At 35.4% G+C, this 144,179-nt stretch overlaps 2 protein-coding genes and 2 pseudogenes across 2 annotated transcripts; 2 read left to right on the forward strand and 2 right to left on the reverse strand.

The window, feature by feature from the left end:
- Positions 1 to 20,729: 20,729 nt before the first annotated feature.
- On the forward strand, positions 20,730 to 24,260 carry LOC138369945 (uncharacterized). Its single transcript, XM_069333701.1, has one exon. It carries the CDS (start codon positions 20,730 to 20,732, stop codon positions 24,258 to 24,260), a length of 3,531 nt encoding a protein of 1,176 aa, XP_069189802.1.
- A 5,987-nt stretch (positions 24,261 to 30,247) lies between these two features.
- Positions 30,248 to 34,048, reverse strand: LOC138369946 (nuclear pore complex protein Nup54-like; annotated as a pseudogene).
- A 1,657-nt stretch (positions 34,049 to 35,705) lies between these two features.
- Positions 35,706 to 72,154, reverse strand: LOC138369947 (ribonucleoside-diphosphate reductase subunit M2 B-like; annotated as a pseudogene).
- A 791-nt stretch (positions 72,155 to 72,945) lies between these two features.
- On the forward strand, positions 72,946 to 74,596 carry LOC138369948 (uncharacterized). Its single transcript, XM_069333702.1, has 2 exons — positions 72,946 to 73,360; positions 74,559 to 74,596. Exons 1-2 carry the CDS (start codon positions 72,946 to 72,948, stop codon positions 74,594 to 74,596), a joined length of 453 nt encoding a protein of 150 aa, XP_069189803.1.
- Positions 74,597 to 144,179: the final 69,583 nt, after the last annotated feature.

Genomic DNA, 144,179 nt, shown 5'->3' on the forward strand with positions numbered 1-144,179 from the left:
ACTTTTGGGCAAATATCACATATGAATCTGTGTTCGTCATCATCAACCTCATTTCCATCTGCTCTCATTGCATGATCATTGTTAAGAGGAGGGTAGTAGGCTAAACCGGGGGGTGCCAACTTCAGGGACTGGTAAAACGACGAGTCAATGCTTACAACCTTGGGATTAGCCTGAGTGTTGGATGGAGCTGACTGTACAGAGGTTAGTTTTGGCAATGCTGATGGTTTACATTTAAGGGAGAGATCGATCGGTTGTACATCATCAACCTCATTTCCATCTGCTCTCATTGCATGATCATTGTTAAGAGGAGGGTAGTAGGCTAAACCGGGGGGTGCCAGCTTCAGCTTCAGGAACTGGTAAAACGACGGGTCAATGCTTACAACCTTGGGATTAGCCTGAGTGTTGGATGGAGCTGACTGACCCTCACAATAGTCACTGAAACGTGGAGAACGAACCTTCTTTCCATTACTAGTGGTCTGGGCAGAATCTGCATCTCTTTCATCATCCCTACTCCCCAAAATGTTATTTTTTTGATGTTGTTGCTGTATTTTTTGTTGCTGTTGATGGGATTGTTCATCTAACCACTCAAGAGTGTGTTGATGTGGGCATCGCCAGGAGACGAGAGCCTCCCCCCCCCCCACAGTGCCACATTCACACACTTTTTGTCCCTTCGTCTCGCCCATTGCCCCATCGTCCATGCCTTCATGGCATCCACCAGCGACATCTTTGATGTGCCCTTGACTATGTTGGGACTGAGAAATGTTATGTTGAGATGGTTGCTGTTGTCCATTGTCACTGCCCCGGGGCACAAACCCAGCCTCTAGACAACTGCCTGAGTGACAGTTTCTTTGTGGTGGGATTTTCTGGTCTGGGTTGGAAGAGGGCTGTGTGTCAGGTCCAACATGCGCCATGTTCAGATGATTGATGAGCCGCTTAGTACTGGGGTCCTGAAATTTTTTTAGGTTGTTACAATCAGACCATTATTAAATTAGTCTATAAACATCCAAACTATAAAAAAAAGAACCCTATGATCATTGAGAAACAATATTCATTGCTGGTAAATTTTACATTGTAATTTTTACATCCCTAGGCATTCCATAAAATTCAATTTTAGACAATTATTCATCACAAAAATTACAAAAATTACACACACACAGAAAAAAAAACAAAAAACAAATTAATACTATAACCCTTAAGAAGGAACGACGAGAATACGACTTCACTCACTATACTGAATGGATTTCTTCAAGGATTTAAACACATGTTGTCACTGGGTGTGAACTACGAGGTAGACTGAGGGAGTAAGGAGCTATCACATCCTTTTTATTCTTTGAGGACAATCTAGTGGCCAGCGACGAAGAGCTCAGGTCTCGAAGCTCCGGCGAGTATTATGTTATCCGATACTGTATATAATATTTGGCCCAATGGACTTCAGGGAGCAATTGAGTTAACACACCATAATGCCAACACCAATATTTATGGGAAATGTCATTACTTACTTGATCAATGAGAGGAACCCCTCGTCAGAGGATTCCGAGGAGGAATCTTCAGATGAATCTTCAGATGAATCTTCATCGTCTCGGTTCACCATTCCAAACCTACTTCTGATGGCATTTTTCTTTCTTTTCTTGAAGGGTGGGTTAAGATCATTATCATCTGATAATGTCTTTTTGATGTTGGTGTTTTTTTTTTAGGGGGGGGGGGGAAAGGTGTGGGGTAGATTGAGTTAAGGGAAACTCATCTGGGTCGATTTTGTTCAGAGTGAACAATGACATGCTAATTTTGGGAAGGGAACTATCCATACGGATACCATTCCATATGTTTAATATGTGAAGGGGATTGAGGTCTTTGCCACATATGACAAGCATGTATTCACCTTGTACAATGGAGGACATTTACTCATTAAAACCTTTGGAGTTAGTAGAATTAAAAAAGGTAATGGGACTGGACCCAGCATAAAGACGTACACCCAGACAGGCACCGGCTCTATCAACGAGACGAATTGAGTCTTGTCTGATCTCTCTGTTGGTGTGAAGCTCTTTATATAAAAATGGTCCAAGTTGTTTTTTTGGGGCCTCAGAATACCACCGGATGCACACACACACACACACTCATATAATATTTATTATGGATCTTTAATTTAACCAAGCTGTAGAAAGAGACCAATATATATAAAAACAATTACTTATGCCTAGTGTATAAAAAGAATAAAGTTGTTCTTGAAGAGAAAGAGGAACAGACTGACAATTAAAAATATCAAAGCTAAACATAAAATTAATATATCCCTTTTAGAATTTGAAATTAAATTTTCTACTTCTTGTAATTCCAAATCTGCAGTTTGAATGGGATAATGTTTATATTTAGCTTCATTAATGATATAATTACTCATATCTATCACTTTAGAATCTCTATCATAGGGTTTAGAATTAATCTTGTGAGTAATTGCTTGACCAAGGCTGTTTACATCAAACTGACTAAGCAGGCTTAAAATCATCTTGTTCTCTTCTAAAGAATTTGTGGTAGTTCCATCCATACCAATTATGTTTATACATTGGGGATAAATGCGCATTATTTCATTTATGGCAGATAAATATATCATATCTGGTGTTATTTGTGGTGTGGTTATAGACTGTGGAGGCCCCAATTTAATATATTGTCCAAAGTTTATATCTTGTTCTAACAATTGATTAATTATTTTATGGCGAAGGTTTTCTAATGCAGCATGAGTTATTTCATTATTGTACCCACCAATATTACCTATTGATAAATATAATTCTAATGGTAACAACACTAATCCCACAGATAAAACAAGGGATAAAGACGAAGATAAAACGGATAAAAGCCGTATTGAAAATTGAATGCTCATTTCAACCATAGATGATCGAATGATCATCGCCAAAAGTTGAATAATCATTTGTTGAGATGAAGCTTCTACCATAATTACAGATAATAATTCTTGAAGAGCATCATGGAGAATGTTTTCGGAAAAATATTTTAACAGTCTTGAAATTATCTTAGGCAGTCGAGTTGTAACTTCAATTTCGGTTATAGTAATAGCCTCATCTTTTATTAATGATAATAAATCGGAAAACTCAGATTCTAAACGTGTTATTATAACATCTATGAAATTAGTAGTAGTAGTAGTAGTATACTGTTCAATAAATGATACATTTTCGGAGGATACTACTATATCCGCTTCGTCAACAAATTGTTCTTTTTCGAGTATTGACTGTGGAACAACTGTTTCAATATAACCTCTGTCAACATCCATATAATTTTGTTTGTTCAATTTATCCATAAGAATCATACTCATTCCTGCTGTTGGATTAAGTAAGTCCACTAATTCACCATCGGTTAATTGGTTGATAACTTGATTGCCAAATATAAAACCTAATATCTGGCGGTGGACATGACTATGGCATTGATCTGACTGGCTATCATAGTATTTATGAAAGAATTTGCAATAGATTGAGTTAAAGTTTATATTCTGTTGCTGAATATTCCATGTCAATGGTGGAGCATCGATTAAGCCAGCAACAGCTTTTCTCAGTTGATATGTATTTGTATTCTTGGCATAGGCAATGGGGTTCTTTTGATAAGATTGTAAATCGTTTTCATTAGAAGGACTCCATCGACTTGAAGGTCTTAGAGCCAATGTTTTAAGGGCAGACAACTGTACACCACAATAATTTTCGTTAGATTCCTTGACATTAATCGACCAAGTTTCAACGGGAATAGGTTTCGAGAAATAATGATTGTCTGTTTCTGTATTGTTTAGAATAGATTTTAAATCATTACCAAATCTTTCTTGAAGAAATTCAAGGACCTCATTATGAACAGCATAACATGCTTCACTACAGGCATATTCACGTTCGTTTATTAAAATAGCTGATCCAGATCCGGGCTGACAAGCAGTTTTTACATCATAATAACATTTTAGTATGTTACAACCTAGCGTTGTGAATTTAACTTCAAAGTCGTTAGGATTTTCATCTAAGAAAGCTTTGGGGAAATTGGGAGGAATATTTTTCCATGGTATATTCTTAATGATAATATTTTTAAAATACTTACTTCCATTTCTTTGTTGAAGAATCTCTATTGTTTTTCGTTGTGATATACGATGTACTATGTAAGTTGCAATTGCAATATCAGAGACAGTAACAGTTTTCATTATGAAATTGTTAAGAGTATTTATTTATTTTTTTAATATTGATCAATATAATAAAGAAATTTGAGGATTCATTTACCAGAATACTGAGAGGAATCATGGTGGAAGCTGGAGTAAATGGTGATGCTGAAAGTTGGAATAGTGGTGGTGGTGAAGAATATGGGTGTCATCGAAATGATTATTATCAACCAACCATTCCACAAATACCATTACAAACAACTCAATATATGATTGTACCTTATTATATGACTTCAGTGCCACATTCAATTTATGTAATTCCACCTTCTTCATGTTACGTTTCTGATTTTCCTTCAAAATATTTTTATCAATTACCACCACCACCACCGCCACCACCAATACCACCACCACCACCACCACAACCACCGCTACCACAATCATCAGAAATTTATTCCCATTACAGTGTTGAAGTTCAATATAAAATTTCCTTTTTAGAAAAGGAAAAAGAAAATTTAAAATCATGGAAAATTTTACGAAATATTGATGGACATATAACAGAGGTCCCCTGGGGTATATCCTTCTTATACATTGCATATGAATATGGTGGGTTACCTCGAGAATTATTTATGAAATAGGTTAATGAATGTTGCAATGGTAGTTAAACATTTTCTTTGCAAATAAGCTCAGTGAGTAAATATTGTATATTATTACATCAATGCACCATACACCACACCACCCATTAGTGCACTCATATGTCGCTATTTGATCACCATTATCAATGGGCCTAACATTATTATTAATAATAAAATTAAAAGTATAACCCAGCCAATATTTTTAATTGATTTCAATATAAACTGCCATATATCAGATTGCCCAATGCCTTGAATCACTTTACCAATACCATCTCCTAAAATTTCGGCAATATTTCTTAAAATTGTTCCCTGTTCACATTTATATATATAAAATATTTCTTTATTTTCTAAATTAGAAATAGGTTCATAACCCTGGACAAATTGTGAAAGATAATTGTAGTTATGGGGACAACATATTCCCTTACAGCCCAAATTTAATATGTTTTGGGTTTCTGCAGAATTTGGAATATCAAATTGACAGTTCCAGACTTTTTTATTGAACAATGGATGAGTATTATCATTTAGTATGTCATAGTTAATATAATCAACCCGATTGATAGGGAATTTACAAAATCTGGTCAAATATACTTCTTTTTTTAGGGAATGTCCTTTTCCAACATGGTATCTAAAACAACCACTGTTCTTCCGATTGTATTTGTTCAAATATTCAAGAAAAGCAACACCTACACCTAATAATATCGCAGATTTCAATATCAAACTTTTATGTTTACCAGCCCATTTGGTCATAGTGTTAAAAATTTTAGTTAATTTGGAATCAGTTGGTGAAGGATTACTTTCTAAATATTCAAGAAATTGAGTTTCGTTTTCAAACCCAAGATCTTGGGCAAGTTTATTTACATTGTTAATGTGTTCTTCATAGAGTTTAAATGGGTATTTTTTTAACATATGTTGTTTAAGAGCTTTGTTTTCTATAATATTTAGAATAGGGGATTCTACATCACCATGCAAAATATTTTTCATAATTTTATTAAAATCATTTTGGGATTTAAAATTTAGGTTTTCATTGATAGAATTAATAAAAGATTTGGCTGGGTGATGAAGATTTGACAATTTAATGTTTTCTGTCAAATCTGTCAGATACTTATTTGTATTTAAAAAAGATTTATTTTCATCAACCAAACTTTGGGTGATGTGAATAAAAGGCTGAAGACCATGGTCAATTTCTTTTATCATCAATTCTGTCATGAGCTATTCTTTCTTTTTTAAATAAGTATTAAAAAAGAGTTAACTTTACTGTTTTAAAACAATTAAGTGTTTGGTATGTGAGTCGTGGTAACTGTGCGGCCGGTCTGCTGTGATTGGCTTGATGGAGCACCAATTACGGATGAAGTGGGCGGAGCCAACGAGAGGATTTTCACTAATTCCCTATTCAAAATAGTATATAGAAGTGTGTGTGTGTGTGTGTGTGTGTGTGTGTGTGTGTGTGTATGTGTGTGTGTGTGTGTGTGTGTGTGTCTTTGTGTGTGTGTGTGTGTGTGTGTGTATGTGTGTGTGTGTAAGAATGAGTGTGTGTGTGTGTATATGTGTTTTGGTGTGTGTTTGTGAGAATGTGTGTCTGATTCCTGTGTGAGAATACGTTTTATGTGTCAGAATATGTGTGTGTGTGTGTGATTCCTGTGTGAGAATACGTTTTGTGTGTCAGAATGTGTGTGTGTGTCTGTGTGAGAATGCGTTTTGTGTGTCAGAATGTGTGTGTGTGTGTGATTCCTGTGTGAGAATGCGTTTTGTGTGTCAGAATGTGTGTGTGTGTGTGTCAGAATGTGTGTGTGTGTGTGTGTCAGAATGTGTATGTGTGTGTGTGTGTGTGTGTGTGTGTGTGTGTGTGTGTCAGAATGTGTGTGTGTGTGTGTGTGTGTGTCTTTGTGGTAGACTCATGATCACCGATCATCCCACCAGACTCCATCATATTCTCTCAGCCCGAAGCCGTGCACCATGGTATGTTGAACAAATATATTCCTCCTCTTCCTCTCCATCATCATCAATCTCTTCCACTACCTCCTCCATCTCTTGATCCACTTGATCTTCCAACGCCTGATCCGCTTCATTCTCCAAACCTCCCTCCTCCATCTCATCCTCCACATCCTCCAAACCTCCCTCCTCCATCTCATCCAACGCCTTCCTCTTTTTAATAATAATACCATTATTATAAATATAATAATTTTTGTACTGATTGTGCCAAATATATTTATGTACGCTTTGTTGTGGAAGGAAAGCTATCACTTTAGTTATTTGATAATCGGGTAAAAGTTGTAAATTAAATTTTGCAAGTCTTGGTATTGATATAATCTTTTTATTTTCTTTAATCATAGTAAATTCTTGCAATAACTCACAATGCATATGCCATGCAGTGGATAATGATATATGTTTTCTTTCTGACCAATTTTTATCTTTTTCAAAATATCTAATAAGATGCTCAATGATAAGCTCATCATATTTAATTACATCATCAATACAAATGTACATATCAATAGTTTTAAGAGTTTTTTATTTACTTTTAATGCTTTTTGATAATTTATACAATTATTAATAATATACTCCCTTAATGAACTTTGTTTTAAACTTTGGGTAATATCTCTTACCCCATCTAAAAGAAACAACATTAAATACACAACCTCGTTGATAAAAAGTATCATTTTGGTTTTTTCTAATTTAAAAGGGGAATGAGTTCTAGAATAAACTGAAAGTGAAAAATCCTGATCATCGTCTTCATATACAATATTTTGATTATGAATTTGCGTGAAAAATCTTTCATACCAGACAAATTTATTATCAGCTGTTAGTCCTGACATGTCATAAATTTTATGATATATTAATTGTCTTCTGCTAAGATTGTTTGGATAAGTAAAAGTAATATGAGAATCATCGATATTATTATTATAATATAATTTATCAGCTATAAATAATTGTCTTGTTAGATTAAATCTCAGGGGAAAATAATATAATCCAGGGGTTTTTTTAATGTTAAACTTCTCATTATTTATATGTTCGATTTGTATGTTAATTGAAAGTTTATCCTTTTTATTCATCTTTTTTTATACAAAAACATATACACACACAAACTCACACTCAAACACAAAAAACACACACCCAAAACACACACACAAAGACACACACACTTACACACACACATACACAAAGACACACACACGAAAAAAGACATAGACACACACACGAAAAAAGACATAGACACACACACGAAAAAAGACATAGACACACACACACAACGACACACACACACATAACGACACACACACACACACAAAGACACACACACACACACACACACACAAAGACACACACACACACAAAGACACAAAGACACACACACTTACACACACAAAGACACAAAGACACACACACACACACACACAAAGACACACACACTTACACACACAAAGACACAAAGACACACACACACACACACACAAAGACACACACACACACAAAGAGACACACACACACACAAAGAGACACACACACACAAAGACACAAAGACACACACACACACACAAAGACACACACAAAGACACACACAAAGACACACACACACACAAAGACACAAACACACACACACACACAAAGACACACACACACACACAAAGACACACACAAAGACACACACACACACAAAGACACAAAGACACACACACACACACAAAGACACAAAGACACACACAAAGACACACACAAAGATACACACACACACACACACACACAAAGACACACACACACACACAACGACACTCACACACACACACAAAGACGCACACACACACACAACGACACTCACACACACACACACAAAGACACACACACACTCAACGACACACACACACACACAAAGACACACACACACACACAACGACATACACACACACACAAAGACACAAAGACACACACACACACACAAAGACACACACACACAAAGACACACACACACAAAGACACACACACACAAAGACACACACACACAAAGACACACACATACACACAAAGACACAAAGACACACACACACACAACGACACAAAGACACACACACACACAACGACACAAAGACACACACACACACAACAAAGACACACACACACACACCCACAGACACAGGAATCCCAAAAGTTCACCAAAACTCTTATTATACTCACTTTACATTTTTTCTTAAACTAGTTGGGAGAGGTACAGTCCTTGATATGATTGGGAACAGCATTCAACATTTTAGACCCTTTATTTGAAGAGCAGCATTTCTGGTTTGATTAAGTCTAACTCTTGGGAACCGAATGATATCTAGGGGCAGCGTTACTTATTGTTATAACAGCACATCATTCGTTTTTTTTTTTTTTTTTATTAGAGATGGTATCTCATCCATAAAAAATATTTTGTGGAAAAAAATGGGGTTGACCACCAGCCCGTGGTCAGTGGGGACCCTGTGGTGGACCATCAGCCGGTGGTGGACCATTCATTGGCTTATTAGGCAAATCGGATCTTGAATAGTTTGCCAAATAAGACATCAAATTTTATTTATAACTCCAAATTTTGTATTGGTTATTTTTTAATTAAGGCAAAAAAAAAAATGAAGAGAATCAATTAATTCTTTAGGGATTTATATATTTTTCCAAATTTTATTAAAAAATAAAACTTATAAACATTTCTATATAATATAAAATTTTTGATGTTTAAGTTTTGTTAATTTTATAAACATAATTTTATTTATCACAGATATTAAATATATAATATTATTAATTTTATGTATAATTTTTTATTTATATTTAAAATAAAAAAAACAAAATATACATTTTGATTAAAATATTCATAGTTACTTTATAATTTGAGATAAAATTAAAGAAAACAGAAATAATATTTTCCCCTTTATAGTTAAATTCGATATTTTATATAAAAATAAAACAAACAAAAAGTCACTCAAAGTTATTTTATATATTATTTTTTTATTTTATAAACATTTATTTTAAATAAAATTAAATAAAATGAAAAAATATATATATTTTCTTTTTATTAAACAAATATTTCATCACTACTTTCATAATCACTACTTCCATATTCTTTGTAGTCGTTACTTGCCTCTGTATCATAATTATAATCTATATTATCACTATTTTCATCATTAATCTATTTGAAGAACGAACAATACATGCCAACTTCAAAATCCCTAAATACAAAATAATAATAATGACTTACAAATGCTAATAACATTATGGGAGTAATAACTTTGCGAATACCAATTTGGATATAATAATATTCATCGAATAATTTAAACCAAGAAGTTGGTAAAATGTTTCCATAAACATTTAAAAATTGTACTTGAATACAACATTTTTCCTGATCATAAAGAATATTCATTGAACCTCGTTCTTTGAAACATCGAAATTTTAAATTTGATATAACAATATGATATTGATTATTTTCCTTATTTGTTATGTTTAAAAAGTATGGTTTATCTCCATATATAAAATGAACTGCATCTTCAATTTTTGATTGTAACATCTCCTTAGGTTTGAAGCTTTTCTTCAGAACAGATAAAATATAATTCCATCGGTAATTTTCATTACAAAAACATTTCCCATATAAATTACATAAGGGATACTCATCATCACTTAATGCACAATAGAGATAGTAGGCAGCCGTTGCTACAAAATTATTACTTTTGCTTATACTCTGAAACAACTCACGTCCTGTATTATCAAAATATTGAACTGAGGGAGGATTGTTTGAAACAATTTTTAGCGATCCAGTATGGTAAGACGAAGGTATACCATCTCCTATTATTTCTTTCTTACATCCATTACAAAATTTCACGTTTAAGATTCTCAAAACCATAACAGACTCTTCCGGTGTTGTTGTGTGTACTGACAAAGACCATATCGGGTGTTTTAAATTGTCTCCCATATATTCTTTCAAGAAAAGTGGTTACATTTCCTACTGTAAAAAAGGAAAATTTGAATTTTTGTTTAGTCATTTGTTCAAAATAATCCATTCGAAAATTTGTATTACAGAGACATTTAATGCCATAATTTTCAAAACAAGTTGTAACGTTATCATATAACATTATTTTTTCTGTGAGGATTTGTATTTTGAAGACATATATTCTTCCACTAGCTGAGTAATTTTATGAGTGTTGGATACAACTCGTAATATCCGTTTATGTAATGGCTCATCTTTTTTAATATCAGGGAAAAAGAAAATTGGAATATTAATAAATAAAATGTTAATTTTACCACTCCCACTCCCATTTTCTAAGAACTGTGCAACATTATTTATATTGGGAGAGTAATCACAGACTGAATGGGAATCCAATTTCATAATAAATTTCCTTTTCAATTTTATGAGTAAGTATTGTACGAATAATTGTAAGTCTTCTACACTATTATTTTCAAAGGTAACATCATCATCATTCTTATCAACATTATTAATATTATGATGATGATAGTTGGTTAGCACAATTGTTCCTAAAGCTAAAGCAGGAGGATAAAAGTGTAATTTTTTTTAAATAAGATAATGGGATTTCTATACTACCATCTGAGTTACATGCAAACATTATTTAGTTTTGTTTTTAATATTGAGTGAATTCATAAATCGATTAAAAAAAAATTCGGTATTTTCGTAATCAATCAAATCAGTCTTGGATAGAAATTTTGCCTTTAAAATTACCTTTGCACATCCACGTTCAATATCTTCAAAATTTGAACATGGATATGTTCCTTTATGTATTTCAATATTATTTTTATCAATCTTACACTTCATCCAAATAGATAATTCTTGTTTTTCCTCATCAAAATGGGGATCCGGACACGCTGTACACGGAAAATGTTTATTGTCATGTAAGTTAGTATACATAGGACCGCAGTCACATAGACCATTAGAATAACCTGGAGCTGTAATTACACCAGATGGTAAATGTACCAGACAAGGATCGCGGAAACAGGCTGAACGTGAGATATCTGGATTAGAAATATATCCAGGGGAACATCGACATATATATTTTTCTTGTTCTTTTAATGGTATAAAAAAGTCTTGGGGGGTCATTTGAGTAAGGTCCACTACTTCATCCTGCCCATTGGTAATTTTAACCAAAGTTCCTCCTGGTTCACATGCAGTTAATCTATTTGTAGTTGCGTTATAAAGACCTGGTAGGTAGGATTTACACTTCCATCGATCTTCTTCAAATGAACACTGGAAGAAACCCCATACTGGGTCACAAAATTTTTCTTCTGGTTGTTTCCAAAGACAGTATGTGCATCCTGGTTTGAGGATTCCACCTCCATAATAATATTTTATATTGTTAGTAGAAGATGATATAGGTATTACGACCTTTTCTAAATAACGTCCACATTTAAGGCCCCCAAGTTTTTGACAAATTTGATTGTCATGAGACTGAGAACTATCTACTTTTAAAATCATTCCCTTACATTTATTGATTTTAATGTCATTATTATTATCATATTCATTATAATTTAGCCAACCTTGTAGATCAATAAATTCGTGTCTTTCTTCAAATGCAATTTCTTCAGCTTCAAGTCCCTCTTTAATACTTTGACGTAAAAAACTATGAATGTAAAAACGATCAGTAATATAAAGAAAATTAAAATATATAAAATAAATTATGAAAATAATAACCGGAATTTGAAGAAAATACTGGTATGTCGAAGAAATCATTTTTTATTTTTATTTAAGAGATAATTTAGGAGTTTCTCAGTTGAAACTTTTGTATTACAATTTGTGGAATAACAGTGAAAACGATGACGATGAATATAAAGTCTACCTGAAGGTGTACGAGATTTACCACGAACTTCATGAAAAGGACAAAAAATATTACATTGCCATTTTTGGTTCATTGCTAAGAGTTCATTATATGGCTCCTTACATAATAATTCAGCACATTTTTGTGTAATTATCTCTGTTTTTTTTTTTTAAATTGTTCAATTTTTGGTTGATGCAGCGATCGTTTTAAAACCAACCTAGGACGACTAATTACATTTCCTCCTCCTCCTCCTAAATTATTATTATTATTATTATTATTAATTATTTCAAAAATATTATTTCTAGTGGATAAGTGTCCCTGTTTAATTTCATTGATACTAGTAAATTCTATTGAAGTCTCAATACATCGATATATGAATGAAACACTCGCTATATTGGTACATGATCCTTATTACTAAACAATAGAGAGAGAGAAAAGCTTACAAGATAATATAAAGGATATTGTAGAATCAGAGAACCTAAGATATATATATAGCTGTACTGTCAGAAGTAAAATATTTTTTAAAGAAAAGTAGTTAATTTTCTCACGGGACACACATATTCAAAGTAAGTTATCGTGCAAATATGATCGGCGCATGACACTGAATTCTGCCAGGCCAACTACAACAGTATTTTCTTCAAATTCTTGTTACCAATTTTCTTTTTTTTTTTTAATATTCTATAATTTTCTTTATATTGCTGATCCTTTGTACATACATAAGTCTTTTAAGAGGGACTGGAAGCTGAATCCTCCTATTATTATTATTATTGAAACTTGACATAATGGATGACGAGCCTTATTACCAAAAGAGAGTAAGACAAAAGTTTACAGATATTATAAAGTATACTGAAGAATCAGAGAACTTAATTATAGCTGTACCATCAGAAGTAAAACAATTTGAAAAGCTGTTAAATTCTTGGGTATTATATTTACCTAATCTCCAAAATGTTGTGGTAAAGAGAGGAAATTGTAATAAGTGTTGGTACCAAAGTGAGAATAAAAAAACACTCACTATTTTTAGGTCACCTTTCGAAATAATTATTAAGCAAAATAATATAAAAGTTAGCTCTTCGTTTCTTATGAAAGATGTAATATTATTATTAGTAGAAGCTATTCAAAAAGAAAACAGAAATATCCATGTATATTGGGATTAATTAATAACAAATATGATAAATTTATATACATTTTTTATAAACATGAAATTTAATTAAAATTTCAAATAACATTAAGTATTATATCAAATTTTGGAATATAAAAACCATTAACTAATTTCAAATATATTTCACTGGAAAATATTTCACATTCATTATTATAGAATAAACTTAGAATATTGTTATATGTTACATTTGAATTTTTATGTTTATTTATAATATCCCAAACTTTTAAAATATGAAATTCCGTCTTATCAATATATAACGGATCTATTTGTAGATAAAAATCAATTTCTTCAGTATTTTCGAGGAATTCACTCATTTTTTTAATATTTATTAAAAAAGACATGATCATTCAGTGCTATTCCAAGAAGTACAACTTCAACTAAATTAATGTGAAACATCAACCTCTTCAGGCTTGTGAACCTCGTAACTGACTTAAACCACTCTCCTGACTGATCATCATTAGTTATAATATAAAAAAAAACACTGCCTAAAATAATAGACGTTAGCACAAACAAACAAGAGATATTTAAATCAAATAAGGGGAACAAACTTAAACTAAAATTTCAAATGATGATATTAACATTCAGTGATTATTTAAGACACCAGCTAGCTCTAGTAGCCAATGTGATGAACCAATTGGCTTATAATGTCAGGTGTGAATAATTTCCTATAAATATTTGTAAAAATACACTTATATATGTCGATTGAAAAATTTGCTTTAAGGTTGTTAGAGAGGTTCAAAATCTCTTTATCCTCATAGGATGGGATAATCTTAAATATTTTGGCTAAGTTAGGGATAATTAGGGATAATATATAAAATTCTTTTGAAAATTTCAAAAAAATCATGTGATGATCCCAAATATATCCTTACATTAGCAAAAGTAATAGTACTTTGCTTGGCTTGAAACTCAAAGTGCATATCTTTCGTTTCAAAAGGGTCAAAGGTTAAAAAAAGTTACATTTATTTTGACATGGCTTACTCCTTAAAATCCTTTCTTCAGGAGTCCTGAGAACGGTTGGTAGAGTGATACACAGCCTATCAGGTGGTTCCAGTTCCTTAATTGCTTCGCCATATCTCTGGGCACCTTCTTTTCTTATTTTTTTTTGTGTAGAAAGATAGGTCGACATAAATGACGACGGCGAGGGCGGCGTTGAGGAACTTTTGTCATCTACAAACGAAATGAAACAAATAACTAAGTTGTGTGTTTGTTAGTCATTATTTGTTTGGTGATTGAAGGGGCTGGGCCGGGTTAAGTCTTAGAGTTGTTGAGCCACAAAAAAATAGTTCCAATTGAAGGAGTGAATATTTTTGAAAGAGTTATATACCAGCCACAGGCTCAATAAAACTATGATCTGAGTCACTAAACCCAGAAAAGGAGTCACTTCCCTCTGACTCGTCACCCTGAAGATGAGGAAGAGGAGAATGAGGAGGAGAAGGAGAAGGAGAAGGAGGAGGAGGAGGAGGAGGAGGATGGGAAGGACGAGAAGGAGGGGGAGAAGGAGGAGGAGAAGGAGGAGGAGAAGGAGGAGGAGGAAGAGGAGGAGGAAGAGGAGGAGGAGGAGAAGGAGGAGAAGGAGAAGGAGAAGGAGGAGGAGAAGGAGGGGATTGGGAACTTTTAAGAGTCATAGAAATTGTACTGGAAAATTTATCTAGAGAACTAATTGGAGGAGGAGGAGGAGAATGAGATGGTGGGTGAGTTGAGGCAAGGAAGGAAGATTTATCTAGAGAAATTAGAGGAGGAGAGTAAGTAGGAGTCCAATTAAAATCTTCATCCGGCATTTTTTTTTTTCCATATTTTCAGTTTCCAGTAACTCGGAAAAGGACATGCTTCTTTTCCTTGTATCCTGAATTTCAGAATCTGGATCTATAAAAAAAAAAAAAAAAAAAAAAAATAACCAGCTATGGCTAGGAAAATCTTTTGCTCTGATTTTTCATTTTATAGCCACCACATCTATCCTGAGTTTCGGACAAGGAACTCGGCAGTTATACACTTGAATTGATCCTATGAAGTATGTATGATCATCACCATTCTGTATCGCAAAGACTATGGCTAATAATATCCTTTATCTCTGGGAATGGCTTCCAGGGTCACGGCACCTTAAAAACAGAAAAGACTTGCAACTCACCTTTTACTTTACTGGAGAAATCTCTTGTTAAACCCTTAGAAAGGTGATTTATAGTAGGGACCCCATGGTCCATACTGTTGGGTGTAGCAGGGACACACTGATGTGTGTGGAACCTCGAGTCCTTTAATATTTATACCCTGACAGGATGGGACTCTCCCGGATGGAGGCAGGGGGGTGGGGGAACTCCGTTGAGACCACTAGAACGCACAACACCACCCTGACACATCGAAATAATACTCTTACCTTTTAAAAAAATGAATACACTTTCACGAAAGACATTTCTTCTTGTTTTGTTATCAGTACGAGTAATAGTTAGTCACAATCCCCATTTATATACTGAATGTGCAGTCAACGAAAATGGAAAAAGATTAACAATATTTGAAGATTCAATTAAATTTTGGTTTGTAAGAAATAACCTCAATTTTATAATATCTATTTATTACGATAGAAATTTGAATGAATTATTAGGATATAATAATACAGAACAACAGAAATGGTTAAATGCAGAGTTAAAATTTGGGAATGTTTCACAACTATTTATATTAAATAAATTTCAATTACCAGTGAAAAGACGACTGAATCAAAACACAACAAGTAAATTAATAGGAAGATTTGTAATATTTAGCCATATTAATATTCTTCTAGGTTGCCCTCAAGGCTGGCCATACAGAAAATTATCATCATCAATGAAATATGATTTACAAATTGATGCCTCAGGTAACGAAGAAGAATATCTTATTCTGACGCCCTTAGCAGATACCTATGTTAAGTTTTTAATAGATGGTCAAAGAAAGACACTATGTTTGGATCACAGTCATTCACAAATAAAGGTTGTGAATAATGTTAATAAATTATCAGAAAGGTGTGATACCTTAAATAGAATGTCGTCTGTTGTTATCAAATTTGTGTACGATGAGAATAATATTAAAATATTGGATGAACAAGATAGCATTCTTGACAATATAACAACATATAATAATAAGACTCATCCTATACTTAAAGTTCTTCGAGAAGATTTAAATGGGACACTCTATATAGCACAGTGTATTGGTAATTGTAAAAAAAGTATTGATTCGCATGCTATTACCTATATGCATCAATATTTGTTTGTTTTGAGTATAATAATAATTATAATTTCAGTAAGTTTATTAATTATTCAATTATATTATATTACATGTGTTAAAAGTAAAAAAAAAAAAAAAAAAAAAGCAGGAAGAAATAGGAGAGTATATTTCATACGAACTTCCCGAACCACTTTAAACTAAATTTGTGTTAATAAACATCAACATCCCATCAAAAACTTAAACTATTTCTTTATCAATGTCTAATGTATCAAAAAATGCCCCAAACCCAAAACCCCAAACAACCATTGGAATTTAAAACACAATTCTTGAGATAATCCAACATGATTTGATTGATGTGTATAGTTAATCTGGCATACTAATAACGGTGTTTCCTCTTGGAAAAGAAACGATCTAGTACTACTTACTATCGGATATATATAGCAAATATCTTCATTTTTACTAAAAGTTCAGCTTTAAATGAAAGAATTCAACAATGTTAAGTTAATAGGCAGTGCACACTGGTTGTTTTCTACTTTACGTATTTGTACTCTACTTATTCCTTTAAAGAGTAGAATTTCTTTAGTATGTTGGATACCACGATTCAAATGACAAATTATTCTTCCCTCTAATGTTTCCAAAGGGTTATTTAATTTAATCTTAACCATGGTCATTTTACATTCATATATTTTACATCCTATATAGTATTTATTAGGATCTGGAAAAGTTTCGTATAATAAGCGTCCCTCTGTTTCTTCATTTATATCTACATTTATAGTTAATTTTGGATATAAGAAATAAGAGTACGTATAACATGCACCACATGTTATTGAAAATGAAATATTATAAACAGTTGGGATTATTACTATTTCTTTAAATAATTTTGTTTTTGACTGTTGATGTCTTGTTTGCCATGTAGGATGGAATGGGTCATTTATAAATGTCATGTATGGAGTTTTAATAGATAATGGAGCCCATGGAATTATAGAATGAGCAAAACAAACAGTAGTAATTTTTCTTACGGTCAATATTAATAATAATAATAATAATTGATTCCAATCCATTACCTTAATTTATAGGATTAATGACTTTGATTTTCTTGGTCGCACACTTCTTTATATATATATATATTTTGGGAGGATATTGCTCCTGTGTTACGGACCCTGATCCAACGTCCAATCTCGAAACAGTGACGGCCGCGCCATCTGTGGGTCAGCTCCCGAAACCCCCTCCAAACCGACGACGTGTACTAGCTACGAGGGCCAGTTTGCAGCCCCGTTCAGCGCTCAACGCCGCCGCTGACCTCTGGTGAGGTGGTGCTCAGACTACAACGCCATCTATGGAGTGGATATGTCGGGCGTTTGTGTCTGAGCCTGTAAGTGTGGTGTTTTAGTGTCCCTGTTATTGATGACGTGTCTGCTTACAGAGCCGACCTGGGACCACTGTGATGGAAGTGGAGTCAGTCTACCCGAGGCAGCCAGTCTCCATACAGTGAAGTTTGCTGCAGCTTTTGTGACGTCGTCCCCCCGGAAGAACACTGTGGTGTGTTAGCCTGCCATTGGAGTGGCAGTTAAAGGATTTACCCGGGACCGACGGTTGGAGACGATAATCCACTGGGGTATTGAGGACAGGAGGGTGATTGGTGATATCACACGAGACTCCTGTCTAGGGCGTACCCCTTTTATCGTCCGTGGAGTGGCCGTACCAGCCTTGGTGGCTCAGTACCTGCCAGCAGACCTGCTGGACGTGTGGTTGACGGCCTCCACGACGGTGCCCCCAGTGGACCTGTGTTGTGGCTGACCTGTGGCCAGGGTAGACTCGGCGTTCTCAGAGGACACGTCTTGAGGCCACGAAGAAAGCACCGCGGACTCGGCACCTAGCTTCGAGGATCCATAGTCTCCAGCAGAAGACTACAGTGTTGATCCCCTTTGTAAAGTGTTAATACCCCTCCTCCTTGTGTACGTTTTACTTTTATATATTTAAATGGTGATGGTTATATTATATTATATTAAGTTCTTAACTTTCTTTCCCTACTCCCTTTTAAGTTACTTGCGTCACGGATCTCATCCCTTAATAGCCACTACTGGCTTGGGAACGGATATCTATATCTGACTCTAACAACATCAGAGTGAGAACCCCGTTGCGTCCCGAGAGGGCCGTAACATAATTGGCATCCCCAGCGGGATCCGTCCCCTTGTTAAGTATGTTTGACAGGGGTGGTGAAGTGGCGTAATCCCTGTATATAATTCCCCCTGTGTGACGATTGTGACGTTATACGTCCTGTGCGGTGCTCAGAGTGACTAAGTGCGATATTGTGCAGTGCGGTGCTCGCTGTGATTAAGAGATTAAGTGCAATATTGACTAGTGCGGTGCTCAGTGATTTAGTGCACTATTGTAGAGCGAAGTGTTCGCTTGGACTCAGTGCAATATTGGGTAGTGTGGTGCCCGAAGTGATTACGTGCAATATTGGCAAGTGCAGTGTTTGGTGCGATAAAGTGCAATATTGGCGTAGAACAGTGCTCGGTGCGCTAAGTGCTAACGTGTAAGCAGTGTTAAGTGCTAAGTGTTCCATCTGTGACAATGGCAGACAAAGCTACCATCGATGATCTGGACGAGGTTCAGGCTTTTCTGAACAGAGAAGATTGTCTTGCCAGATTAAAATATCTGAGTAAACCAGAGCTTGTACTAGTGAGCGCCTACCTGGAGATAAAGATCCGTGCCAGTGATTCCCGTGTGGAGATCTTGTCCAAGGTACACCGGCACCTGAAGGCAGAAGAGAAACAGGAAGGCGAGACTCCTAGTACAAAGGAAAGTGCAGACATAGCTTCCACGGAAAAGGAAGATAAGGGCAGTGACGTTGACAGTGATGCAGGTGAGCTTAATATCAGCTTCCTAACAGTCAAGATGCGTGCCCTGGAAATTAATCGGGAAATTGAATGGAAGAAGTTAGAAATGGAACGAGAATTAAAAGATAAAGAAATGGAGATGAAAGAAAAAGAATTGGCGATGAGGCGTTTAGAATTAGAAAGAGAAGAGAAACGAGAGAGACAAGATAAAGAATTAGAGATGAGACGTTTAGAATTAGAAGATAGGAAAGCAGAGAGAGAAAGAGAAGAGAAACGAGAGAGAGAAGAACGAGAAAGAGAGGAGAAACGAGAACGAGAAGAACGAGACAGAGAAAAAGAAGAGAAAGAGAAGAGAAACGAGAAAGAGAAGAGCGAGAAAGAGAAGACAGACGAGAGAGGGAAGAACGAGAAAGAGAGAGAGAAGAACGAGACAGGCAAGAACGACAGGACAAAGAGGAAAGAGAGAGACAACATGAACTAGAAGTTTTGCGATTAGGTGGTGGTCGGAGGCAAACAACGGACACCAGTAGCTTCGATCCGGTACGCAACATCAAAATGGTCCCCAAATTCCATGAGAAGGAAGTGTCAAAATTCTTTGCAGCCTTCGAGAAAGTCGCTGCCTCTTTGGAGTGGCCAAGGGAGAATTGGGCCATCATGATACAGTCAGTCTTGACTGGGAAGGCCCAAATCGCCTACTCTACGTTATCCCTTGACGACTCCAGCGATTATGACAAGGTGAAGAAGGTGGTGCTCATGGCGTACCAATTGGTACCTGAGGCGTACAGGCAGAAATTTAGAAACCTGAAGAAGACCTCAGAGCACACTTTTACCGAATTCGCCACGATCAAGGAGCGACTTTTCCAGGAATGGTGTGCCTCTCGGAAGGTGGAGACCAAGGAAGACCTCGAGCAGCTGATTCTGCTGGAGGACTTCAAGGATTGTTTGACTGGAGACCTGAAGACGTACCTAGAGGAACAGCAGGTAGAGACCTTGAGTGCAGCAGCCACAATGGCTGAGGAATACATCCTGACTCATAGGCCATCTGCTAGGTACGTCCCGAAGACCTATTCAAGATATCCAGCCAAACATAAACCGGAAGATAGAACTGCCCCTCGTAGTGCCGCCAAGTCAACCTCGGATAGTCCTCGGAGGTTTAGTCCGAAGAGGGATGTATTGTGTTGGACCTGCGGTAAGAGAGGACATATTGCTGCGAAGTGTCGTAGCAGTTCAGGTAATAATCCCCGTAGGGAAGTCATGCTGATGAACAGTATAGTACCACCGACATCCACCCTAGAGAAGAGGAAAGGATTGTTCGCCCCATATACCTCCCAAGGATATGTAGCCAGTGGCCTTGCAAGTACGCCTGTGGTAATACTTAGAGACAGTGGAGCGGCCCAGTCTCTAATTCTGGAAACATCATTACCCGAAGGTATATCGGCGGATGAGATGCAGAAGGTAATCCTGGGTGGATTCCCTTCCACCTTGTACGTTGCCCCATTGGTACAAGTGCATCTGGACTCTCAGCACTTCAAAGGTGAGTGTCGGTTGGCCGTGGTGGATAGTCTTCCCATAAAGGGGATTGACGTGATATTAGCCAATGACTTAGCCCTAGGATTGTTACCCAACTGTCCCCTGGTAATGGATAATCCAGGACGTGAAGAGACCAGTCCCATCGCAGCAGTGCAAACCAGGTCTCAGGCGCACCTCCATGCACCACTAGATCTAAACACTTTGTTTGACTCTCCTCCTATCCCACAGGTTACAAGTAGCCATACACCAGTCCCGCCCGTCCAGATGCCGGTTCCTGAACACTGGACTCGAGCCCATCTGATAGAGGAACAGAAGAAGGACCCTCAGGTACGGAAGTTGGCCGACACCGTAGACTCTCCTGCGAAAGGAGGGGATCTATATGTGTGGTCAAGTGGTGTACTGTGTCGCCGGCATCCTCCGAAATACCCCCAGTCAAGTGCGGTAGGTGATCAGATAGTCGTCCCAGCCGTGTTCAGATCTAAGCTGTTAGAAACAGCCCATGCTAATAGATTTGCTGGACATGGTGGGATCTCTAAGACTTTCCACCGCCTAGCCAAAGGTTTCTACTGGCCGCATATGAAGGAGGACGTACGTCATTTCTGCAAGACCTGCCATGCCTGCCAAGTGGCCGGAAAAGCAAACCAGCCTGTCCCCAAAGCCCCTTTATACCCCATTCCATCAATAGGTGAGCCCTTCGAACACCTCATCTTGGATATAGTAGGCCCTCTTCCACCTGCTACCTCAGGGGTGAAGTATTTGCTAACAATACTAGATCGGGTTAGTAGGTACCCAGAAGCGATCCCCCTTAAAAGCATCACAGCTAAGGTTTTGGTGAAACAACTGCTCTGGTTCATCTCACGATACGGTCTTCCCAAGACCATTCAGACGGACCAGGGGTCTAATTTCATGTCCCATTTGTTTCGCCAACAGATCGCCGACCTGGGAATCCGACAGGTTACCTCTAGTGCCTACCATCCCGAGTCTCAAGGAGCTTTGGAACGTTTTCACCAGACGTTGAAGGGCATGCTTCGGAAGTTTTGCTACGACAGGCAGAGTAAGTGGGTTGAAGAACTGCCCTACCTCCTATATGCGGTAAGATCAGTGCCCAATGAATCCCTAGGAATCTCCCCATTCGAGATGATCTTTGGTCACTCAGTAAGAGGTCCCTTAGAGGTGGCACGAGACCATTGGCTGGACGCAGAAACCAACGAGGATATTGTGGACTGGTTGTCTACCAATAAAGGACGGCTGTTCTCAGCCTGGGAGATGGCTACAAGGACCTTAGAAAGTACACAAAGAACTATCAAGAACAGGTATGATAGGAGGACCAAGCAGAGGGAGTTCAAAGTAGGAGATCTGGTTTTAGTATGTACTCCTACAATAACTGGGAGCTTGAGCGCCAGATTCGTAGGTCCCTACCCGGTTGTAAAGAAGGTTACTAACCTCAATTACCTTCTTAGAACTCCAGACCGCCGTAAGAAAGAAACTCTGGTTCATGTTAATATGATCAAGAAGTACGAGGGTCGGGATACACTCCCCGTAACCTTAGTGACCACTAATGACGACATTGAGGAGGAAGAGGTGTTGACTAACTCGGACATTCTGTTAAACTTGCAGGCAAAGTTGACACACGTGGCCGAAGGACATCAATCATCATTGCTGCAGATGATCCGGCAATACAAGCCTATCTTCGACGATGTTCCAGGATTAACATCTGTCTTGAGGCATGATGTCGAGCTGGAGGAAGGCGTCCGACCTATAAAGCAACACCCGTACCGTCTCAACCCACTGAAGAAACGGGTGGTGAAAGAGGAGGTAGATTACATGCTGAAACACCATCTGATAGCCCCGAGCACGAGCCCATGGTCATCCCCGATACTACTAGTGCCCAAACCTGGTAAGAAATACCGTCTTTGTATTGATTATCGCCAGGTGAATAAGGTCACAGTAGCAGATACCTACCCTCTCCCCAGAATAGAGGAATGTCTGGATGCCATAGGTAAAGCCCGTTACCTGACGAAGTTTGACCTGTTCAAAGGCTACTGGCAAGTTCCCCTCACGGAAAAGGCCAAACCCATATCAGCATTTGTGACACCCGACGGGCTGTTTGAATGTCAGGTGATGCCCTTCGGGATGAAAAATGCGGCCTCCACTTTCCAGAGACTGATGGGTACTGTGTTGCGTGACGTAGAAAACACCTTAGTCTACATCGATGATGTATTAATATATGATGTAGATTGGCAGGATCATCTGCGTCACATAGAGGATTTCTTCAAGGCTATGCTCCAGTCAGGATTAGTGGTCAACCTGCATAAATCAGAGTTTGCCCGGACCTCTGTCATCTTCTTGGGTCATAAGGTTGGAGGAGGATGGATTGCGCCGAAGGCCAGCAAGATAGAGGCAATAATCCAGTATCCTACGCCAGCTATCAGGAAGGACATCTTGCGTTTCCTTGGTATGGCTGGTTTTTATCGTAAGTTTGTCCCTAATTTTTCCTCCATCGCCGCCCCCCTGACAAATCTGTTGAAGAAGGGGGTGAAATTAATATGGGATGAGAATTGCCAGAAGGCATTTGAGAGTCTCAAAGCAATTCTAATCTCTTCTCCGATCCTCAGGTCCCCGAGCTTTGAGGATAGATTTATCCTGACGGTCGACGCTTCTGATTATGGCTTGGGGTCCGTTTTATCCCAGACGGACGAGAAGGGGGTGGAACACCCGGTGGCCTATCATTCTAAGAAGTTCACCCCCAGCCAGCTTAATTACTCGGTCATAGAAAAGGAAACGTTGGCCTTAATTAATTCCGTCCAGCACTTCGAGGTATATTTAACAAGCAATGGCCATCCTATATTAGTACGGACCGACCATAACCCTCTGAAGTTCCTGGCTCAGTTTAAGCAAAAGAACCTCAGGCTCACCAGATGGAGTCTACATTTGCAGCAATATCCCCTCCAGATTGAACACATAAAAGGGGTGGACAACGTGGTAGCTGACGCATTATCTCGTATCTAGATCCACGTACTAATTTGGTTTGTCTTCTCTTTTTATAGGAACCCAAACCAAATTCTTTTGGTGGGGAGGTGTTACGGACCCTGATCCAACGTCCCATCTCGAAACAGTGACGGCCGCGCCATCTGTGGGTCAGCTCCCGAAACCCCCTCCAAACCGACGACGTGTACTAGCTACGAGGGCCAGTTTCCAGCCCCGTTCAGCGCTCAACGCCGCCGCTGACCTCTGGTGAGGTGGTGCTCAGACTACAACGCCATCTATGGAGTGGATATGTCGGGCGTTTGTGTCTGAGCCTGTAAGTGTGGTGTTTTAGTGTCCCTGTTATTGATGACGTGTCTGCTTACAGAGCCGACCTGGGACCACTGTGATGGAAGTGGAGTCAGTCTACCCGAGGCAGCCAGTCTCCATACAGTGAAGTTTGCTGCAGCTTTTGTGACGTCGTCCCCCCGGAAGAACACTGTGGTGTGTTAGCCTGCCATTGGAGTGGCAGTTAAAGGATTTACCCGGGACCGACGGTTGGAGACGATAATCCACTGGGGTATTGAGGACAGGAGGGTGATTGGTGATATCACACGAGACTCCTGTCTAGGGCGTACCCCTTTTATCGTCCGTGGAGTGGCCGTACCAGCCTTGGTGGCTCAGTACCTGCCAGCAGACCTGCTGGACGTGTGGTTGACGGCCTCCACGACGGTGCCCCCAGTGGACCTGTGTTGTGGCTGACCTGTGGCCAGGGTAGACTCGGCGTTCTCAGAGGACACGTCTTGAGGCCACGAAGAAAGCACCGCGGACTCAGCACCTAGCTTCGAGGATCCATAGTCTCCAGCAGAAGACTACAGTGTTGATCCCCTTTGTAAAGTGTTAATACCCCTCCCCCTTGTGTACGTTTTACTTTTATATATTTAAATGGTGATGGTTATATTATATTATATTAAGTTCTTAACTTTCTTTCCCTACTCCCTTTTAAGTTACTTGCGTCACGGATCTCATCCCTTAATAGCCACTACTGGCTTGGGAACGGATATCTATATCTGACTCTAACAACATCAGAGTGAGAACCCCGTTGCGTCCCGAGAGGGCCGTAACATCCTGTTTATTATGCAAATCGAACCTTGAATAGTTGGCTTTATTGATGTGTGTTATTAAACCAAACCAACCGTATACCCCAAAAACGGAAAACAGCAAGTAATTATTAATTATTATTATATACGTTTATGTTTTGGGGGCTTTGATGTTCTGCCGGATCGATTTTAATGTTTTTAAAAGTATAATAAAGGCTCGATTAAGTCCAGGTGGGGCATTCAGGGTTAAATAAACTTTTTCCCATTTGTTCAATCTCGTGTTGTCCTTTGCCTGGTTGGCACTGATGATAACATAGCTAATTCTACCTGTTAACAGGTAGTGGATTTTTTTTTATATTTATTCATTATAAAAGGATATAGATATTTTTTATTAGGTAAGATTACAATTATGATTTCAATCCATACCCCTAAAATGAAACTTGCCAGCTACATAATTGGTCAAGCAAGAGGATCAGCTGCCATTTGTGGAGAATATGCCTCTGCTACATTAGGCGTGTTGAACAATTATAAAGATATTAAAATATATTGCCTCATTGGGAAGGACTGGCTTGTTGATAAACTTTCAAACTTCATTCCCATCGAATATTCAGGTTATACACTTGTAAAGAATGAAAAAACAAAAAAAGGAGGGTTCATAGCAATCGCTGAATTAATACATCCGGAAGATATACCAGTATTGATATACTTTATTGAGTCTCCGTCAATACGAGTATTGCTACCTAAAAACTACATTACCTGGAAAGAACAAATTACATCAAAGTTCACAGTTGCAAATGGTACCCTCGACAATGGAGAACCTCCCAACTTTTCCGATATTGTTGGGAGATTTTATGAAGAAGTAATAAAAACTATGGATACTGATGCCGAAAGATGTGGAATTTTTCCTTCATTTAAAACAGATCAAAAAGTTTGTAAATTGTATCCAGTAGATCTAAGGTTGACATTTATTCATCCCCGTTTTGAAATTAAAAGGAAACGAAAAATCTGTGAGTGGTTTAATGAAGATGAGTATAATATTCCATTTCTTTCAATATTCGAGAGGTTAAAAATACCTGACCTTTGTAATGCTTCTTCAACGACATTACATGAAAGGGAAGGTACTGCAAAGAGGACTATAAAATGTAAATTACAAGGCAAGAAAATTCCCATTGGTCTCTGTGTACCTTCGCTGATATTATGCAAATTTGGTTATAAAAGGGCTGAAATATTGAAAGAGCCTATAACCTTAGGTGTAATGGCTTTAGGAACTAGTAATCAGAATATGGACGAAAAAACTTATGTCATGGGAGCCTTAAAGAAAAGATGGAGTTGTACTCGCAGGAGGAGTGGGCAAATAAATAAGTATCCACAGTATGTAAAGTGTTATGAGCCAGTTGGTCTCGTATATGAGTCTCAGATATTTGATAGATTCAGTCATAACCTAATTGATGGTTATATAATATCAAATAATGATGACCAATACTTATTCAGCCCATATGTCTGTCTTGGGTTACTGACTCGAAATATCAAAATCCTTCCTGTCATATATACTCATTTGCTATTCCCCAGAGGAAACGTTTTTGTAATTCAGAAGTCTGATGTAATCTGGTGTGTTCTCGGAAATTGCAAAGTGGCTCCTCCAAATACTATAGTTAATTGTATGAATGACCTCTAATTTTTTATAGGCTTTAGGGGACGTCGCACTTGGCCTACAACTTTCATGTTTGTTTAAGTTAATTTGTTTATATTTGAGTTAAAACGAATTAACTTAAATAAACTAACACAACAAGGAAATCACTCGGCCTTATTAGGCAAATGGGGTCTTTTTTGCATAGTGGCTGAGAAGTACGTTCTATGCCAGAGAACAAACGTCTCGGCCTACTGTGCAAGAAAGACCCCATTTACCTAATAAGGCTGAGTTCATTAGATTATTTTTAGTCTCCTCACCTGTGTTCTATACTCTGTCAGAATCAATCAAAATAACAGTTTGTGAACTGGTAATAAACAATAAGCCCAAATACAAAATATAATTCTTTACTGATGAGCGTTTAAACCAAACCAACCGTATATTGAAAAACGAGCGAAACGGCATTTTATTTTTTGGTGCTACGAGTTTTCACATAAATTTTCATTATGCCGGCATTTTTTGGTACATTTCTGATTATTTCCTTTGCAAATACATCTATGATTTAAACAGGATAAAAGTTTACAGTGGCATACTAATTGTTTCAGGTATCTATTATCACTGAGAAAGTAATTTGATTGTCTACGAACAATCTCACGAAGCCCAAGTTGTTGATTCTTATTAATTTCGTTTGGCATTATTCTTTCGATTGTTTTATCAAAATCGTTTCTTGATAGATATTGGTTAATCGTTCCAAATTTTGTAGCTACACGATATAAATCTCTTTCATTGTCTATTTCGATGATAATTCCACTGATTGTTCGCATTCCTGTTTTGTTTTCCCTATCTTCTTTAGGTATTATCACATTAACAGTATCATATAGGCTAACAGGTGTTACATTTGCCGATGAGAATTGTAACATTTTTGAGGCATTAGTTATCTGACGCTCATAAACTTTGCTTCTAATAGTTCCTAAATTTTCAATATGTAAATTATATGAATCGTTATTTACTTCAGAATTATTATTATCATTAGGTTTACCATCTTCTAAATTACATAATCTTCTATTTATTATTACTTTAGGCGACAGCACAATACCAGGTGATGATGGTGTTGGTGGTGATAATATAGGGGGTAATGAAGGTGGCGGTATTTGTGGCGGGGATAATATGGAAGTAGAGGCAGTTGTAGCACCAGCGAGAAACTGTAACCTCCTCAACCTCATCAAAAATTATTTCTTCCATGTCTGGCAACGGTGAAGGTGAAGAAATCTGACGCAGCAGCGGACATGATGATGACAGGGAATACTGCAATTATATATATATATAAAAAAAAAATATTTTAGTATACAGAAATTAATTGAGGACTCTTGTTTTCCAAGGTTGAACTGAAAACAAAACCAATAAATATTAAGGAATTTTACCTTTGCTTCTTTGCCTCTTTTTTCTTCATCCTCTTTGTCTTCTTCTTCTTCTTCTTCTTCTTCTTCTTCTTCTTCTTCTTCTTCTTCATTGTCATCATAGTGACAGTTATTGAACAATTGGCTATATATTGAGGGCGAAAGACGAATCTTCATAACTATTGGCGGTTCTATACCAAAAACTGCCTTGTAAGGCGATATGCCAATTCCACGTGAATTTGCTGTGTTTTTGGTGAATTGCACAAAGGGAAGTCCAGCTGACCAATCTCGCGTTTGATTTTCACACATCCAACTGCTAAGCGTTTTGATTACATCCCCATTCGCACGTTCAATGCTCCCTTGGCTCTGTGGATGACGAGGTTTGCTATTAATGAGGAGCATGTTGGGCCACATTTCGTTTTTTAGCTCTTGAATGACCTCTGCCACAAATTCACGGCCGTTATCGCTCTGTAAAATTCGTGGGGCTCCCAAGAGAGTAAATATATCGAGTAAGTGGCGTGCCACTTCAATCGCCCGTTTACTGCGAAGAGCTCGTAAAACCGAAAACTTTGTTAAATGATCCTGATAATGTAAAATATATTTATACACACATCCTCCTTCTTTTTGCATATTTATTAAGTCCATTTGTCCTCGCTCCACAAAACTGGCCGATACAATGGGCCGTATTACCCCCTTTTTTTCGTCGAGGAAGTCGTTTCAAATTGTATATGTGGCAGAGTGAAATAAAGAGTTTCACCGATTGTTGAGTGACGTTAGCGATAGTTTTACTTACTTCAAAATAAGTTCTTTTTTCTCCTCCGTGACAAACTGCTCTGTGTGCATCATAAATCGTATCATACAATTGCCCTTGATGTATGAAACGACGACACATCCGGCCAGGATCAGCTGTTGTTGTTGTTGTTGTTGTTGTTGTTGTTGTTGTTACAGCCGTAGTAGAATGACGATTGTCACTGGTCAGTTTACGCTTGGTCCCCCGCTTCATTCTTCGTTCAGTTTCGTCGATGGTTACTAAGACGTCATCCCCAAATAGATTTTTGACATCATATCGAGACAATAGATCATATTCATGAGATGTCTTTGTAATCAGTTTCAATTTAGCATTTTTGACTTCCTCAATATATTGTGATAATTTTTCTCGAGTGAAAATTTTCCGGCTTCCATGCCCACCTTTTTCCAACATTTGGCTAATTTTTAATTCAAATTCCTTTTTTTGTATCACCTCTTCTTCTCTCTCACACCCTTCATTAACTTTTTGTCCCAAAGGTAAAGACGTGGATGATGAAGGTAATGGTTCTTCATCAACACTAGTATTGTTATTATCACTTCTTTCTTGTTGTTTCTGTCCAATTGTTAATGGAGAGGAAATTGTAGGTGTGTCCTCCATGCTGGAGCAAAGTCGACTGACTCTGATATTAACCCTCACATGCTGAATATTTTATATTGACCAATCACTGGCAGGCTTTCTTGGTTAAGCTGGCAGTTTACAGTTTGTGCTTATTTGACTAAATTATAAGACAACACAAACATTGTTGTTACATTCTAGGTCAATTATTTCAAGTTTCAGTTAAAATGTCAGTGTCATCAATACCTAGCAAAATTATTATAATACTTTGCATAATTGGCAGAGTGCACTTATTGTATGTGGAAAACCAAAAAAAAAAACAAAAAAAAACAAGGAACTAGACTAAAATTTAATTTATTGACTATCGTCAATTCAATGTGTGTATGTTGCTGGTTACAAACAAAAAATCAGTGTAGCATCATACCGTCCCTGAGAGAGTGAAGGGAGGTGTTAAAAGCAAAACAATGATAGGGTTAATTACCAATGATTGAATGTTGTTTGGGGAAGTTGGTTGACGGTTAGCCAATTTCCTTAACTCTCAAAACTTAGCTGATGTTCTTCTTTATGTTAACGACCACTTGTATATCTTCGTTAAGTATGTTAACTATAGCCTGAAGTGCATCCTGCTGCCATTTTAAGTATTGTGATATATCCTGCACTTTGTCAACAACCAGTCCATACCGTTGGGCTCGCGGAAAACTACCAGGCTTTATAGACTGAGCTATTAGTTCATTCAAACATCCCTTGAGGTCCTGCAGCTGCATATACAAGTTTTCTAATCGCAGTCGAATCTAATCCTCTGTTTTTTCTAGTGGTAGAGTTTTTTCCTTTCAACCTCTTGTGCTGACACCAATTTTAGAACTCGGCGCATTATATTTGTCTGTTTCAACTTAAAATTCTGAATGGCAGCTTTAATTGTCGTCTGCATACAACTTAATTGTCTTATATCATCCATGATATTCTTCATACTATTATGAAGTTTATTGCCATATTCTTCTTGATACTTGAACTGTTTCTGTAATTCCTGAAATCCCACTTTTACAACAGGTATCAATTTCTTTGGGTCAGGATTTTTTCGCTTGCCCAGTTCCCACAATGCTGGATCAATTCCTATAAACAATAAATAATTTATTTTAATTTTTAATTCCACAAATGTAGGTACAATAAAAAAATACCCCGTAATATCTTCACTTTTGTCATTATGTCACGATAAGTAGATGGATTGGTCATATCAAAATCATTTACCTCTTTGCGGTGTATCAAGATATTTCTTCATTTGCTGTTCAGTTAAAGTCAACATTGGAATAATCTGTTCAATAAACAAATTCTGAAACAGAAAAAGTAGGCATTTTTGTCTCTGTCTGGCTATCTACCTGCCTGTCTGTCAAAAAATGTTCCATTAATAATGTCCCTTTTAAGCTAATTTGATTATTTAAACCAACCTGTTATCAAATCCTATGAAATAGATTGGTGCAAGCTATAATAAGGCTTACTTAGGCTTACCTTAAAAATTGGATTGTATGATGCTCTTAACATATGACTAAAGGTGTCAGTGGTAGATGCACGTTGAATCTCTCCTAGAAGGTATATATTTATAATATAGAGCAGTTTGCATAATACCATACTTGAAATCATCTTTTATGATATTAACCCCTTAACTGCGTTGCCTCCAAATGTGACACCCCCGCAGTGCGCAGGAAATAAATTCTCTGGAAAAAATTCTTTTTTCTTTTTAAAGTGTCAAAAACCCTTTCCTCAGTATGGGTATGTAAAAAAAAAAGTCGAAATTGTACTTACTTTGGCTGCTATGGGGTTCGGAAGTTGGGGCGTGACGTCATCATTCCCTGTGCGCCCGTGCCATAAGCTCTCGGGGGCGGTGGGGCGCTCGGGGCGGGGTGCGCGAGTTGCCGCGAATATATTTTCGTTCATTTTTTGCGCACCTTTCCAAATACATTTTCATTGTTTTTATGTGCCAGTCCAATGTATAATGAACGCGTACACTATAATATCGCAGTACAACATACGTACTGTCCGTAGACACTGTGTTACGTGCATGAAACTTGTGTACATATATGCAGCACATATTTACTATGTATCATGCTAATTTGTGTATATATACAATCTACACACTATACACTGTCACACACTATATACATTCACCATCAACACGTTCAGAACACCGCGAGTGAGAGCTGCCACACCCAGCCAGCCCTCCCTCACTTCTCCAACATTGTATTCGCCTACTTTGCCCCTCCCATCATACAGTTATTCACACCAATGTTTTATGTTCATTTATGTATATTTACAACATATGTACTCACTATACACTGTCACACACTATATACATTTACCATCAACACATTCAGAACATCGCGTAGCAGCTTCTTCGTATTGGCCAATAACAGCTGCCTCGTATGGGCCAATAGCAGCTGCCCCGTATGGGCCAATAGCAGCTGCCCCGTATGGGCCAATAGCAGCTGCCCCGTATGGGCCAATAGCAGCTGCCTCGTATGGGCCAATAGCAGCTGCCTCGTATGGGCCAATAGCAGCTGCCCCGTATGTGCCAATAGCAGCTGCCTTGTATGGGCCAATAGGAGCTACCTCGTATGGGCCAATAGGAGCATTTGGCCATGAACACATTCAGAACACCTTGAGTGAGAGCAGCCACACCCAGCCAGTCTCCCTCACTCCAACATCTTACTCGCCAACATTGCTCCTCCCACCATATTGCTATAGTTCTTATTACACATGTCCTATATACCTATCTACATGTTTTATTTAACAGAACTATGCAAGTAAGCCGGTATTGTGTCCAAACAGTACAGTGGCCACCATACACTGCATGAAAAATCACACAGCAAACGACGCTACGATTATGTCACCTCCCTCACCAAAATAGCTCCTCTCAACATTCTCCTGTTGCTGTTCTTACACTATATATACCCATGTACATATATGTTGCCCATAGCGAACCACTAAGCTAGTATGGTGAGCAAAACAAGAGTGGCAGCCACACACACACAATGAGGCTACCTCAGTTCTCGCCCTCCCTCCCTCATCAAAATTCCTCCTTCCACAATACTACGCACAACGCTAATTATAACCACAATCCTGCTATTATCACAATCCTGGTCACTAATTCCTGTAAATGAATAATTGACCACGCGTTTATTTTGAAAAGGAACCTAAGAAATCATTTGAAGATTCCTAGATGAACGAAATAATGCCGTGGTGCTGTGGCTAGCGCTGTGAACATCGTGAACAGCATTGAATCACTGATATTTGAACATTGTACCCAGTCATTATCACACTCAGGCTCTAATATAACACTATCATAGCTAAATAATACAAGTTATATATATATTTTGACATTATTAGGCGATGCTGTGGTCACATGCTGAACAGCAGTGCTGTGCGCTCATACTGCGTGCGCCAGCCTTGGTTGCTCACACACTACTGAGGCTCCAACACCCGGGAATGTGGACCACTATTTTTTTTAAAGATGGTGTCTGTTTACAAAAGCCCTGAGGAAGCTGATGTGAACCCAATGTAGCCGCGGGAGTTTTGAATGGAACGTGAAAAATACAAATACCCGGAGGCGTGTTGCGCAAACCAGACGTGAGCCTGCAGGCGCGTTGCGCAGTTTAAGGGTTAATTATTATTAGGGGAAAACATTATAAAATCTTTAAATTCTTTTACCATTAGGAAAAACTTGCTGAATGTAAAATCTGAAGTTCGTTTTGTTTGGTACTTCAGCAGCAAAAATTTCATTAACAACAACTTCATTACCTCCGAATAATAGACTCAATGCTGAAATAACTTCCTGTTTGTAGGCCCTGGAAGAATAAAAAAAAATAAAAAAACATTTTTTAATGTTCCCGGACCCTAGTCATATTTAACAATGAAAAATTATTAGAATATTATACAAGTATATGATTATTAATTACTTACTCCACTTCTGAAAGGCCCCTTCCAATTATAATTTGCACAATACCATCTTCATTACGATAATTGGGAATTTTTGTATAGCAAACTACTTTGAAACGACAATATGGATTTTCAGATGTGAACTCTACAGGTGACATATTGGACGAATAATAACCTGGAATAAAATTCATAAAATTATACTTTATTTTAATTATATACATTTTACAATATTATAAACAACTAGTCAAATCTACTAAGTTTTCCATAATGGTTTACTCACTACCTCATCGAAAAAAAAGCTCCACATATTTACCTTTACCAAACCCCCAAAAAGCTTGAAGTTGATTCCACTTTCGCAAGACCTCATCATTTTCATTATTGAAGTAGGAAGGAGCACAGATTGCAATATGTAATGCCATTGATGATGAGCCCGGTTGTTGGTGAAGCATCTGAAACTGATGATTGCCCCTATTTGATTTGACCAGTGAAATAAAAACAATGTTCATCTAATTCTCACACATTATGGTGAAACAATTTAACGCACCATCTCACCAAATGACCTACAACAGATCACAATTGCCTTATGTTTGTAAATATATATTAATTTAACTAGTCAGTGGTATGATGAAAACATTCAATACAACATATCACTAACTAGTACAAATCAATAAATATCCAGCGGCAGGCCTCCGTTGCAGAAATAGGGAAGCGTCTTTTCTTCACAAAGGTTCGTTTGTCAAATATTAGGGAAAAAACAAAACAAAAAAAAAACACTTAACATGTGCAAATCAATATCATCATGCGCTTTCTATGATGGTGAACACTAAACATTAACTTATACTTGAGAGGGCCCCATTAAATGTTGATAGGTCGAATTAAAAATTTTAACAATAATATATATCCAGCAGACAACATCAATTATTGAGTTAACAACCACACTTCTTTTTGGCAAGACGAAACTTTATAGTTGATCTGGTGGTTTTCAGTCTATGACAAGCAGGCAACCCACAATCATCATTAACACATGAAGACACATGTGTATGCAAGAGGGTTGAATATAAGATTAACACCGAACAATGTGGATGTCTAGAAACTACTACATGATGACGAACCCGGCGAAACATTAGACAAATCGGGGTACAAGTTTTTTTTTGACATGATGCACTGTGGGCAAATTCATACAGCAACACATCGGTTCCATCGTGGTTAGCAAACCATTCTAATATTTGTAATAAACTTTGAGTATTAATTTCACAATAACGTTGTTTTTTTTATATAGTCTCAGGCGTTATATTAACCAACTTTCTCAAAGCCACATTTTCATCATTGGAATGGATATGGTTTTCTTCTATTTTAACAATAATAGACTTGCTAGTTGAAGTAGTATCTTTTTTCTCTTTTATCTTCTTCTCTTCGGCTCCCTCACTGATATCGCTAATATCATCCTAGAAAGATTAGATTTCATCACAAATGCACCTGAGACATTATTTATTTATTTATTATAATATAGTGTCCAAAGCTTCATCATGCTTATCATAAAATAACTTTTAGGCGTACTTACACCACAAGATTCCTTGGATAGCTCCATTACACAGTAGCCCGTATTACTACTGAACAGGATTCTGGCATACTGGTTGACTGGACTGGATACGGAGGCTCTTATATATTGTATCACCGGCATATTGCATGGAACTTAATGTAATGATTAATTTCTCTCTTTGAATTATATTCATTGGTGAATATAAAATAGAAAAGTTGATTCAATGGCGATAACCAAACTTGGTGTTTACATCGGACGATAGTAGCACTGCTTGGTAATCATGTGATATGTTGATATTTTATAAAGAAGATTATGGTTTGGTTATTATGTCCATAATCACATACCTCATATTTTGTAGTCTTGTAATTAATGGAAAGAGAGAATGTAAGGTATTTAATTCATTATTCATCAAGTCAAAATATAAATATGATAAGTAAAATAGTAAAAGATAATAGATATATATTTTTATTTTTATATTAAATTATTTATATTCTATATAAAAAAAACATGTTCTATTCCATCCATCAACTTATTAACTAAAAGTCTGAATCTAATGTAAAAAAAACTGTATTGATCTGAATTCATTACACCATATTTTTTATATTCACTTACTTTTTTTTCAAAAAAATTAGTTTTCCCTTCTAATGAGATATTTTCCATAAAGTCAAATGGATTTTCTACATTATGAAGTTTCTTATAACCGAGTTCAAAGAGAAGTCGGTCAGCCACAAATTCTATATACTTCCCCATTAGATCACAGTTCATACCAATAAGTTTGATTGGCAAGGCATCTGTTAAAAATTCTTGTTCAATCTTCACAGCATTATCAATGATAGAATATACATATTTCTGATCAGGCTTATTAATCAAGTACTTAAATATCAAGCAAGCAAAATCTGTGTGTAACCCTTCATCTCTAGAAATCAGTTCATTACTGAAGGTTAGACCTGGCATTAAACCACGTTTTTTTAACCAAAATATTGCAGCAAATGAACCACTAAAGAAAATACCCTCTACTGCAGCAAAGGCAACAATGCGTTCGGCATATGTTGCCGTTCTATTGGTAATCCACCTTAGAGCCCAATCAGCTTTTTTCTTAACAGCTGGCAGCGTTTCAATAGCATTAAATAATCTGTTCTGCTCCTGTAAATCTTTTATGTATGTATTAATAAGTAAACTGTACATTTCATTGTGAATATTTTCCATGGCAATCTGAAAACCATAAAAACACCTCACTTCTGGTATTTGTACTTCTTGGCAGAAACGTTCAACAAGATTTTCATTGACGATACCATCTGATGCGGCAAAAAATGCTAGAACATGTGAAATGAAGTGACGTTCCTCTTCATTAAGTTTCTGTTCCCAATCTACAATATCCTTTGACAAGTCTACTTCTTCAACTGTCCAAAATGATGCTAGCGCCTTCTTATACACTTTAAAGATATCATGATTTTAAATTGGGAACAGTGTAAAACGTCCTGGATTTTTAATAAAAAAGGGTTCAATCATCTGAAAAAAATATATAAATAAATAAATAAAATATTTATTTTAACATTGTGTTCACTATCATAGCATAATAAACGAATGAAATTATTGAATTTTGAGTAAAAAAGAGATTAATTTACTACATACATGTTCTTCCATCCTATATTTTATGTAAACTAAAATAGGTACACATACATATATATATATATATATATATATATATATATATATATATATATATATATATATATATATATATATATATATATATATATATGTATATATATATATATATACATATACATACACATACACATATATATATATATATATATATATATATATATATATATATATATATATATATATATATATATATATATATATATACTGTATATATGGTTAGGTAGCCGAAAAAGTTAGGTTAGGTAGGTTAGGTAGTCGAAAAACAATTAATTCATGAAAACTTGGCTTATTAGGCAAATCAGGCCTTACATAGTAGGCTGAGTGCTTTTCTTTATTTTCGATAATGTGTTTCCAATTTGTTTATTTGAATTATTACTATTATATTACATTATAATCATGATTTATTAACTTAATTGTGTTAGTTTAGGTTAATGTTATGATAGGATAGGGTAGAAAATTTCTGGAAAAATACTTGAATTTTGTTAAAATTTGGCTTATGACCTAGTAACATGAAGAGAGCAGGCAAAATTACCTTGCTCTTTTCGTTGACAGGGCTGGAGCTTATTACTCTGGCGGTGTCTTGTGCTGCTTTTCTTTGACACGCTTCCCAATAAGCAGTATCTTCTTCCCCTTCCATTATAACACCAGGCAGTCATACTTCCTATGTTTTGAAGGCATACCAATTGAACCTGATTGTGACTCACGGCTGCGTTTGTTGCTATTTACTTCAGTAACAGTATATTCACTCTCTGGGAGAACTTCAGAAGGGTATATAGGGGGTATTTCATTGTTCCAAGTATCAAGTAGATTTACTCTCAATTTTTCTGAATTGATACTCCCTATATCTTCTGTTAAAATATTTAAAGATTTTAAATGGTTTTTAATACTAATGTCTGCAAATTCATATGAAAGGTACTTATTTACCAATACATAATTTCGTTCCCAGTCATTCATACTTAAAATAATCTTAACATCTTCAAAATGTTTTAAATTAAAGTTTTCCACTTTATTTATTGAGGGCCAAGTAATTGAAGCACATTTTATAATAATTATTTCACTGTTTTGAAGATCAATTAATACGTCTGCAAATGTTTTTCTTACATTTATCGATGAAACATTATCTAATATAAGTAAAAATGAATTTTCCACTAAATGATACAAGTTGATTGTTGGATTAAAGTTTCTAAAAATTCCACTTTTATTTTTAAATTATTTCTCCATATGACAATTTTATCCCACACTTGAATTATATTTTGGGGGGCTGCTAGTATTATAACAGAATATTTTCTGGGGTAGATTTCATATTGCTTTTTCATGGTTTACAAAAAAAAAAAAGCAACTGCGCCACCCTTGTTGACAGTTGAGATCTTGAAGAACAAATAGAACCAATATCACCATCATTTTATAATTATCTGAAAATGATAAAAAAATATAGTTCTTTGTATATTATAAGCTCAGAAATATATAAAGATGTGTTGATACAAGAGTAGAATGAATAATTTGTTCCCAAGAAAAAATCTACATACCTTATTTTTTATATAATTATCTTTTTAGTAATAATATTTAAACAGGTTAGTATATCATGCTTTACAGTATTATAAATCCTACATTTTAACCGTGATCCTAAATTTAACCACAGCAAATGGATCACTCATTATATTAATATTTTTTGCCCACATTTTACATATTATAATATTTTCACCTGGGCTAAGTTTCAATTGAATAGGAAGAAGTGGGGCATAATATCCATCTATATGTTCCTTGGTTGGAAAATAATAAACAGGAAAACCTTGCGGAGTATATTTGTTTGGACTATTAACCCAAATATGTGAACAAGATACCCATACACATTTTGGTAACTTATTACCATTAGCAATTGAGCTTTTCTTCATATTTTCACGCAGGCTTGTAATCTCATGATCTGAAGAGAGTGGAAGATCTTCAATTCTATCATATACATTAGGTAAAAAATTTCGAAGATTACGAATAGATAATAAAATTATCGGTGTTAAGGTATTAAAATACCAATTCTCTTTTCTAAATTGATCAAATATGGATGTATCAAATTTACAAAATACATTATTATTTTCATCATTAGGATTAATCGTTGTATCATCATTACAATTAACTGTATTTACATGAGAAATCATATCGTAACCACGATTTTGGTCCATATAATACTTACTTTCAAAGACAACATACAGACCAGCAGGTTTAGTATTAGTTTTTGTAATGAAATTCATTGACAGTTGAGGATGCTGAGTTGAAATTGTTGACCTATTTCTTGAATAATATAAATATATAATTAAAAAGATCACAATTAAAAATATCATAAATATTATAATATATAAGGAATTTGATAGTGACATTATTATTTTATTTTATATAAAAAAATGTCTCTCACATCTAAACTAATAATGTATACTAATAATTATATTATATATTAAACGAAACAACATTCTTGTTGACTTAGTTGTGTTAGTTTTGATACGACGGTCATCTAGTCAATATGTGGGGTTACCTGCAGGGGTCACGACTATCCTCAGTTCGAATCTACACATGAATAATCTTCCATTTAGACCACCACACAGCTGAGTGGATACGAACATTGGATAGCGTCTTTCACCCTGATACCCCTGTTTCCTAGCAGTGCTGTCAGGTGCTGCTTCCTGGGGGTAGAAAGAGACCTGGTCTAGGACCGGTCCGCGGGGACACTAAATAGTCCCTAAATCATCTCAAGATAATCTCAGGGTATTTAGTATATATATATATATATATATATATATATATATATATATATATATATATATATATATATATATATATGTCGTACCTAGTAGCCAGAACGCACTTCTCGGCCTACTATGCATGGCCCGATTTGCCTAATAAGCCAAGTTTTCCTGAATTATAATATTTTCTCAATTTTTTTTCTTATGAAATGATAAAGCTACCTATTTCATTATGTATGAGGTCAATTTTTTTTTATTGGAGTTAAAATTAACGTAGATACATGACCGAACCTAACCAACCCTACCTAACCTAACCTAACCTATCTTTATAGGTTAGGTTAGGTTAGGTAGCCGAAAAAGTTAGGTTAGGTTAGGTTAGGTAGGTTAGGTAGTCGAAAAACAATTAATTCATGAAAACTTGGCTTATTAGGCAAATCGGGCCTTGCATAGTAGGCTGAGAAGTGTGTTCTGGCTACTAGGTACGACATATATATATATATATATGTCGTACCTAGTAGCCAGAATGCACTTCTAGGCCTACTATGCAAGGCCCAATTTGCCTAATAAGCCAAGTTTTCATGAATTAATTGTTTTTCGACTACCTAACCTACCTAACCTAACCTAACCTAACTTTTTCGGCTACCTAACCTAACCTAACCTATAGAGATAGGTTAGGTTAGGTTAGGTAGGGTTGGTTAGGTTCGGTCATATACCTACGTTAATTTTAACTCCAATAACAAAAAATTTACCTTATACATAATGAAATGGGTAGCATTATTATTTCATAAGAAAAAAATTAGAGAAAATATATTAATTCATGAAAACTTGGCTTATTAGGCAAATTGGGCCGTGCATAGTAGGCTGAGAAGTGCGTTCTGGCTACTAGGTACGACATATATATATATATATATATATATATATATATATATATATATATATATATATATATATATATATATATATATATATATATATATATTAAATTATTGTTGGCTCGAGCTCCTTTTTTATCTGTGATATAAATGCTAAAATTATATTGATCTCATTTTCAATTACATCAGTTAGAATATTATCTCTGTGTGATGTTAATGTTTCACTAAAGGCATCTTCAAGAACTGTTGGAGTATAATTCAACAAATGAAGGCAACCATAATTATGAACATGTTGAGCCACATTACATTTGATTTCATCTGTATGGAATGAGCTGTAAATAATCTGTGCATGACATAAACCATATGGATTCTGGCAATTCAGTTGTTGATTAACATTATTAGATAACGGTGATGGTGGAGATGATGTTAGTTCAAGTTGAGATGGTGGTTGGGAAGAAGAAGGTAGTCTAGGATTATGAATAGGTTTTCGTGATGTAACTTTATATGGATTTTGGGGGTGGGTGGGTTTTAGGGTAATATTCCCTTGTAAGGTCAAATAATTGCATACCAATGTATGTTGTTTATGTATAACTCCTCCACCATTAGCAATCCATATAATAGTTACAAATAGAGAGTGTAACATATCGAGAAGTAGACGACAGTTACTTTGAGCTAAATAATTATGATATATTTTGAAGTCTTTGCTAGCTATTATTAAATTTTCTTTGCATTTAACTTTGATTCTATTTAGAGTATTACTTTCAATATTTTCAATATTTTTAGTACATTGTATTAAAGATTGGGGATGAGAAAACACAATATCTTTAATTTTTTTGGTTTCAGCATGAGTTGAAAATAAATAATGAAGGAGACTAAATGACATAATATAAAATTTCCCTGTTTCAGAAACCAGCAAACGATATGGATGTATTAGATAGGGAAAATATTTAATTATATTAAATACTTGGTGAATTTTATTGATCAAATCGCTCAATTGGGTTAAATATATTAAACGCTTAGAAATAGAAAATAAATCACACAAGCCCAAAATGGGACGAATTCCCAATAAATCATTATTATGATCTTTACTATCAATTGCACAATCATTAGTTCCTAGCTTCCACATATTATCAAACATTTCTACCGATAGACCATCTATAAGTCTAAATCTGTGAGAGGGATTTGCAACAAGGGAATTTAGATCATGTTCATTTAAGAGATAAAGTGGCGTAATATTATTCTTGAAACCACCTAAGAGTAAATCAGCTGTAATTTGGCCATTGGTTTAGTGAGAAAAAATATGATGAGGGCTAATGTATATTATCTGAATTTCTTTAGGTATAATTTTCTTTGAAAGATAAAGTGAATCTCATGACTGGCCCAGTAAACCTAGTGGCTTCGTTTCACATAATACAGGATGTATATGGAGTATATTATCTTTTCCATAATATTGGAATGAAGAAAAATTTGAAAGTTTTAAACATAAATTTTGATTCATAATTAGAGTTAGGCCTAGTAAAAACTTGTCATTGATCTTATTATTATCAATTAGAAGATTTTTATTCATTTTTTTTATAACCTATACCAATTTCTTTCTATGATTAAATAGTTGTTTTCTTTGTTTATTTGTGTATTTGCGATTTACCATAATTTTTCTGAAATAAATTCTAAATAGCCCACTGGTGTGAAGCTGGTACAACACACTAGTGTGCCTGGCGACTGGTACAACACACTAGTGTGCCTGGCGACTGGTACAACACACTAGTGTGTCTGGTGACTGGTACAACACACTAGTGTCTCTGGTGACTGGTACAACACACTAGTGTGCCTGGTGACTGGTACAACACACTAGTGTGTCTGGTGACTGGTACAACACACTAGTGTGTCTGGTGACTGGTACAACACACTAGTGTGTCTGGTGACTGGTACAACACACTAGTGTCTGTGGTGACTGGATCACTTATCAGTGATCTGTCTGGCTCCCCTGGTATAAATATACAAAAACAGAGCTGTGGTAAACACCTACAGTAACAGACCATGGTAAATTTATAGAAGAAAATTGAAAATATATTTTCAAAAATTATGGTAAATAAATAAATATATGCTTGTATTAGAATTTTTTCATTATATATGAAGTTATTCTTATTATAACAAAACAGGGTTCACATGAAAACCACATAGATATAGCAGACTGGATGATTCCATTTATTAAAAAATACTTTACAGATTGTCTGTCATATAAACCATAAAGGTATTTTTATGGTTAGGTATTTAGTAGTATCAATATCGCAGCCTTACCTAAATATCTATATGACCAAACCTAAAATCAACCCTACCTAAATATGAACTGACTTAAAAAAAAAAAAAAAAACATTATAGTTCAATTTAAAATGAACATATTATAGAATTTTTTAGCCTTTGAATATTCAAGAAAGGTACACCTAACACTTGTAAATGTAATTTTTCCTGTATTTATGAAACCATTGACCAGTCCTTGTTCAGTAGCCACTGTCCCGATAATCACTTCCGAAAATGAGTATTGAATTTCAAGCTGACTTCCTGTTCGTTGGTTATCATTGACTATAACAGGATGTCCAAACATGTAATCACCACATTCATTATGGGTTAAAACATTAAATTTCCTAAGAGTATCATGTGAATATGCTGGATCTCTTAACAATGATAAACATAAATTTATATAAGTGTCTCGCTTTAGTGGAATAGTTGATCGATAATTCATATTTCAGCAATCTTCCAACTTGGAGATGATATAAATTTTCCTTTTACCATGAATACCATGGACACTGATAAGCATGTCCACCACTTTCTTCACTCGCTCATTAATTAAAAGTTCAAAAAATTTATCATCAAAAGTGGGATTTTTCTTGGTAATTTTAGGGGTTTTGTTGATTTTGGTGATTTTGGAGGACGATACCATGATGATTATTGCTAGAATATCCTCCTGAAAAAAACATGAAAATAACGTGTTTAGAAAATAGATCTAAATGGGACCAAACCATACTATTCATGTCATATATACACCAATTCCATTCCATTTTAGTTTGACTGAAATAACTACTTGCCTTTTAGTGCCACTAGTTATCCTTGTGATGAGTCTAGGAACCTTAATGGTTATATCTTGGTACAGAACCCATATTTTATATCTTTGTTAAAAAAAAATATATATATAATATTATTCAAAAGTACATAATGTTATTACACAATCTTTATCTTGCGATTATATCAATTAAAATAGTACATTTATAAATCAAAAAGAATATCTTGACAGAATACGTCTACATCCCGGAGAAGTAAAGTCTATAGATTTCACTTATTCTGTTATTTATTCGTTGTTAATCAAAAAAAACATTTCAAATTTTAATTTCAAACACTTGACATGAAGGTAGACTTGGAGGTTTATGTGTACTAGCATGTTTTAAATTTATCTTTATATACATTATCTTCCATACATGATCATTTGGACTGCATACCATACCCGTTTCTTGTTCAAAAATTCCCACACATGAGTTTCGGATATGTATGGTGCCACAACAACTGATTTTGACCATACCAAAATTGGATTGATAAGCTTGTATTCCATTTTCTAAATTAGGACTGAACTGAATCTTATACTCTTGAAATGTTTGTTTTAAAAGTTGGAAAGTATTTCCTCCTCCAAAAGCATGTCTCTCACTATTTGACTGGCCAATTAAGTAAATATCAGTGTAACTGTTGTCATAAAAAATATCACCTCGAAAAGTATCTCCGGGTAGGTGGAAACACTCTGGCTGCAAACGATTAATCATTCTAAAATACCACTTACAAAATTTTTGTATAAACTCGTCACTTCTTATAACTTCCATTTTATGTTCTACCGGGGAAAGAACACCACATACAAATTTGTTTTTTTCATTAACAGTTCGAATAGAAGTTTTAGGAACATCATCACATAAGACAGGTTGGTTTTTTTCATTATCTGTTTGAGTAAAAGTTTTAATTTCACTCTCTTCTGTCTGATGCTGTAATAGTGTACTTATATATGAATCACATTGACATTGTACTGTTCCTAAATTTGTACGTTCTGCGGTACCCATAAAACTGCATTGTTTAGGATTTTCAATTATATTCTTGGTTTCACCAGTTGTATATTGAATAAAACTTGGATTGGAACATAAAATGATGTTCGTATTTCCGGGTATTGAGAGTTGGATAGCACTTGTAATTTCGGTTTGGTGGTTTGAATGTGCTCTTCCTTGTTCAGTTGAATATCCGATACCTATTTTACCATGCTGCTTTGTCCAAAACTCTTTTACAGCTATTACCAATTCCATTTTCTTAGCAAAAGGCATTGATGGTGCTTGATTTTTATAGAGGTAGTTAAAAAGATTTTGGGCAGTAAGACGTCGATAAGAAAACAAGCGTTTCAAGTCTGAGGTATATATTAAAATAATGTTTAGGGCCTCTTGAGAACTTTTAGGTGAAAGGCGATGATTACCTGTTGATGTCTGAGCCAGACATCTAATATCTTCAGGGCTCAGTGTTTTTAACAAATCACGTACATTGGCTTCATAAGGGGATTTATGAGGTTCATAACATATAGGAAGGAATACAACACTAAGAATGGAGATAAATAATATAAAAGTTTATTTATTTACTTACTTATTTATTTATTATATAAATATATAGAAAGTACAGTACATTATGAATGTACATAATAAAACTGAATGTAGCCTCCAAAAAATATCATTGAGCCAATGTCACTATATAGAGCGACACACACAGGACACTGTCTCTGACCACACCCTTGTCGAGTCCACTTCCTCCACACCTATCACACTGTAATAATCCATTCCGTGTCCAATCATAGTAAGAGTCACTCACCACTGACACCAATAATTGTACTTTTGACCAGAAGAGGGCGCCTTCTTTTCCCATACTTGTGGGTGACGGCTCATAGATAGCAGCGCTGCCATCGCTTCTCCATTCTCTGTGGAGGCGTCGGGTCCATAACACAATTACAATGAGAGCCATATTTATAAATCGTGAAATAGAAATACTCACTCATTGTTAACAAAATTTATTTAGGGTTGGGGTTTCAATAGGGTAGTATCATCATATCTTTGTCTCAAATTCCCCAAATAATAGGTAATTGGGATTAACATAGTAGTATATCAAAAGGCCCTTCTCACAATAATGTCAGTCCAAATTAACTCTTTATTGAGGATTAAGTTATTATATCTTAGCCAATAGCCAAGGCTACCTACCATGCTACCACCAAAGTACAGCTCACCACCCATATATTTTCCTTCAATGTTGGAATGATTGGAATTACCAATTTAAAATTTCAAGTCATATATACGATATATATGGGAATTTAGGGGATATTACAAAAAAAAACATACCAATTTAAAAACACCATGTAAAATAATTATAACATTTAAAATTGTGAAAACAATTGTTAATATAATGAAAAATTTCTTAACAAATAATGATATCGTTTTTTTGGTGTGTAATACCTATATAAATGGTCCCATTTGTAACATATTTACTGTTATTTATATTTAAACTATTATCAAGGATTGTAATGTTATAATTTTCATATAACCAACACATTATGACATTCAAATTATCTTGTAAATTATTACACACCTGAGTTTCGTTATTGATACCTCCTACTATTATAGACAAGTGATTCCAACATAGTAGTATATTTTTATAATCCCACAATACAGAAAATTTCATATATTTAACAGGAGTCCTAATCATATATGCATATTTAATAAAAGATAAATTTTGTACATTTTCATTATAACTTTGTACATTTTCATTATTATAATAACGGCATTCTATTAAAATTGGCGCTAAGTTAGTTATGTTTATTTGGTTTGAAAGTATAATAGATGAATTTCGTCCTATTAGTATATATACCTGTATAGTGTCTTTAAAGTTTAACTGGAACTCGAACCATTCTTGTTGTGATAGTAAATCATATATATTGAAAAGTTCTTCATGTTTATATTTAATTTGCTCATCACCTCTATCAAACCAGTATTTAATTGAATCTTTCAATACTATAACTTCATTGCAATCATACTCTTGATTCATTGGAATTACTGGAATAATTAATAATAATAATAATAATAATATTAATAATAATACTAAAAGGGTTGGAATCATTTTCAAGCCACAAAATAAACTAAAAATAATATAACATTAAAGCTTGTTTTTATATTTTAATCTTTCAACATTTAGTAAAAAATATATGGTTATGGATGTCATTATTAACAATCAAGGAAATCAGCAACCAAAAGCAGATCTAGAGCAATATTATTTTCAATTGGAAATTCAGGATCAGTAGTAATCTCATTTTTCTTGAATTGAGTATTGTAGGTGAAATATGTACACACTTTTTGAAGAAGATATGATCTGAAGAAATAAAATAAAAGTATTATAATTATTTATTTATTATATACAGTTTATATGTTTCTCTAAATAACAGTTTATATGTTTCTCTAAATATAACAGTTTATACAATAACACTTTGTTCTAACAGCTTTATACTTACGGAATTGTTTTAAAATGGATTTCATTTTTTTCATTTTCAATACACTTTGTTGAACTTGACATCATAGCTTGAATTAAATTTGAGGTGAAGGCATCTTTCCTTTTAATGATGAATTCATGGTCATCACAAGATATTAACTTGATATATGTGGAATTAGGACCTTCACATCCACCATAGAAAATCTGGTAATATTGTGTTAGTGTTTTTTATCTTCCAAAAACATTCAATCCTATTTTACATCATCTCATCATGATAAAACTCAATATGTATATTGTGGAGGTTTCTCTACATTTAAGTTATCATTTTTCATAGCTAACCAAATTTCTTCGGAATGGGGTTTACTTGGATGAAAAAATTCATTTACAAGAAATTTAAGAAATGTTTGAGCATCCTCAGTAACCCACATATTACAACAATTGTTTGCATAAACATAATATATGTGAACATATACCAAACAATTATTATACTTAATTCTTGCTGTTATAGTGGAATACCAACCATAATAAATGAAATAATTATATATCCGGTCCATATGGTCATATTTAATAAAATCTTGAAATCCGGATTCGGATAATTCTTCTTTTTTTTGTACAGTTTTCTACAGTTTTCTAAGCATTCAACTTTACATTTAGTTTCAAGAAATATCCTATCTAGCTCACTTTTCAATTCTTTAATTTTTTTAAAATTAGAGTCATATTTAAATGGAGATGGAAATTTTTTGATAAAAAACTTGATTTTTTCATATTCTTCTTCATTTACCTTTTTATCTTCATCTTCTTCTTCAATTACCTTTATATCTTCATCTTCTTCTTCAATTACCTTTATATCTTCGTCTTCCTCTTCAGTTACCTTTTTATCTTCATCTTCTCCCCTTTCTTCATCTCCCTTTTCATCTTCAACTCCTTCATTTACTTTCCTCTCTTCATCATTTCCCAATTTCTTAATGCCAACTGCTTCCCCATTACCAATATCCATTTGGTTCATTTTTCCCCACCTGAAAAATATATATATTATAATTGAAATAGTCTGGTGTATTGAAATAGACTAAGATGATCATCAATCCATTCAAGAAGAAACAGAAACAATCTCAATCAAAAATTGAAAGTTATCTACTGCTTAAAAAAAAGAAAAGAAAAAAAAACACTGAAATACTCACACCTTATTTACGCCTTAGTAAGTGTTAATATACTACAACACAATGGTTGTAAGTATAACTTTTAGAAGTTCACTGTAGTAATATCCAAAGAAAGGCAGGATGAGAATTGAGATACTGCCCGGATCCCACCTCCTTTTATACAACACACACACACACACACACACACACACACACACACACACACACACACACACACACACACACACACACACACACACACACACACACACACACACGCACGCACGCACACACACACACACACACACACACACACACACACACACACACACACACAGTGTGTGTCCTTGACTTGTATACAATGCAAGGTGATGGAGAAGATCGTGAGAAAAAACAAATCTTGCCTTACAGGCTTGATAGAAATCTACGATAAGGTGACACAGATTAAGCAAGAAAGAGAGGGCTGGGCGGACTGCATTTTCTTGGATTGTCGGAAAGCCTTTGACACAGTACCGCATAAGAGGCTGGTACATAAGCTGGAGAGACAGGCAGGTGTAGCTGGTAAGGTGCTCCAGTGGATAAGGGAGTATCTAAGCAATAAGAAGCAGAGAGTTACGGTGAGGGGTGAGACCTCCGATTGGCGTGAAGTCACCAGTGGAGTCCCACAGGGCTCTGTACTCGGTCCTATCTTGTTTCTGATATATGTAAATGATCTCCCAGAGGGTATCGATTCATTTCTCTCAATGTTTGCGGACGATGCTAAAATTATGAGAAGGATTAAAAACAGAAGAGGACTGTTTGAGGCTTCAAGAAGACCTAGACAAGCTGAAGGAATGGTCGAACAAATGGTTGTTAGAGTTTAACCCAACCAAATGTAATGTAATGAAGATAGGTGTAGGGAGCAGGAGGCCAGATACAAGGTATCATCTGGGAGAGGAAATTCTTCAGGAGTCAGAGAAGGGAAAAGACTTGGGGGTTGATATCACGCCAGACCTGTCTCCTGCAGCACATATCAAGCGGATAACATCAGCGGCATATGCCAGGCTGGCCAACATACGAACGGCATTCAGAAATTTGTGTAAAGAATCATTCAGAACTTTGTATACTACATATGTCAAGCCAATCCTGGAGTATGCAGCCCCAGCATGGAGTCCATATCTAGTCAAGGATAAGACTAAACTGGAAAAGGTTCAAAGGTTTGCCACCAGACTAGTACCCGAGCTGAGAGGTATGAGCTACGAGGAGAGACTACGGGAATTAAACCTCACTTCGCTGGAAGACAGAAGAGTTGGGGGGGACATGATCACCACATTCAAGATTCTGAAGGGAATTGATAGGGTAGATAAAGACAGTCTATTTAACACAAGGGGAACACGCACAAGGGGACACAGGTGGAAACTGAGTGCCCAAATGAGCCACAGAGATATTAGAAAGAACTTTTTTAGTGGCAGAGTGGTTGACAAATGGAATGCATTAGGGGGTGATGTGGTGGAGTCTGACTCCATACACAGTTTCAAGTGTAGATATGACAGAGCCCGATAGGCTCAGGAATCTGTACACCTGTTGATTGACGGTTGATAGGCGGGACCAAAGAGCCAGAGCTCAACCCCCGCAAACACAACTAGGTGAGTACACACACATACACACACACACACACACATACAAAGTCACACACATAAAGACACACACACACACACACACACACACACACACACACACACACACACAGCTCCTCCCCTCAGTCACTCTTTGACATCCGGCACCCACAAGCATATATACACACTTGGTTATTTAAATCTAGATAAGGCAACACTATTTTAAATCATATAGACATCTAATGTATAAAAAAAATATATTTGAAATTAACTGGAAAGTTGGAAATTTATGAATAATGGTATATAAACCAGTAAAAGATTAAACATGAATACACCCAACAGGAATAATTTTTTGTGACATTAACGGAATCATGTGACGAAGGGAATTACTTTCGTATTTTTAGTGATATTGATGACCAATGATAATATTGTTTAAGAACCCGAAATCACCATCTCTTAATTGACATCATTCAAATAGAGGAAAAGGGATGAAATTGTAACGTTTATCAATCAAGATGAAGGTTTATTACCAAAAGCAGCAACACCACCACCCCTACCTAAAAACATTGGTTCACCATCTTAGTATAATGTTTCTTTCTATAATAAAAAAATCCAGCTCCCCTTTTTTTTATATATATAAAATAATATAGCAATTCACATTTATTCTCCATATAATTAAATTGACAAATAAGTATTTTAATAATAAGTAGTATAGAAATGATATATATATATTTTTTAAATACCTTTATTCTTATTGTAAATATTATTTAAAAAAAGTATCACTACAGAGAGTATATCAATTCGAGTTGGATATATGTGGTACCTAGTAGCCAGAACGGACTTCTTAGCCTACTATGTAAGGCCTGATTTGCCTAATAAGCCAAGTTTTCACGAATTTATATGTTTTCTCACATTTTTTTCTTATGAAATGATAAAGCTACCCATTTCATTATGTATGAGGTAAAAAAAAATTTATTGGAGTTAAAATTAACGTAGATATATGACCGAACCTAACCAACCTTACCTAACCTAACCTAACCTATCTTTATAGGTTAGGTTAGGTTAGGTAGCCGAAAAAGGTAGGTTAGGTTAGGTTAGGTAGCCGAAAACGGTAGGTTAGGTTAGGTTAGGTAGCCGAAAAAGGTAGGTTAGGTTAGGTTAGGTAGCCGAAAAAGGTAGGTTAGGTTAGGTTAGGTAGTCGAAAAACAATTAATTCATGAAAACTTGGCTTATTAGGCAAATCGGGCCTTACATAGTAGGCTGAGAAGTGCGTTCTGGCTACTAGGTACAACATATATATATATATATATATATATATATATATATATATATATATATATATATATATATATATATATATGCGAACAAGCCTGAATGGTCCCCAGGACAATATGCAACTGAAAACTCACACCCCAGAAGTGACTCGAACCCATACTCCCAGAAGCAACGCAACTGGTATGTACAAGACGCCTTAATCCACTTGACCATCACGACCGGACAAAATGAGGTGATAGCCGAGGCTATTTGAACCACCCCACCGCCGGCACTCGGATAGTAATCTTGGGCATAGCATTTTACCAAATCACCTCATTCTTTGGGGCACACGTGAGGAACACAAATACGAACAAGCATGAATGGTCCCCAGGACAATATGCAACTGAAAACTCACACCCTAGAAGTGACTCGAACCCATACTCCCAGAAGCAACGCAACTGGTATGTACAAGACGCCTTAATCCACTTGACCATCACGACCGGACAAAATGAGGTGATAGCCGAGGCTATTTGAACCACCCCACCGCCGGCACTTGGATAGTAATCTTGGGCATAGCATTTTACCAAATCACCTCATTCTTTGAGGCACACGTGAGGAACACAAATGCGAACAAGCCTGAATGGTCCCCAGGACAATATGCAACTGAAAACTCACACCCCAGAAGTGACTCGAACCCATACTCCCAGAAGCAACGCAACTGGTATGTACAAGACGCCTTAATCCACTTGACCATCACGACCGGACAAAATGAGGTGATAGCCGAGGCTATTTGAACCACCCCACCGCCGGCACTCGGATAGTAATCTTGGGCATAGCATTTTACCAAATCACCTCATTCTTTGGGGCACACGTGAGGAACACAAATGCGAACAAGCCTGAATGGTCCCCAGGACAATATGCAACTGAAAACTCACACCCCAGAAGTGACTCGAACCCATACTCCCAGAAGCAACGCAACTGGTATGTACAAGACGCCTTAATCCACTTGACCATCACGACCGGACAAAATGAGGTGATAGCCGAGGCTATTTGAACCACCCCACCGCCGGCACTCGGATAGTAATCTTGGGCATAACATTTTACCAAATCACCTCATTCTTTGGGGCACACGTGAGGAACACAAATGCGAACAAGCCTGAATGGTCCCCAGGACAATATGCAACTGAAAACTCACACCCCAGAAGTGACTCGAACCCATACTCCCAGAAGCAACGCAACTGGTATGTACAAGACGCCTTAATCCACTTGACCATCACGACCGGACAAAATGAGGTGATAGCCGAGGCTATTTGAACCACCCCACCGCCGGCACTCGGATAGTAATCTTGGGCATAGCATTTTACCAAATCACCTCATTCTTTGGGGCACACGTGAGGAACACAAATGCGAACAAGCCTGAATGGTCCCCAGGACAATATGCAACTGAAAACTCACACCCCAGAAGTGACTCGAACCCATACTCCCAGAAGCAACGCAACTGGTATGTACAAGACGCCTTAATCCACTTGACCATCACGACCGGACAAAATGAGGTGATAGCCGAGGCTATTTGAACCACCCCACCGCCGGCACTCGGATAGTAATCTTGGGCATAGCATTTTACCAAATCACCTCATTCTTTGGGGCACACGTGAGGAACACAAATGCGAACAAGCCTGAATGGTCCCCAGGACAATATGCAACTGAAAACTCACACCCCAGAAGTGACTCGAACCCATACTCCCAGAAGCAACGCAACTGGTATGTACAAGACGCCTTAATCCACTTGACCATCACGACCGGACAAAATGAGGTGATAGCCGAGGCTATTTGAACCACCCCACCGCCGGCACTCGGATAGTAATCTTGGGCATAGCATTTGTGTTCCTCACGTGTGCCCCAAAGAATGAGGTGATTTGGTAAAATGCTATGCCCAAGATTACTATCCAAGTGCCGGCGGTGGGGTGGTTCAAATAGCCTCGGCTATCACCTCATTTTGTCCGGTCGTGATGGTCAAGTGGATTAAGGCGTCTTGTACATACCAGTTGCGTTGCTTCTGGGAGTATGGGTTCGAGTCACTTCTGGGGTGTGAGTTTTCAGTTGCATATTGTCCTGGGAACCATTCAGGCTTGTTCGCATTTGTGTTCCTCACGTGTGCCCCAAAGAATGAGGTGATTTGGTAAAATGCTATGCCCAAGATTACTATCCGAGTGCCGGCGGTGGGGTGGTTCAAATAGCCTCGGCTATCACCTCATTTTGTCCGGTCGTGATGGTCAAGTGGATTAAGGCGTCTTGTACATACCAGTTGCGTTGCTTCTGGGAGTATGGGTTCGAGTCACTTCTGGGGTGTGAGTTTTCAGTTGCATATTGTTCTGGGGACCATTCAGGCTTGTTCGCATTTGTGTTCCTCACGTGTGCCCCAAAGAATGAGGTGATTTGGTAAAATGCTATGCCCAAGATTACTATCCGAGTGCCGGCAGTGGGGTGGTTCAAATAGCCTCGGCTATCACCTCATTTTGTCCGGTCGTGATGGTCAAGTGGATTAAGGCGTCTTGTACATACCAGTTGCGTTGCTTCTGGGAGTATGGGTTCGAGTCACTTCTGGGGTGTGAGTTTTCAGTTGCATATTGTCCTGGGGACCATTCAGGCTTGTTCGCATTTGTGTTCCTCACGTGTGCCCCAAAGAATGAGGTGATTTGGTAAAATGCTATGCCCAAGATTACTATCCGAGTGCCGGTGGTGGGGTGGTTCAAATAGCCTCGGCTATCACCTCATTTTGTCCGGTCGTGATGGTCAAGTGGATTAAGGCGTCTTGTACATACCAGTTGCGTTGCTTCTGGGAGTATGGGTTCGAGTCACTTCTGGGGTGTGAGTTTTCAGTTGCATATTGTCCTGGGGACCATTCAGGCTTGTTCGCATTTGTGTTCCTCACGTGTGCCCCAAAGAATGAGGTGATTTGGTAAAATGCTATGCCCAAGATTACTATCCGAGTGCCGGCGGTGGGGTGGTTCAAATAGCCTCGGCTATCACCTCATTTTGTCCGGTCGTGATGGTCAAGTGGATTAAGGCGTCTTGTACATACCAGTTGCGTTGCTTCTGGGAGTATGGGTTCGAGTCACTTCTGGGGTGTGAGTTTTCAGTTGCATATTGTCCTGGGGACCATTCAGGCTTGTTCGCATTTGTGTTCCTCACGTGTGCCCCAAAGAATGAGGTGATTTGGTAAAATGCTATGCCCAAGATTACTATCCGAGTGCCGGCGGTGGGGTGGTTCAAATAGCCTCGGCTATCACCTCATTTTGTCCGGTCGTGATGGTCAAGTGGATTAAGGCGTCTTGTACATACCAGTTGCGTTGCTTCTGGGAGTATGGGTTCGAGTCACTTCTGGGGTGTGAGTTTTCAGTTGCATATTGTCCTGGGGACCATTCAGGCTTGTTCGCATTTGTGTTCCTCACGTGTGCCCCAAAGAATGAGGTGATTTGGTAAAATGCTATGCCCAAGATTACTATCCGAGTGCCGGCGGTGGGGTGGTTCAAATAGCCTCGGCTATCACCTCATTTTGTCCGGTCGTGATGGTCAAGTGGATTAAGGCGTCTTGTACATATCAGTTGCGTTGCTTCTGGGAGTATGGGTTCGAGTCACTTCTGGGGTGTGAGTTTTCAGTTTTACATATATATATATATATATATATATATATATATATATATATATATATATATATATATATATATATATATATATATATATATATATATATATATATATATATATATATATATTAGCATTCAAAAAGGAGTAGAAATGAGTGATGGCGCCTGCCTCCGCCAACTCAGAAAAGTATTGAAAAAATCTATTTATTATCAAATTGACATTTTAAAGAATTATTTATTAACTGTTATATGTCACTGCTGCTGCTGCTGCTGCTGCTGGTTTATATATCATGATGAGGATGAAAATAATGATGACATTAATGTTGGGAATGAGACTGATGAGGGATATGAAACATGTGAAGATTTCTGGGTCTAACATAATATAATATATATACAATTTTTTATCAGAATTGAAAAAAGTCTATATAAAATGGCGATTGTATTTTAATTATCTGATGGATGTTATGTAATGGCCTATTGAATGAATCTCAATCATCAACTCCCCACTGTATGATATATGACTCACGCCGTTTACCCGCGCTTCTTTGAATTTCTTCACTTTGACATTCAGAGCACTGGGCAGAAATCACATTATATCAACATCTATCTCTGACCATCGCATTGCTTTGCTTTGTTTTAATTAGACAGTCGGATTCCCCTGGTCCATGCCACTTTTGAGTTGATTACTATATATGATGTTCAATGTTGGAAACTAGTTCAACAAACAATTTAGTTATCATCGAACCTATATCCAATATTTGCATTATGAATTTCAATTGTGATGATGCTGGGTACCCATCCATCTTCAGTAGAACCCATCCAGAACCATTTTGGGTTTATGAGGTATGTTTTTCATATCTTTTTTTTTATGGGGGGGGGACACTAGTACTAGTTTCATTTAGTCTTTTTCATTCCCAACCAACTTTCAGTTCAGTCAAACTTCTCGTATCCTAAAACAAAAATAAATTAATAATGAACCTTGATATTTAGCACGTGCATTTTAACTAACATAAATAAATTTGAAGAAATAATGTACAATTAACTCATCACCTCTATTTTTCTCTTAATTTCAATTGTATCATCTTTATTAATGAAGGTGTATTATTATTCATATTTATTGGCGGTTCTATACCAAAAACTGCCTTGTAAGGCGATATGCCAATTCCACGTGAATATGCTGTGTTTTTGGTGAATTGCACAAAGGGAAGTCCAGCTGACCAATCTCGCTTTTGATTTTCACACATCCAACTGCCAAGCATTTTAATTACATTTTCTTTTGTACATTCAATGCTCCCTTGGCTCTGTGGATGATGAGGTTTGCTATTAATGAGGAGCATGTTGGGCCACATTTCGTTTTTTAGCTCTTGAATGACCTCTGCCACAAATTCACGGCCGTTATCGCTCTGTAAAATTCGTGGGGCTCCCAAGAGAGTAAATATATCGAGTAAGTGGCGTGCCACTTCAATCGCCCGTTTACTGCGAAGAGCTCGTAAAACCGAAAACTTTGTTAAATGATCCTGATAATGTAAAATATATTTATACACACATCCTCCTTCTTTTTGCATATTTATTAAGTCCATTTGTCCTCGCTCCGCAAAACTGGCCGATACAATGGGCCGTATTACCCCTTTTTTTCGTCGAGGAAGTCGTTTCAAATTGCATATGTGGCAGAGTGAAATAAAGAGTTTCACCGATTGTTGAGTGACGTTAGCGATAGTTTTATTTGCTTCAAAATAAGTTCTTTTTTCTCCTCCGTGACAAACTGCTCTGTGTGCATCATAAATCGTATCATACAATTGCCCTTGATGTATGAAACGACGACACATCCGGCCAGGATCAGCTGTTGTTCCTGTTGTTGTTGTTGTTGTTGTTGTTACAGCTGTAGTAGAATGACGATTGTCACTGGTCAGTTTACGCTTGGTCCCCCGCTTCATTCTTCGTTCAGTTTCGTCGATGGTTACTAAGACGTCATCCCCAAATAGATTTTTGACATCATATCGAGACAATAGATCATATTCATGAGAAGATTTTCAATTCAGTTTCAATTTAGCATTTTTGACTTCCTCAATGTATTGTGCTAATTTTTCTCGAGTGAAAATTTTCCGACTCCCAGGCCCACCTTTTTCCAACATTTGGCTTATCTTTAGCTCAAATTCATGTTTGCTGCAAAATTCTTCGTTTTTCTTTTGCCTTGATATCATCCTATCACTATTTTAATTTTATTTAAATTTGTTTATTATATAACCACCAAGTTTTTTTTTTATACCATGGAACAGTTACACACAAATCGCCTAGAACACTAGTGATGATAATGGAATTTGAATTGAAAAGAAGAGTTTGAAGCCTTTACTGTAAACCTGAAGAATCTCGAAATATAAATAAAAAAAAAATATATATATATATATATATATATATATATATATATATATATATATATATATATATATATATATATATATATATATATATATATATATAATGCTATGCCTAGTAAATATATATTATGGTCAGACGGATTTAATAAATTTACCATTCATTAATTACATGCCAAAATGAGTGGACAACATAGCATGAAAACATTAGATGGTTTAAATTTCAAAATAAATTTAAACATTTTAAAACGAAATGGGTTTTATTATAACAAACAAGAAAATCTATGGAAATGTATAAAGTGTCATTTGTCACTTACATTCAATATAAATAGTAATGCAATTGTATATCCAGAACATAATTGTACATTTATTTCACAAATTAAAACACCTATCAGAATGTTTAACAACATTTTTTTTTTTTAAGTTTGAAAGTGCACGGCTAGACACATTTAACAATTGGAAATTCCCATGGATTTCCCCTCTAAATTTAGCTAGGGATGGATTTTTTTATCTTAAAAGAAACGATGCATGTGCATGTATTTTCTGTAATACAGTTATCAAGAACTGGCAAATAAACGATATTCCACATAATAAACATAGACAAAGAGTTCCTTATTGTCCATTTATCATGGGAAAACCCATTGGTAATGTCCCTTTAGAGTTATGTGAAGTTATTCTGCAATCCAATTTAGTCCTCTCATTGTCACCTCATTGTCCCAGTGTCGATCGAACATATGAAGATTGTAAAAATCGCCTGGAAAGTTTTAGCACATGGCCACTTACATTACCAAACTCAGAAGATCTAAGTTCAGCTGGATTCTTTTATACAGGTCTTAGTGATCATGTGAAATGTGCTTTTTGTAATCTTGGGCTATGGAATTTTCACATTTCTGACAAGCCTCTACTTCTTCATATTCAATGGAATCCGGAATGTAGCTTTCTGAAAAGTTTCATGGATTTATCCTCGAACAAGATTGAGATTACAATACGAAAATTTCGAGAGGTATCTGTAAATGATAAAAAAAATCTCATTCAATCTTTAATTGAAGGAATGGATACCATATGCCAAACCATTTACCATGATTATATACCTCGAGATATTATACATAGTATTGTAAAAGAAACTATAGAAAAAAAAGAATTTGTAGTATTGTTTTCATATATTTTATTTCGGTATAAATGTCAGGAAAAACAATTTGGGAAAAATTTGGTAAAAAATTTTCCTCAAATATTAAAAGATATGGAAACTATGATTAGCTCATCACAGGAAGAAATTATAAATTCAAGGTTTATTTCTGAAATAATAATGCCCATTACCACCACAACATCCAACATTAAAAACCCACACACATCCAATACAACCAGCACCTCACAAACAATAACCACCACAACCCAAACAACACCCCCACCATCACCCTACCCAAACCCCACCAACACAACAACCCCCACAACCCAAACAATAACCCAAACCCCACCAACACAACAACAACCACAATAACCCAAACACTGCCACCACCACCACCACCACCCTCCCAAAACCCAACCAACACAACAACCCAAACACTGCCACCACCACCACCACCACCACCACCACCCTCCCAAAACCCAACCAACACAACAACCCAAACACTGCCACCACCACCACCACCACCCTCCCAAAACCCAACCAACACAACAACCCAAACACTGCCACCACCACCCTCCCAAAACCCAACCAACACAACAACCCAAACACCGCCACCACCACCACCACCACCACCACCCTCCCCAAACCCTACCAACACAACAACCCCACCACAACTTTTATAATCACCCACACCCACAATATACACACCCTAATCTCACCACCACCCCAACAACCTTACCACACCACCACCACCACTCCCTACTACACATTACTGAATATAATCCATGTTCTGTTAGAATAAAAAAATATATAAATTATTATATAAACACTATTCATTTTTAGATACAAAATAGTCAGTATGTCATCTCAATATTGTAAAGAAACTGATTTTTATTACAAAAATGCACATCTTCCTCCGACTATAAATATGCCATTAATACAATTAAAACCAAACCAATTAAATTATGATAATAAAACTAAAAAATCTTTAGGGCTTTTATATGTAGATGCCAGTCAATGTTTTAGCACAGACGAAAAAGTTATATTAAAAAAATGTAAAATCCTAATGTTACATTCTCCATCATACTTTTATATTTCGTATCTTAATAATAAAAGTTATCGACATAAATGGAATGATAAAACGAAAAGTGTTATTATTTTTGAAAATTCGTCCCCCATGAGTCAAGCCGAATATGTTAATTTATATCAACATATGTTTGGTAATGGAAATACAATAGAGGGGGAGTATACACTTCCTCGTGGTCAACCCGAAAAAATTGATCAAAAGATTCCGATAATTACCCAAATTAGAGAGTTTATGGAAGAAACACATTGTTTTCATTTAGATTTTATACCAATTATTAAAAGAATTAAATTGGGGATGATTCATAATAACCAATATAATTTACCAATGATATCAGAGGAATGGATAGCACTGAATGGTAAAACCTATCAGTGTGATTATAGTATTTTAATTGAAACTGAAAATGCAAATAATTTAATTCAATTTACGCACTCTCGGTCTCGATGTTTAAATTGGATACTTGGAACTTTAGGATGTATTTTCAACCTAAATGATAAGAAGACCAACAACCGTGCAATTAAGAATTATATGCATTGTTTTCCTTTCAGTCATCGCTTAGATGAAGAAAAAATTGCCTGTTATTTCCCACTTGAAGAAGCCCTAATACATATAAACAGCCATCGACTCAAAACACTAATACCCTTCAATAGTGAAACATTAATTAAAACTATAATTAAAAAAATAAAAGAAAATAGTTTTAAATACAATGGCATATCCTCATCTTTCAACAACAACAACGGCTTCAGGAGAGAATCATCAACAACTTCCTCAGTTACTACCTCAACCTCATGTTATGGATTTGAGAATAGCTAACAGAGTACATGAAGAATCTTATTGGAATCCAATACCAACCACATCAACAACTCCCGCAATTAATGAGAGACATGATAATAAGGAAATATCACAGGAAAAAATTAATGTCTTTAAGAAAAAAACAAATTGGCCCCTTTCTATTATGTATCTGTCTTTTTTGGTTGGTTTATTAGCCACCTTTTATCTTTTGGGAACAAATATTTCCAAATCATTAATGTCATTAGTAATTGCTATTATGGCTCTTTTATTAATTACATTTATCTTAACTTACCATCAATATCAATATAAATCAATTGTTTCTTATGCCCAAAAAATCGTTCCTCCAGCTAAACAGCTTATACATCTATTAAATTATTAAATTATAATTAAATTTCATAGTCATTTTATTATTTTTCTCCTATATAAAAAATAACAAAAAAAGATATGTTCGGTAATAAAATATTCACATATTTTATACTTATTATATTAGTTATCTTATGTTTGTTTATTACAATAACATCTGTTATGAATGTATATGATAAAATACCATTTATGGATTCAGTTAAATCTGATGATCACATGAAATATGTTATGGGGTCACATCATGCCATAGCTGGGCTAATTGCAGTAATTCTCGTGATTTTTACAACGATTAATACATATAAAATTATAAACCATGAAGAAAGAGACCAAATGAATTTTGAAGCACAGTAAATTTATTAAAGTATTCGAAAAAAATTGTTGTAATGTATGACATTTACCAAGTCATAGAAACAGGTGCTTGCTTTATTTTTTTAATACAAGTGTAATCAATAATGATCATAAAATTACATAATTTTTTTTTATTATAATCATAAAAACCTACAGTGTGTATGTGTGTGTGTGTGTGTGTGTGTGTGTGTGTGTGTGTGTGTGTGTGTGTGTGTGTGTGTGTGTGTGTGTGTGTGTGTGTGTGTGTGTGTATGTGTGTTGTAAAAAGAAATATATTAAATTTGATATATACAAAATTCATATTCTATAATGTTTACAATTTCTAAGATTTAACTGTACATTTATTAATTGAAGGTGGTGGTATGCCTAATATAATAATAATAATAATAATAATAATAATAATAATAATAATAATAATAAAAACTCTGGGAGAATGGTAATTCGAATGTAAGTTACAGTTACTAATGAGATATTCATCAAATCCTTATTCTCAATAATGGATCCTAAGTGAGTGGGTAAAACGACACATACAGAGGAAGAAACAAACAACGGGTAGGTCTCCCGAAACCCATTTAAACCTATTACAAAAAACAATAACAACCACCAAAATAAATATATATATATAATATATATATATAATATATATATATATATAATATATATATATATATAATATATATATATAATATATATATATAATATATATATATATATAATATATATATATATAATATATATATATATATAATATATATATATATATATATATATATGTCGTGCCTGGTTGCCAGAACGTCGTATTTGGCCTGCTGTGCAAGGCCCGATTTGCCTGATGGGCCGAGTTTTCATGAATTTATAATTTTTTTCAAATTTTTTTTCTTGTGAAGTGATGAATCTGTCCATTTCATTATGTATGGGTTGATTATTGGAAATTTGAGTTAAAACTAACATAGATATATGACCGAACCTAACCTAACCCCTAACCTATCATAACCTAACCTAATTAACTTGTGTATGGTGAAATGGACAGATTTATCACTTCATAGAGGAAAATTGGAAAAATATATAGATTCAGGGGAACTTGCCTCGTTGGGCAGGTCGGGCCTAGCATAGTGGTCCAGGTGTGGTTTTCTGGCTGCTAGATGTAACATATGTCTATTATTTTTTTTTATAATATGCGAAACGAAACCTCTCAATGTTCAATAATTCTTAGCCATTTATTAAAGAAATTGTGGGAATATCAATTATGCGTTAGAAGCTGGAGTGCTGGTGGAGGTGGAGGTGGTGACAGTGGCACCGCTGTCGTTAGCAGCTGGATTGCTGGTGGAGGTGGTGACAGTGGCAACGCTGTCGTTAGCAGCTGGAGTGCTGGTGGAGGTGGAGGTGGTGACAGTGGCACCGCTGTCGTTAGCAGCTGGAGTGCTGGTGGAGGTGGAGGTGGAGGTGGTGACAGTGGCACCGCTGTCGTTAGCAGCTGGAGTGCTGGTAGAGGTGGAGGTGGAGGTGGTGACAGTGGCACCGCTGTCGTTAGCAGCTGGAGTGCTGGTGGAGGTGGTGTAGGTGACATTGCCACGTGCTGTTGGGAAGGTGGCACTGACATCTTCTGATTGTTGAGAGATGGTGTCGCTGTTTGTGGATTGGATTCTCATCCACATTAAAAATAAAATAATTAGTAAACATATACCAACAACAAATATATAAATGTTCATTTTTTTTATAATAACCAAAACAAAAAAAATATTAGAGGGTAATTCATAAAAAATAAAAAACAACAACTAAGTATTTTGGGTAATTGCCATATAGACCGTTTATTGGCCAACATTACATTAAATTATTAATATAATTGAAAAGTTTTAATTATAATATAAATTACCATATACATCCTTGTATTTTAGGTAGGGTATACAAATTTACATACTGATTAAATGACATTGAATCGCACAAATCTTGTGGTATATGATGTACATCATTAGGAGGTTCTATTTGGAAGTTGGGGATGGATGTATCTGCTATTATAGTTTTATCAACAACTTGAAGATATTCAGAAGGATCTCGTATTTGTACTAAATAATTAGGTTGAAGAGTTGTAATGTTGTTTCCCGGTGTTACTTCAAATTTCCTAAATACCCCAACACTGTGATTCATAATATTTTGCAAATGGGCAATGGTATTTTTTAATACTAACATCTCATTAGAACATAGACTCTTGAGAGTAACAAAACCGATTTGATCTGAATATACTACATTAGGCGATGCTATTTCAAGAATATTTGTGCCATTTTCGGGATAGTCTGAAAATATATCTATACCATTGGGTTTTTCACCTGCAAGATTATGATTGATATCGAGTATTTTTGAGGGAGACATTCCAATGGCAATATCAAAAATCGAATAATTAACATTATTTATATCAACAGGTTTATTCAGGTCATCATTAAACTCTGAAAAGTAATTTTTCAAATTGTCTATATTTGCTTTTAAATTCTTACGAAACATTTCCGAATCATTAATATGTTTCTCCATAGCAATATCAGCGAGATCAGGAGAGGTGGTAGTATTTAAGTCAGGAAAACTGTCTGGTTTAATAGGATCTCCAGGTTTGAGATTTGTATTAGGTGTCATGGTATGTGCTGTATTTACAAATCGTTTATGAGGTGGATATTTAGTACCATCTTTAAGTCCTCGTTTCAATTTTTCACAGGCTGTAGTTGATTTAGGTTCAGTACTGTCAGTAAACACGGCCTTCCCTTTATTATTAATGATGAGAATATTATGTGGAGTAGTGATACACTCATTATTGAGTGGAGGGTATTTTTTAAGATCTTCCGGATTATTCGAGAGGGCAACCGCTATGGCTAGAAAATCATGTATTCGATGTGTGGACAAGGGTTCATAACAAGCAAAATTGGTTCGATTCAAATATAATCTACTTCCATCATTATCTGTTATAGTTTTCACTTGTAAACGTCGCTGTGATTGAATTAGTTGAGAATAATATATGTTTAAAACTGAATTTACATCAAAAATTTTTAGTAAAACTAAATTTTCTTCACCTTTAGCTGCTTTAACAAATTTATGAGGTGGAGAAGTTATTAATTTATTCTTGTCAGCTGGTATATGCTCACCTTTGTAATAACCATTATCAAGACAAGCAGGGAGAGCGTTCATAAACTTTTCATAAAATTCCAATTGGTCTTTAATGTTATTGTTATGGCAAGGAACAGTTTCCTCTGTATCAACCCAAATTACTTTAACCCCCTGATCTATGAGATTTGATGGCATAGCTAACATCTGTAAAAAGATTTTTGAATCAGGGATTAGAATATTACCTGGATGAAAAGATATATTCATAGCATTTTGCATGTTAGGATAGACTTTTTGATTAACATTATAACTTGTTAAGACATAAGCCATTGGTCCTAAATTATAAGTTTTGTGAGGCCCAGTTTTGTTGGAACAAGATGAGTCTTTAAAATCTTTCACCACGTCTGTTGATAACAAACCCATTTTTAGATATAAACAGGGTGGACATATAGCAGACAAACTTTTATAAATATTATGTACTGGTTTTTCCCGTGCTTTTCTATACAAATCTTCAATTTGTTGTAAATGATAATCTTTTTCTTCATATTTTAGGTCAGGAAATAGAGCGTGAATACAAACACATTTAAAAGAATTACCTATCATATTTAACTGTTGACCCAAAGCTTTTATGAAAGAAGCACGTTGGTTAGGGTCACTGATATATCTAGTCATATCTTGAATTTTGGAAAGAACTTCAGATATTTCTGGATTAACTTTTGGATTGGCCATTATTGATGTTATAGATGAATTCGGAGTTAGACCAACTACTGATTGTTGTGTTATGGTGTTTGTTTGTTGGTTTTGTGCTGGTGGTGTTGGTGGTGGGTTTGATTGTGGGTTTGGTGATTGTACAGGATTGGTTCTATTTGGAATCCCTACAGGACTACTCATATTTTCATATATTTTTTATTATAAACTAAAATAAAAAGGTAAATAAATGTCTTCATCTTTACCTCAATCACCGACATCATCACTTTCAATAAAAAATTCCATAGTTAATTCTGATGTCATTAATATCATTTCTAAAATTAATGATGATTCACCCCAACATAATTTAATTAGAACGATGATTAGAGAACAAATAAATATGATAGGTACTCAATGTATTTGTAAACATGCAATTTTACCTAAAGTAAAAACAGAAGATAAAGATTATTATTTACTTCAACTTGAACAACTCTATATGAAAGCCCAAGAAAAATTATCCAAATCCAATACCTATATAAGTTTATCTGCCATATGCCAACCATGTTTGTATGTGAAAATGGGTTTAATCTTTCGGGAAACTTTAAATGATTTTCATTATAATGAAATGTGTCATAATAACATTGGAATACACACCTATAATTTAGGGTATTTCTGGCATGCTCTATCTAGTTTCGGTATTAATTACAAAATTTATCCCCAAATTAAACAAACACAGAACATATCTTTCTTCCCTGGTAATATTATCTTACCCAATCCCAACATTTTGTTACAAATTTTAGCTATGCCATCAAATCTCATAGATCAAAATATTAAAATTGTTTGGGTTAACACTAAAGAAATAATAGACGAAATAAATGAAATAAATGTTGACGATTTAACTAAAATTTATACAAAATTTGTAGAAAGTCTCCCATATCCTTTGGAAAACGGTTACTATAAACGTCCATTAAAAAACGAACAATGGAATGACAATGAAAAGGGAATAAGCGCCCCTCCTTCTTCACGATTTATTAAAGTTATAAAAAATGATGATTTTAATTCAGTGGATTTAAAAATCTTTGATATTAACAATATAATGAGTATTTATTATGCTCAGTTAATTAAATCTCAGCAACGGCTCTTACAAATAAGAAATAATCGATTGTCATACTGTGAACCATTATCGACACATAGGACTCATGATTATATAGCTATAGCAATTGCTCTTTCTGACTCCCTCGATGATCTTAAAGAATTACCGCCTCTCAATGGTCGATGTATCTTCACGATGCATAACATTCTTATTGTTAACAGACAAGGAAGAGCTATTTTTACTACAACTACTACCAGAAATCAATCCACTGAATGTATACAGTTAAAACGAGCTCTTAAACCTAAAATATCCACCCAAACCAATACCAGTTCACCCAATGTATTACAACAGCTCAAAAATCCTGTTAGACCTATAGATATTCATCCCCCTTCTTTTATACATGAGACCAAATTTTCTTATCTGTCTCATATTGCAACTGAGAAACCTATGGTTAAAACGTATCAAAGTCATTTAACTTCAAATGCTGATAATTTAAAACAGTATTTCAATACATTTAATGATGATCTAAATGTGGATGTGGTAAATAACATTAATGATGTTTCCATTCTCGATATTGCAATGGGAATGTACCCTAGTAAAATATTAGATATTAACTTGAAACCGGAAAAAAATTCAAATATTGATATTTCCACTGACGAAGCCAATGGAGAATGTATGATGAGGATATTAGAAACCACCCCTCCTAATACTGCTTATTCATCTCATATAGGATTCATTTCCCTTACAAATATATGCAGTAATGAAAAATTAGTTTTAAAGAATATGGCTACATTTTTACCAAATATATTAGCTCGAGATACTGGCACAAACTTCATTTCTAAAAATTCTCTAGGGAATATTACCCATAATATAAATTTTTTGGCTGAAATGAAAGATCACAACGAGTTTATTGAGTCCATAAAACAACCAAATTAACAAAGTAAAATAAAATAAAAAAAATGACTTCAAAATCAACCTTGGATATTATTAATCTTAATGATGCCCTTAAAAATAAAAAATATAAAAAAGCTTTTCAAATTTATTTAGACTTTGAAAAATCTATTCTAAAAACACTCTTTGTAAATGAAATTAAAATTATACCCGAAAATGAAAATAGTCCAGAGAGACTAAACCCATTTCCTTTGATAATATGTTCAACGCTGTTCAAATTAGCATCACAAGAAGATAAGAAAAATGATATAAAAGAATTTAAACCGAAAGAAAATCTTCAAAAATTAAATGAATTCTTTAAAAATACCGATAATATTGACCAAATAGTAGGTTCATCCCTCATTAACGATCTACTAACCAACCTTATACATTGTGCAATCAATGAACTTGAAAACGAAAATATGGATGGACCCAATCTCATGGACAGAATTTTTGGTGTATATAAATTATTTGAACAGTTTCTATTTGCCCTTGAACGTATTCATCTTTATACACCATTTTCAATCTACACTCAATTGATTTACCTTTGTTTTCTGTTATGCAAACGCATGAATGAACTCATAAAAAGTTGTGTAAATATGAATACAATCTCTAATTCAAAAATAAATGAAATTCAAAACACATTTCAAAATAATGTAAACCAATTGGAAAACAATAATAAATTTTGTATACAACAGTTACATGAACATTATCAATGGCAACTAAAAAACTCTCAAGAAATTTATAAAAACAACATTGAAGAAATTTACAGAAAAACAGAGGAAAGTAAAAATGAATTATGGAAAAGGGTTAACCTTTCAACTATTGACACTATACATGAACAAGAATTAATGTTAAATAACCAACTTGAATTAATAGAAAAAATCATATCCCAAATAAAAACGTATGGAATGAATGATGATGATGATGATGAATTAACACAAGATGACCAACGATCATTGAGTCCTAGGATACAAACCAATCGCTCTTTGACCATTCCAATGTCAGCTGAACACCATATTGTTGCTTCTCCAGCCGGGATTCTGCCTTAGAAGCTTTCAGGCATAATCCCACGAGTACCTACTTAATCAAACTTATGAAATATAAAATAGATATTAATAGTACTACCATCATTAAGTTGAAATTTGTATCCATATAAGGGGACGGCATTGTCTACTATTGGCTATCATTGGCTTGATAACTGATCGTTTTCAAGCATAATAATATAGTAGTCACTGTTTATACTTCTTTTGTTTTGTATAGTCGGAGTTGCTACTATCCCAAAGATTTCTCTTTCACAGAAACATATTAAGGATAAGAGAGCTGTGTCCCCATATGATGGGTACTGGTCAAATTTTCCTGGTGTGGATGAATCTGTTCCATTATTATGATTATAATTATTATTGGTTTTGCCGTTTAAGCCTTTAGAACGAATGAACATATCAATATCATTTATTTGATGAGGGGGTATATTGAAAGCCCCAAATTCTTTCACCACGTCATATATGGTATAAGGTTTGATAGATATCAGTCGACTGTATTGCTGTTTGACTATTCCATCATCATAATTTGTCTTATAACTCTTTCTTTTCCTTCCCAAAGCATTATAAACAGCCCAGTTATCTATCAGTATGGCTCTCATATCTGAATATATAGGGTATTTATTGACAATATATTTATATGACTTACTAACACCATATTTATTTTTAGATAAAACACAGTCATAATACGTTAAAATATGTGTAAAATATTGACACATGTTCAATAAAGTTAAAACATTTTGAAAATATGATCGTTTTCCTGCTGTCCATAAAATAAGAATATTGTGTTTGTTGATGGCTTTCATATAATCTAACATCTCATATAAAAATGGCCGTGTATATACTGAGGGAAAACTATCTGACAAATTCAGTTGTAAATGTTGTTGTTCATCATATATGGCTAATGTATTATCGAAATCAAAAACAAGAAGAGCTGGTGCTCTTTTTTCCTCGTTAAGATATCGTACATATTTATAAAAAAACATATCTTGAGTAAAATCTTCAGTATCAAACATTTGTTTACTGTTAAAATAATTATTAATATTATCATCATTATTATTATTATTATTGTCATCATTGTTTATTGGTGACAATATATCAGTAGTAATTGTAGATGTTGCAGTGGATGTAGTTGTTGTTGTTGTTGTTGTTGACGTAGTGTCACTAGTTGTAATAATTGCATTAGTATCACTAGTTATATCAGAAGGAAAATATGATAAAAGTGGCTTTGTAGTCATATTCCACGACATTGTTTTCTTATTTTTTAAAAATTAATTAAATTGTTATTAAATTGTTTTTTTATTGGTCTTTGAAGGTAACAATTGGTAACATGGGATGCCCGAATAATGTGAAAGGAACATGTTTTATTACTTCTTCAATGAAATGTTTGTTAGAGTGTCGCATTTTCTCAGTGGGAAGTATATTTTTATCAAGTAAACATTTTAAATGAATCATGGCATGAACAATAATAACACAGACGTTAAGAGCTGACATTCCCATTCCATTTAGACTAGTGTTGAACATTTCTCCATTAGACATATTTACAAATGTATTATATAAAATACGATGGGAACCTAACACCTTATATCGTTTATCAGCTCCAGGCATAACCAAACTATAAGCATCTAGGCCACTTACAAGAGACCGATCATTATCCTTGTTTATATAATTTTTATCATCATCTGTTTTTGTTTTATATATGTTTATTAAATCATTTATTGAATAAAAAATATACACATTATTAGTAGTATTGTCCAAATAAAGATTAATATACTCACAATCATGAGGATAGAGGAGTTTACCATTTTGATCTCTATCACCTTCTAACGCCAAATTCAAAATTTCCTTATTTACTTCTTATACATTTTCCTTATAGTCGATAAAATGATAATTTAGTGGGGGTGATCTTAAATTTTTTTGAATTTCAAACCAACCCTCAAACAAATATTGATCAGCAGCTCCAAACAAATTTTCAATTGTTCTAGACATAAGTTGCTGAGCCACATGTCCCATAAATCTAATCCAGTTATGATAAACTTTATTTATAATAAATTGAGCACTTTCATGTGTATAAATTAAAGCTGTTATTGGTTCAGCTTTAATGATGTTACTCTTACCTAAACACTCCTCAATATACTGTAAACGTCTTTCAACTCTAGCTATTTGCGTTCTTTCCTCTAAATCATAATCATCAATATAAACATCCCTATTAAAGTGATTTTTCTCGTTTTTAATGTGACCATCTCGGTTTACACGATATGCGTCACTAGAGGGTAAGAGTCCACCTGCTGTTTTGACAAATGGTATGCGGTATCGTCGTTGTTGTTGTTGTTGAGATTTTCTTCTATTTTGTTCACTTTTTCTTTCACTAGTTGTTCTTGGTGTTGGTGTTGGTGTTGGTTTAGATTCTGTTGCTGTTGTTGCAGCTGTTTTGTTTTTTCTAATTTTATTATTAGATTCTTCATTTTCACTGGGACTGTAAATTCCTCCTTTTGATGGGAAATAGGCCATTGAGACAAAATTTTCAATTTTTTCTTTTTCCTCTTTCTCTTTTTTTAAAGAGGTTATTATTATTATTATTATTATTATTATTATTCATTTTTAACTATAAAGAAAACCTTAAGAGTGAAAATAATATCTAGGAATAAATTAAAATTCAAAAAGAGTCGTATCACGTGATATTTTGCAAATACATCAGGAGACAGCAATGTACAGTATTATGACAAAGAGATACTAAACTAATTTAGTTAAAAGTGATGAGGGTTTTATATCAGGTCTTTTGGTTGTTATATATTTTTTTTTTTTATTATTAGTGATAAAATATTTTACAAGTTTATATGAGCCTGTTTCCAACACAAGATATAAATATTATTTTTAAAATTATTTCAGAACTACAACAGAAAGGTGTTCACCTGCTGAAACCTCATGTGTGTACTGAGGTAAGTACAATTCAACCCTTCCTCTTTCTCCTAGCATCAGGTCAGCACAGGTGGTGTAAGAGCAGCATGACTGAAGTTGGTCTTTGGAGCGCCGCTACTCTGTGATAACTCAAGGAGGTGACAGTCTTTACTGAGCCTCCATTCTCCACCTCGAGAGTGCTGGTCTTTGCCTCGGGAGTGCTGGTCTTTACTGCGCCTCCATTCTCCGCCTCGAGAGTGCTGGTCTTTACTCCGCCTCCATTCTCCGCCTCGGGAGTGCTGGTCTTTACTGCGCCTCCATTCTCTGCCTCGGGAGTGCTGGTCTTTACTGCGCCTCCATTCTCTGCCTCGGGAGTGCTGGTCTTTACTGCGCCTCCATTCTCTGCCTTGGGAGTGCTGGTCTTTGCTGCGCTGTCGCTCTATGCCTCGGGAGTGTTGGTCTTTACTGCGCCTGCTGCGCTGTCGCTCTGTGCCTCGGGAGTATTGGTCTTTGCTGCGCCTGCTGCGCTGTCGCTCTGTGTCTCGGGAGTGTTGGTCTTTGCTACGCCGATGTTCTGTGCCTCGGGAGTGCTGGTCTTTGCTGCGCCTACTGCACCTGCACCGGCGCTCTGTGCCTCGGGAGTGTTGGTCCTTGCGGTCCCCCTCGAATTGTAATCTCATATCAAATCGTACCACATTTACCTTATAAGATGACAAAAAACAAAAAAAAAATGAACATCATTTATTATATTGTATTCACAACATAGTTTTACATAACATATTTGATAAAATATAATAACTTGAATAGTCATCCTTTGACTGAAGAAGACAAATCACAATCTTATGACAAATCACAATCTTATGAAAATTTGTAATGAGGAGTCTCAGATGATGATATAGAGTTAATTTTTTTTTTTTTTTTTTTTTTTACCTCATCCATGACTAGAGGTTCCTGTTCCCCCATTTGTAGAAAAGTTTCTGTTCCAGCACTGAAACTCTTTTCTGAAGTATTCTGGAGCAACTTCATACAACCACTGGGCATCTATGGCAGAGTTTATATGCATGTATGTTTTACCTGTGTACAAGTTCTGTGAACAATACATAGGCAGGTTTCCCACCAAATAAGACAGAAGCTGGATGAATTGTGGCTTCTTGTTTCGAGTCCAAAGTTATGTACTTGCCACCCAACTGTAACTCTGCAACATCTGTATGAGTGTCCATAAAGATTAATGATATCTGTTGAAATGAAAAACTATATGTTTTAATAATACTTTTTACACTTATATATATATATATATATATATATATATATATATATATATATATATATATTTAGTATATATATACGAGCTCCAAGCGAGGTCTCTTCCCTTCACAGTGGAGAACTAATATAAGGAATATAAGGTTGAGGGTTGTCTTATATATCATACATGGCCATGTAGCCAATAATTTTCAATTTTATAATTTTCTTCTATCTGACTTTGGGGAAGTTCAAGTTATTGTGGATGAGGAAAAAGAGAGAGAATGAGAGAGAGAGAGAGAGAGAGAGAGAGAGAGAGAGAGAGAGAGAGAGACAAATGGTGCAACTACTTCACTGGCATATTCGCTCATAAATGTTGCTATTTTTTCGCTCAAGTCCTCCATATTTTTGTCTTTGCAATACAAAGCCATCTGTCCACCAAAAGCATATAGTGCAATTATCCTGCCCCAAGTAATATCCATCTTTTCACCTTCAAATAGTTCATTGAAAACTCCAACAAATGTCACATATCCAGTGTCATGAGTAATGTCCAATTTTTTAAATATTCCCTTAAATTGTTTTTCGTGACTGTGCACCATCGTCTTGATACATCTGAGGAGTGTTTCTTCAACTTTATCATTAGTTGTCGCCTTTGTCTTCTCCATCAGTGAAAACACAATATACTTGGCTAAACTCTCCGCCTTATTCTCCACGCTCTCTCCTTTCAGTGAAACTTCGGCAATATTAGCTTCATTCTGGTTACATCTTTCTACAATAGGCTCCTGTGTGTGATTACCTCTAATCATGGACAATGATAGTTGTCACCCTGCACCAAAATCATATACAATAAGTTAGGATATAGCTTCTCTTTATATATATATATATATATATATATATATATATATATATATATATATATATATATATATATATATATATATATATATATATATATATATATATATAATACATTTAACCAAAAAAAAAAAAAAAAAGTGTCAAATTTTTTCCATAAATTACAACATAAACAAATAATGATTACCCGAAAAATAGTGTACCTGTCTATGCTTAGAAGTGACTGGCACTATATTATTGACTTCCATCCAGTCAGCTGCTTCCAGCTGCCAATACTATTTGAAGTACCCCACCCCATTCCCTTTCTTCCTCCCATAAATGTATCATGTATAACATAGGCATTTTTTTTTTTTTTTTGCTGGAACCAAGAACATTATCAAATAAAATTTTAATATATTATAAAAAAATAGATACAATTATGTCAAATCAAAATCCAGTTTTAAGTGATACAGAAGAGATGGAGGAAGATGATTCGGATACTTCACTGGAACTGGAGGAATTGAATAACCCCTCAACTTCAACTTCTACTCCAAAGACAAAAAAATCAAAGCTAAATCGAACCAGCACGACACAGGATGATGATTCGGATACTTCACTGGAACTGGAAGAATTGAATAACCCCTCAACTTCAACTTCTACTCCAAAGACAAAAAAATCAAAGCTAAATCGAACCAGCACGACACAGGATGATGATGATTCACTGGAAGATTTTACAACTTCAACTCCCCAAAAATCAAAGTCAAACCGAACCAACACCCGTCAACGAACACGGGGAACCTCACCAGGCCCAGACACTAGAAGGAGATCATCTTCGGATATTGGATATAACAAACGTATATTATTTCCATTTAAATATTCTATCACGATGAATGATGTGGTAAAAGAGTGTAAATATAAGGTAATAGTATCTGAAAATATAAATCACATTACATTTAACAAGAAATTCTTCACATTTGTAAATTGTAAAACTTTACCATTAAGATTGTTAATTCACAAGTATATTACATTATCAATGTATATTATTATAAATTAAATTACGAACCCAGATCCCGTGGTTCATGTTATCAAGCTGATGGCTCCTATCATTTTCCCACGTCGTTTTGTGGAGATTTGCTCATTATCCGAAAAATATATGACATTGTTGGCCTGGGAGGAATCGGTAGAAATCTTAAATGGAAGATAAATCCAGCTTATGTTTCAGATAATGGTATTCTTTCAAATTATTGTGCACAATATACTGAAAAAATTAATAAATTAGCTTCTAGAAACAGTGAAAATAAAAATATATTCATTTATATAAAATTACTAACTAATTTATGGACATTTTTAACTGTACAAAAAGATAATGAGTGGCAAAATGCTCTTAGAAATAATCTTATTGATGAAATTGGAAAATTAAGTAAAATAATGAAAGCAACATGTAAAAATATTTATAAAGTAGGTTTTTGTGTTGAAAAATCTCTAATATATACACCAGAAAATTTTGCCAAATATTTAGATGAAGTAAGAAATATGAAACACTTAAATTGTAATGTTAGTAAAATGTCTAAGGAAGAAGCGATAGAACTTCATTTTTCCCTATTACAAAAATTTAATGATATTATAAAAACTGATACTCATATGTATGAAATTCAATATTATCTGGCATATATACCACCAAATCATTGGAAGGAGTCTCAAAATGAAAGTAATGAAGTTAAGGGAGAACAAGTTTTTTATAACAATTTAAACAAGTTAACCTTTAATCCATATACATGCAAAATATCTATTATGTAAATCCCGTTTTCATTTAATCAATTTCATCACATCCACCTATAATTGTTGGGATATAAGTAGAGGTAGTAGATATTGGAAAATTAGTTTACATATTATTTTGATTATGGGGTGCTTTTTTATTGTAATAAAAAATAATAAGCATAATGACTACATCACTGAAATATATATACCAAATTAATAATAATTCTTCAGAAAATAATTTGTTAATGTTGACATTCAACCAAAATAATACTTATATTGATGATTTATATCCAGGTTTATCGGAATCATCTTGTAGGTTAGCTCTCAATTGATTAATTTATATAATGTACTCAATAACAAAAAATATAGATGAGGTTAGTATTAGTAATCATCAAGTTCAATTTTGGAGTGAGCACAATTCTGAAATTTTCATCCAACAAATATATTATATCGCTGGTTTAACTACTAAACCAGCCTCAAATTTAATTAGTTATCATACAATTAAATATGATCCAGAAATGTTTATTAAAATATTAAAACAAAAGGTGCCTCAATCTTACAAATTACTACAACGTTTTGATTCGAAATTTATTTACTTTTCTCTTCTTACAAATTTATGGCATACTCTTCTCATGCAAAAAACACAAGACATTAATATAATAAAGAACAGTATTATACATCATCTTATAAATAATTGTTTTTATAATGAGGACCAACCAATAATTGAATCTGGAATACTTGACATATACACACCTTTTTACAGTCCTATGCATATCAGTAAATTAATTAACAGAGTCATTGAACCTTACCATAAAAATACAAATAATATACATATTATAGAAACTAAAGATCTTACTCATTTACATTATGAACTTGTGATATCTTTACATAAAAAAACAGATATTGCATCTAATAAAATAACGGCAATGGTAGCTTACTTACCTAATAAATATAAAAATAATCATAACCTAATAAGATCTTTTCCCTATAAATTAATCAAAGATAATCCTTCAGATATATTAAAGAATATTTTAACTAATTATAAATATTTCTATACAAAAAATAGAGAAATAATGTTGGCGAAAAACAATAAAATTTTGAAAAAAAAGTAGAAGTAGACGTAAAAGTAAAAGTAGAAGTAAAATTAGTAAAAGTAAAAGTAGTAGAAGTAAAAGTAGTAAAAATAAAAGTAGTAGAAGTAAAAGTAGTAAAAATAAAAGTAGAAGTAGGAGTAGAATTAGAAGTAAAAGAAGTTGTGACGGTAACGCGTTGGTGTTCGGCTGTTTAAGGCTAGGGGTATGGCCTCGTCACATAGTTATAAAAAAAAATAGAAAAAACTGGAACTTCGTCTGTGGTAAGGTAAGGAGAAGACACACAAAACACAAGTAAACTTTAACAATGAAATTTTAATTACGTTAAATAAATCAAAACATGAAAAAATGGACAAACAAATTCTTATAATAAAATCAATCAATCAAAATAATAAGAATAATTAAATGACACAATGAAAAGTTACGTTAAGATAAAATAACAAGAAGTGCAACACAAAATAAAGGGAAGGTGCTGGAATATTGGCTTTAAGCTACCACCTCTCTCAGTACACGCTAACGTCTAGCCGGGAGGAGTGATAACCACGAAAGCACTGAATATTCTGAGGTCTGAGGTCGTGGCGACCCCAGACATCAAGTAGTATGGGGGGGGGGCGAGTGCAGTAGCAGCCCGGCCGGCGACCAATCAGCGGAGCCGGTAGCGATCAACAGGTAGTTTGGCGGTTTGAGTCTGAACAGGTGCCTCTGGCTGCAACGTTTTGCGCTCTGGCAAACCTGGCTGGTGTTGTTGTCGTTGTTGGACATTTCTTCCATAGTAGTTTTATATAATTTCAACGACGTAATGGTGGAGGGAAGAGCAGGCTCAATCTCTTGAAGGAGATTATCGTCACAACTCTCCCCCGAAGCCTGCGGTTCTGGAAGAAGTACGTCGTTATGTGGTGGAGTAATGGATGGAGTCGCTTCTACTTCATAAACTCTGGAGAGATCATGGGCTAAGATATTGTCAGACTCTTGGTATAGCGTGTCTCCAGGTTGAATTTCTGTAGTTAGCAAGCCCATAGTAGAAGACGTTGAGATGGGAAGTGGGCGTGCTGCAGGAGGTGTAGGGTGGTGTGGTCCGTGTTGATGGTGGACCGAGCACTTTTCAGGTGTGGAGTGAAGTGCTGAAGCTTCAGGATGAGGAAGAGTAGCTCCTTGCCAATTGTTCCGTAGTTCCTTGTAGCAGTAGTCGCTGACAGGTGTATTCTTCTCGCCTCGTTGCTGCATCACGACACCACCAACGTCGGTACCCCTGGCGTCGACATGGAGGATGAAGGGCTTATCTGACGAGGTGAGAGTGGAATTAGAATATGGCAAAGGAGCACGATTATTATCCTGAAAGCATTTGGGAAGATCATTAAGGATTTCGGAATTAGAAAGCGCTGACTCCTTGTCAGTGCTTTCGGGAGGAGAAGCTGGGAAGGTCTCACTGTGGATGTAGGGTTCTGTGAAGGTAGAACAATTAGTCAAGACAGTGGGAGGAGTACCATTATATTGCTTCAGGAGGTTGACGTGGCACAGCTGGGTCTTCCGCCGCCTATCTGGAGTCTCTATTAGGTAGTTGTTATTATTCCTGCACTCTTTGATGCAGTAGGGTCCTGAGAACCTGTTTTGTAAAGGTGAACCTGGGATAGGGAAATAGGCAAGGACGAAGTCTCCCGGCTTGAATTTTCTTACTTTGCTGGTCTGGTCGTAATGAGTCTTCATTCTCACCTGGGCTTTCAATAGATTATCATGGGCAAAACGGTGGACTCTCTCGAGAATGTGTTGAAGGTTTTGAAGAAACTGGGGCACATTCTGATGCTCACTGAAGGTGGCATCTCGGAGAGAGTCTTTGAAAGCCTTAAGGGGAGTACGGCACTTACGGCCGTAGAGCATCTCATAAGGAGATACTCCTAGGGACTCATTGGGGAGACTTCTGAAAATACACATTATAAGGTCAATCTGCTTATCCCAATCCTTCGAGGTTTCACTACAAAACTTTTTCAAGAGTGCTTTGATGGTCTGATGACTACGTTCAAGAGAACCCTGTGAAGCAGGATGATAGGGGCTGGACAATACCTGTTTGATGTTGAACTCCTCCAGTGTCCTTTTGAAGAGATCACTGGTGAAGTTGGTACCACAGTCACTTTGAATCTCCCTGGGAAATCCGTATTGAGTGAAGATCTTCAATAGATGTTTTATAACCGTAGCAGCCGTGATGTTCTTCACTGGAACTGCTATGGGAAATCTGGTGGTAGGACACAGGATGGTTAGGATGTAGGCGTTACCCGAACTGGTCCGAGGTAAAGGACCAACACAGTCTATTATGAGTCTGTGGAAAGGTTCCGCAGGCACCTGTATGGGAATCAGTGGTGCTCTGGGAATGGAGACGTTCGGTTTGCCTGCCATCTGACATGTATGACACTGTTTTACGTACTGTTTGACGTTATTTACCATACCTGGCCAGTAGTAGTCTTGACGAATCCCATGGTAAGTCTTGTTGAAGCCGTAGTGGGAGAATGCTCCGTGGGCCAGGTGTAGAATAGTGGGCCGCAGGCTGGTGGGAATCACAAGTTGTTCGATGTTGGCCCAATCGTCCTCCTCCTTCAGTTTACTGGGTCTATATCTGCGGTAGAGCAAGTCGTTCTCTAGGAAGAACCCAGGAATACTGTCGGGTTGAGTCTCAGCCTGGAAAAACAATGGTGTTAAAGTAAGATCTTCCCTCTGCAACTTACGGAACTCCAACTTGGTCAGATGCGGGGGTAGTTTCTGAGGGTCTTGAGGGACAGCGGTAGCAGTAGAGTCAGCTGGCTGTGGACGTGCGGCTTGTGCACGGGTGGTCACGAGAACCGGAGGAGAAACTTCATCACTCTCTTGAACCTCTGCTGGAACATACTCTAGAATAGGGTTTATTGGCACAGAGTTACACACCTGGGGTTTGTCCATGACGATCAGGTTGGTCGGTTGCAGGTCTTCTGCCAAGTCGTTGCCTAGGAGAAGTTGCACTCCAGGCATGGGAAAAGGCTTTTCCCTGACGGCGACTTGGACTTCCCCGTTCACGTAGGGACAATCCAGGTGGACTCTGGCGAGAGGGTATGGAGTGGTAGCAGTGAGGTCAGTGATGAAGACTGTTTCTCCGGTGTAGACGATATTGGGCACAGCCGACTTCAAGATGATCGATTGTAGAGCCGCTGTGTCCCTCAAGATCTTCAATTTGAAACGTCCCTCCGGATTTGAACCGTTGGCAGAGACAGTTCCAGTATACAGGTGGTTACTGAAAAGAGAAAGATCATTAACATCAACACCAACATTCATCACAGGCTTACCGGACTTAGGAGGAGTTGGTTTGGGTCTTTGTTGGTCAGTGGTTCCCTTGTATTGAGACTTACCACACTTGTCTATGGTATGTCCATAGAGTCTACAATACTTGCAGTACAGTTGTGAACCAGCTTGATCGGGGCTCACCTTCTCGTAACTGTACCACGACTTCTTACTGGAGGATGGTTCGGGTGTCAGCCGGTGGATGAGGCTGTAAGTGTCAGCCGACTTAGCACACTTCAGGTAGTCGGTTTCTTCTTTATTGCTAAGTAGAGGCGGACAGGAGGTGGCACACGTCTCAAGAATTCTTCAACAAGCATCAGGTTGACGAGTTCTGTAAAAGTAGAGACATGTGCTGCTTCCAGCCATTTTATGAAATACCTCCGTTTCGTGTTAGCAAACTCAAGGAAGGTAGTAGTACTTGCCTTCAGGTGGTCACGGAATTTCCTTCTATAACTTTCAGTAGAGAGGAGGTAGGCGTCCAACACTGCTTGTTTCAGAGTGTGGTAGTCATTCTCAGACGCCAAAGTACTGAGTGTGACTGCAGCTCTACCTGTAAGATGGACTCTGAGAAGTGTGGCCCATTGGTCGACAGGCCAACTGAGTTGATTAGCAAGGGTTTCAAAGGTGGTGAAAAACACATCAACTTCTGCTTCTACAAAGGATGGCATTAACTTACTTGCATGTGATATATTAAAACTGACGGGAAGATTGGCAGTAGCTTGCTGGCGTTGAGTGAAGTGTGAAGTTTCCAAGGCGATTTCGCGTTGACGACACTCTAGAGCCAGAGTCGCTTGTTGCTTGTCATGTTCGCGTTGCATCTCCAACTCGCGTCGTTTGGTTTCAAGCTGTACTCGTTCCCGCTCCTGGAGTAGTGCAACCTCACGTTCCTGGAGGGCGAGTCCACGTTCGTGTTCTTCTCTCCTCAAAGCAGCTTCGCGTTCTTGTTCTTCTCTCCGTATGGCAGCTGTTCGTTCTTCAATCTTTGCCAGTTCTAGTTTGAGTTTCAGCGTTGCCAAGTCAGGTTTATCTGCAATATAGTAAGTTTCATGAGTTTCAGAGTCTATCTTACCTTGCTCTAAATAGTAATCCAGCAACAGGTTGTGTAGGTCATTTTTGTTGGCTTGGTAGGGAACTTCTAGTTGATACTCATGTGCAAGAGTTTGTAATTCAGTCTTCTTGGCACGACTTAAAGTCCCTATTTCACCTGCTGGATTTGTACGGAAAGCTTGGAGACGAAACATGGTGAAATTAGCAAATAAAGGTACACGAATATTCAATAGTGAATGTCAGAAACAGGACAACGTGGCAACTGATACCTATCCTGTGAGATCTTTAACAATTAAAGTTAAGAAAAAGATGTTAAATGATTAAATTAAATCAAGGGCGCAGGAAATCTTGTACCCGGTACTCATGTAAGAGGATAAGGGCAAGAAAATCCTACTAACAAATGAAACAGAGTTTCGAAAACAAATGAAACAGTTAAATGCTTCAAAAGTAAAATTGGTAGTCCAAGGATGTAGGCATACCTTGCCAAGTCTCTATAGGACATAAAGCAAGTTTTTCCTACTGAATTTAATATGATACTTACAGAATTAGCGAACTTTTGTGCTCTGAAAAAGTAAGCTAATTCCCTACCGTTGTATGTATCATCATCTCTGACTGACGTGTAGGGGTGCGAGGTGTCAACTGGTGACGAGAACTGCTGCTGAGGTCCCAATTCAGCAACTAAAGTTCGAGCTAGAGGAACTATGGCCCTCTTTGTCCTCCTACAGTCAGATTGCAGAAGATTGGGTACTCTTGACCCGGGGCAGACCACAGTACCAGGGTACCAATATGATGATCTGTCAAAATGAGATATATTCAAGGGACATAGATGGTAAACACGAGTAATAACACGGAGGGAGAGATGACTAATTAAGAGTATGACTGCGGCCTACAGTCACCACGTAATCCAAAGTTGTCTCACCTTCACTATATGTTACTCTCGTAATGCACAATACACCGCACCTTATAAAAAATGAAATTGAATATGAAAAATAGTAAAGCTACGTTAACAAAGTTAAATACGCTTACCATAAATTACCACTTGGCACCAGTACCTGAGTGAAGCTCCTAGGACAGGCCCCCATATAACTTGTGACGGTAACGTGTTGGTGTTCGGCTGTTTAAGGCTAGGGGTATGGCCTCGTCACATAGTTATAAAAAAAAATAGAAAAAACTGGAACTTCGTCTGTGGTAAGGTAAGGAGAAGACACACAAAACACAAGTAAACTTTAACAATGAAATTTTAATTACGTTAAATAAATCAAAACATGAAAAAATGGACAAACAAATTCTTATAATAAAATCAATCAATCAAAATAATAAGAATAATTAAATGACACAATGAAAAGTTACGTTAAGATAAAATAACAAGAAGTGCAACACAAAATAAAGGGAAGGTGCTGGAATATTGGCTTTAAGCTACCACCTCTCTCAGTACACGCTAACGTCTAGCCGGGAGGAGTGATAACCACGAAAGCACTGAATATTCTGAGGTCTGAGGTCGTGGCGACCCCAGACATCAAGTAGTATGGGGGGGGCGAGTGCAGTAGCAGCCCGGCCGGCGACCAATCAGCGGAGCCGGTAGCGATCAACAGGTAGTTTGGCGGTTTGAGTCTGAACAGGTGTCTCTGGCTGCAACGTTTTGTGCTCTGGCAAACCTGGCTGGTGTTGTTGTCATTGTTGGACATTTCTTCCATAGTAGTTTTATATAATTTCAACGACGTAATGGTGGAGAGAAGAGCAGGCTCAATCTCTTGAAGGAGATTATCGTCACAAAGTAAAAGTAGAAGTAGAAGTACAAGTAGAAGTAAAAATATAAATAGAAATAAAAGTAGAAGCAAAAAAAGTAGTATAACAGGCAATAAAAATCGTGGAAATATAAATATGAAAAAAATACTTCAAAATAGTACTAGTACTAGTAGTAGTAGTAGTAGTGGTAGTAGTGGTAGTAGCAGTAGGAATAATAGTCCAACAAATTCGAGTTTAAGGTCAAATCAACCTAAAAAGAACAAAAGAGATCAAATTTTAAATAATAGAGTGAGTAAAACAAACCAAAGCAGAAGCCCTCTAAAAACTATTTATTTTATACCCAAAAATAAAAAAAATACTAAAAAAGGATTGAAAAGTATATTAAAAAGTAGAAGATGGGATAACAACATTAATTATTTAGAATACAAAAATTAAATATTTTCGTATAATTTTCCATACCACTTATATTAAATAATAATTTGGAATACAAAACATAAATATAATAATAAAGATCTTTTTCAAATTTAAATAATTTTAAAATAATATGATTCATAACTATAAGATGATGATAAGATTTTTCAGTCATAATTATAGAAGTTTCATTATCATGTTTATTTTTATTTTGAATATGTGAAAATACTTCTTCATCACTCGATGCAAGTTGAACAGGAATCCTATTATGTTTAATTAGATACACAAGAAATCTAAATTGATTATGTTCATAAATATTACTTGTTATAATTTGTATTTTTTTTTTGTATATTCAATCATGTTTTCCAGTTCAATAGTAATATTATAACATAATATTCTAGTTTGATCATATAAGTAATAAGTTAACTTTAATTGGTACATTTTTAACTCTTCTAATTTATTGAGATATCCTTTATAATCATAAGAGTTATGTTCAACATTCATATTTTTTATTATTATAAAATTATATATTATTATTAAAAAAAAAAAAAAAATATATATATATATATATATATATATATATATATATATATATATATATATATATATATATATATATATATATATATATATATATATATATATATATATATATATATATATATATATATATATATATATATATATATATATATATATATATATATATATATATATATATATATATATAACCAATTACCAAAATGCAAATATTTGTAAAAACATTATCTGGAAAATCAATAACAGTAGATGTGGAGTCTAATGAATCTATTCAAAGTGTAAAAAACAAAATTCAAGATAAAGAAGGTATACCACCAGATCAACAGAGGTTGATATTTTCCGGGAAACAGTTAGATGATCAACACACTATAAGTGATTATAATATTCAAAAGGATTCAACCCTCCACTTGGTATTAAGATTACGAGGAGGAGGATAATCAATCATTAAAATTCCCTCTTATGTTTTTTATTTTAAAAGGGCCACATACATGGCTTTCAATTTTTCCTCATAATATTTGAAAATGACATGCCGCCTAATTTTGTAAGTTAAGGAAACCAAACCAGATTCTGGAGTCCACGGAAATTGACAGAGATATACTGCTGAAGGTAAGTGACAAATTCCATATTTCCTACCATAAGCCCTAATCTCATTTACAATGGTTTTAATTATACAGGAATGTCGACAAAGTACCCTTACATCTGACGAATGAATATTTAAATGGGTACTCATCTTTATAATCATAGGAGGCGATGGCACAATTAAAGCTAAGATTATATTAGAATTTGGATAAACATAAACACATACATTATCAATTAGAGGGTGAGTCTTTAGGTGAGATTTGATCTCACCTAAACTTACATATTCGCCATTCTTTAATCTCTGGAAATTTATTTTACGATCAATTATGCATAACATTCCTGATTCACAATTAATCTCCTCAATATCACCAGTTTTAAAACTCCAAATACCTCTTTTGGATAAGAAAAAGTCTCCACCATCATCTCCTTTTCCAGTAATCCTTGAATATTCTCGGGCCACCATAGGACCACTCACTACAACTTACCCTCTAGGATGCGGCTTATCTGTCGTTTTAAAATCTCCTTCAATCCAATCAATTAATGATAGTTTTACTCTATAATTAGGATCACCACAATGTAATACATCATCACTTTTGTTGCTGCTAGTAATACAAGCCGTAGTTTCTGTGGTACCATACCCTATTATTACTGAACAATTGAATAGCGTTCGAAGCTTTTGGTATGCTCTTTTGAAATTAAATCACCTCCAATGATAACTGTCATCAATAGATTACAAAAAAACTGCTCACATATTTTCCGTAAAATATATTTATCCCAAACATGAGTAATCCATTTCAGTTTAAATTTTTTTTCAAAGGCTATATGATCCCAAATTGAATAATTATTTTTTGTAATTCCATTCATTATATATTTTAACATAGAGGATACAAAAAAAACACAAGTAGGTTGAGCTTCAATAAAATCCCCATGACATCCTTCCAAGATCTGCGGACTTTTGTTAGTTAATGTAGAGGGTGAGGAATAGGCAATTGTAATATTCATAGCAATACAAGATAATTCAATTATTAATTCTGTGACATAAGCCAATGGAAGATATGCTAAGTATAAGTTCCCCAATTGTCGATAATCAGCACGAATACAAAATGCTGATACCGCAGAGAAAATATTACCATGAGTTAACTTCACTCCTTTAGGTTCGTCAATAGTACCACAGGTATACATGATAAATGCCACATCACTCTCATCAATATATTTAATGTTATCCTTACATATATCCTCATTTTCTTTGCCGGCAAATATTAAACTATAATATGAAATTATGTTAAAATTGTCACTCGTTTTATATGGTGAAACTGTTGGTCCTATTTTATTGATATGATCATCTAAGATAATGACATAATCTATTTGAGGACAAGTAGGTAAAATTTCCTTTTGGAGTTTAGCTAATAATGGTCCACAAGAGGTAATAATAATTCGAATTTCTGTTTCCAAAAGAGAATTGATAATTGTTTTGGGGAGCAAGTTTGTTGGAAGACTGACGACAATTGCTCGTTGTCTAAGGCATCCAAGAGCTGCAATAAGCCATTCTTTCTGGGTTTCAGCATATATGGCAATCGATTGTTGTTGATTTACCCTATTATCATTATTATTATTATTATTTTTATTATTAAAGTTAAAATAATAGTTTAAACCAATGCCGAATTTAATTACCAATTCATTGACCTCTTGATAAGACTGGTATATATATTTTCCTAGATTAAATTTTTCTATACATTTGTTTCTACTAAATCCTTGTCTTTTTTCTAAAAGCTGTCGAGTACCTAGACAATCATCTAAACCATAATTGGCAGCAGCAAATTGTAGAATAGAAGGGGCTGTAATTGCTTGAGACTTTATTAAATTATTAACTAGAAAAAATCCATCATATCTTCCTCCCTTTTTGAAGCTCATATTTAGAAAAAAAATAGTCTTGGTTTCTTATTATATTTATATATATATATATATATATATATATATATATATATATATATATATATATATATATATATATATATATAAAATACAGATTCAGCACTTTGAGATTTGGGGAAACGACAATTTATATCATTACATTATTATTAGCTGTTTTACACTAATCAAGTGTGGACCACTCACTGAAGGTCCGAACACAATCCTGACTTCTCATCCTTTCCCTCCTTATCCTCTTTTCCTTCTTATTACTAATCACTTTCCACATTGATATTAAATTTAATTCTATCAAATGGAACTAGGTCATTAATATTTTTAGCTAACAGCTTACATTCCACCTCATTATTGCCATCCTGAAGCTCAAAATCTGATCATTGTAGTAATAACCAGTGGCTGCATCCTCAATTTTCTCTTTAGAGAGAGCTAAGTCATATGACATATGACATTCTACAAGACTAGGGTCAGCCTTTTGTAGTTCACTCAAGGTGGTACCCATGCCTTGGGCAGATGTGGCAGGAGGTAATGGTAGACTCTCCACTGTGTCCTCGGCCTCGTCATCGAGTCGGGCCATGAACGTATCCACAAGGTCCACTTGGTCACCAAGCAGCTTTAAGATTTTAGAGAGAGAGAGAGAGTGAATGAGAAAGAGAGAGTGAATGAGAGAGAGTAAATGAGAAAGAGAGAGAGAGAGAGAGAGTGAGAGAGAGAGATAGGAGGACTCAAATAGAAAACGGGATTCAATGAGATGATGACAATTTCCTGTCAAGCTATATACAAGACAGAGCCCCTCCACACATTCTTCACAGTTGCTCTCCACACGCGACCAGGTCAGTGTTCTCATTTCCTTACCATAACAGATTTTTTTATATATATATATATTATACCAGAGTGTTTGTTTGCTTTTTTACAGTGAAACTGTGGGTATGGGTTGTTAATGTCATCCCAATATTTTTGTGCTTGTGAATTATTTTTTAAATTTGTGTTTTAATCTTTTAATAGTGACGAAAATATATCTTCGTTTCCCTTAAAAAAGTCGCTTAATGCTGTAATGATAATGTGACGGTACTGTGGTAATTCTCCAAATTCGGAACTATTTAATATATCCACCGTAATGAGATGAGGTGGAATATTTTGTATATAATCATAAAAACATACAAATATACGGAAAAAAGGAGATACTAGATTTTTACAGTTTAGTGTTTTATTTTCTTTGCTCATGGTATTGCCTAACTTTATATTACTGAGGGATAAGCTATTTTTATATAAAATTAGGAGGAAAATTATATAATAGTCTAAAGCTTGTCCTCGTATGTCATAAACTGTCCAATATAAAGCATCCATACACTTTTCATCATTCAGATATTTCTCGCTCTGTGAGGCAATGAGACAGAGCCGATCCACACTTGATTCACAGTTGATCTCCATCCACGCGATCAGGTCAGTGTTCTCATTTCCTTGCCATAAAGGATTTTTATTTTGATATTCTAATAGACTGTGATATATATCACTATGGTTCTCAGATAAATATGCAAGTGATGGTTTTATGAATGGTGAATTAATTTTATAGCAAGAATATATTAGGCGGTATAAAATAGGAATATATAAATATTTTTTAAAAGTATCCAATAGTTTTAAATCATGGAGATAAACCATGTGATATAGTGCGCCATGAATTGCTGATTCCATTGACTCGTTTGGCAATATATCTGTAAAGAGAGAATGAAATATTTCACCAATGGCATGAATCATAATGCGGAAAGTAATATTTTCATTAAAATGGATTGGGATGGTTTTAGATTTTTGAGCAACATTTATAAATTCTTTAACTGTCCATATATTTGTATCATTTACATCGCCCAGTTTATTTAGAAAAAATACGGAATATTCACGAAGTTTGTCAGATATAAATTTAAGAGAATTTTCTGACCACTTTTCAATTTTATTTAATAAATTATTTTCATGAAGTATTTTTTGGAATTCAGGAGACATTTTGAATTTTCCGCTTTTTATCTTACCAGAAATATTTCTTTTTCTGTGTGTAGAAATAAATATACTTTGTAATTTGGGAATCAAGAGTTTAAATATACATGATATTGATAGCAATTCATGGCTTAATTTTTCTCCATTATCGCCTAATTCCCATATGTTTTCAGTTTCCAGTGTATTGAGAGCGGAAAATATAAGATCTGGAATGTTAGTCATCACACCATGTCTAGGAAGAAAAATGTTAGTATCACATATATAAAACGTCATGTTAACTTCCCTGACTAATTCTGGTGGAAGGATAGTTTCAATGGGGATCACTCGACTTATGATTTGAATAAACCAATTAGTTAATCTACGGGGATCTAGAATAAGATTATTTTCTGTTGTAGATATATCTAGAAGAACCACTGGAAGACATCCCACAATACGTGTATCTTCTTCCTTTTGTTGGTGCTCCGTAAAAGTTGATTCCAAAGAAGTTAATGATTTTAATTTTAGTTTGAATAGGTCACTAATGTATTTACGATTGGCCCAAGTTATAATTACATCCCCTCCAGGAGTGTTGAGTGTTTCTATAATTGAAAGTGTACATGTTTTTTTATGGACATCATCTTCGTCTTTATACTGAAATACGATTTGAGAACTAGGTGGAGAGGCTACAAAAACATTTGATGGTTTTTTATGCCAGTTAAAATTCATATCCATTTTTTTATGTAAAAAAAAACTTAAAATTATGTTTAAAAAAATGTTAACATTCATAATAATTTTAATAGCATCAGGGAGTGTGGATAGTAATGAACTTGAAGTTATTATCAAACCTGGTGTTGTTTTTGCCCGCCAGTATAAAACACTGTTAGTAGATTCACAGGAAAGATTGTTCTATAGCTTCAACTTTACAATTTATGAAAACATTTTCAATCAATTTTTAACTCTTTTGAATAGTTGTAAGCAAAAATGTCCTTTTGAAACATTTAATGGAATTTATAAACTTATTCGAATTATTAATCGACAACAAGAACTTATAAAAAAATATAAATTTTTAAAAAATTCTGATACAATAATATCCAATGATCATTTTGTATGGAAATATCCACATAAAGAAATTATTTCTGAACAAATTATTTTTTTCAAGGAAACAATTGAAATGTTAAATTCAATTAACAAAACAGAATTAAATCGTAGAGAATTGTGTGTATATATCAGTTTTATACATAGTACCATAAATACAATTATATCAGACATTGAACACACAGAAGTAGAATTAGATTTAATGTATTCTACAGGAATACTCTCAAGATATATTTTCAATCGTTTACCATTTGAAAAGGACTTAATTCAGATTCGAAATCGAAAAAAATTGATCTTTAATGATTCATCAATTGATGATTTAATGTCAATTTATTATAAACTCTGCCGGGTGTCAGTATATTATACTGATAACAGGTTTATATTAGTAGTTTATTTTCCCATAGTTACCACCAATAATCCACCTAATCATGGATTTTTGTATTCAGTAATACCAGTTTATACAAATGTTAACGAAAAATGGAGTGCATCTTTAGAAGTTGAAGATAACAAGTACTTAATGGTATTACAAATTGAAAGTGAATATTGGTATATGGTAATGTCAAAGGAAAACTTTGATGTTATTAATAGTACCTTAGTCATCATTAGTTTTTCATATTTTAATTTAAATTCACACAAATCTCACAATTGTATTAGTGCTGCTTTTAATCAATCTGATGAGGCTATTTTAGAATTATGTAATTATAAATTAACACAAAAATTCAATCCTATATTTATACCTATTGTACCTGGAATTTGGATTTATTCTATTAATAATATCTTAAAATTAAACATATTATGTGGTGGTAATATTAGTCATCGCTTATATCAACAACATATATTATATCCGGGTGTTAGTTTATTAGAATTGAATAGGGCATGCTATGCCTTTTCAAATTTTTCAGAAACATCATCTGATGGATTAAGATTATTTTATAATTATAATACGGTATATTCACATCTAAATAAGACACTAATAAATACACATCAATCTACTAATTTCCTGAAAAAAATCATTGAGAACAATAATAATCCCAATACACAAATGCATTTAATCGATTTGTATTATTTGTCAATAATAAATCAATATTTTATTATTTTATGTATATGCCTTATATCCATATTAATTATATATATTATTATAACCATTTGTTTATGTCATTATTGTTATAAACACTATTGTAATGCTACTACTACTACTACTACTACTACTACTACTACTACAACTACAACTCCAGTTAACACTATGACTTTAACAACTAGTAGTAATACACAACCAGAATCCACACCATTAATAATGTCATCCTTTTCATTACCCCCTAATCTTCCCCCTATCCTCCTTTACCCCCTAATCTTTCCCCTATCCTCCTCTACCCCCTCCTCCTCCTCCTCTTTCTCCTCCTTCTTCTTTTTCTTCTTCTTTTTCTTCTTCACCTTCTTTTCATCCTCTGCCTTCAGCCACTATATATATGAATGAGAATTCTATTTATGATTCACCACGTGAACATTATATGACAATGAAAGGAAATAAATAAAAATGATTACTATTATTTATTTTCTTATAATAATTTACTTATTTATATGTACAATAATTATAGGAGGTGAGGCGATACAAAGAAAAAGAAAGTTATTTCACTATGGTATAACAAGACAAAAAAATATATCGTCATTAGAATGGTATATTGATCAGGCTGAAAGCGATGATGATGCATTAGATAATAATCCATTATTAATTTTATCAACATATGGACATCATCAGGATGACAATCATCATCAAGCCTGCAAAGTGTGGGAAGGTATGAAACTAAATCAGTGTTGTATATTTTTACCTTATCCTTTATATTCTAAAGAAGGTAATGAAATATTGCCAGCTAGTGCCTCCTGGCAGGATGGATATTGGTTTGAAATATCTCCTACTAATCCCCTAAAAATACCTACAGTTCCAGTATATTCAACCACATTAGGTAAATTAATATGGCAAGATTACAATTTCACATGTGAATGTACAACTCATGGATTATTTAGTGGAAAACATTGTGATCAATCCACGTCCAAACTTACTATAGATAACGGATGCCAAAAAGTTGTATGGATTCATGATCTGAATATTGTAGACATATCTAAATTTAATCCAGTCAAAGAAGGCATATGTGTAGAATGTTCTGTTCCTGAAACAGTACCGAATATAGAAGGAATGGAACCTTCTTGTATCCATGTTCACCTTAATAATAATTCTTCCTCTCTAGACATAACCACGACCACCACAACTACTAATGCTTTATATAGAACAAATGTTCCATCTGATACCAAGGCACCTTGTGTGTACGATGCGTTAAATGAAAATAATTACAATGAAATTAATAAATATGTAGAAGGATATGGTTGCTCATGTGACTATTTCAGTGGTTACGTTGAGGTTTTAATTCCTTCATTAGTTGGCCTGTTTCGTGAAAAAAATTTGATTAGTAATGCCTGTGTGAAAATTGGTCATAACACAATGGACCCTCATCGAGTTGATTTGGCTTACTATACACTAGAGAATGGTGGCAAACCTTTACAAATGCACACTTACTATGAACTCGAACCCCTTTTCCAACCCCTGATGTCTAAAGCCAAATCAACATTAAAAAGTGATGTTGAATTTATTATAGATCAACCGGCAATAGCAAAGGTAAATGCCTGTGATTGGATGAATCGTCACATTAAAGCTGATCCACACCAAAAACTATGGCGTTTGAGACATGATGAACGAGGAGATGACTGGCCTGTTGTTCATAAGACAAAATTGATTAATCATTATAGGCGCCGGCAAGAAACTTATCCCCTATATATCTATCGATTAGCGGTTAGTCCTGGATATGAAGACAAGCATTTTTATGAAACGGCTGACGATCGTCGACTATCTAATGCTATTTGGGGCCATCCAATTGTATTCAGCTTTTACTCAGAGAGTATTTGGCATGAACTTACTACCCTTAATCCCTTGGGAGTAACTGAGGGGTGGTATTTTGGTTTAACTATGCTCACTCAACCAGGTCATATAGTTCGACTAGATACACGTGGACAATTTAGGAACCCAGGTGAGGTTGTACCTAATGTGGTTCCACCTGATTATCATGATTTAATTGACCCCCGGCAACCTATTGCTCATCCAGGTATATTATATATTACGTATGTGGTTAATACTTAATCTCTCTCTCTCTCTCGACTGGATTTGACCTTTAACACATTGATCTCCTTAGAGCCACACGCTGTGCATGGTCCAACACCCTGCCCCACTACTCCTCTTGACTACGATAACTGCGCCGCCAGGGAATCCCAAAAATTCCCCCTGTGACTACTATACCCACAGGCCAGGGAATATAAATATATCCCTGTGACTATAGATAGACTCACGTGCCAGGAAATATACCCCTGTGACTACGAATTAATAAAGTACATTTTATTAATGTACTTTATTAATGTAATGTATTATTTTATAAATGTTGGTTGATAATAGTAGTAATATTAATAACGTTATTTTAAAATATTTCATTTATGTTTTAAGTCTTTATTGTATTTCTATGTATTATTTTTACAACATTTATAACATTTTTAGTGTTACATCTTTAAAAGTAGTAACTAGACATGATGTGAATTTTTTTAAAATGTTTCAAAACAAAAATATACAAACATTTAAGTATATTTGTAAGAGTCAAGATAAAATTAACATTCTGATAAATAATCCTATTCTGTCCCTCAACGAAAACATTTACAATAGTTTATGCCATTTAATGTTTATTGTAAAATTTAGAGGTCAATATATTAGCGACATGTACAACAAAATGTTGTTTACAATATCAACAAAAATAGTTGAAGGGGAAAATGGACTTTATTTTTTTCAAAATTTGGAGTGTGATAAATTTAATATCGAAAGATGGAATCCGGATAAACTATTTCAGTTATAATCAGCTTTATTATAAAGATTCCTGCCTTTTTGGAGGAATTTCAGTATTATCTTCATTCTTTCTCTTTTGTGAAATAAATTGTGGACGGTGGCTAAATAATGGAACCTGATTACTTTTTACTCTAATTATTTGTGAATTAATATTTTCATTGTTTACTTCTGGGAAATAGACTATACCGTCATCATCAAGAAAAATTCCATTTTCTTTATCATATTTAAGATCTACAGTGAGTTCATTTTTATGCTTAATTTTAATTATTTTGTTTATATATATATATATATATATATATATATATGTCCATCTGTTTTAACCCTGTTTATAAATTCTTTAATGTTTGGATGTGTCATTTGATAATAACAATTTTCAAACTGTATATATATTAGAAACATATATAAATAATTATAAAATAGTACCACACATTTTATCCAAATCACTTTGGTCAAAATTACTTTTTCCAAGACATAGAAAGTATGGTGCTAATTCAATCATATAAGGAGAACACACACTTAAATACTTACGATGATCACCCACAAAATTACTTGGTTTACGCCAATTAAACCGAAATGATATCTTGGCTGTACGATAATTACATAGAGTGCAGGATGTTGTTTGTAATTCTATTTTATTAGCCTGAGACATTAAAAAAACAAAATCTTTAAATGTATCATTTCTAAATGATGATACACTCAGTCCTGCAATTATCACATCGATTCCACAACCTTGACATACATGAATAAATTCAGTTAAATTTTCTGGATAAAACAAATGAGCATCGTCGATAAAAATAGTATCAAAGTGAAGAATATAGTCTTTATAATCTAAGTAAGTTTCACTCCGGATTTGGATTTCAGTCGGAATTATTGATCGACATTTTATTTGTTTTAATTGTACACATCTAGGCAAAATCAAAATGGTTTTATTTTGATTTTCTCTGCAATGTGTTTGAGTAAGTTGCAAAAGTGGAGACGATTTTCCTGAGGCCATTAAACCAGTAATAACTGTCAAAGTGCCCTCTCGGTTTTCGTGTTTATTAAACAAACTGACAATAGTTTTGTATTTATCCAAAACCAATGACCCTCTATGGTGGTGGTCTTTAGAAATATTTTCAGGGGAGTTTTGTATTCCCAAAACCTCTTTTATTGATGTTCCATTGAATGAGTAATCCAAATAGGTATATGGAATTCGATTATAGGAAATGGGATGTTCCTTAATTATTTCATCCATGTGGCTAACATCAAAATCCAACAAAGTCTTATCAAATTTATATATAAGCAATGTTTTTCTAACATCTTTCAATGTAAGAGAACCTGTCAAAACAGAATTTAGTATTGATTCACTTAGATTACAAAGAAGTATAATATGGGCATTGCGAAATTCAGATTCCAAATGACCATATTCCTCATCCTCATGCTCCATTGGATCATATATCCAGCTAGGGGATACTGCATTTACAGTTAGACGAATATCATCCTTAATTTGCACACAATTGGAACCCATACACAAACTGTAAATCTTAACTTTGGGTATGTCCAAAAAACATTTGTCAGCATAATAAATAATTTCTTTTCCTAGTCTGTCTATTAATTCAGTTGGAGATGTAATAAGGGTGGATTTAGTATCATCTGCCATGATTATGAGATACCCCGGTCCGAGCTCAATTCAGGACAGCAGGAATAATTATAACTTATAGTCTTAATAAATACCTTTTATATTATTTATCATATTAAAAAATCTTATGCTAAAACATGAATAGTTCTTCTAATAATCTAATAAATTTTAAAGTTGTTGGGAATGATATGATTACTAACCCTTTACAGTTTCCTATCAATTCTACTGATGACATTACAAAATTTTTAAATACTACGTTAATTCCGGGAAATTTACCCATTCTCACAGATAATGATACATTAAATTATGTTACCAAAGAAACTCTAGAATCTCTTATTAATTCTTTGACACAACTATTGATTAGTCTTCCTGTTTTCCCTGCCAGACCAGCTTTAGAATGGACTAAAAATGTAGAGAATGAAGTTATTTTAAATATAATTGACGATTACATTAAAAATTGTTAACATCTAAATGAAGAAACTCATTTAAAAGAATCAACAAAGAGGGCTGAAGAAATCAGTAAATTATTTGATGAAAAACTAAAAAATCTTACAAATTCTGCACAAACAATCCCACCCATAATATATGCACAACCACCTCCTCCACCACCACCAACCCAACTGCCCCTACATACACACTCTTCATTCCATTATTCACCCCATCAACAATTCCCTAGTTCTTATTATCAATGTCAGTGTCAATATACCCCCACTTCTCCTTACTGTTATTATCATTCCCATCCTCCTCCAACAAGTGTTGTTACCTCTTCTCCTCCTCCTCATCCTTCTCCTCCTCCCCCTCCCCCTCCCCCTCCCACTGTCAACCCCACCCATACTCATCAAAATCCTTATATACCACAATCTCCCAATACCCATTACCATTCACCTCTCAGTCATCACCACAGCAGCAAACATCCCAATCCTCCCCACCACCACAATCTTCCTAAAATGGCAGATGTATTGAAAAGACAAAAAATTAAACTTCCATTTATGGCCCATGATATGTATATATATGTTGAATATTCATTACATGAGACAAATGTAAATATCCCTGTAGATGATCAGGAAAGCATATTCTACATATCTAACAAGGGAGTTGGTATGAGTCTGCAGAACAAGAAAACTGGAAATTATTGTCGAATTGTAAAACTTGCCATATATAATTCGAATGATAAAAAAATTATAGAAAAATGTTCCAACCAGTACTCTTCGCCAGGTTTTATTGCTGGTTATGAGGTGATTGAATGCCTATTGTTTGCTGCTAAAACCATTGCTACTGAACACAATGTTTTTTCCATAATTCAACGCCCAGTTTTCATTGTGTGTAATGAAAGATTAATTATTGATATTTTGCATTATATAATAACAAATCTAATGATTAACGATGTATGGTGTAATGAATGGAAATGTGTTCCTAAAGCTAAAGATAAAATCAAGATCATATTATGGACATTTACAAATTTATCTGATTGGATGGAAGCCAAACGTTTATTTAAAACTGCTATTGTTCATAATTCCCAATTAAAATGCTCTCTCTCTCATACGACCAACCTATCCCAGTTAAATTTGTGTAAACTTCAAGATATTTTACCCAGTTACTATAAAAATGTAAGTCGCGAAAAGAGACATGCCCATATAATTAATCGGCATAGACAACCCATTGTAATAAAGCCTAGAATATATGTGAATTTCAATCCTCAGGATGAATTTGGAACAAATATTACTACTCAATACAATAATTGTCTTAAGGTTTTTAACAGGTAATAAATAATTACTTATTATTTAATTAATTTTATAGTTTTAGTTAAAACTTTTATGTGATTATTTGAATATAAATTTAATGATGATGGATTACTTTGCCCTAATGATTTATAATATCGGGCACTATGAACTGCTTCATATACAATTAATTTAAAAAGAAATAAATAGTCTTGGTATGTTACAGAATCCCCCCACTCCTGCCATATGATTGCTTCATTTTTAGTTGAACGACATCTTTTCATTTGATTAAAAATTGAAACAAGATTTGTTTCTTCATGTAAAATGGCGTTTTTTAAAATGTCATGTTTACTGATTGTCCAACAAGATATAAGACCTAAATTATAGTCACTTCCAAAAAATATAAAATACAATACTGTTAAACTAAATAGTTGTTGAGAATTTATATTTAATTTAACCATAATATGATTATAATTGTTTAATCCAATGTATGATTGTCCATTATATGGTGGGATAACCAACATAACACGATCATCCTCTCGAAGAATGTACATTGCTGATATATCAGAGTCATTACTTATAATTATGTAACGGGAATTTTTATTTAAAATTTTATTAATGAAACGAAATAGAGTTATTTCACCCTCATTTCGTTGATCAAAAGGTAATGATTCAGTTGATAATAGAAATATGATATTAGGATGTTGAATGTCTATTTTTTTTTATCATTGCAATTGTACATTTTTCTAAGGATAATTTTTCATGGGGAGAAAGAATGGAAAAGGGGTCAGATTTTCGTTGATTGCTACGATTTTTTGTAAAGAGAGACTTTCCATCCATAACAAAGTGTATTATCATATTATTACAAGTTCTTCCCTTATTATTAGTATTAGTATTATTATTATTATTATTATTATTATTATGATCATCATCATCATCGGTGTTATTGTTACTTAGTAAATTCATGAGAATATCACAATAGGCACAAATTATATTACATACTTTTTGGGCTGTAGCATTGATATCAATTGTTCCAACTTGTTTCCCTTTTATGGTATGTGCATGGAAAAAAACGGAACCATCAATCCCAATATATTTTAAATGGTTAAGACCTGAAGGAAAGAATTTCTTTAAATATTGATTTAGCTCTTTGTCATTTTGAACAGTTAATATTATCTTGGTATTAGTTAAACATTTGTTGAAGAAATGAAGACCCATAATATTGTATAAAAAATATGCTTTTGTAAGTTCTTATATAATAGTTGATGAAAAATATATAAATTATATTTTTAAATTAATGCTTCATTTCCAGAATCATCGGGTGAATGAAATAATAACCACCTCCAGAAGAAACATGTGAAAATGGACAAATTTAAAAAAAAAACTTTGTTTTAAAATCGAAAAAATGGGTACAAAATGTAAACAGTTAGAAAAAATCGACAAAGAAACAGGTAGAAAATTGAATGAGAAAGGAAAAGAACGTGTAGAGACAGGTAGAGGTCCCATTAAAGGACAACAGACGACCCAAGAAGACGTGAAGAAGTCTTCTAAAGAACAAAATCTAGAGCCCCGGAAAAGTGTAACCAACTTAAAAAGGAAAGGAGGCCCCATTGAAGACCGACAGACGTCCCAAGAAGGCGGGAAGAAGCGAAAACGGACGTTTTCTAAAGAACAAAATCAAGAGGTAAATGAAGAAGCTAAACCAAAATCTGGAAATTTTATAGAAAAGATTAATCCCAAAAATATCCAAGTAAAAGAAAAATATATTGGGTGTTGTTGTTTACATGATAAAGTTATATCAAGACAATTTGCTATTGTAGACAGAAGAATTAATATCCTGAATGAGAGGTGTGATTTTATAAATAAAAGATTGGATATTGTTATGGAAAGTAATAGAGAAAAAAACATTAAGAATCTAAATACGATATTGAATAATATAAATGAGAAATTGTATATTTTGGAAAGAGAGAAAAAAGAATTAAGATCCTAAATATTATATGGGATAATTAATTTATATGAGAAATTGGATATTTTGAAAGTCATAGAGATTTACATTGTTAGATGGGTAGTAGTATATAGTATAAAAGAAGTATGTATATGAACCATTAACACAAAGAGGAGCTGAAGAATAAGTAACAAAAATGGTTGAAATATATGAAATAATACCTAATTCTGAAATAGATAATTTTACTTCTATGTTTCTTACACCAGATTTAAAGGAGATATTTATGAACAAATATTCTTCAATGATCAATTTTGATATGTGTATTAGAGATATGGTATGGGAGTTATGTGCTACCCCACTTATTCCAACTTATGTCCAAAAAGAAATTGAAGATTTGTTGTTAACAAAAGCCATTCATGAAAAATATATAAATGATGCTGATTTAAAATTTATTCTTCGTATAAAAGACCAAACAATTGAAACGGATAAAAAAGTTTATATTAAGGTTGAGGAATTTACCCATTTTTATGGAATAAAGTCAAAATTCAAATACATTTTGAAATGATAAGTTACCAACGACATCTATGCCAAGAAATTTATCAAAAGATGAGTAACGAACTAGATTATTTTTTCTTACACCCCAATATTATTGGTGCATATGAATTAAATAAATTATCACTTGTAGCATCTTTAGCTTACACACTACAGAATCTACATAAAATGTCTTGGCATGCATCCAGTTTTCAATTTATAAACGGCCACAAAAAAGAGATTAAGTATTATCCTCAAATTGTAAATGGTATTAAACAAGAAATGTCTAATTCTTGGCTTTATATGAGTTTACTTAATGAGATGGTATATAAATGTAACCATAAATATAATGGTCAAATAAATGTTGTTTCCCTTAGAAATTTAGCCAAGTTCTCTAAAAAAAACACTTGCTAATTATACAGAAGAAGAAAAACAAATAATTTTGAAAATAGTTAAGGATATTAAAAAACAAACAATGTCAGAGTGTTCATGGTTTTGTTTAGGGTTACTTGATTCATTATGTATGTAGTTAGTTATATGTTCTATTTTTAGCCCATTTTGTAATTGTATAAATATAACATAATAAAATATATAGCTGTTTTATTTGTTATTTTGTTACCTAAAGATCAGAAATATAAAAAAATATTCCTCTTTAAAAAAATAGAGAATGTTTATATGTCAAAAAGAAGTTAATTCCTTAAAAGAATGTGCTTTCAGTTATATGCCTTTTTCCTATGAAAGTTGGTCGTGGAGTATTAATAATTCCTCAGAGAATAATTCAAAATTTGATGAATATTATTACCTTCCACTACATGACAATAAAGGATTTTATCAAATTGTTACCATGTTTCTCAAATATTGTAGCCAAATATATAATTCACTCTCTAATGATAAAAACCATAATCATAATGAATATATAGCAGGAAGATGCCGACTACGCCAATTACCAGGACTCTTGCTCTTAGGTTATGATACTGAGAAAAGAAAGAAAGGAATAGTATCTTTCTCATTTTTCACCAGTGATTTGCCATGCACTTGGGTTATTCCAACTTCGATTTCTTATTTTTCTGAAATTGTTACCAATCCAGGTTGGATTGTAACTACAATGCTAAAACCTAAAATACCACCTGTTTTTAATTTACCCCACCCTATTAGTATCTTCAGTCTTGCTGACAGTGGTTTAGTAGTAGCTTATCATTGGTCATCTATTCTCTTTTTGCTCTTAGAACCCATATTGGTGATACCTTCTTCTCAGCTTCAATCTAAAAATCTAAAGGGTAAGTGGGATCCACATCAATTAGTAAATAAAAGTAAAAAATATCTTAATGATAAAGAAGCAAGTTTAAAACTTCTTGGTTCTCATTATATCATTCAATATTTTCCCAAGTCTCATCTTAATGAAAATACATTTTCTATTGCAGTCTTTCACTCAAAGCATTTACCGATCAACCAAGAACTACAACATGATTCATTTCAACCCTCAGATTTTATGAAATCCCTCAATTGGGGTATTTCTCTTCTACAACTGAGTCAAGAAAGTCTGAAATAAATAATGGCAACAAGTTCTTATTCCTCTCTACCACATCATCCTCCTCCTCCTCCTTATTCAATCATAAAACTGCAAAGTAGTGATGGTGATATTTTTGAAGTAGAATATGATATTATCAGACAGAGTGGTGTTATAAAAACCATTTTAAATGATTTGAGTGATGATACCAATGATGAAGCTATTCCTCTTCCAAATGTAAACACTATTATTTAAAAAAAAATAATTGAATGGTGTGGTTACCATCACAATAATAATGATAGTTCTATAATGTCATTTTCAAAATGGGATTTTGATTTTTTTGAACAAGATACATTGTTGCCAATAATTTTGGCGGCTGATTCCTTAAATATTAAACATCTAACTGACAAAGGAATCAAAATGTTTGCCAATATTATTAAAAAATTGACAGTAGAAGAAATCAGAGAAATATTTCATATAACTAACGATTTGACACCTGAAGAAGAAGATGAAATTATCAAAGAAACTAACTGGTGTAAATTTATATAATTATAAGACCAGAAAGGATGTAAAGAATAATTACTGTGGAGTTCGTAAACCGTAGACTTTTTATTAATGGTTAATGAAGGCAGAGGACGTGACCTCTTGGGTGTTAGTAATAATTAGATGCTAGAAATTAGGTTTTAAAGATTTACTTTAAGGAGAAAATACAAGATTTGATAATAGCTGTTGATATGTATTAATTAGATCCATATTAAATGATTGTAGTAAGCAACAAACAGTACACTGATGAGGAAACATTATCATTATAACATCACTTATATAATATTAGTCTGTTGATATGCATACTCCTTTTTCTTCTTAGAATGATTCTCTAAATATTCATTATATTTTTGAATACACCAATCATATGACATCAAATATACATAATATATTAACATTAACAAAACAAAAGAAGTTAATGAATAATGTAAGATAATAATAAAATATTCATCATTATTATCATTTATTACATTTTCACTAACTTCTACTGAGAATGTACTCTGTTCCGTTAACACCAAAGTGGTATTTTCGTAAATTACCATTTTTAATTACTTATTTGGAAAGACTAAGGAGACTCAGGAGTAGGTAGGAACTTGTGTTAATCTCCTTTCCCATACAACTCCTTTATATAGCTATCAAACAAATATATATCATTATTATTTTTTATTTATTTTAAATATTAACATTTTTACCAACAACTCTTGTGGGAACTACTTTATACATCATTTTCTCCTAAGGTATCAAACAAATATATGTACAAATAATAAAAACAAAATAATGTTATTAAAATTATAAGAATAAGAAATATGGTATACTGAAATATATTTAATTTAGATTTTTTGTTTTCTTTTTCAATATGATGAAAACGGTTCAGGATATAATGATTTTTGTTTGAAGTAAAAGATTTGGTGATGAATAGTCACCATTTCGATGCCAATATATTTCAAGAGGAAATGTATTTGACATTCCCCAATTAGGTTCTAAGAGGGACTCATGTACAATATTTGATATTGTTAATATAAATCCATTTTTCTTGCCATATTGAATAAATGCTAATGTTAAGGCCGCTACAAAAGCAGATTCCTTTTGAGTAAAAGATTGAATAAATTTATGTTTTTTCTTAAAAATAGAAAGAAAATGTATTTTAGGAACCAAGTGTAACTTTTTAATATCAAAGTCAATTAAATTATTAATTAAAGGTTGGCCTTCATCATCAACTAATTCATAAGTTATTTCATCAAGTTCATTCATTTTTTTTTATTTCTCCAGTTATAGTATATATATATATATATATATATATATATATATATATATATATATATATATATATATATATATATATATATATATATATATATATATATATATATATATATATATATATATATATATATATATATATATATATATATATGCATGTTTTTATTACATTGCAACTATGGAATTTGTAAAAAAAAAAAAAAGAACTTTATAAACTTTTGGAACCAGGAACTGATATTACAGCTTTTCTCTGGAAAATGATCCAACATACTTCAATTCAGAATCAATTAGATTCAACACATGATATGTACAAATTAACTACTACTACTACTACCACCACAACAAACACTACCACTACCACTACTAATAGTACTCCTACTACTACTACTACTACTATAATGCCATATTTTACCTATCCTATTAATCAATCATCATCCAATTCGGTATATTCAGGATTAATAGATGTTTGTAAAAATATTAGTGATAGTTTATACTTTGTACAACATAAATTGCTTGAATGTCCTCTTATCCCAAATATTTTCGATCCCATTTTCAAACGTGATATTGCTCTTTATGAAAATAAATCACTAATAGGCATAAACAACCTCATTGACTTGCGAACGGCACGAGTATGGTGTGAATACCTAATGACAGATAAAATCAAACGATACGGAACCTGTCATAATCATCCGATCTTCAACAATTGTCCCGGGTGGTTAATTGATGCTGTTCATCTACAGATTGCCAACCCCAATATCTCTCTAATATATTCTACAGATATTAGAGGGGTTAATAAACATCTTGGTCAACTATGAAGTTTAATAAATTTACATCATATATTTAGACACTTTGAAAACATTAATATAAATTATTCTGCATTACTTCTCCAATTAACGGTGTTATCTAATGCCTCTATTAATTCCATAAATCACAGAGGAAATAAATTTCCCGCCAATATTATTTCTGCGACAAGTTTTGATTGAGGATGTTAAATGTCAAATTATGGCCACTGAACGTTCAGATTTACTTCGAGATGATATGAGTTCCTTTGTATCACGTCTTACAACTAATCTCCCACCGCCAGTAAGAACTAATTTCTCTAATTTGATTCTAAAAAAAACCTAAATCATCAGTTTAATATACAATCCCCCTACCACGTATCAATCATGTTTATATATTTTTTGTAATTGTATCAAATGTTTTTTGTATTCTTTATATGTTGAATCTAATAATTTCTTTCCTTTTTTCGTATATGTTCCATTCTGAAATTCTTCAAGACTGTTTTTAATACTATATTTAGTCTTATGAGCTGTTTTGTGAAGAGCAAGAGGAAAGGCCTCGCCCATTTGGGATCGTTCTATAAATAAATGTTGACCACAATTCTTACTGGGAATTAGATAATAGGGGCAAGTGGATATCTGACAAGCATTTGTTAAGATTTTAACATCATATCTGAATATATATATATCATGGAATGATGTTTTCTCACAATTAAACAATCCCATCTGATGGACTTTATCCATTATTTCCTTAGGTGTCATTGGATTCAATATTTCTTGGTGAACTTTCATGTATGACATCACCCAATTTTTTTCCACTTTTTTTTATAAATATCTCTGAGATTCCATTTCTCTATGACTTCTCTAATCATCTCATTTCTAATATTAAAGCGACATTTATCATAGTCCTCAATTTGCTCAAATTTTTTTAGTCTTTTACGAGAGCTTGGAAACTTCAAAGCATGATACAAACATTTAAAAAAAAAAATGTCATTAAACAACTCATTCAATACTAATTCGATTTCATACTCTTCAAATTCCTTCATCATCTCTATGACAAATATCCTCAAAGTTTTTAAAGACAAATCTCCTGCATGAGACCATGAAAAGGGCTGCAATTTTCTCACCATTTATTTGTATTTCCTTTAAAGGAAAAATATTGGCTGGACAAAGTTTGGTCACATCTAAATGTTTTAAAGCTTTTCGAACTTCATGTAATGTATAATAATTTTCTATATTATATTCAGATTCTTCAACATTATGTTCCAAACATTTCTGCTTCTCTTTCTTATATTTATCAGAGGTGATAAAAAAATGTGAGTAAGGATACTCAAATTTGCCTTTACGAACACATCTGCCCACATATTCTAAAATGATTATTTTCATGATTCTCTTTATTAAAATCTTCATATACTGAGGGGACTGTGGGTTATTATCTCTCATCATCATATACATTATGAACATGGGTTTAATTAGCGTTTCACACTTAAGAGATATTCCATCAAATTTTAAAATACTCTCTGTCATTAATGCTTGATTTATATTATTTTCACTTTTCAAAATTTCACAATATTTTTTCAGTTTCCATCGTTTCATGTATCCATTAACAACAGTAGCTTGAATACTATTAATTATTCTACAAACATACTTGGGTCGGCTTTTAATTGGATACTTCTCAAAGAGTTTTATCAACAAGACAGCTAATGATCCTAGATGAGCATTGTGATCCTTAATAATCGGATTCTTCAAAACTGCAAAAGTCATCATTTTAGCAAAAAGGTTAGTTTCCATCAGTGATCCCATAACATGAGCCTCCTCATGTGTGAAAATTGGTATAATAGCATTAAAGCGAGTTTCTTGTTTACCATTAATAATTTAAATTTCATTGTATTTATGACCAACTTCCCCATATATGTTAACAAAATCCACAAGGGCTGTCACTCCAATTAAATCAAAGGGGGCTTCAACAATTTGAATAATATTATATGACCAAATATTTAAGACTGTACAGTTTAAGTTACGAAAAAGTACAGGAATGCCTGTTATGTTCCAAACAATCTATAACTGGAATTTATTGACTGAATTTAACAGTGTTAGAAATTTTGGTTCTTGTAAATCACTGACTGTTGAAGTGAGAGAAATCCTACAACAATTTTCCGGTAAAACTTGTAATGCAAGAATATGGTGTTTTACTTTTTCAAATATTTTCACAAAGTCATCTATATCCTTTTTAAAGTCATTGTCAGTGTATCCTTTTAGTTGATAGGCCTTCTTTGAATAGTAGTGACTTGATACTGTTATTGAGTTCAAAACTACACCAGCTAATTCCATTTCTTTAAGATATTGTCCTTCCTCAATAAGTTTCTTTATTCCATTGATTTTTTCCCTGAGATTAGTTTCAATATTGGTGTAAACTCCCTTAAAACGCCCAGTAAAATTACCTCTTACATCTTTTATGTTCATAATCCTTAGAAATAGTTCATCACAAATTTTCTTTTCTATGTTAATAATCTCTCTCAAAAAAAAAATTTCTCTTTGTCTTTGTTATAAATTTGAATTATTCTCCGATTCCATTGTGTAATCAGTTGATCCATTATTTTTACATTTAAATCTTGAAATTGTAAATGAAGGATATATTCAGTTTTGCTATTTGTAAACATGTATATTTTTTCACCATTATATTGTTTAAGATAAACATACTCATCAAGATAAAATTCACTTTCTAATGTTCCACCAGGCAATAAAGAGCCTTCTACAGATAAACGTATTTTTACAGAACTGCAATGACTACTTATATTCTTCATTACATCTTCCATATCATCCATTTCAAGTACTTGAAATAAATTTGGTATTGTATTTCCAGTATCAAGTTGTGCTTGTAAAAATAAACTCTGTTTAACTGGATATTCTTTTCCAATTCCTAACACAAAAAATTCACACTTTTTTCCAACAGGACATTTCATTTTTTCAAGTTGAGTTTCAGCCTTATCTCTTGATACACTATGGAAGCCATCAGTAATAAAAAACACTTTAATATCTTTTGATTGACAACTTTCAATTTCCTCTTGAATTTTCTTTAATGCTCCGATTAAATCAGTAGAACTATTTCTAAAATCACTTTTTTGAATCTGTGGGCTACATCCCTTTTTCTCAATAACATCACTAAAGGTATACCTAACAGTTTCATTTCCACACTTCTCTAAAATAGGAGCCATATACTTATTCCATTGGTTCATTAATGCTGACCAATAAACACTCATTGAAGTTGAAGTATCAATCATCAGTATATTATATGAGAATTGGGTAAAAACGTCAGGGAGAGTAGAAGGTAAATGTTGAATAACATCCATCCTTCCTTCAGCCTTGTAAAAAAAATTTCAATGTATTTTCATAAATATTATTAAAATTTTCGGCTACCTAACCTAAATTAACCCATAAAGACTACTAGGTACGATATATAATAATGAAAGAGAATGATAACTAATACTTACAATTTGTGAGGAAAGAAGATGATAAGCTTCAACCTTTACATTTATGGGAATAGATATTTCAATTCTATCCATTTTTCTGGTGAAAAAGTTGGTGGTAATGAGCTGAGAAGATAACTTAATGAATGTTATCATGCGTTATCATTGGTATCCATACGCTTCAGTATGACAGTCAGAGCATCCTCAACTGATTGTCCTTCAGGAGGTATCCCACATTATAAGTCAGAGCATCCTCAACTGATTGTCATTCAGGAGGTATCCCACATTATAGTCAGAGCATCCTCATGATCGTCCTTCAGAAGGTATGGCTCCACAAGCAATTCTCTTTTCCACCAATAGACGAAATGTTCTAACGTTACGAGCCTGCAAAATTCCAACGTTTTAAAGTTTAATACTTTTCCCTATTTCACTGTTAAACTGGAGGTAACGAGGGCTTATCTTGGCCCCAGCCTCTTTGTTCTCCATGTGAATTAGCACAAATGAACAGCCTAAGAGTTACATTCACTAATATATATACTGTCAGAATGTTATGACGTCCTTTCCTCTTAAAAGATCATTATGATATTATATTAAAAAGTAACATCTTTTACCACTCTTTTCCAGTACTGATTTAATGCGACGTACACACAAGGTGCCTGGGAGTTACTACCATAGTGTTCGACTGTAGTCATATTTATTTTCCTGATACCCAAATTTTTGGTTGGTGTCGAGAGACGACTCTGTATGATGGTGTATTCCAGACGTCTGTTAAGATCGATGTTGAAGGATATGTTGCTGGCTGAAGTAATAAACAGAGAAAATAAATTTCCCCATAATCCTTTTCCTTATACAAATGGTGGATTCTCTACTGTCTGCTCCCATCTGTTGACATCATAGTATTTTGGGGTTACCAGGAGTAGGGGGAGAGGTTCAACAATCTCATCTCATCCTGATATTTGGCATAGGTACATGACTACTTTCCTTCATTTTGTTCTATTATTTAGATTTTTTGTATCATAACCTTTATAGAAATTTGAATTGGATTCAAGTTTATTAAAAAATAATATGATAATTTTACCATCATTAAAAAAAAAAAAAAAAAGAGAGGAGGATAATTGATATTTTTGAAGGAAGGAAAGAAGAGAACGAACTGTAGTAGTATATAATGGTCTATTGGGATTATATGAAAATGGTGGTTCCTTCTCCAGTTTCTCCTTTTTTTTCCTCCACCTCTTCTACCATATCCATATCTTCAGACCCCTCTACCTTAATGTTCAATTTTATATTTTTAAATATAATGTTCCTTGTCTCAATTTTAAATTCCACTTCATTGTTACCTTCTTGAAGTTCAAGTTTCATTACCACAAATGGCGGTAATGAATCTTCTTCCATTGGGAAATCATATTTTGAAAATCCCTGTATGAATAAATCTTGACTGGCTGCATGGGTACATGATATCCAGAGTCTATTCATATAAATTGGTTTGGATTCATTTTGTGATCTTACTCGTATTGATTCTATATGATTATTTAACTGGACATCTCGTATTTCACTCAAATCAGTAACGTCAACACTATCTGAAATATTCCATGGAAATATTAAAACAATTGGGTTTTTGGAATAATATCCTTTATCATATACACAATTTTGCAATATTTTATTTATGTGAAAAGATTCACTATTATGCCAATATTTGTAAGCATTATTATAATTAATAAGAAAGGTATTAAAAGGTTTTACTATGGTATTTTCAATTTCAAATTTATTCTTAAGATTATATGATAATGGTAATGTAGGAACAATGAAAAAACCTGATTTTATTCTTATATCTTCCTCAATAAAAGGGAAGAATAGTGATTCTAAAATTGATTTCCTGATGTTGTATTGTTTCCCTGTTTGAGTCATAGAGAATTGTACCAGTTCCTGAGGCACAGAATTTTCTATTTGACTAATTGAAGAAGATTGTAATAGGCCTTGAGGAATTTCTTTGCCTCCTCCTTCACTTCCTCTTCCATCTACATCTGTTCCTTTGCCGCCACCTCCTCCTCCTCCTCCTTCACTTCCTCTTCCATCTGCATCTGTTCCTCCTCCTCCTCCTTCACTTCCTCTTCCACCTGCATCTGTTCCTTTGCCGCCACCTCCTCCTCCTCCTCCTTCACTTCCTCTTCCATCTGCATCTGTTCCTCCTCCTCCTCCTCCTTCACTTCCTCTACCACCTGCATCTGTTCCTTTGCCGCCTCCTCCTCCTCCTTCACTTCCTCTTCCATCTGCATCTGTTCCTTCACCTCCTCCTCCTTCACTTCCTCTTCCACCTGCATCTGTTTCTTCACCTCCTCCTCCTCCTCCACTTCCTCTACCACCTGCATCTGTTCCTTCACCTCCTCCTCCTCCTCCTCCTTCACTTCCTCTACCACCTGCATCTGTTCTTTCACCTCCTCCTTCACTGCCACTTACACTTCCACCTGCTGCATCTATTCCTTTGTCTCTTCCTCTTTTACATAAATAAATAATTATTATAACTGTTATAAAGAATAATATTATTATTAAAAATACAGTCATTGCTTATTGTTTTTTATTTAGGATAATTCATAAAAAAAAAACTTTTTTCAAAATACTCCACCTCATATCTAAATTAAAGAAATAAAATTGTTCCGCGCAGCTGAGTTGACAGCACATTGGATCAAAATCCCGGGTGCCCGCGAGAAACATTAGGCAGAGTTTCTTTCACCCTGATGCCCCTGATTCCTAGTAGTAATTAGGTACCTAGGAGTTAATCAGCTGTCACTGGCGGCTTGGTCTAGCTAGGATCGGGCCACGGGAACACTAAATAGCCTGAAATCATCTCAATATAACCTCAAGATATTCCCGTTACCAGGGTCATGTACAAATTATCATTAAAACATTAATATTGTTTTTAGAGAAATACAAAAAAATGGAAAAGCAGCAGCAACAGCAGTGTCTTTTCAATTATAAACTGTTTTTTGATAATAAAAGGAACGTAAAATTTCCAGCCATTTTATGTTTACCAACATTTATATTATATACGTTTTCAATAATCTTAGATTATTACATTCAAGCTCTAAACCCTTCTTATCAAACCAACTCATCAACTATTCAGTCCGCCAATAATATCTTAATTTCATCCTTTTTATATACACTTCAAACAGTCGTCAATATGGTGATTTATGTAGATGATGAAGATGGTGATGATGACAGAGATAATAATGGTATCCAACTAAAAAGTCCCAAGGAACTTCATAATATTTTCTTTTCGAGGCCCAGTCTATTATTAACAGTAAAATTAAGAATAATAATAAATATAAAATTAAGCCTTCATTCTTTGCTTTAGAAACCTATATAACAAATGATATCAGTCGCTTAAAATATTTACAACAACTTTTTCAGACAAACTTTCGCATTAATGGAGTTTCAAATTTGGTAGATCTTCTGAATAAACTAGAAGCTGATGGGGCAGTACCTCTTGTTGAAGGCGAATTATCTTTCATTTCAACAGCCACATCTAAATTTCCACCCGGTTCATTGCATTATACGACAGCTAACACAAAAACATATCCTTTGCCTCAGCATATGGGTACAAAACTTTGGGGCCCATTTTATTGGCGAATATTCCACACACTGGCCAAATATAGCCAGAAAGATGATCGGTTTAGAAAAGATTCCAACATAGCATATGTTATAAATAGCTATCCTAGCCTGTTGCCCATTATTGTTCCATGTCCACAATGTCGACAACATTATTACATTAATATTCATCCCAGTAAGCTGTCTGATAATTTATGCCAGTTGGAAAATTCAACTCCCAACGATATATATTCTCATATTCATAACAGTGTTACAGAGAATTTAATTTATTTATTTATTTATTTATTTATGCATATACAAGAATGTACATAAGGAATGTGAGGATACAAATATGGTAATTACAGTCTTGTAAAGCCACTAGCACGCGCAGCGTTTCGGGCAGGTCCTTAATCTAAGAAAATTTTAAGGAGGTAAATACTTGAAAAGTTTATAGACAAAAAAATGAAAACAGATTACATGGAATGAAAAAAAAAGAAGATGAGAGAAAATTATAGGTACAGTATATTAGAGTACATAGGTAGCTATGATTGATTGCAATGACAGCTTAAAATGGTAGTTGACAACAAATTGGTAGGCACAATACAGCAGAAACAATATATGATTGATTGCAATGACAGCTTGAATGGTAGTTGACAAAAATTAAAAAATTCCCCTGAAATAATTGATACAATAGATCTTAGGTCAGCATTCATTAGGAGTATTTTGTCTAAACAAGATGTGGTTGATGTCTCTGTTCTAACATACATTACATTAGTGTTAGCTTTTGTATAAAAAGATACAAAGGAAGAGGATTCTGAAGAGTCTTTTTTGCTGCTACTGTTGTCAGTAACCACAATAAATATATATGTTTTTTGAAGACTGGGCCGGTTAATTTCATTTTCAAATTGTTCGACTAGCTGCCTGATATTTAGAGGTGAACTATTATAATGAGGTACATTTAGTAACTCTTCGTCTTCATTGTATCCATTTGCATTACCATGCGTCACATAAATAACAAGAAAGGAATTGGTATATATTGGTAGTTTGGGTGGAAGTATCTCTAACATCTCTAATAGATCATCATAAGTGCCATTATTCTCAATACTTTTTGATGGTAAATAGAGAAGCTGATAATTAAGACTTTTTAAAATAGTTTCAATATTCTTCATTATTGTCAGTTTTCTATGTTTAAATATACTATCAACAACAACACCAGCATAACAACCATCTGGAGGAGGTTGATATAGTGATGTAGTCTGTCCTATGTCTATTTTGTTCTTCAACATGTTGAACTAAATTATGGTGAATGAAATGGTAAGCTATATATATATATTGTGACGGTAACGCGTTGGTGTTCGGCTGTTTAAGGCTAGGGGTATGGCCTCGTCACATAGTTATAAAAAAAAATAGAAAAACTGGAACTTCGTCTGTGGTAAGGTAAGGAGAAGACACACAAAACACAAGTAAACTTTAACAATGAAATTTTAATTACGTTAAATAAATCAAAACATGAAAAAATGGACAAACAAATTCTTATAATAAAATCAATCAATCAAAATAATAAGAATAATTAAATGACACAATGAAAAGTTACGTTAAGATAAAATAACAAGAAGTGCAACACAAAATTAAAGGGAGGTGCTGGAATATTGGCTTTAAGCTACCACCTCTCTCAGTACACGCTAACGTCTAGCCGGGAGGAGTGGTAACCACGAAAGCACTGAACATTCTCAGGTCTGAGGTCGTGGCGACCCCAGACATCAAGTAGTATGGGGGGGGCGAGTGCAGTTGCAGCCCGGCCGGCGACCAATCAGCGGAGCCGGTAGCGATCAACAGGTAGTTTGTCAGTTTGAGTCTGAACAGGTGTCCCTGGCTGCAACGTTTTGCGCTCTGGCAAACCTTGCTGGTGTTGTTGTCGTTGTTGGACATTTCTTCCATAGTAGTTTTATATAATTTCAACGACGTAATTGTGGAGGGAAGAGCAGGCTCAATCTCTTGAAGGAGATTATCGTCACAACTCTCCCCCGAAGCCTGCGGTTCTGGAAGAAGTACGTCGTTATGTGGTGGAGTAATGGATGGAGTTGCTTCTACTTCATAAACTCTGGAGAGATCATGGGCTAAGATGTTGTCAGACTCTTGGTATAGCGTGTCTCCAGGTTGAATTTCTGCAGTTAGCAAGCCCATAGTAGAAGACGTTGAGATGAGAAGTGGGCGTGCTGCAGGAGGTGTAGGGTGGTGTGGTCCGTATTGATGGTGGACCGAGCACTTTTCAGGTGTGGAGTGAAGTGCTGAAGCTTCAGGATGAGGAAGAGTAGCTCCTTGCCAATTGTTCTGTCGTTCCTTGTATCAGTAGTCGCTGACAGGTGTATTCTTCTCGCCTCGTTGCTGCATCACGACACCACCATCGTCGGTACCATTGGCGTCGGCATGGAGGATGAAGGGCTTATCTGACGAGGTGAGAATGGAATTAGAAGAGGGCAAAGGAGCACGATTATTATCCTGAAAGCATTTGGGAAGATCATTAAGGATTTCGGAATTAGAAAGCGCTGACTCCTTGTCAGTGCTTTCGGGAGGAGAAGCTGGGAAGGTCTCACTGTGGATGTAGGGTTCTGTGAAGGTAGAATAGTTAGTCAGGACAGTGGGAGGAGTACCATTATATTGCTTCAGGAGGTTGACGTGGCACAGCTGGGTCTTCCGCCGCCTATCTGGAGTCTCTATTACGTAGTTGTTATTATTCCTGCACTCTTTGACGCAGTAGGGTCCTGAAAACCTGTTTTGTAAAGGTGAACCTGGGATAGGGAAATAGGCAAGGACGAAGTCTCCCGGCTTGAATTTTCTTACTTTGCTGGTCTGGTCGTAATGAGTCTTCATTCTCACCTGGGCTTTCAATAGATTATCATGGGCAAAACGGTGGACTCTCTCTAGAATGTGTTGAAGGTTTTGAAGAAACTGGGGCACATTCTGATGCTCACTGAAGGTGGTATCTCTGAGAGAGTCTTTGAAAGCCTTAAGGGGAGTACGGCACTTACGGCCGTAGAGCATCTCATAAGGAGATACTCCTAGGGACTCATTGGGGAGACTTCTGAAAATACACATTATAAGGTCAATCTGCTTATCCCAATCCTTCGAGGTTTCACTACAAAACTTTTTCAAGAGTGTTTTGATGGTCTGATGACTACGTTCAAGAGAACCCTGTGAAGCAGGATGATAGGGGCTGGACAATACCTGTTTGATGTTGAACTCCTCCAGTGTCCTTTTGAAGAGATCACTGGTGAAGTTGGTACCACAGTCACTTTGAATCTCCCTGGGAAATCCGTATTGAGTGAAGATCTTCAATAGATGTTTTATAACCGTAGCAGCCGTGATGTTCTTCACTGGAACTGCTATGGGAAATCTGGTGGTAGGACACAGGATGGTTAGGATGTAGGCGTTACCTGAACTGGTCCGAGGTAAAGGACCAACACAGTCTATTATGAGTCTGTGGAAAGGTTCCGCAGGCACCTGTATGGGAATCAGTGGTGCTCTGGGAATGGAGATGTTCGGTTTGCCTGCCATCTGACATGTATGACACTGTTTTACGTACTGTTTGACGTTATTTACCATACCTGGCCAGTAGTAGTCTTGACGAATCCCATGGTAAGTCTTGTTGAAGCCGTAGTGGGAGAATGCTCCGTGGGCCAGGTGTAGAATAGTGGGCCGCAGACTGGTGGGAATCACAAGTTGTTCGATGTTGGCCCAATCGTCCTCCTCCTTCAGTTTACTGGGTCTATATCTGCGGTAGAGCAAGTCGTTCTCTAGGAAGAACCCAGGAATACTGTCGGGTTGAGTCTCAGCCTGGAAAAACAATGGTGTTAAAGTAAGATCTTCCCTCTGCAACTTACGGAACTCCAACTTGGTCAGATGCGGGGGTAGTTTCTGAGGGTCTTGAGGGACAGCGGTAGCAGTAGAGTCAGCTGGCTGTGGACGTGCGGCTTGTGCACGGGTGGTCACGAGAACCGGAGGAGAAACTTCATCACTCTCTTGAACCTCTGCTGGAACATACTCTAGAATAGGGTTTAGTGGCACAGAGTTACACACCTGGGGTTTGTCCATGACGATCAGGTTGGTCGGTTGCAGGTCTTCTGCCAAGTCGTTGCCTAGGAGAAGTTGCACTCCAGGCATGGGAAAAGGCTTTTCCCTGACGGCGACTTGGACTTCCCCGTTCACGTAGGGACAATCCAGGTGGACTCTGGCGAGAGGGTATGGAGTGGTAGCAGTGAGGTCAGTGATGAAGACAGTTTCTCCGGTGTAGACGATGTTGGGCACAGCCGACTTCAAGATGATCGATTGAAGAGCCGCTGTGTCCCTCAAGATCTTCAATTTGAAACGTCCCTCCGGATTTGAACCGTTGGCAGAGACAGTTCCAGTATACAGGTGGTTACTGAAAAGAGAAAGATCATTAACATTAACACCAACATTCATCACAGGCTTACCGGACTTAGGAGGAGTTGGTTTGGGTTTTTGTTGGTCAGTGGTTCCCTTGTATTGAGACTTACCACACTTGTCTATGGTATGTCCATAGAGTCTACAATACTTGCAGTACAGTTGTGAACCAGCTTGATCGGGGCTCACCTTCTCGTAACTGTACCACGACTTCTTACTGGAGGATGGTTCGGGGGTCAGCCGGTGGATGAGGCTGTAAGTGTCAGCCGACTTAGCACACTTCAGGTAGTCGGTTTCTTCTTTATCTGCTAAGTAGAGGCGGACAGGAGGCGGCACACGTCTCAAGAATTCTTCAACAAGCATCAGGTTGACGAGTTCTGTAAAAGTTGAGATATGTGCTGCTTCCAGCCATTTCATGAAATACCTCCGTTTCGTGTTAGCAAACTCAAGGAAGGTAGCGGTACTTGCCTTCAGGTGGTCACGGAATTTCCTTCTATAACTTTCGGTGGAAAGTAGGTAGGCGTCCAACACTGCTTGTTTCAGAGTGTGGTAGTCATTCTCAGACGCCAGAGTACTGAGTGTGACTGCAGCTCTACCTGTAAGATGGACTCTGAGAAGTGTGGCCCATTGGTCGACAGGCCAACTGAGTTGATTAGCAAGAGTTTCAAAGGTGGTGAAAAACACATCAACTTCTGCTTCTACAAAGGATGGCATTAACTTACTTGCATGTGATATATTAAAACTGACGGGAAGATTGGCAGTAGCTTGCTGGCGTTGAGTGAAGTGTGAAGTTTCCAAGGCGATTTCACGTTGACGACACTCTAGAGCCAGAGTCGCTTGTTGCTTGTCATGTTCGCGTTGTATTTCCAACTCGCGTTGTTTGGTTTCAAGCTGTACTCTCTCACGTTCATGGAGCAAGGCGACCTCACGTTCGTGGAGGGCGAGTCCACGTTCGTGTTCTTCTCTCCTCAAGGTAGCTTCGCGTTCTTGTTCTTCTCTCCTCAAGGCAGCTTCGCGTTCTTGTTCTTCCCTCCGTATGGCAGCTGTTCGTTCTTCAATCTTGGCCAGCTCTAGTTTGAGTTTCAGCGTTGCCAAGTCAGGTTTATCTGCAATATAGTAAGTTTCATGAGTTTCAGAGTCGATCTTACCTTGCTCTAAATAGTAATCCAGCAACAGGTTGTGTAGGTCATTTTTGTTGGCTTGGTAGGGAACTTCTAGTTGATACTCATGTGCAAGAGTTTGTAATTCAGTCCTCTTGGCACGACTTAAAGTCCCTATTTCACCTGCTGGATTTGTACGGAAAGCTTGGAGACGAAACATGGTGAAATTAGCAAATAAAGGTACACGAATATTCAATAGTGAATGTCAGAAACAGGACAACGTGGCAACTGGTACCTATCCTGTGAGATCTTTAACAATTAAAGTTAAGTAAAAGATGTTAAATGATTAAATTAAATCAAGGGCGCAGGAAATCTTGTACCCGGTACTCATGTAAGAGGATAAGGGCAAGAAAATCCTACTAACAAATGAAACAGAGTTTCGAAAACAAATTAAACAGTTAAATGCTTCAAAAGTAAAATTGGTAGTCCAAGGATGTAGGCATACCTTGCCAAGTCTCTATAGGACATAAAGCAAGTTTTTCCTACTGAATTTAATATGATACTTACAGAATTAGCGAACTTTTGTGCTCTGAAAAGTAAGCTAATTCCCTACCATTGTATGTATCATCATCTCTGACTGACGTGTAGGGGTGCGAGGTGTCAACTGGTGACGAGAACTGCTGCTGAGGTCCCAATTCAGCAACTAAAGTTCGAGCTAGAGGAACTATGGCCCTCTTTGTCCTCCTACAGTCATATTACAGAAGATTGGGTACTCTTGACCCGGGGCAGACCACAGTACCAGGGTACCAATATGATGATCTGTCAAAATGAGAAATATTCAAGGGACATAGATGGTAAACACGAGTAATAACACGGAGGGAGAGATGACCAATTAAGAGTATGACTGAGGCCTACAGTCACCACGTAATCCAAAGTTGTCTCACCTTCACTATATGTTACTCTCGTAATGCACAATACACCGCACCTTATAAAAAATGAAATTGAATATGAAAAATAGTAAAGCTACGTTAACAAAGTTAAATACGCTTACCATAAATTACCACTTGGCACCAGTACCTGAGTGAAGCTCCTAGGACAGGCCCCCATATAACTAGTGACGGTAACGCGTTGGTGTTCGGCTGTTTAAGGCTAGGGGTATGGCCTCATCACATAGTTATAAAAAAAAATAGAAAACTGGAACTTCGTCTGTGGTAAGGTAAGGAGAAGACACACAAAACACAAGTAAATTTTAACAATGCAATTTTAATTACGTTAAATAAATCAAAACATGAAAAAATGGACAAACAAATTCTTATAATAAAATCAATCAATCAAAATAATAAGAATAATTAAATGACACAATGAAAAGTTACGTTAAGATAAAATAACAAGAAGTGCAACACAAAATTAAAGGGAGGTGCTGGAATATTGGCTTTAAGCTACCACCTCTCTCAGTACACGCTAACGTCTAGCCAGGAGGAGTGGTAACCAAGAAAGCACTGAACATTCTCAGGTCTGAGGTCGTGGCGACCCCAGACATCAAGTAGTATGGGGGGGGCGAGTGCAGTTGCAGCCCGGCCGGCGACCAATCAGCGGAGCCGGTAGCGATCAACAGGTAGTTTGGTGGTTTGAGTCTGAACAGGTGTCCCTGGCTGCAACGTTTTGCGCTCTGGCAAACCTTGCTGGTGTTGTTGTCGTTGTTGGACATTTCTTCCATAGTAGTTTTATATAATTTCAACGACGTAATTGTGGAGGGAAGAGCAGGCTCAATCTCTTGAAGGAGATTATCGTCACAATATATACATTAGGAAAAAAAAAATAAGTTATATTTTTTTGTTATTATATTATGGTGGTTATAGTTATAATTTTATAATTCATATAGTTTATACAATTTTTTTAATATTCTATTTTAAGTTTCTAAGGGAATTATGATGGTGATCAAAATGGAACAATGATATGAGATATATAGTGCTTTAAATTTTTCTTCTTCTTCTTTTTTTCTTCTTTTCCATCATCATCTGTTCTATTACCACATTTTTTTTTTGGGGGGGGGGATGGATAAAGTTGGAGTTGGTGGTGGTTGTTGTGGTGGTGGTGGTGGCAGTAATTTAAGTACCTAAGAAAATGATGGTGATGGTGAAGATGGAGGGGTGTTAAAAACAACTTTTTCTGATGAACATAATGGATCTTGGATAAGGTTAGCGTCTGTTTTTGCTGTGGATGTTGATGGAGATGGAGATATAAATGCTTGCGATGATTCTTCTACTGATAACTCTGAAGCCGAAATTTCTTTTCCTTTTCCTTCATCAGGTTCCATTACCACAACTTCGGGAATGGGTATATTTGGAATTGATGGTGGCAATGTTTTTTTATAAAACTTAATCAAAATACTTTCGCATTTGTCCATTTTTTTATCTTCATGCCCTGCAATGATGCGGTATTTACTTTCTTCTCTTTGACTTTCTTTAAATACATGAAAAGTTTCATCCACTTTTTGGATAATTTCTTCCTTGGTTTTCAGTTTCCTATTACCTGAATTGTATGTAATTAAATATTTTTCGTCTTCCTGTTCTTCATTAATAATCATTAAATTACGATATAGAGCATTAGGAGATTGTGATTTCCTTTTGCGTGATTGTTTCTTGTTAGTTAATTCAACCACTTCAGGTTGATTAGCAATTGCTGCTATGTCCATAACTGATGCTGAAGCTTTAGTTTGAGTTGGATTCTTCCTAACCATTGTAAGGTTTGGGAGTCAGAGAATAAATAATATCAGAAGGAAGGGTACTGTACTTTATATAGGAACGCGATTTAATATTTTTTTCATAAATACTAACACTCTTTCACTATAATGACCTCTTACAAATGGTTAATGCCTATTAGGGGATATAAAAATACATCATTAAATATCGAAAAAGCTTTCATGGGTAAAAAAGTTTCCCAATTGGGACAAAAACAACAATCATATTATACAATAAAACCCTTAAGAATTTCATTAGAAACTTATGATGACATTGTATTAAATATTTGCAACATTAAATCTAAATCTACTAATTTTGAAAGCAACATAAAAGGAAAACAAAATATTGGAAATGAAAATATATCGTATAAGTATATACGAATATCTAAATTAACAAACCAACTGGTTAAGACAGATCTAAAATATTTCATAGCATTTAGTCAGTCAATCTGTCCTAGTTGTTACTTTGTAAATTGTGTAATTTGTATTGATCGAAATAAATTTAAACGTTACATGAGTAATTATAAAGTTTTAACTAGAAACTTAAATGATAGTTATCCTCGTTTTATAAAGTGCTCTCAATGTCATTTAATTTTCAAACCCCATGAAGAATTATTATCAAGTGTATTCCCAAATGCAAATTCAGTCCAGGGTCTTTCTAATGCTATTTTTCGTTATCTTAAAGTGAGAAACCGTATTTTTCGTCCAACAACAGGTGGATGGCAATGTAAAGCGTGCCAAACAAAATATGAACATTCATATGCTGAATTTAGAATTTTCCTTAATCATATTTGGCAAGGAAATAGCTCATCAAAAGCAGATAATAATAACACTCATGATAAATTCCTCTTTAGAAACCCAAGAATATTATTTGAGAGACTTACAACCCAATCACAATTTGAATTAAGAAATGATCCTAATGAACTTAATTATAGTGTGCATATAAAGTTATCGAATGGAATTTACCGGTTAATTCCACCTTTAGCCTTCCTTATGAATCATCAACGATCATTGCCGTTTTACAAAAAACTTATTTCAGATCCTAGTGTAAATATGAGTAAAGTTAAAACGAGTTATGGATCAGTGTTGAGTCGAATGAAAAGTGGTAAATTTTCTTCTATACGTCAACATGGACACAATAAACGATACATTGGTTCAGCCCGTGTCATTATTACCCCCTGTAATGAACTTGAACCAGATGAATGTATTCTTCCTATTAGTGTATGGAGACGACTAGATTGTCCACGTTATGTTCTTGCCCACCGTTATCCTACACTTGATGATAGAATTTTACCTTGCATCGGGTGAAAGCTTTTTGGATCTATCCAGTCATGGCTATCCCCACTAGCATTGTGCATGGTAATCATGCCGACTTCGATGGTGATGCCATGCAAGTTATTCCAGTAAGTCATAATGTGGCTTCTGAAGCTGAAGCCGTTATTCTTTTCCATCCTCGTACAAATTTTGTCTTTCCAGGTTGTCTACGTTTAGCTTTTGATCATGATGAAATTTTAATGTTATATTACCTATATGGTCTTAATAGAAATGAAATTCATGGAGCTCTGTATCGTTTAGCTATAACTGAATCTTCCTCGAGAGCATATGATATATTCATTCATCTTAGAAAGATTTGTCATAAAATAACTAAAACTCAAAAAGTTTTTTCGATATCTTATAATGATTTGCTACAGTTTATTCGTAAACCTACACCATCCTATGTTGATTTTGTTGAAAAAATATTTCCTAGTGTAAGTAATAATAATACTATAAAATGTATGATTCAGTCTGAATCATCTCGTTTTTCAATCGATCATTTATGGCAGATTGTCGGCAAAATAAATGAACGAGCTCATCAAAGTTTTCTTGAAGGAATGAACCGTCAAAGCTTTATTAAAATGGCCCAACTGTCACGTGATGCATCTAATAAAGACTTAGCTCTATATGGAAATGCTTATATAAAACTATTGTATTGTACTTGTTTACTTATTTGTGGTTATGACGGTAGAATTTATACACCACGTGGAATTCCCGCTGCTGACTGTCTGGAAGATATTTTATAATTTAGTTTAATTTTAGTGGAAGAAAAGAAAAGAAGAACGAGAGAGAGAGAGAGAGAGAGAGAGAGAGAGAGAGAGAGAGAGAGAGAGAGAGAGAGAGAGAGAGAGTGAATGAGAGAGAGAGAGAGAGAGAGAGTGAATGAGAAAGAGAGAGAGAAAGAGAGAGTGAATGAGAAAGAGAGAGAGAAAGAGAGAGTGAATGAGAGAGAGAGAATGAATGAGAAAGAGAGAGAGAGAGAGAGAGAGAGAGAGAGAGAGAGAGAGAGTGAATGAGAGAGAGAGAGTGAATGAGAAAGAGAGAGAGAAAGAGAGAGTGAATGAAATTATTTGGGATGTGGTGGTAGTTTATAAATTGACTTCATACACAGTTTAAATGTAGATATGATAAACAAAACCCAGTAGGCTCAGAAATCTATATTGGTTGATTAAATGGGTAAAAGGGAAAGGAGTCAACTCCCAAAATAATGAAAAACATTTGCTTTCTCACTAGAAACAACGAACAATGAGACATAATGTCATATAAATTAAGAGCTCACCCCCCCCCACCCCACCACTTCTCTCCACCGGGAGAATAGCACCCAGAGCCCTCCGTCAGACCTTCAGTTTGTGGCTCCAGTGTGCCTCATCCACATCGTGCTCAACCTGCTCCCAGCCACACACACCCACCGCTCCACAACACATTCAGTATCCATCGATCTTTTGACCAATCAATAAGCAACATACTGGTCGTCCTACTTCTGGAGGATTCACAGTAAGATTAAAGTTGTATTATTATTATTATTATTATTATTATTATTATTATTATTATTATTATTATTATTATTATCCTTTTGTCATATATTTGATTATTAAAGGTTTAAAACACTTTAGTGCACAAAAAAGTGAATGTCACCAAAGCATTTGCTATCCCACCACGAAGTAAATAAACACGAAGATGACTCGCCATGACACCCAAACAGAAAGTAAATGTTCATACTCTTTCGTTTGTTACCAGCCTCACAGTCATCCAACAGCGCTTATTTTGATATCACGGAACTCGCAATAAAATTCCCCACCCAGACATATGCCTATCAATGTCTAATTATGTTCCACACGAGTGTGGGAACTGGGCGAAGCGTTAGCCGTGATTTCAGCAGCGACGACACTGTTGTGATTGTACCCATGAGCGTAAAAATTTTTTTTACTTTGCTCATGTTTTTCAAGTTTATACTTATTTCACACCGGTTTTTTTTGGTTTGTATAGTGTTCGGAATAAAATTCTCTACACAGACATATGGATATAAATGTAGAATCATGATCGCGGCCAACACAAGAGTGTGTGGAGTGCGCGATTACCCTCGTTGTGTCACCAATTCAATAGTCTCTCCTTCAAGTTACAATACATTACCGTTTTCTCAAATAGGCACTGTGCCTATTAGAGAAAACAAGAAATTTATTGGCAAACATATTCATACAAACCCCAAGTCGATCAAGTAGTATATACCCACTATAACACAGTCCGTAAATGTACGTCGTGATCCGACAAGCGCTTAAATAAACCTTCCCATAAATCCAAATGAAGTTCTCAGAAAAGTGTTAATTAATTAAATTTAATTTTCAAATTATTGAACTGTACTTTTTTTTTTTTTTTTTTTGCCTCATTTTTCTCTGAAATGATATACTTTCATTATGAAATAGTCAATTTTTCTAATAAATTATGGTAATTTCCCTTTTTTTTTTTTACAGTTAAAGATGGTGTGGTGTTCATTATGCAGAAATAAAATAACTCTTGACTGTCCCATTTGGCGTTAATAATGGATTTGCAGAAGAAGAAGAAAAAAACAAAAACAAAAAAAAAAAAGTTGAAAAAGAAAGATCATGATAAGCAAACAACTGCTAATATTGATCTAGAAATTTTGTTTATAGAAAACGATAAAGAATTAGATTATAAAGAATTAGATGTTTTTTACCAAATAACACTCTGTTCAAATACATTTTATATCCATATTATTTTTCCAAATCTCTCTCCAGATAACAATAAATGGGTTAAGGATTATTTAATGACTGACAATAAATCAATATCATTCATTAGAATAACAGATATACTTCATCAGCATGCAAAGTCATTAAATAGTGACAAACTAAAAATGTTGACTGTACTATTTGAAAGTGTTATCATCAAGTCAAGTAATGATGAAATTGATTAAACAAATGTAAAATGTTTCACTATATAAAAAACTAATTGGGTTATATTTATATGGCAGAAGAATATTATAGTATTATAATACAAAAAAATACAAAAATATATGACAGTATATTTATCCTTCTACCTTTCTCTTCTTGTAAACTTAAATATGAAACCCAAACTAGTTGAATTATCCATGCTAGATTATGTGTGGATATATTCATGGAATGTTGAAGAACAAGAATTTTATGGGATTCCAGTGCCTCAAAGTCAAATTCAAGATAGTGGTTTAAATCGTGAAAATATAGTACCACAAGACCCTATACGAGTAATTTTTGATACATCAAATTTTGATCACTTAGTTTTAGTTACACAACAACGTGAACTATTTGATCGTTCTATGACATTTTTGTATAATTGTGGGCTGATAGATTATTATACTCTTGAAGCTGAACATAGTCAGAATGGTCATTTGATTATGGGCGAAGCCTCATTGGAAGATTTGCAATTGGAAAAATATCGAGGTTATGCCGCTCGCGTTTTTTGTAAAGGTTATCGTAGGTGTATGGATCTCTTTAACTTTCTAAAATATAACTATCATCCATTTGGTATTAATGCTATGGGTAAATATTTTAATTCATACCAATGTTATTTTGACTGTGAACGACGACACAATCCAAAATTTCAATCTAGGGGTTTATTTAAAGTACATGACAATCAACTTGTTTTTGTGAGTGGGGATATCGACAACTTTTTTCCACCATATCGGATCCTCTCAGTTGATATAGAAACTAGTTGGCATGATTTAACTGGTGCCATTCCTCAAGGGGATAGTTCATATGATAGGTTAGTTGCTACTTCTTTTCAGACAGCAACTGTAATGAATGCCCAATATCCAACTGAATTAAGTGGCATAAATACCCTTTTGGTTGTATATTATCCAAATTCTCAAAACAAAAATAGAGAATTTTCCATGATAACTAAACAAGGAATTTCGATCCATGTTGAATTATATTCTTCAGAAAAACAGACTCTTTCTCGATCTTTGGAGTTACTAAGCAAACCTCAACATATTTTCGCTACTGGTTATAACACTGATGGATACGACCATCCATTCCTCTTCAAACGAGCGCTATTTCATGGTCTTTTACCTGGACATTTATTTTTCCACACTTACACTTTAAGGTCATATTGTGATATGAGAACCGTACCCCATATGACTCCACCTTGGATTTTAGATGTAGATGTTATGATTTGCCGTAAAAAAAAATTTCCAGTTGGTAAGTTTCTTGAACCACCTTCTGATAGTTTAGATGCTTGTGCAGAAGCTATAATGGGCCGCAATAAAGTAGATTTTAATATTGTAGCTATAAATAAAATGTATACAAATTTAGAAGACAATGGAGAGGAACCGGATAGTTTTTTTTTTAAATTTTCTAGATTATTGTACTGTAGATGTGGATCTGGTCACTCAATTGAATGGGCACCTTAATACTATTAGAATTACAATGGGTTTATCTCCTATGGGCGACCTTGACCCATACCATTGTCTTGGTGCCAGTTCTACAGCTATTGTGAGATGTTACCTTATAAATTTACTTAATTCAATTTATACGGCTCCTATTGACGAACATCTCATTAATAAGGTAAACTGTTATTCACAATCTCAATGGGAAATAGGTCGTATTCTTCCACAAAATCGATACGCTAGACATTCCATCGAACAAAAGGATCATTTGGATACAGGTAGAAAAAACACTTACAAAGGCGCTGAAGTTCTTGAACCGAAAATTGGAGTACATTTAGCTTCTAATACTCATTCAATATTTGTTTTTGATTTTTGTTCATTATATCCTAGTTTAATTATTGACTATAATTTAAATCGAGGGTTCGTGACTCGAATTTCACGTTGTCAACTCCCAGAAGTTGATGAAAATTTATTTCATATACTTATTATGGATGAAGATCCTTATTTTGCTTAAGTGAGTGTTAAAGTCCAAGAAGGAAAACCATACACTCAATCACCATTACGTCAGATATGTGAAAAATTAGTAAATGAACGAGGTATTATGAAAAAATTAGGAATGACCACTCAAGCTAACGCTCTTAAGATTATGGTAAATTTTATTTATGGGGCAATGGCGGCCATTAAACTACTCGCAGATGAACTGGTCCCATGCATGGTTACTGGTTATGGTCGGTATCATCTTAATCGGGCTCAACATTTTTATACTAAAGATGAAAATGGAATTGGAGCGACAATTTTATATGGCGACACTGATTCATTATTTCTGAAGGTATCTCGTTCAGCAGGAACTGGAGATGAATTGGCTAATCGTTATAATACTAATCTCAGACAAGATATAACTTCTACATGTTATCTCAAACTAACTTTCGAAAATGCATTTGGTGTTCTAGTGCTAATAAAAAAAAAACATTATATGGCTATACAAGAAAGACAAGTTGGCAATAAATGTAAAATCAGTGGTTATAAAAAACGTATCAACCTTAGTAATCATCGTGACTTAACAAATTTATTGCAACATGTTCTTATGATTTTACGGGACAATGACCCAGCTCACATTTTTAAGAATATTAGAAATGAAGTAACACAATGGTTTAATCAAATAATAAATCAAAATGATGATGAGATCAACCACCAACGCTTTTTGAGTACCATTAAAATTCGACCTCTTCATATGTATAAATCAACTAGTTGCATTCATTATTGCTTGGGAACTAAAATTGAGCAACTTCATCCAGGTACAATAACAGCAGAAGGTGGTACTCATATTTCATACTATACAATGGTACCATTAGTACCAAGGGCTTTAACTTTACCCAAGAGTGTGTGTCTATGTCCAGCTATTACATATAGACCCCAAATACAAATAATTAATCGTTTAATGGGATTAATTTCTGATATAGGCCAAACTGTTAATGCCCTTATTCAGACTGCTGATTCAGAAAATGCGTCTCAATATAGTATAGAAAAGTTAAGCTTGGATTATCAAAAAAATGAAAGACATCAGCTCTATGAAAAACATGTTGCACATGGTTATAGAGTTTGTAATCTGAGTGCCTGTGAGCTTTTGTTAAATATTCCTTGCATTGAAATAACTTCAATATGGCCCTCATTTCATTACGAGTGTTTAGAAAATTCAAAATTTTATATGTCGTCTTTGACTAGAAAACATAAATGGTGGTATACTCATACTACTACTACTAATAATAATAAGAAGAAGAAGAAGAAGAAGAAGAAGAAGAAGAAGAAGAAGAATAAGAAAAAAAATTCTGAATGTAATTTTATTTTACGTACAACTTTTCATTATGATAAGACCAAAAGAAAAATGTGGGTGACTCTAGATTCTGATTCTCAATGTCGAAAATTTAGCAATTTAAAAAATATATCACATTTTCTTTCTGGTAATGTAAGCAAACTGACACATTTGGTACCAACGATCTCAATGGTGAATAGTAGCAATATTAATAATACAGACATTTTATTCACATAAAATTCTAACTGTTTCGAAGAGATGTTAGCCTTTTTTATTTTTGTTTATAGTTTGGAGTGTGATATGTATGATATAATTATGGAAAATAAACAAAATAAGATAGATAATGATGATGATCGGTGGTTAATTATATTACCATTTGTCGCCATAAGGCGAGACACATTGGCAGAAAATTCATATTATACATTTTATTAAAAGTTATATATATATATATATATATATATATATATATATATATATATATATATATATATATATATATATATATATATATATATATATATATATATATATTTTATTTTTTTAAAGTCAATCAGTATATATTAGGATATCAAAAGTTCATAACTCATTATATCATTTTGACTCTTTCATACAATGAATACCTCAGGATATTATGGTCAATATTTACCTTCTACTACCTATCCACCAACAGCAACAACACAACTACAGCAACAACAAACAATAATTCAGGCAAAAAATGCAACCTCAATATATCACCAACCAACGACTACAGATGGAATTTATCAATCTCACCCTCCTCCCCCTCAACTTCAAACTGAAGAAAAGTATTATAGCACCCTCAACTTCATCAACGAAGATGAAGAGGTTATGGAAATCATTGCAGAAATGCTGAACAAAGCTTCAAGTTCGAATTATTATATACTTCCCAATGAGCCACCCAATATTCACAAAAAATTGATAACCATCGAAAATTTAAGAGAGTTGAATAAAAACAATATTTCAGAGAAATTAACTAAATTTAAAGAACAATATGAAAAACTCGGTAGTTCTGTATTTGAAGAAAAAATCAAGGCAAATAACCAAAACAACATGAAATATTATAGAATTAACAATGATTATTTAACTAGCTTAACCGTTAAGTTGTTGGAGGTCAAATGTTTTATAGTTTCGGGAGGAACAAAATTTGCCTTACTACCTAATAAGATTGGAAATATTGAATTCGGTGAAGATATTCAGAAAATATTTGAAGAAAATCTAATCCAACCAATAGCTGAGGCATTAAAAATTGATAAACCTTCCCAGGGTAAAAACTGGAGCGCATCAATGTATATAGATGGTCATAAAGATAAACAATGTTCTTTAAAATGTAATGAAATACTTATACAAAAACAGCCACAATTTCAGAACGAGTGTTTGCGTCAACGTATAAATTTAGGTGTTCAATTTTGTCCTTTTGTGGCCAACCCTAAAGAAGATGAAGTTTACATGGGTTCACCGCTAGGAAATGTTTACATCAAAAATTCTAAAATATATGGGATTGGTCGTAACCGAATCTCTTACTCAAGTGAAACCTTTGTTGAAATTACAGTATCTCCGTGTCCTGTTAATGCTTTAATTTCATTTGGTTTATCTGAAATTGGAGTTTTTAATAACAAAATAATTCTGTATCTACGTAATTTAGATTCTGTTTTTTATTCAGATGTCCCAGCTAACAATATCCGAAATCAAGCCTCTGATGCAATTAAACAAATTCTTTTAACTAATAATAGCATTAGGAAGAAACTAATGCCCAAATATAAAGATATTATTTCTAAAGTAATAGATGAAGTTCAGGTAGAAGAACCTATATGTAATGGAAGTGTCACACCAGAAGAACCACCATTCAAACGAATAAAAATTGAGAAAAAAGTTAATGAGGACGATTTTAAAGAGGCAGAGAAGTGTAATTTAGATGTGGAAAATAGTAAAATAGTAGCTCCTTTAGTTGGAGAATTAAATGAAGAGGAGAATTGTATTAATTATGAAAATCAAGAGGAAGCAGCATTAAATTTCCTTAATATGTTCTAATAAGAAATTATACATTAAAAATGATAATGTAAAACTAAAAATTATTAAAAGAAATTAATAGATTTTTGTATTATTCCAATATGCTATATTTTTTTTTTTAACAAAACTAAATTCTATTTTTTTTTTTTTTTTTTAGTAAATCACCATTTGTAAGGAAATTTGCCTAAAAATTTTGCGAAATTCTTCTGAAACTGGTAGGTAAATCACATACTGGGAGCAAACAATATTTGATATTAAAAGATAGTTGAGTGCTTCCGGCACCTACACCATGGAGAGAGGAGATTAAAAAAGATCCTCCGGCTCCTTTTCTTTACAGTGGCACGCTGCCTCCCGGAGAGAGCGGACGTGTGTGTGTCTCTCTCTCACACAGGCTAGTGCTGTTAACGGGGTTTGTGCCTGCTACCCTGGCAGTGTCTTGTGCTCGATTTTCCTAGTGGACCATATAAATATAGTAAATCACAGCAAATTTATTTCATTTCTTCTGTGAATTTTTATCGATTCACATATCAACCTTTTCCTGACACTAAAAGAAAATGAATGTGCTAATACTCATATTAATAGTTGGATTTACCAAAAGTGGTATGTGGTCCCAAAAGAAAAACACAACTACACCAATTACATCTTCCCACTTAATTGTAACGGATGAAAATGAGAAAACATCAACAGCCCCTCTAACATCATGGGAAAATGATACAGTGACGGAAACATCTACATTTGTCTCACTAATGATAACTTCAGAAAATGAGAGAGCAGCTTACAACACAACAACAACTAAAAAGAAAAAGATAACTAAACCTCTTATTAGCAACTCAACAACAGCCAAACCAAGACTGGTAGTAATATCAACAGAAAATAATACTGATGAGGAGACAGCATCCACCCCTCAAGAAAGCCCGTCAACTTCAGATGAAGAGATAGAAACTACTCCACCCTTAACAACAACAACAACAACCACAACCAATGATACTGATGAGGAGACAGCATCTACCCCTCAAGAAAGCCAGGCAACAACATCATCAGAAAATTATTATAACTATGAGGAGACTGGGCGAGGTGAAGGTCGGGGACGTCCGCTCTGTCCGGCCAACTGTTCTGAACCGAGCTCGGACCGGCGTATCTCCGTCCCATCGGTAGACGCTAGGCTGTGTGAGCGTGTTCTCGCGCGGCGTGCCCACAACAACAACAACAACAACAACAACAACCAATGATACTTATGAGGAGACAGCATCTACCCCTCAAGAAAGCCAGGTAACAACATCATCAGAAAATTATTATAACTATGAGGAAACAGAAACTACTCCTCCCTCGACAACAACAACAACAACAATAACCACAACCAATGATACTTATGAGGAGACAGCATCTACCCCTCAAGAAAGCCAGGTAACAACATCATCAGAAAATTATTATAACTATGAGGAAACAGAAACTACTCCTCCCTCGACAACAACAATAACCACAACCAATGATACTTATGAGGAGACAGCATCTACCCCTCAAGAAAGCCAGGTAACAACATCATCAGAAAGACCGGCCACGGCCACAACACCACCACCATGGGAAAATGATACAGTGACGAAAACATATACAGTTGTCTCAACAGAAGAAATAATAATTATTAAGGCAACTACCCTGTTACGAACCCGGATCCAGTGTCCGAGCACGGAGCAGTAACGACTACGCCATCTGTGGGTCAGCTCCCGAAACCCCCGCCAAACGAACGACGACACCGTATGAGGACGGCGAATATCGGCCACAAGGGCCAGTTTCCAGTCCTGTGCAGCTCGCAACACAGCCGCTCCTGACCTCTGGTGAGGTGGTGCTCAGACGACAGCGCCATCTATGGACTGGATACGTCAGGTGTTTGTGCCCGAGCCCGTAAGTGAGGTGTTTTAGTGTCCCAGTTATTGATGACGTGTCTGCTTACAGAGCCGACCTGGGACTACTGTGATGGGAGTCGAGTCAGTCTACTCAAGGCAGCCAGTCTCCATACCTTGAACGTTGCTGCAGCTGTTGTGAAGTCGTCCCCCGGAAGAACACTGTGGTGTGTTAGCCTGCCAGTGGAGTGGCAGTAAGAGGATTTACCCGGGACCGACTGTTGGAGACGATCATCCACTGGGGTACTGAAGATAGGAGAGTGATTTGTGGTGTCACACGAGGCTCCTGTCTAGGGCGTTCCCCTTTTATCGTTCGTGGAGTGGCCGTACCAGCCTTGTTGGCTCAGAACCTGCCAGCAGACCAGCTGGACGTGTGGTTGACGGCCTCCACGGCGGTGCCCCCAGTGGACCTGTGTTTTGGCTGACCTGTGGCCCGGGTAGGCTCGGCATTCTCAGAGGACACGTTGTGAGGCCATGAAGAAAGCACCGCGGACTCAGCACCTAGCTTCTGGATCCAGAGTCTTTAGCAGAAGACTATATTGTGCATAATCCCCTTGTATAGTGTTAATACCCCTCCCCCTGTGCACTTTTTGATTTTATATATTTAATTGGTGATGGTGATAAGTATAATATTAAGTTCTTAATTTTCTTTCCCTACTCCCTTTAAGTTACTTGCGTCACGGATCTCATCCCTTGATAGCCACTACTGGCTTGGGAACGGATATATATATTTTCCTCTAATAACATCAGAGTAAGGACCCCGTTGCGTCCCGAGAGGGCCGTAACATAATTGGCATCCCCAGCGGGATCCGTCCCCTTGTTAAGTATGTTTGACAGGGGTGGTGAAGTGGCGTAATCCCTGTAAATAATTCCCCCTGTGTGTGACGTTATACGTCCTGTGCGGTGCTCAGAGTGACTAAGTGCGATATTGTGCAGTGCGGTGCTCGCTGTGATTAAGCGATTAAGTGCAATATTGACTAGTGCAGTGCTCAGTGATTCAGTGTAATATTGTAGAGCGAAGTGTTCGCTTGGATTCAGTGCAATATTGGGTAGTGCGGTGCCCGAAGTGATTACGTGCAATATTGGCAAGTGCAGTGTTTGGTGCGATAAAGTGCCATATTGACGTAGAACAGTGCTCGGTGCGTTAAGTGCTAACGTGTAAGCGGTGTGTTAAGTGCTAGTTGAGTGTTCCATCTGTGACAATGGCAGAAAAAGCTACCATCGATGATCTGGACGATGTTCAGGCTTTTCTGAACAGAGTGGACTGTCTTGCCAGATTAAAGTATCTGAGCAAACCGGAACTTGTACTAGTGAGCGCCTACCTGGAGATCAAGATCCGTGCCAGTGATTCCCGTGTGGAGATCTTGTCCAAGGTTCACCGGCACCTGAAGGCAGAAGAGAAACAGGAAGGCGAGACTCCTAGTACAAGGGAAGGTGGGGAAATAGCTTCCACGGAAAAGGAAGATAAGGGCAGTGACATTGACAGTGATGCAGGTGAGCTTAATATCAGCTTCCTAACAGTCAAAATGCGTGCCCTAGAGATCAATCGCGAGATAGAGTGGAAGAAGTTAGAATTAGAACGAGAAAGACAAGATAAAGAATTGGCGATGAGGCGTTTAGAATTAGAACGAGAAAGAGAGAGAGAAGAACGAGAAAGAGAGAGAGAAGAACGAGAAAGAGAAAGAGAAGAACGAGAAAGAGAAGAGAAAAGGGAAAGAGAAGAACGAGAAAGAGAGAGAGAAGAACGAGAAAGAGAAGAGAAAAGAGAGAGAGAAGAGCGAGAAAGGGAAGAGAAACAGCGAGAGAGAGAAGAAAAAGAAAGACAGAGACAACATGAACTAGAAGTATTACGATTAGGCGCTGGTCAGAGCCAAACTGGAGCAAGTATTTTCGATCCGGTAAGGAATATCAAAATGGTCCCCAAATTCAATGAGAAGGAAGTTTCAAAGTTCTTTGCAGCCTTCGAGAAAGTCGCTGCCTCTTTGGAGTGGCCAAGGGAGAATTGGGCCATCATGATACAGTCAGTCTTGACTGGGAAGGCCCAAATCGCCTACTCTACGTTATCCCTTGACGACTCCAGCGATTACGACAAGGTGAAGAAGGTTGTGCTCATGGCGTACCAATTGGTACCTGAGGCATATAGGCAAAAGTTCAGAAACCTGAAGAAGACCTCAGAGCACACTTTCACCGAATTCGCCACGATCAAGGAGCGACTTTTCCAGGAATGGTGTGCCTCTCGGAAGGTGGAGACCAAGGCAGACCTCGAGCAGCTGATTCTGCTCGAGGACTTCAAGGATTGTTTATCTGGAGACCTCAAGACTTACTTAGAGGAACAGCAGGTGGAGACCTTGAGTGCAGCAGCCACCATGGCTGAAGAGTATATCCTGACTCATAGGCCGTCTGCTAAGTACGTCCCGAGGAATTACCAGCGCCGGTTTGACAGACCTCACGACGAAGAAGAAGAAAGACCCGTCCCACATAGTGCTAAGAAGACGCCCCCAGGTAGCCCTCGAAGAACAAGTCCTAGTAGTCCGAAACACCGTAGTCCGAGGAGGAACATGGTGTGCTGGACTTGTGGGCAGAAGGGGCACATAGCTGCTAGGTGCCGAGGCAGAAGAGGTGGCAGCGCACGAAGGGAGGTGATGTTGATGAGCTGTGGAACATCACCAGCAGGAAGCCAGTCGACGACGACGCAGGAAGAACCCAGATTGTTTTCCCCTCACACTTCAGGCGGGTATGTATCGAGTGATCATACTGGTAGATCTGTAGTAGTGCTCAGAGATAGTGGAGCAGCCCAGTCCCTGATCGTGAAGAGCTCGGTACCCGAGGGAGTAAGTGTGGACGGGAGACAAGAGGTTGTCCTGGTTGGGTTTCCAAGGACGCAGTACATCGCCCCCTTAGTGCCAGTACATCTCGACTCGACTTATTTCAGCGGCACATGTGCGTTGGCAGTAGTCGATACCCTCCCTGTGGCTGGGATTGACGTGGTACTAGCCAACGACTTGGTGACCGATTGGAGCACCAATCATCCCAAGGTTGCGGACGAGTCTACCGGAACAGCACGGTCTGAGGTAACAGGCAATGGTAATGTCCAGGTAAAGACAGTCCCGGATTTGAACATGTCTAATTTGTCCTCTCCCCCGCAGATCGACAGTTATCTAGCAGTGTCTCCTGATTCTTCTCTCGACAAGGAACATGAGGTTACGATGGCAGAAGTACCTGAGCTAGAAGAGAGGCCTTGTGTGCAGACACCCACGGATACCAACGAGTCTGGAGCGAAGGCTGAGGTGTGCTTGCGGTATGCCAGAGTTACAGCGTGTAGTGGACACCTCACAGAGGTATGTGAGGTGTGTTCAAAAGGTCTAGTGCCCTCTTCTGTCCAAGCCAGGCTAGTGGATGGTGCCGGCTATGGACATGACAAGCTCAGGAAACTTATCCCTCGACTTACCAAATGTTTCCTATCGGTATTTTGTTTGTTTCTCGTATGTGTTCTCGTTTGTGCTCTCAGTGAGGACCGGTGGACGAGCCGACGAATGATGGCTCCCATGAACATCGTGAAGAGGTCCCAGGGATTGAAGATTTGTACTGCAGGTGTTGCAGTTGAAGAAGGGACCTGGAAGGTGATGGTTGATACAGGAGGTACGACATGTGATAATATGAGTGACTGTTTCCGACAGGTTGACACCCCCCGCGTGATTGCTGAGCCTCAACACAGCGTTATGCGGAACGTTGGTCGACCTGACGGTGGCAGAGCGAATGCCATCTGCGGCGTACGAACAGCCCCGTTGGGACTAGGTGTGGACCTAGTAGAGTATGCTGTAAGTACTGTTTTACCCGCTGTCGCTATCACTCTGAATTATCAGACCCCTGTATTCCAGGTTCCTGTCTCCCCTGGGGACCATCGGACCGGTACCAGAAATGCCGTCTGTGTCCAGCCATCATCGGTGCCACGACATAAGGAAGTGTCGAGTCGCCCCAGATCGTGTCCACACAGATCCTTACTTGAGACATGTGAGATGATGCCCCTGCTTGACATCGCAGTGGAGACGTGGAAGGTTACGCCAGGCAGGACATCGCCTTCAATCTTCAAGTTCCCGTTGTGCCGGAATTGCCCAGTAGGACAGTTCTGTGGACGAGACAGCCTCGCCGTGCCTGTTTACAGTAATGGTGAGTCCATTCGGAGTTGTGTCGCCGTACTAATTTGGCTTGTGTTTCTTTTTATAGAACCCCAAACCAAATTCTTTTTGGTGGGGAGGTGTTACAAACCCGGATCCAGTGTCCGAGCACGGAGCAGTAACGACTACGCCATCTGTGGGTCAGCTCCCGAAACCCCCGCCAAACGAACGACGACACCGTATGAGGACGGCGAATATCGACCACAAGGGCCAGTTTCCAGTCCTGTGCAGCTCGCAACACAGCCGCTCCTGACCTCTGGTGAGGTGGTGCTCCGACGACAGCGCCATCTATGGACTGGATACGTCAGGTGTTTGTGCCCAAGCCCGTAAGTGAGGTGTTTTAGTGTCCCAGTTATTGATGACGTGTCTGCTTACAGAGCCGACCTGGGACTACTGTGATGGGAGTCGAGTCAGTCTACCCGAGGCAGCCAGTCTCCATACCTTGAACGTTGCTGCAGCTGTTGTGAAGTCGTCCCCCGGAAGAACACTGTGGTGTGTTAGCCTGCCAGTGGAGTGGCAGTAAGAGGATTTACCCGGGACCGACTGTTGGAGACGATCATCCACTGGGGTACTGAAGACAGGAGAGTGATTTGTGGTGTCACACGAGGCTCCTGTCTAGGGCGTTCCCCTTTTATCGTTCGTGGAGTGGCCGTACCAGCCTTGTTGGCTCAGAACCTGCCAGCAGACCAGCTGGACGTGTGGTTGACGGCCTCCACGGCGGTGCCCCCAGTGGACCTGTGTTTTGGCTGACCTGTGGCCCAGGTAGGCTCGGCATTCTCAGAGGACACGTTGTGAGGCCATGAAGAAAGCACCGCGGACTCAGCACCTAGCTTCTGGATCCAGAGTCTTTAGCAGAAGACTATATTGTGCATAATCCCCTTGTATAGTGTTAATACCCCTCCCCCTGTGCACTTTTTGATTTTATATATTTAATTGGTGATGGTGATAAGTATAATATTAAGTTCTTAACTTTCTTTCCCTACTCCCTTTAAGTTACTTGCGTCACGGATCTCATCCCTTGATAGCCACTACTGGCTTGGGAACGGATATATATATCTTCCTCTAATAACATCAGAGTAAGGACCCCGTTGCGTCCCGAGAGGGCCGTAACATACCCCATTAACAACCGAAGAAAGTCAGTCAACTTTAGAAACAACAGAAGAAACTCCTAAAGAAGAAACCACTGACTCAACAACACCAAATGACACACAAGAAACAATCAATATCAATTCGACTGTTCTTATTATTATTATTATTATAATTCCTATTTTTTTGATAAGTTTAGTACTTTTCATTTGGATTTATAATAACTTCTCATCTTATACATTAAATGAAGATATAGAATCAAAACCACTCTAATCAGGTTAAAACGAAATATGATTTAATAAAAACAAAATTTTTCTAATCAATTTCTTGCTCAATAATATCTGTCTTAATGCATTTATTGAATGATTAAAAGCAAAATAAATATTTGATCATTTATTATTCCATTTTTTTTTTGTGCACACACACACACACACACCGGTCTGGTATTCTATTTACAGTATTAACATTTAAATTTATCCAATAAGAAGGTTAATTTGTTTTTTTTAAAGTTTCGAGGCCTATTAGCAAAATATTTTCAGGCTTTAATGCACCTGAACTTTCAATATTGAAATAAATTGTTTTCGTTTATTACAATCTTCCAGAAAATATGAAGAAGTGTTGTTACAGCAATCAAAATCTATATTAATTGTCGGATTCCATTTGGCGTGGTTTTTGCCAATCCCCTTGATAGCATATGCTTTTAAGCATAATTCTTGTCCATTATTAAGTTTAACCAAAGGAATTGGGATTTCTTTGTGAAAAGATGGTATTATATCAGATGTTGTTATGAGGTATTGTTTGTCTTCACGACATTTAACATCCAAAATAAATTCTACTGCACATTTCGTACAAAAGTTAATACATTGACATTTCCATGGAATCTTTAATTTATTAATGAATTCATCTGAAGGTATTGGAATTAGACCTAGACGATGAATAATGAACTCATCACTTAATATAGTTGTATTTTTTTTAATTTGAACCCAATCAATGGCTATAGTAGGAGTCTCAGCTATAAAAATCCGCCGCAATCCATTTACTAGAGCTAAATTTATATTTTCTATTTTAAATTGTATCATGTCAGGTGATAAATCTAAAATTTTAATTGTTATCTGATCTGTATTGATAGCCATGTCTTGAAATAATATTGTTTTGAATAAACCGTTTACTTAATATATAGTATGTAAGGTTACAATATATATTCATTTTAGGAATAAAAAAAAACTTAAATTATCATGGAATACCGGAAAACCATACCCAGGTCATACATACAATTATCACTCTTTACCCATCATCAGTCATCCATCCCTCACCCATCTGCCCCTGGCACTGGTCCAAGAGCAAGGGTCACTAATTCTCTTCAACTTTGAGGAAATAATAAGTAAAGTTTATTTATCTTTCCTTCTAATTTTTCGACATTTTAAAATTACTAAGGGACCTTGGGTATCCCCACTACCATCAACATCAACATTATTATCAGAATCTTCATCATCATCATCACCCATATTTCTATGGATATCAGTGTCATTAATTTCACAAGTCTCTCTATTGATCTTAGCATATCTGAAATTATACTTAATATTATTAGTATTCATTTTTTGGGAAGATGCATTATCAGTCTAATGCACTGTACAAAATATATTTCTGTAAACGTACTACTGCCTGTTGATGTGTAGCAGCAGTTAGTGAATCAAACACAGTAAGTAATTTGAAGTGTAATTTAGTGGCATCTCTAGAATTGATGTCTTTGATATCATGATCACAAATTACAGTGTCCGTCAATTTTCTAACAAATTTGTAAAATAATTCACTACTATACATGTTTGCTTTTTCAATAAAATTTACCATGTATAAGCTATTATTATCTATATACTTTTTATTGTAAAATTGAATATGTTTTCTTAACTTACCAATTTCATTAATAAGATATTTATAAATTAACTTTTGATCCTTCCGGTCTTGTTTTACCATTAAAAATGTCCATAAATTTGTTAACATTCTAATATATAATATTATGTATTTATATTCTAACGAAAAACCTTCATTTTTAGGTATTTGTTCAATGTATTTAGACAAATATTGTTTTAAAGTTTTCATGTCAAAGAAACGAGTATTAAATTTCAGTTTGAATCCTGGAAAGCCCAATCCAGCGATTTGATATATTTTTCTAACTATAAAGTTATTTTTATTGGATTCCGATTGAAGGAAAATATAAGTACCATTGTTTTGAATACCCCTTGGACGAGAAGAAGAATTGAGATTTCTATGAGAGGGGACATTTATTCCACCCTTCTGGAGTAGACCATAAGAAGATTTATTTCCATTAGATGGACCAGGACCACTGATCTCGTCTACTTCATCTTCAATATTATCTTGTATGACATTTCTATGAATTTCATCATCTTCTGTTGGACTGTTTCTATCTTCTCTTACTTTGGCTCTTTTGAATCTCCTAATTAATCCATAATTCATTCCCCCTTTTTTTACTGATCCTAATCCCTCTCCTGCAAATATATTAAGTGAAATATAGTAATGAATTAACAATCTTAGTGGTATTTCTTGTTTTACTGTTAACAGTGGGAAAAACTTTTTATTAAAATTACCAGTTGAATATGTTTTTGAAATTCTTATTTGGAAATATTTTTCTTTTCCACTACGATTTTGGAAATTAAAAACAATTAATTGACTCCTAGTTGAACTGGACATTTATTTTATACTATTTATTTTTATATATTTTATAAAAAAAAATATTTTTTTAATAATTTTACATACACTTTCTAAATTTAATAAAGTCGAATCATCCAAATTAAAAAAAATTAAATCTTCTGTTTTTATTTGTTTTTTAATATCATTGAAAAGGTTTTCTAATTTGTTATGTTTGTTATTATTGTTTTCTCCATTTTTTGGAGATTCTGTTTCAATTTGTTGTTTAGGGGACGATTTATTATTTCCAGGTGAAGAAAACATTATATGGTTTTCAGTATATTTTCATTTCACACACACATATAAATATAGAGTATATATACTTTTTTTTCTTTAGTACCAATTTAATTTAATTTTGAGTTAATCTGGCAAGATTTCTATCATTTATTTCACAATTTTGTTCACAAATTCCCTCTATGATACTAATAGTTGGTTCATTAATTGGTAAATGGGATTGTGGAATATTTGCCAAACGATTGCTGTTTATTGGTAGCCATGATACCTGGTATACGTTTTCAAAAAAAAGATGAGCATCTGCCAATGAAATATTTTTAAGGGCCTTGGGGAAACTACGCAAAAGAACTGATAGACGATGTAGGGTAATAAACCCACTATATGGTTTCTCTACCAGATGGCACTCTTCCATTATTTGGGCTACAATTCCACGTTCTGGTGAATATAACTCAGTTGCCTCCATAATGTTAATTGGGAGTGTGAGAAAGTTAACAGTCTGGTTCATTGATACAAACCAGGGCAAATTGAGTTTATCATGACAGTTAGCATGAATAAAGAGTGCCATCATTCCTTCAGTCAGACGCTTTTTCTTTCGATCATCAGTCATGAGATGAAATTGGGGAAAAATTGAATATTGAAATGACGTAGGCACTTCAGAATCAAACCGCGCACGGAATGAAATGAAACGAAGTCGTTGCATCAAGGCTGAGTCATATTCGCTGAAAGTTGGGCAATTGTTGCCAAACAAAAAAATAGGTGTTGCTAAATTATATGTATCCCCATCCATATAGTTTTGACGAATCCACATTGGGGCATGACCGCTCAATTGCTTTAAAAACAGAGAATTAAGGGTTTTAGTCGTACTCAGTTCATCCATGTACCACATTCTAACCATTTTTCCACCTCTTCCTAAATCATGGGTCCGTTCTTGGAGACCCTTATGAGCTGTATGTACTGAGAGAATACCTGTCAAATCACCAAGAGTTAGAGTAAGAGTATTTAATGAAGCAGTTTTTCCTGAATTTGAATCTCCAATACCCAAAGTTATCTTCTTGTCATTTTGTCGATGGCATGCTTTTACTATTAGTGAAAAAAAATAAATCATAGTAGTTGCATGATAGCAAAAGATCTGTGCTAGTGTTAACAAAATATCAACTAATTGACAATTACAATTAGGTTTCACTGGTTCACCAACATCATCTTTTCGTATAAACCGTCCATTTACCTTTAGATTTTCTTTTAAAATAGCATCTAGATGGTAAATACTTTCTTTGATTGGAATTTTACGATTTTTTATCCCATGACGGCATTCTTCAATGAGTCTATTAAGAAGATCTTGATATTTATTTTCTGAAACTCGGTTTAGTGATTCTAAAGAAGTAACCATATGTTTTAGCACATAATATTTGACAAGTTGAGCTAATCTATTCATACCATCATTCCAAAATCGATCTATAAAGTTTATATGATATTGTTCACGACTAAGTAAGAGAATTTTATGTTTCTCTTCAACTGTCAACTTCTTATAATATTTCTTTTTTTCGCTTTCGTAATGTAGAATATCTTTTAATATTGGATTACATTGCTGCATAAAAAAGGTACATTTTGGTATGTGATCTAATAGTTTCAATACTTCACTCCAATCATAAATAGCTGGTCTTGTATCAGAATTTGTATTATTTGATGATTTGTACAGGGGAAGTGGTAGGATATAAAAAATTTGGTTCATCTCACTACTGCTACTGCCGCTGATGATATAACATTGAGAAGAAGCAATAAAATATCGAGGTATATCCAAGATTTTCATGTTTGCATAAAAACTCTTTATAGAATTTAGAAGACTATTCTGAATAAGACTTCGTTTCTTGTAATTATTATTATTATTATTATTATTATTATTATTATTATTATTATTATTTGTAGAATCAGTAGTTTTTTTTTTTTTGACTCTACCTTTGGCTGAAGGAGAAGGAAGGTTTGAGTTTGAATTCGATGAAGAAGTTGATGAGGTTATTGATGGAGAAGGTGACAACGGAGGAGGAGGTGGTAATAAGTTGCTGTTGGATTGTAGTGGTGTTGGTGGTAAGGTAAGTGAAAGAAACATTTCACTTTCCAGTAATTGTGGTTGTTGTTGTTGTTGTTGTTGTTGTAGTATGCTATCAATTAAAATAATTTGATGTGCAATGTAAGCTAGGTCTGGTGCTAGTAAAGAAGAATTAATGTGATTATTAGCTACTGACCACTTCTTAGTAGTATTATCCCAAACATTAATCTGGTGCGAATTCTTATCACATATAATAGGTTTATATATAGCTAAAAAAAAATTATATTCCGTTATACCAAAATTCTGTAGGAAAGAAAAAGCTATTATAATCTGAGGAATTTTAGTAGGACGTGAATTACTATTAGCTGATGGTACTACCTGATAAGTGTCACTGTCAAACTCTTCCACATTTATATTCATGACAAAATCCGATCTTTGAGAATCAATTTTTTCTACTAGATCAAAAGCTTCTTTCATTGATACCACATCACTAACAATTAGAAGATTTAGAAGACACAAAATTATCCAATCTTCTAATTCTTCTTTTACTTGCTGGTGTTCCTGATATCGGTTAAGAAGATAGATGATTTCATAAAGTGGTCCAGTATCTAAGTGATTAAAATTTAAATCTCTAATTATTTGGGCTATAAAATAATTGTAGTCAGGAAATGTCATTCCCAGGGACTTTTGACGGGTCTTTTTAACATATAACAATGCTAAAAGATACAAGACAGTGTGAAGATGTTGTTTACTCTGCAAACATAAACGGGTTATATGTTCAATGGTAAATAGCTGAATTCGTTTCAAGAAAGAATTGGTATCTCGACTGATATTGCTACTGGCAACTGTTCCGCGAATAGATGTTTGCCTTAAAGGTTGAACTGTAAACACTTTTTCAATACGATTTGCTGTCATTTGTATTTTATCGTAGTCAAAGTTTGCCTCAGCGTCATTGTCATTTGTAAGAAGAATCAGGTAATGCGGAATTTCGTTAATATGTATAAAACTATTTGGATATTTTTCAAGTATAATTAAGAGTTGGTTATTCTCTTCTTGTTGTTCCTCTTGAAAATGAAGAGATTTATATATAGAAAGTTTATATTCCTTACTAAGTGTAACAAAAAATAAACCCACTATAATTTTATTGATAATATTGTTAACATTGGAAAACATGAAAAAATCTTCTTCTGTTATATCTGGTATTTTTTCTTCATCTCTCTCCCTAGAATTATCATAATTTTCATATATAGTAAAATAATTTTCGGCGTCATCAATATTTTCTTTGTTTTGCATAAATGTTTGAACATTTTTCTGAAAAACATCCAGAGCATATGTATCATCATCCAACCCGATAATAGTTGGGAATCCTCTAATGGATGAAGGTTCATGATATTTACAGATATCAATAATATCAATTCAATAATATTCAATAATATTTACAGATCAAACCAAAACCCTCAATCACGTGTACAACACCGTGGAAGTCTGGGACTGATAGACGCGATATCAGCAGACTTCAGCAGTTACTGCGCTCATGCTAAGTATATTTTCTTTCTTGATGTATCATTAGAGATTGTATATTTCGTGGGTAGTCTGTCGTTATATAGTGGGACGACACCAAATCCAACGTTAGTACCGCATTAATATTTATTCTCTGTTTTCATAAATATTGAGATCTAAGTAGCCTAGTTCAATGCTACGTAATATCCTTTAAATTACAGCTTGTATGTGAGGAGTCAACGAGTCGTTAACCGCATTCGTGTTATTCACCTCTAATGGCTTCTATGTGGAGATCCTGAGATCACCAGGACAAAGCACGAACGATGTCATAGAAATCGTCTTAAAGCTAAAACTTTTTGTACACATTTAATTATTCCATTTTATTATACAAATTCACAAGATTATCATATCGAATATTTTACCATATGATTATTGGAAATTGGTGTGTTTACGTAGATGATTGCTCTTTAATTTTAATAATCATTAATATTCTCTATTTGAATTTACCTATTGATTCTATAATAATTTAGGTCATAATATTATTTACTTAACAATGAACTGGTGACGAACCACACTAGTTCCTAGACGTATATGAAGTTCTAGCAATACCCCCTTCCCCCCCAATGTAGGTGTTTGAGGCTCTGACTTTAGTTAATTAATCATACAGTCCATTATTTATTTAAGTGATTATTCTTTCTAATACTTATCCATAGACACTGGTTCTTCCTTGTGTTTTCTAATGATCACTTTTTATTAGTTTCCCTCTTTTCTCAAAAGTGGGTGGTCCTTCGTTATTAAATAAAATAATTAAATAATTGAGTCACGCCCCAGATATCCCACAACTACACCATTTCACTACTCCACGCCACTAAACCATGCTACTACACTATGCCACTACACAATGCCACTACATCACGCTACTACACCACACCTCTACACCACGCCACTACACGCCATGGCACCGCGCAACATTACCACGTTACTACACCACGCCACTACGACATGCTTCTACACAATGCCACTACACCACGCTACTACACCACACATCTACACCACGCAATTACACCAAGCCACTACACCACACCACTACATAACACCCTACACCATGCTACACCACCATGATACTACACCACGCAACTACACCACACTCTACAACATGCTATTACACCAAGCTACTTCACCACGCCACTACACCATACTACTACATTACGCCACTTCACCACACTACTACTCCACGCTACTTCACAATGATACTATACCACACCATTACACCACTCAACAACACCATGCCACTTCACCATGCTACTTCACCATGCAACTACATCACACCAGTACACCACACAACTATACCATGCAACTACATCATGCCACTACACCATATCACTATACCATGCCACCACACCACAGCACTACATCACGCCACTACACCACACCACTATACCATGCCACTACACCTTGCCACAAATCTGCACCACTACACCATGCCACTACACCATGCCACTATACCACACCTTTACACCACACCTCAACATCATGCTACTAAATAATGCCACTCCGTCATGCGACTACACCAGGCTACTACCCCACACCACTACACCATGCCACTACACCACGCCTCACAGCAACACCGTACCACGCCATTACACCACACAACTTTACACTTCCACTACCCAACACCATGCCACTAGACCACACCACTACACCAAGAACCTATTCCAAGCCTTACACCACGCCATTACACTCCTCCCTATTCCATGCCACTAAACCACACCTCACACCACTACGCCACTATGCCTGCGACACTATACAACGCCTATCACAACGCCACTACACCACACCTTACACCATGCCACTACAACGCACCTTATACCATGCAACTACACCATGCTTTTACATCACGCCACTACACCATGCTACTACACCATGCTTCTACATCACGCCACTACACCATGCCATACATCACGCCTTACACCACGACACTGCACTCCACTTTACACCACTCAACGATACTCCATCTTACACCACAGCACTACATCACTTTAGTACACCACGCCTTTCACCACGCCACTACAACATGCCTTATACCATGCCACTATACCACGTCACTACGAAACTCCTTACACCGTGCCACTACACTATGCCAGAACACCAAGCCACTCCACCATGCTTTACACCACGCCACTACACAATGCATTGCACGATGCCACAACATCACACCACTACACCACGCCTAACACAACGCCACTACATAATGTCACTTCACCTCGCCACTACACCATGACTTACACGATGCAACTACACCATGCCTAACACCACACCACTACACCACGCCTTACTCAACGCCACTACACCATGCCATACACCACGCCACTACACCACGTCACTACACCACTCCTTACACGACGCCACCACAAGATGCAACTACCCCATGCCTTACACCATTCATCTACACCACGCCTTACATCATGCCACTACACTATGCCTTACACCACACCACTACACCACTCGTTACACAACGCTACTACACCATGCCACTACATGCCTTACACTATGCTACTACACCACTCCTCACACAACGTTACTACACCACGCCACTATACGCCTTCACTATGACACTACTCAACGCCTTACACCATGCCACTACACAACGCTTTTCATCATTCCACTACAACGCTCCTTACACATCGGCACTATATCTCGTCACTAAACCATGACTTACACCATGCCAATACACCAAGTAATTACACCATGCCACTTCATCATCTAACTACACCAAGCCATTACACCACGTAAGTACACGATGGCACTACATCACTCAAAACCACTACATCATCTTATTACACCATGCCACTACATCTTTCAACACCACTATACCATCCTATTACACGATGCCACTACACCATACCACTACACCATTACACTTGCCACTACACCACGCTTCTACACGATGCCAGTACACCATGTCACTACACCACACCACACCACTACACCATGCTGCTACACAATGCCACTACACCATTACACTTCCCACTACACAACGCTACTACACCACGGCACTACCCCACGCTACTAAACCACACAACTACGTCACGCCACTACACCCCGCCACTACATAACACCCTACACCATGCTAGTACACTATGCCACTACACCATGCTATTACACTGAGCTACTACACCACGCTACTACTCTACGCATCTTCACAATAATACTATACTATGCCCTTACACCACTCATCAACACCATGCTACTTCTCTATGCAACTACATCACGCCACTACACCACACCACTATATCATACCACTACACCACACCACTATTCAATGCCACTACCCCATGGCATTACATCACGCCACTACACCATGCCACTACATCATGCTACTAATCCACACAACTACACCATGCTATTACACCATGCCACTATTCCATGTCACTATACCACACCTCAACATAATGCTACTAAACAATGCCACTACATCATTTAACTACACCAGGCCACTACACCACACCACTACACCATGCTACTGCACCACGCTACACAGCTACACCACACCATGCCACTACACAACCCCACACCACCACACAATGCCTGTTGGTTATCTGGGGCTTTGACTCAAATATAGAATTATATAATTATGAAAATTAATATAATCGAAGGACCACCCACTTTTGAGAAAAGAGGGAAAACAAATAAAGGGTTTATAAGACTGACACTATAGAACCAGTGCCTATGTATGTTAAAACTATTTAACAATCACTTAAAGATAATGATTGACGTGGACTCAGGAGTTGAAAGGCAATTACAATATAGAACTCTTCAACGTAACTAGCTACAAATACATATGGAATTCTTCCTAAAATATCTATCACTGCAGAATTCTTCTGCAAACATTAATATAATATATTCCT

Source organism: Procambarus clarkii, chromosome 30 (genome assembly GCF_040958095.1).
Source record: "Procambarus clarkii isolate CNS0578487 chromosome 30, FALCON_Pclarkii_2.0, whole genome shotgun sequence".
Taxonomy (NCBI): Eukaryota; Metazoa; Arthropoda; class Malacostraca; order Decapoda; family Cambaridae; genus Procambarus; species Procambarus clarkii.

What these genes read in the sequence shown, in the direction of transcription:
- LOC138369945 (XM_069333701.1), top strand. Translation starts at nt 20,730, where the DNA reads ATGGCTGAGGAATACATCCTGACTCATAGGCCATCTGCTAGGTACGTC.
- LOC138369948 (XM_069333702.1), top strand. Translation starts at nt 72,946, where the DNA reads ATGTCAAATCAAAATCCAGTTTTAAGTGATACAGAAGAGATGGAGGAA. An exon ending in GGATATTGGATATAACAAAC is followed by an intron (nt 73,361 to 74,558) that starts GTATATTATTTC and finishes ATTTATATCCAG; the next exon opens with GTTTATCGGAATCATCTTGT.